The 144,179-nt window shown below is 39.8% G+C and overlaps 2 protein-coding genes across 5 annotated transcripts in view; one reads left to right on the top strand and one right to left on the bottom strand.

Moving 5' to 3' along the window:
* LOC139730445 (testin-like) overlaps positions 1 to 34,293 on the top strand; it is an 87,838-nt gene extending 53,545 nt beyond the window's left edge. For all 4 annotated transcript variants that reach the window (XM_071641289.1, XM_071641288.1, XM_071641287.1 and 1 more), the window contains exons 2-8: positions 6,628 to 6,713; positions 9,301 to 9,700; positions 19,573 to 19,902; positions 20,929 to 21,198; positions 29,250 to 29,465; positions 30,510 to 30,668; positions 31,911 to 34,293. In XM_071641289.1, coding sequence (XP_071497390.1) covers positions 6,628 to 6,713; positions 9,301 to 9,700; positions 19,573 to 19,902; positions 20,929 to 21,198; positions 29,250 to 29,465; positions 30,510 to 30,668; positions 31,911 to 32,102 — 1,653 coding nt within the window. In that variant the 3' untranslated portion in view covers positions 32,103 to 34,293. The remainder of the gene's footprint in view (positions 1 to 6,627; positions 6,714 to 9,300; positions 9,701 to 19,572; positions 19,903 to 20,928; positions 21,199 to 29,249; positions 29,466 to 30,509; positions 30,669 to 31,910) is intronic.
* An 8,794-nt stretch (positions 34,294 to 43,087) lies between these two features.
* On the bottom strand, positions 43,088 to 135,330 carry LOC139730439 (uncharacterized). Its single transcript, XM_071641279.1, has 6 exons — positions 135,167 to 135,330; positions 130,836 to 130,924; positions 53,077 to 53,254; positions 50,248 to 50,499; positions 45,979 to 46,182; positions 43,088 to 45,281 (listed from the first exon to the last, which is right to left on the bottom strand). Exons 1-6 carry the CDS (start codon positions 135,215 to 135,217, stop codon positions 43,791 to 43,793), a joined length of 2,265 nt encoding a protein of 754 aa, XP_071497380.1. The 5' UTR covers positions 135,218 to 135,330; the 3' UTR covers positions 43,088 to 43,790.
* Between the last annotated feature and the right edge of the window lie 8,849 nt (positions 135,331 to 144,179).

The raw sequence follows: 144,179 nt of genomic DNA, 5'->3' as shown, positions 1-144,179 counted from the left end.
GAAAATGTATCATTTCAGGCACAAAGCAAGGGAGTGAAATAGTGCACATGATGCCATGATTACACCGGCCAGTTTTTATGCCCTTTTTTTGGCCTACACATCGCTTAAAATGACAAAACACATTCAAGTAGTCCCACTTCTCTTCAAATGGTAAATAATGCCTTTAAAATATTTTTCTCCCTGATCTGGCCGCACACTAATGAAATGTGCAGGTAGCTTCTCCAGATTGTCTCATGTCGCAGTCCATAGTTGCTTACATCTGACTGCTCAGTCAACATGCCCTTTCTTAATGGTTGCCAGGTTTGTTAATGTTATGTGCATGCTCTATTTCTTTGCTTGTCTGCACTTACAATGTAGTAGGACACAGGAGTTTGAATCTATGCAAAGCTTTGGGTAACAACACATGATTTAATGTAAGTTACTGACTGCCCAAACCCTGATACAAAGTTTGCTCAGCTGGATCCCGAGCACTATACAATGTTCATTTGTATGCACATCTCAACTGTATGTAGTAACGCTTGGCTCACAATCCTCGTAATGCATCGCACATTCAACAGAAAGAATCGTGCTCGACTATAGAGACGACTGTTACAAATGAGCGTACACTAAGGTGCACATTTACTGCTGACGGGCAATTCTATTTTTTAGCAGGCCTACGCTAGTCATGATTTTGAATGTCCAGTGATGGGCAATGAGTGAAAAGCGATTCAATCAACAGAACCATCTGACGACCGACTCCATTTGACGAGGAGATGCCATATAATGGGCTATGAAAGTAAAATTATGGCTTTTCTTTGCTCATGTTAGTCACCCTTAGTCAAGAGCTGACTGAGAAGCTCTGAGAATAGTATGAAGTGTCGTTGTGTCCTCTAAATCTAAATATGGTCTAAACAAGGAAGCTGACTCTTGAACTTGCAATTGAGTGCAAGTATGTAATGCAAATGCAATCTCTTTGTGTCATCTAGGTCTCTACTTCCTCTTCTAATAAAGGTCATTTGAGAATGTGTTCGCCAATTTGCGATTTTGTTTGCTGGATAAATTAGGGCTCTATCCCTTTCTACTTTGTGAGCCAGTAAATTAGAGACACCCTTAAGTGCCCCTCTGTTTAGGGAATCTCCCCTCATGTATAAAGTGGGCTGTCACACACGTGCACACACACATACACACTGACTGGTGAGTATGATTGGTACCATGAGTCATTAGGCAAGTATGTTATGTGTGCCTCTTGGAGGCAAGGCTGATAGCAAGACCTGTATACAGGTTTAAAGGTGCTATTCCAACTTTTTGTTGGGAGGGGGAGGGAGGGGATGAGAAACCACAGAAGTTTTCAACTCTTCTGATTGATCTTTATAAAAGAACATGACATTGATAGAAATAAAAATATTTCAGATTTCTGAGAAAGTGAATGACGAACAGCCATCACTTTGATACTACATACTACACTCGCTTCTTTGACATTAACACATTACTGTAAAAACGAGGAATGTTCAGGTGGAATTTAATTTCATGAATTTCACGAGAGCCAAGATTCACAAAATTGAATGCACTAAAGAATTCTTGTATGTATACACTAAATGCGTTGAATGTTAGGGGCAACTCACAAAAATGTCATGCCGCGAAAGTACTGTGTTTACAGTATAGGCCTACAGCATGCATGTTGCTCTAGCAACAATATCTTTATAGCTGTAAATAAGCAATATATTTTAATTTTAGTGCTGTAGACATTAAGACATTGTAAAAAGTCCTTTTACAACTTCCCCTACCAGCAGGGTACAGTAGTAAATTTAAATGGATTTGTATGCAATGTAGCTATGGTGATTGGGAGGTTAAACTAATCTTCGAAGATTGCAGAAACTCCATGTCTCCCATAATTCAATTTGTTTTCCTGCAATCTTGTCCAATCTGTCAGTGATCTCAGGGGTCCAAGCATGTCACTTGGCCATTATCAAATTAGTCAAAATCATTGCATTTCCGCCTAGTTCTCCATCCCCAATACACCCACTCCCCACCCTCTCCCCTCTCCCCTCCCTCTCCCCAACCCCACCCCCACCCATCTCGTTCTCACTCTTCTGCTTTGTAATGCTCCATCGATATCTTGACAGGCAATTCTGTGCATGTACCCACCCACTCTATGAAGGCATTATTAATTTCATTAACATGTAACTGTCAGTGTGAGTGAGTGTTCCCATTCTCCTCCTTTCCCTCCCTCTCTGCGACCGAGTTCATTGTTTTAGTATGATGCATCACTTACAGCACAGTGTCTGGAGTAATCTTGGCTTCTTTTTTTTTTCTTTTCCCCTCTTCCCCCTGTGTGCTTGCTCTTGCGCGGAGCGGCTGCCAAACTCATCAAATCACAAACATGTCACCCTCCATCACTCCAGGGCGATAAGCTATTTGCCACGTGGAGGCTCTCGATCTGCGCAGCAGCATCCGAGTGCGGGCCTACAATGCGGAGATAGAGTACCACGGTATGTGGCACACGGCGATATCGAGAGTCAAATTGTCGTGCTGCTTTCAGTTGACGCATACGTGCAAATTGGTTTGAGGAGTGTTGGAGCTGGAAAAAGCAGATGTTCATAATTGTCGCAAACTGCAGTTCACTTATTAGCTTTTACTTAAATGATTGCTTTTACTTCTTATGAGCCTTGGAGAAACATACACCCCTATGGGCTTCAGGTAGAGAGAAAAAAAATGATAGATAAACATGTCATTTTTATATTTCCTTCTTTACTGCAGGTAGTGGCAAGAAAACCCCAAAATGATGATAATAAAACAACAACAACTGAGTAACATAAGTAATAAATCATAGCGAAAGCCATTGAATGCTCAATTTTTATCTTTTTTTGGGGGGGTTTAGGAAGATATGAATTCATTAGATGATAAGCTTAAAATTGAGACATAATTTGCCCTATGTTATTGCAAGGAAAATATTTTTAAAAGAATTATAAGTTAGAAAACTGTAATGGTTGTATTGCCAAAGTCAGCTTTACCGCATTTTTTTCTTCCTTTTTATGATCTCCAGCTTTTTACTGGTAATATGACAATGCACCACATATTTTGTTGTACTCGTTTCAGCATCTGTCGAAGGCAGGCAGTTGTATATTGTAGCCATGACGCTGTCAAAAACAAACAATATGTGAAAAGAGTAAGGTATAAATGAGAATTAGGTCACATTTGAATGATGTATGCCCTCCTTTAAAATATTCTCTTGCACTCAAGTACATACTTCCCCTGCCAGCATACCTGTGCAGCATTTTATTTACATCATATTTCATTTCCATCCTCTGCTTTCTTTACCTCTTGGTGAAGCAGCGAGTCTCGAATTCCTCCCCTGGTCCACCTCCACACCCCCCTGTCTCCACCCCTGCCCCCTCCTGTAACCCCTTCTTCCTTCTCCCTGCTTCATATATAAGTCTTTCTTTTCTATCTCTTTATGTTTTGCTCTCTTTCCCTCCTTTTCACTCTCCCTGTCTCTCTATCCATATATTTCACTCTCTCTCTCTCTCTGTATATGTCTGTGTCTCTGAAGAACATACTCCTCTTTCGAACTCACTTATACACCTTTTCCGTCACATATTCTACTTTTTGCTGTCTCTATCATTGGCATATCAGTTTCCTTTCTCTCTTTGCCATCTTTTCTCTGTGTCTTTCTTAGTCTCTGCAATGTCAATCTATCTGTTTCTATCATCCCCATCTCTTCTTCAAACCCCTCACACTTCATTTTTCGCTCACTCTATCTTGATCTCTTTCTTTCTCCATCTCTTTCTTTATCATTCTGCCTGATGGTTGTCTGTCCATCTGTCTCTCATTTTCTCTCTCCTTCCTCTCTCTCTCTCTCTCTCTCTCCCTCTCTCTCTCTCCTCTTCCCTCTCCCCGTCTGATGCTCACGAGGGGGGCGTAAAATGTTTTTGCAATTCTACCCTGATGTTGTCTCAAACGTATTCCGAAGAGAGGCTGGTCTGCTTTGAGACAGATTGGGTGTCAATGTCTTGCCACCTCCCCTGCACCAGTGCCAAGTCACTGAGCGAGCAACATCACACCTTCCACATGTCCGGAAGCCTCCAATGAAATCAAGTCACTGCATCTTGTGGCATCTTGATTCCTCCCGTTTGTAAAAGCCAGACCGAGTTCTCTCCACGTGAACTGTTGTGATTCTCTCAAAAATATGAGCTTGTGCACACAGATGAAAATGCATGATGGTGTAATTTGAGCACAGTTTGCCAGAAGAGAACCCATTTAGATGAGAAAGTGGGTTGTTATCCCAGCATCTTTATCATGTAACCAGTGAAACAAAGATGTTGGAATTGATTTGCGATTGCATCACCTGGAATCAGTTCCTGAATGGTTGCAAGATTGTACATCATGGAAAGATACAATATAGTACATTTTTGTCTCAAATTGATATTACAATGTTGTTTGAGATCTATATATATGGGTATCAGGAAAGTATAAACTCACTTAAGCATACAAAACAGCAAATAAAAAAAGGAGCATTAATCAGACTTAGAATTTTGAAAATTGAGCTAATCGGAAGGTTTCAAAGTAAAGTTCTCTCCATTCAGTGGACTGTCATAACATAATACATCTCTATCACAAGAGACTCAACAAGCCAAGTCAAGTCTGTTACCAAAGTATCCATTCGAAACAAGACAGCCCCCCCCCTTGACCTTGTACTATCTTTGTTAACCTGATAATTGTGAACCAATGAATGTGAATTAAACATCTTAGCTGTGATCCTTCCTTTGTGTGTTTTTCCCCTTGGGTGACACTCATGACAAAGTTCAGCCCATATGTTGACTTAATAATTACTCATGAAGAATTCAGTAATCATTTAAGTAACCCCATTCCCAAACATTTTGTCATCAATCCTTTTTGTCAGTGAACAAATACAATGGTACATACTCCCATCTGTGAAGTTTGTGTGTCCCTGTTGGATCCCTGCAAATTAGATTCCTTTCGTAAACTGGTATATTGTAGAGGTAGGTACCTTTAATTCAGATCTTCCCTTAGAACGATAAAACTGACTTCTTTTTGACGGAGAGGAAATAAATACTAAACTGATTTGTAAAGAAAAAAATCCAGCTGTTATTCCTGGTACACAAGGGGAGCGTATTCTCAAGTTACATGGAGTTACAATGTAGTTTTTCATTATACCCCCGCCAAACGAAGTTTGAAGGGGGTATATAGGAATCAGCGGACGGTCGGGCGGTCGGGCGGTCGGGCGGTCGGTGCGTTGCAAATCTTCCGTCGCGAACTACTTCCTCAGTTTTCAACCGATTCCCATAAAACTTGGCACAGATGTGTGCCTTGGGTTGTAGATGTGCAAGACGTATTTTTTGACAGTACCCAAAAGTACGTTGCCATGGTAACGGCATATTATGGGCAAAAATGGGTACAAATCTTGCGTCGCGAACTCCTCCCACAGTTTTTGATCAATTTTTATGAAATTAGGTACAGATGTTCGTCTGAATATGTTAATGTGCAAGACACATATTTCCGCAGTGGCAAAAAGTGCGTTGCCATGGTACGGCATGTTATTGGTAAAATATAGGGCAAAATGCTTCATGGCAAAACTGCTTCATCAGAGTTCTTCCAATTCTCATGGAATTCATATTGAATGTTTGTCTTAGGATATAGGTCAGCATGACACATTTCTTGACAGTGACAAAAAGTATGTTGCCATGGTAACAGCTCACATATTATGAGCCAAAATGATGGAAAATTTTGTGTTGCAAACTACTTCCTCAGTTTTTGCCCAATTTCCATGAAACTTGGTACAGATGTGTGCCTTTGGTTGTAGATGTGCAAGACGCATTTTTTGACAGTACCCGAAAGTACGTTGCCATGGTAACGGCATATTAATGGCAGAAGATCAAGGAAAGATCTTGCGGATTTAACTACTTCCTCAGTTTTTTGACCAAAGCTTATGAAATGTGGCACACACCTTGATCTTGGTGGGAAGATGTGGAAGACATATTTTTCGGACGTGTCGGAAGCTGCGTTGCCATGGTAACGGCATATAAATGGCAGAAGATCAAGGAAAGATCTTGCGGATTGAACTACTTCCTCTGTATTCGACTGAAGCTCATGAAATGTGGCACACACATTGGTCTTGGTGGGAAGATGTGCAAGACATATTTTTTGGACGTGTCGGAAGCTGCGTTGCCATGGTAACGGCATATTAATGGTGGAAGATCAAGGAAAGATCTTGTGGATTGAACTACTTCCTCAGTTTTTGACAAAAGCTTATGAAATGTGGCACACACAATAGTCTTGGTGGGAAGATGTGCAAGACATATTTTTCGGACGTGTCGGAAGCTGCGTTGCCATGGTAACGGCATTTAAATGGCAGAAGATCAAGGAAAGATCATTCCTTGGGTAAGACTGTCGTTACGGGGCGGGGGTATTAATCACCTTAAGTGATATTTCTAGTTTTTGTTTAAAAAAACAAATAATCAAACAAACAAACAAAACCTCTAAAGTGTATTACTGTAACATTTCATACACAATGTTGGGGGACATTGTTGTTCAACAATGCAAATTTTGTGATGTTTCCAAAAGGGATAAAAGACCCTTAAACACATCATTAATCCCATTGTTTCATCACTCTTTTACTTCCTACTACAGGTGATCTTGGGTCATGAGATTGGAGCGGGAGCGCCATGTTTGAAGTGTGGGGATGCCTGCACTGGACTGGAGCTTCACTACTGGAGGTATTTATTTGAAATGATATGATTTGATATGGTGTGGTGTGGTGTGGTGTGGTGTGTGGTGTGGTGTGTGGTGTGGTGTGGTGTGGTGTGGTGTGGTGTGGTGTGGTGTGGTGTGTGGTGTGGTGTGGTGTGGTGTGCTGTGGTATGGTATGATATGGTGTGGCATGGAATGGTGTGGTATGGTAAGATACGGTGTAGTATGATGTACAAACTGTGATATTGTGAGATACACATGATATTTAATATGATATGATATGATATGATATGATATGATATGATATGATATGGTATGATATGATATGATATGATATGATATGATATGATATGATATGATATGATATCATATGATATGATATCATATCATATCATATCATCATATCATATCATATCATATCATATCATATATCATATCATATCATATCATATCATATGATATATGATGTGATACAATGTGACATTTAGCATGGGTATATGATATATGACAGAATATGATATGTGATAAACATCCATGTATGATAATAATGATATGATATGTTACAATTAGATGCCATGTGATATGATAGGATATGATATGTAGGTTATGACATGATACAACAATTATTGAATGCATGTGATATATAATGTTCTATGACTGTGCTAGATGTCCGATCTCCTTGCAGTATGTTTCTATGACTCCAAGTAGAATTACAGACGCATGATGATTAATAGATTCATGAAAGAATTTAAAGAACATGATGTAAAAGTATTCATTTTTGTCTCGCCCACCGGAGGTGAAGGCGAGACTAAGGGATCCAAATGGCGTCCGTCCGTCGTCCGTCCGTCGTCCGTCCGTAGTCCGTCCGTCGTCCGTCCGTCGTCCGTCGTCCGTCCGTCGTCCGTCGTCCGTCACAAATGTTAAAGTTTACCTGCAAGACTCTCTTATGATGCATAACTTGGCATCTGTTACAGCAATGGCAGCCACACTTGGGTGATAGAAGCACTAGGGGTATCTTCATGTTATGGTGTTGTCAGAGGTCATGTGATGATGTCAAAGGTCATTTGAGGTCATATATTAAAGAGTATGTGCAAGACTCTCTTTTCTATGTTAAAGTTTACCTGCAAGACTCTCTTTTGACAAATAACTTCACATAAGTTGCTTGGATTACAACCTAACTTGGGTCATAGATGCACTGGGGGTACCTTCATGTTATGGTGCCGTTGGAGGTCACAGGATAAGGTCAAAGGTCATTTGAGGTCAAACGTTAAAGTTTACTTGCAAGACTCTCTTATCACATGTAACTCGACACATGTTGCTACAATGGCAATCAAACTTGGGTGATGGATGCACTGGGGGTACCTTCATGTTATAGTGCCGTAAGAGGTCACATGATAAGGTCAAAGGTCATTTGAGGTCATACGTTAAAGTTTACTTGCAAGACTCTTATCACACGTAACTCAGCACATGTTGCTACAATGGCAATCAAACTTGGGTGATGGTAGATGTCTCTTGGGAAGTTGAAGGTAACCACAAGGTCAAAGGTTACAGACAGGGGTCAACGAACTTTTAGGGCCCAATGTTAAGTTTTTAGGGCGCATTTCGTTTATGGCTCATAACTTTTGATCCCTTTGTCCGTTTGTGACCAGACTTGGATGGAAGATGTCCCTTGGGGAGATGAAGGTCGTCACAAGGTCAAAGGTCACAGACAGGGGTCAACAAACTTTTAGGGCCCAATGTTATGTTTTTAGGGCACGTTTTGATTGTGGCTCATAACTTTTGATCCCTATGTCTGTTTGTGACCAAACTTGGACGGTAGATGTCCCCTGGGAAGTTAAAGGTCATCACAAGGTCAAAGGTCACAGAAAGGGGTCAACAAATTTTTAGGGCCCAATGTTAAGTTTTTATGGCGCGTTTTGATTATGGCTCATTACTTTTGATCCCTTTGTCCGTTTGTGACCAAACTTGGATGGTGAATGTCCCTTAGGGTGTTGAAGGTCACCACAAGGTCAGAGGTCATAAGCAGGTCAATTAACTTGTGGGAGTTATAAAAAATATTAATTCCTTGTACGCGAATGGGCGAGACACAATTCGGCGATTGCCTTGTTTTACACTGCTGGAGGTTTATTTGCTCAGTGTTATATCTAGGTCTGTTCTTGATACAGGCAGAAATTTACAGCTTTTTGTACAATCAATCACAACCAATATGGGGGTATGTTTAAGATGGGTTATCATCAAAATGATTTAGCAGTGGTCTGAAGTATGTTGCATTGTCAATAAATTTTCAAAATTGCATAAGTCCCTCCCTCATAAATTCTCAAATGATTGCACAGCTCTAAAGTTATTGGATGAGTGGTAATTACTCTGGCATTAAATCATTATCGCCTAATGCGTCTCATCTAAAGGGACAATTTCTATGTCATTTGGTTGTTAAGATATTTCTAATTCCAAACAAAGTGGGCTCAATTCTTGTATTGATGCGGAGAGTGGATGGTTTTAATTTCTACAGTTTCATGTCCCAAAATTGTCATCTACACATGTTTATGCACTCTGTTTGTGCAGCCATAATGAAATTACGATATAAAAGAGTCGCCTGTATCTCGCTTTAACCAGGAAAATCTGTAAGATTTGCAAATGCGGGCCAGAGGACCACAGGATACAGGGCCAGGACCGGGAGCATGTCCGCAAGATTGGCCGCCTCTTCGACACGGAGCACGATGTCCGCTACAAGATCAACCGCATGACCATCAGTCGCAACAAGTTCCTAAATGGTCCGGAGAAGCCGCCACCAGTCCCCTCCAAGGCGGGACTGCGGAAGACCAACTTCAATGCTGTCGGCAGCAGGCCCGTGAACGGCAGCGGGTCCGTGAACGGCAGCGGGGGCAGCCACCAGGGCAATGACGGGAGTGTGGGTGATGCCGCCAGTGACGCGGCAAGCGACGCAGCCAGCGACACGGCCAGTGACTCCCAGATCACCTTCGAGTGGGTGCCCCAGGGGACTAGCGTGGAGACGGTATGGATGCAAAGTTATTTCCTGTTGCTGTTGTCGTAACTGTCAACTTTATTGTTGTTCTCGTTTGTTTTGTTGTTATTGTCTTTCGTTTATACCCAACAATTTCAAATAATATGCTATTAACACAATTAGCAATAATTTCAACAACTCAAGGGAAGCCAGAACACTTTGTGCTGCTTTAGGCTTTCAGTACTGTATATGCCAAAAATTTCGTGAGGTTTTTATTTTTGTAAGTTTCACAAGTCGGGTACCATTTGCGAATTTCAAAACATGCAAAAATTTTAACTCTGATCCCAACATGAATGTGACATTCGTGCGTACATTTCTCCGATTAGTGTAGACGTGCTGAACTACACAATCATGAATTTAACCACTTGCTAAATTGTCAAAAAGTTCTGAATCGCAAGAAGTTAGACTCATTTAATATATAGTGTATACAGTAATTTTGCAATAATCGTAAACTAGCAGAGAATTTGTCTTTCCTGTGCAGATACAAGCCACATGTAATGAGATTCATACGTGTATAGTAACTAGTTAATGGTACTGGTCTCTATACCGACATGAAGATGCAATATCATCTGAGCTAATACAGTGGAATGGATGTTGGTTGAAGAGCATTGCTGTTATAAACTTTGACTCAGTGATTTATGGTATGGTGACAGCATGAAGACATCATTCACAGCGAGAGATACTTGAGACTTCAAGTTATGATTGCCGGGAGATCGATGTATTGATAAAAGTGGATGGTTCTCCTTTGCCAGAAGTGTCTAGTATCTGACAGCTTCCAAATCTTGTCTGACATTTGACTTTTAGCTAGAGTTCAGCATTATCTGCAAACTTCAAGAACGTACTCTGTTTTGATACACAAGTTTGTGTTGATACACAAGTTGGTTATGAATTCTTAGCATGGAGATAATTTTCTAAAAAATCATAAATGAAAAATGAATGTCTCAAGATTAAAAGAAGCCAATGTTTGCAAAAATCTACATCAGATCCCCTCCCCTCCATATCTCTTTCCTACTAAAGGAAAAAAATGATAGCGGGTCTACTTTGAAAAGTAATAAAAAGAACACAGAATATTCATGGCAGAGAAAATGATCCCCTCTTTAGCTAGCACTAAAGATACTCAGACTGGGACCAAAAGGAAGGATAAATGGTTTATCGAGCTCTGTGTGTGTGCTAGTAGAGCAGTAACTGCCTACCGTTGACACTGCTGTTTCTGGATGTGGAATGATGCGTGGGCTACCTGTCGCATGCATATATATTTTGTGTGTCACACATTGTGTGCTTATGATGTTTGCCAGAAGAGCGTTCAAGGTAAATAGCATGACATGTACATGTTTGATGAGCTTGAAGTCATAGCACGGTTAGACACTGCTCGCAAGTCATGAAAATGGCTACTCATGTGCTACAGGGGCTGTCACAATTGCCAACAACATATTTTGTCTGTGCTGATACACCAGCCCAGTTTGATTAAGAGCCAAGCCTGAGGTCTGATCCTGGCATGTAGGCCTATTGATTTCAAAATGATACCATTACTCACCAACATGAACTGTGACATTTCACAATGCTTTTAGTTTCAAATTGTCTTTTTTCCCCAAAACATTACAATGTTCCACATACTGATAATCATGGTATTTTCTTTTTGATAGAGCCATGCTCAAATTACATGCTACCCATTAAACCCTTGATGAAGACTAGCATGCATCTTCAAGTTGGCAAGAAGTATATTGTATTCCATGTAATGATTAGAGCCCTTGTGCCAATTCTATGCTATTATACACTACTAGTACCCTATTTATACGTTACACAAATAGCCTTCTCTCTCTTCTCTCTCTCTGACTAATCTGCAAGACTGTGTATTAATATGTAGGGGATCAGCAGACAAAAATATATGAATTTTATGAGAGAAATTATATTTAGTGCTAGAGGAGATGATACATGTTGTATGCTTGAGTTATTTTATATAACGTACTGACATGTCATAATGTGTCATTAAAATACTGAAGAGCATTTATTTTCTTAGTGTGAATTACCTATACACATGTATGTGATGTGAAGCTTTATGAGTTTGTTTGGTTCCATCTCATTACCACCTTGTATAAGATCAATACAATGCGTCTACCACAAGAGAGGTTCCTCATTAGTGGCCTTGACTCGTTATTGTTAAACAAATCACCAACCGTGGCCACATAAGTTGTAGGTCCCTGGGTTCAATTGAAACGAGTGATGGGACTCATTGATTGATCAGTGGCCTTCAAATTTCAGGGCAGGAGTGTTGCTTGTTCGTTTGTAGTGTTTCTTAATGTGGGGGGGGGGGGGATGGAGGGGTAGGGGAGAGGATGTGTCGTGTATTACCTAAGGGTGTGTTTATGCTCAATTTGCTAAGGCAGAATCAGCATTTTGAAACACTGATTCTAAACGCTGATTCAAAACGCTGTTCACGGGAGCACTGTTTATGCTCACTTTCTTCGAGCCTTGGAAAGAGCGTTTGCGATTGCTTCGCTGACCTCAGCAGAGACAGGTCAAATTGGGGTGTGCGTTTTTTTTTTTAAGTTCTGGCCTGAGTGTGTGCATTGTTCATGTTCCGTAGCATGTCTAATATAATTTAAATTGCTTTACTAACATGAACTGTAGACAGTGATGGGAAATACGAGTTTCTATTTCATTGACAAATTGTTGACAAAGTCGGAATGTATGATAATAGTGAGCTCTTCATGCATTAATTCATAGTTATGTCTGTCACCATGTACAGTAATGTACCAACAGGGAGCTCGAAGGATCAGCACCTGTAAATTGTGTTGCACGCAGCACGTAGAGTTATCGAAAGGTCGGCTGGCCTGGCGCGCTCATTTTCAGGTGAACCAGAAAGACGATGGAGATGATGTCATTTAAATGCGTTTGTGATGTGAGTTGCGTTTCTGCTTCCCCGTCAAACAGGATTAGTCAGAAACGTCGATCATAAACACACCTTTTTGTGCGTTTTGGATCGGCGTTTTGAATCAGCGTTTCTATCGAAATGAGCATGAATACAACAGCGTTTTGCACTAATCACGTTTCAAAAGCCTGATTTTGGCCCCCAAAATGGAAGCATAAACGCACCCTAAGCTTCTCACAATCTCAGAGTGGATGACATACAAAAGTAGCTAGCTTACTCACCTACCGAGATTGCCTATAATTTGAAACACGATTGTAATGAAGCGTCAGTAAATTCGTGTTTCAAATTTAGCATTCTTGCGATGTGAATGCAGACTGGAATCGTGGAGGGTGATTTGAAATGTAATTGCAATCCTGTTTCAAATGACGGTCGGTCTGGAGGTGTTTTCCAATCACATTTCACCAGAATTAAGCAACAAAACGACCATGAGAATGTAATTGAACTCCAATCATGTTTTTTGGGGGGTGGAGATTATGATGACTTTCCAATAACTCCTGCAGAAAGATGGCTCGAGAGTGATTGTTGGGAACTTGTAAAGAAGCCAAACCTCCCCTCCTTGCTCTGAGATTCAAAACTGCAGAATCCATGAAGCCTTCCTCATTCATGTGAACGAACGATAAAATTCAAATTTTAATTGCAGTCATGTTTGTAACTCAGTATTCAAATTAAGCACTCTCGGTACGTGTACAAGCATGGGTAGTCATCTCATGTTGTTTTGGTTAATCTTCATCTTTTACCTTAAGACTGATGGAGGGTTAGGGGAGAGTTTTGGAAGGGAGGGCAGAGGGATGGTGAAGTGATGGAAGAGTGAGGGAGGGGCAAGCGAGGGAGTTGAGGGAAGAGGAGCTGATGTAAGCTTCTCAGGGTGGATGGCACAGTCATCGAGCATAATTATGTTCGTCTTCATCTCGTAACTCTTTATGTTTAACTTGTACAGAAATTCCAGTGGAATGTAGAGGTGTACCTTAAAATGCACAGTGTTGGAATTCTCATCCACCCGACCATCATTCAGTTCGCATAAATTCAGGAGATGGGAATGGACGAGTAAAGTGTCTCTCGACAAAATTGTGTTTATCTGCGCTCTGCAGCCGGCCTGCATTTTGCCGCCTGCAGATGGGGCTGCTGTTTTCCGACTTCGCTCCCGAGACCGAAACACTATCCGAGGGGATGTTTGGAAGAGTCTGCGATTTGAGACTCTTGCTGATGACATCTAGGCATTCACATGTAGGCTGCATCCTTCTTGTTTGAGAGAAGAAAAACAGAGAGACAGAAAGACAGACGGACAAAATCAGCGTAAGGGAAGCTTTAGCGCAACAAACTGGGTTTCAGCGCATAATGTCAATATATGCCCTAGATGGTTTGCCTACAGGAAAACAACTTGGTGAATTTGAATTCTGCTCATGTTTAAATGGCACATCCCTCACGATCAAGATCTAATGAGATGCAATCAGCCGATGTATAAAGCAAACGTGCATGATGATTATGATTACTAGTCTTAACCCCCCCCCCCACCCAAAGGAAAAAAAATGCAGACATTTCCAAACAGAATGAGAAATGCTGCACTCTGTTAATTGAATGGTTAACTCATGCATCCATTAAAGGGCCACCTACTAACATCTTTATCATCCTCATCACTTGTACTTGGCCAGAACCCTTCTCCATCCATGGCTACGCAAATATACATCATCCTCCGATATGGGAGGACAGACATTAATGTCCCAGCTATTAAAACTAGAGGGGGGTCATCCTCAACATTAACTCTCCCTTCCCTTCCACTCCTCCTGTGTTTTCGCTTTGTCAAACTCTCTCGTTGTTTATCCCGCGAGAGGTAAACGGCCGTCCGAAAATATATACAATACTGTTTAGCCCGACGAGGGACGACAGTCCTCATCGTTCCTGAGAGAATCTGCCTGATGCAATTTCCACGCTGGTCTTCTTCTATTTTTTTTTTCCCCCTTTTTTTGTTTGTCTCGCACTCAGTGCTTCGGATATCTCCCCATCTATCATAGATGGGAAAAATCTTCCATTAAGCTAGAAGCTTTTCTCTCATGATCTCTTCCTCCGCCTTTCTTTTTTTACCTCTTGTTTTTGTTTAAGTGTCTTTGCTTGTACAGCAGTGGTGCCGTGGGCATTATCAGAATTGTTTACAAAGTCATTTCCAGGCCTAGAGTGATTCTATCTCCACCCTTTTTTTGTTCTTATATATTTTTTGAACTTTGACCTATAAATGAAATTCCAGTATTTGTGGTGTTTTTTATGGTTTTATTTCTGTTGTTGTTGTGTGTTTTTTTAAAACTTTATTGTGTCATCTTGTTTTGCTTTGTTAGATTACACTTTCCTGGACTAGTGATTAATCTGGACAGGAGTGTGAGATGTTGGCATCATTTGGACATCAATGGATTGCAAATGTTTGGTATATGGCAAATTTGTGTATTCTAATCAATATTAATTCATTTTTTATTTAAAGGATAGACAGTTAAATGATAGTGAGCAGTTAGTTGCTTCATGCAGCGTAAATTGTAGGCAAGGGTTAGGTTTAACTACTCTTATGAACGAGCGTTGCAAAAGCTGCATGCGTGTGCCTCGATGTAGATGTTCGACCGAGTGTTTCGACATGTTTTTATGGAATCCTACATGTCAGCCCCCAGACAGCATTAAGCCATATCAAATGACAATCTCACCTAATGCCATGGTATGATTGGCCTTCGGTAGTTGTCATTAGGGTGAATGGCGTAACTCCCTCTGCAACTGCGAGGGTACTTATCTGTCGTAATTTGTTTCAAGGTCTATTTGTCCCATTTAGACTTAGAGAGAGATCCGACATCCAGCAGCACATGATATGAAGGTACAGCCAGGAATATTGGAAAAATGTCAGGTTAACATTAGCGATGCATTGAATCAAGCAGGATATCGACAATATTTCTGTCGCACTGCAGCGATATTAAGGCCGGAGCCAGTCACACTGGCGTGAAAGAGTCATCCATTTTCATTAATGTTTCATATCAGTCAGGGATATTAGATTGAAATATATACTAGACTATTGCCATATTATTTTGTTCCGGAACAAAACACAGACTAGTGAAATTTCTCAGTTGTAAAGAGAACATGCATTTAATGTGGGTTGCCTCAGCATTAAGAAACAAATCCCGGTGGAGATTTTTAGTCCACTGTTTGACGAGAGAATACATCGTAGAGCTGTGTGGTTCTCCACCTTTCATTTTAGAATCAACAGTGATTTGAAACATCTATCATTAAATCATCAAAATGAATGTGAGAGGTGTATGATTCATAGATAAGATGGAAGCAATTTTAGTAATGGCATTGGGTGCGCTATTAAAGAGAGGTTCTCTTAAGCATGATCATACTGTTAACCATGATATGCCTCCGTATGAAAGGCAATGAGCACTTCTATCTTTAGATTGTACATATTTGTCTGTGTGTATGGTCTTTGATAATACTGAAATGTACATGTAGCATTCCAGATTGTTGTTTTGGCATTCACTATTTATGTATTTGTGTCATATTTAAAGGGGCACATCACTGACCAGATTACCAGAGGAAACTAGAGTATCAAAAACGTAAAATACCAGTAATTGGCAGTGCTCTGTATCAGTGGTGTGATCTGTAGTCAAGTTTGAGGAAATTGTATACAGGTTTGTATATTATTTGGGACTTAACCTAAAAATGTGATGCCGAAAAAAAGTCCCAATCAGATACCATCTCTATATTAAAACTGGCCTTGTAACTGTGCTCCCAAAAATAGATAAATAAATAAGGTAGATTTCAAGGAAATGTCAATCTGTTTGGATGTTGCTTGTAGATGTTCATCATTTCAAATCCAAATCCAAATTCTGCTATAAGCTGGGCCAGTCATTGGAGTGATGAATTTTCATACCATAATGATGAAGCTCATATTTCTATGGCCCCTGTCACCATGTCATGTCGAGTTTCTACTTTTATTGTTTTCTACTTTTTGATAAAAGGTGAAATTAATCAGATGCCGGGTCTCAGGCTAAGTTTGTTATCATGTTTTTTTTTTTTTTTTCACCATACTTCACTTTTATCTTCTTGACATTGGCTTTTCTCTTAATGGACTTCCAGAGTATGCGATTAATGTAGAGCTCCTTCTTCCTAATAATGTAGAGCCAGATTTGCTTTTGCCACACACCTAGAAGCTGAAGAACAGTAAATCGCCCACTTCAGGTTTGACCTCTTGACCTCTCATAGTCTCGCCTAAAGGCGGCTTCTTCTTCTTCTTCTTCTTCTTCTTCTTCTTCTTCTTCTTCTTCTTCTTCTCCACCTCCTCCTCCTCTTCCTCCTCCTCCTCGTCCTGCTCGTCCTCCTCCTCCTCCTCCTTCTTCTCCTCCTCCTCCTCCTCTCTTTACATTTGTTACATGTTCTTCTCCCCATTTCCATCTCATGTGCAATCAATTTCTTCTTTTCCTTTGGGTTTCAAGGTTTGTTTTCATCAGTACCACACTCTCAGGGCATGATCAGGACTTTTTACACTTATGTCTCTTTCAGTTGTTTGCAGATATTACGACAGAATCAAAATCTTTGAACTGTTAGTTTTTTTTTATGCCCGTGATCTGAAAAGAAATGCTAATGTTCATGATGTGATGTTCATGATGTAATGAACATCAGCTCCTTGTTGTGGTTTCCAAACTGAATTAGAAATTGCCATGACCTATCACCAAAGTAGTGTCGCAAAGAGGCTATTGATTCAGATTTTTATATATCAAGTATGTTAGATTTCCATCTCATTCTGATCCAGAAACTTACAGTGGATGTGGGTATTGAATGATTACCTGTCCTTAGATTCTATAACACGCATCCTCCTTTATGGCTATAGTGTTTGTTCCCTTGTAAAATGAATCATGAAGATGCCCAAAACCAGTGACAAATATTCCTCTGCTTAAATTTTGCGTTCAGCTGAAGATTTGAGAAAGAAAAAAACAAAAGCAAAAGAAAGAATCTGGCAGGTTGCCACGAACAGCCCTTTCCTCTCCCATAAATAAGTTTTCATTTTGCCATCTCTTATCTGATGTGGGCAGAATGATACAAAAACTCGGCATATACATATACTCCACAATTTTGTTAGCCGTTCTTCAGATATTGAAGAAACAAGAAGTGTGCAAAATCCAGTAGGCAGCCTTTAAATGGCGCATGCTTCTTTGTTGAGAGTCAACCATTCTATATTTAGTCTAGCAATCAAAGTTGCTGATTTATTATTCATGTTTGTACTGCACAGAGAAATCTGGGTAGATTTGAAATATTTGGCACGACCGGTGCGGCGCTGTGTATGCAGTGTGCGCCGCCGGCTACGCAGTAAACACGGCTGAATGTCTCGCTGCAGCGAAGGGAGCAGACACTCCCGTTGCCTTGAACTTTGGCTATGATAGGGCCTACTGTGAGGGTCCAGACAAACCACAGTGTTTGGCATGCATTTGAATACTGGGGCGAATTAACACACCTGTATGAATGCTGTGTGCACAAGGAGATTAGTGTACAAACACAATGCGGAGACAGTTCCCTGACCTGTTCACTCATGTGAATTCAGTGTCTGTGTCTACAACTCACGTCATGCTCATTGCTTGGGGGTGGGATGATTACAAAGTGTAACTGAAATAATATCAAAGTGTAACTGAAATGATATCAATCATGATAATAATTTGAAAATAAATGTAAAGCAAAAAGTACAGTCATGTCATGACTTATTACTTCCATTTGTGCAAACTGGACATATATGAAAATCAAGATGAGAACTGTCTTAAATATGGCTGGCTATGCAAAATCAGTTAGTTAGCTTTTTTTTGGGGGGGGGGGGAGGGAGGGGAGCATATACGACATTTCTTTTTTCATATGTGTTTTCATCTTCTTGTTTTTGCACAGCTAACCTTCCCCTTTGTGACCCAAACTTGAAACACTGGTAAATCTCAGCTGACTCTTTTAGACGCCTTTACTGGTAGGAAGAAGAATTGATGGCAAGGAGATCTGTCTCATGTTTGCAAATCTGAAATAGATATGTCTGTCGGAAAATTGCGAGCACTGTGCTTCGACCAGAGAGTGCAGCAAATAGCCTTAACTCATTTGATTATGGGCAAGAAGTGGACTGGACTCATGTGCACTCCAAGTATACTGTAGATATCATTGCATCTATTCTATATCTTGTGCACTTAATGTAATTGCATTGGCAAAATTGAGTGAATGATATGCAGTCCATATTCGATGAATAGTCGTGTATGACATACATCCCTGACTGTGCCATGCTCGTTACTGGGACGGATTACATCGCCATCACGTCAGAGGAACAACATGAATACAATATGTACATGCTGTGACTCCTATTTTGTCAGTATGTCAGTCTGTGAGCAGAAAATGATTTTACTTTACAATACTCAGATTTTTCAAGCATAGAAATGTGTAATGTTAGTGTATTTTCTTTTACCATTTTTTTTTTACAATGAAAGGTATACATGTTATTCCATTAATTCCTGTTTTGTGATGCCTTACCACATCAGGAGAGGGTAATTTGCAAGATGATATCCCTTGCAGAATAAGGCAACACGTTGTGTCTGATTACTTGAAAATACAGACATGCATGACAGACATACATAGATTATGATGCATTTTAGAGAGAGCTTTTGTGAAGGTAAAGAAATGTGCAGTGAAAATGTTTTCCTTTCCCTTCACTTGAGAAGAATATCGCATACTGAAATACACTTCATCTTCACTTCTTATTAAAGCAAACTTTCATTAACTCCATCTCTACATGGACAGCTTTATATGCCCCTCAGGAAATGAGCCGTCCATATGGTAATATCTACAAGCTTTATCAAACCAGAATTTTAACCAAAAAAAAATTGTCCGTTATCATCTGTCTTATTATCTGTCCTTCCCTTCCATCTTTCTCTTGCTCTGATCTCTCTCCCAGGCCACCCGGTACATGGAGATGCTGCCCAAGGAGGCCCAGCCCATCGAGGGGACCGAGGGGGCGGAGTCCCGCAACAAGCAGATGCACATCCAGCTCCCGGCCCACGACCAGGCGCCGGAGCTGTGCCAGAACCTCTCGGACAAGGAGGTGAAGGATATGGAGGACTTTGTCAAGGAATTCAAGGAGAACGCGGTGGGCATCGGTCAGGTGCAACCCGTGCAGGCACGGTCCGCCGGGAGCCAGTTCCAGCTGAGCGGGGTTCCGACCTCCGGCGACCACGACGCCCACGACGCCCATGGTCCACCTGTGGCTCCAAAACCGGGAAAGAAGGTATGATGTTGTATTAGTGGCCATTCAAACCCAAGGGGTACGTACTACTGGTTGAGCCAAGTAGCACATGATCATCCATGGCTTTGCATAAATTTGCCAATCACCTTACGTCAACTTTAGAAGACCTTTATAGTCTATACACAAGTTCTCCCCATTGCAAGTATCATGGGATATCTTGATATAGTGTGGGTATAGCAAAAAGTGAAAGTGCACTTCACTACAAAGTGGTTTCTACTCTAGACTAGCAACAGAACATGTTAGACCAACTTTTGAGTAAGAGTGCAATTGGTAACAATGAATGCCATAGTAGGCATGAAACATGGAAACATTTGAATTAACCTTGTGTAGCTATCATAATCTAATCAGCAGGACTGACAGCTCTATTTACAATCAGTCTTACAACAGTAGCCCACAGCATTTTTGTAAAAGGTGGTGAAACAAGTGCTACCCAATTCTTGACCCAATTATCTTATATCCTCCGCAGCTGCGCTTAGGACAGTGAGAATGGATGATGTGCCCCAGTTTCATTGAAATAACTGCATCTTGCCAAAACAAAATGTCCAAACTGGTAAAAAAAAGAAGAAGCAACTTGCAGTCTTAAGCCTAACTTTTCAAGCATATATTCCCGACAAGTCCAAAACTTACTGATTTTGCCAGCTCAGTCGGCAATTTAAGACTAGCTCTCTTTTGTTCAAGGGTCAATATTCCTAGTAACATCCATTCTTTGATTCCTTTAATCCTGTGACAAAACCGTAAGAAACTTTGAGAAATGCATCTCTCTAACTTTCACTGTAACGACTGCACTGTTCGTTTAGATCAGAACAAAAATAGTTGTGAATTTCGGAGAGATATCCATTTTTATGCATATTTCTTTTCCAGTTGTGCACTGATGAACTTACAATGAGACATCCCATGAGAAAAAAAATGTAGTGAAATATGTAAAGAGAGTAAACAGTCTTGATTGCACATTATGACAGAAGGTGTCATCAAAAGATGGCTGCAAATCATTCCTCCCCCCACCCACAGGACACACACCCAGGAGCCCCCGATGCAATTGGAGATGGCCCCGCCCCCAATGGGTTCAGCTCCGTGGGCAGCTCTCCCAGTCACCACGCCGTGGGCGTGGGCACCGACGCCTCCGTGGGCACCGACCAGGAGTACTGGCCGCCCCCGGCGCCGGGCCAACTGGACAACGGCGGCAGGCCGCACATGACCAGCGAGGGCGTTGGCACCGATGTCCCACCTTCACCGACGGCTTCCACGGCCTCCGCCTCCTCGACGTCGAGTTCGAAATGGGTAAGACGAGTCAGAGGTGAAGGAGAGAAGGCAGAGGTGGGAGGCGCCTGACACGTAGTCTTAGGTAACACGCCCTTATTCCTAGATGTCACTTTTTTTTTTCCCCTTGATGTAGTAAAGAAATCATATGAATTACTGCAAGTTCTTCATAGTGTACAACAGCAAATTCTGCAGTGAATTTCTTTTATCTTTTTTTTTTTTTTTTGCCTACTGGTAATAGATTTTATGGCTGTTGGTGCAAATTATTTTTTAGATATAGTACTGAGAGACAGGTGTTTTGTTAGTTGCAGCAGGGTAAATCTGTGTCCTATGTCACATTTTTTTTCCCCTGGTGTTGTCAGTAAAGAAATCATATGAATATTTGCAGGTCTTTAATGATTTACAACTACAAATTTTGCAGTGAATTTTAGTCTTTTTTTTTTTCTGGAAAGAATACCATTGCCTACTGGTCATAGATTTCATGACTGTTGATACATATTATTTTTTAGATAGAGTAGTGAGAGACAGGTGTTTTTGGTAGTAGCAACAGGGCAAGTCTACGTCCTGTCTTGTAACAAGATTTGTCTGATTGCCCACTGATATCCCTGGATTAGATACTAGTATCTTTCTGTGCCATTGCCATTTGTGTACATGAACATGTTGTTACATCTCTTGGTAAGTTTTCAAAGTCATGTGCATTCCTTGAGGTGAAACACTACCCATCCTAATTTGCACCTATACTTGTGACTCTGTAGGAATGGTAGATTATATGGGAAGGGTATTCGCATCAGCCTCTTCAGCCACAGTCAGCACTCATCCAGTGGAACAGTCAACTGGGATTCATATCCATGGTCTTTATCAGGTCGAAGGAGACCTATGTGTGCACAATATACTCGAGTATATGAATGAGGATATATACCCTTTGTGGGCACAAATCTGCTGTATTTTACCAGACTTCCTTAATAATTTCCTTTTTTTAGAGGGTTATATGTATTGGCAAAGAAATACATTCTTCAACTCTCATTTGCCCTTCCTCCTTCATGCAGCATAATGCTCTTCTTTTTTGACCAAGCATGCAATTCCTGTGTTTAAAAACCACATTACGTGTATTTTCAATACTCATTGAATAAGTGCCTTTATTCCTGCAGTTGCACCAGCCAAACAAGCATCTCTAGGCTGTGTTACTTGCACAGGGTGGGAATGCAATGCCCCATGGCTGTTTTCTGCAGCAGGTTTGGCTAATTCCCTGCCACCAGTGCGTGTACCTGTCAGTCAGTGTGGTGGCGGCCGAGCACTAATTAGGCTCCCCGAAGAGAAATCTGGCTGACAAGAGGCTGCTGCCTGCTTGCAGCGATGTCCCCCCCCCCTCTCCCCCACCCCACCCCCTATTCGCTCCTTGGCCTGTCACAGTCACCATATGACTTTTTTTAAATAAAGAAAACAGTGCAACAACAAAAAATAAACCCTAATTGCATTCTCCAAGTATCACTACACCTGTCAGTCCCATTGTACCACATCCACAAATTGGATTCCCATGCGATTCCAACCTGAGACCTCTAGTTGCTAGACCAGTGCTCTTACCAACTGAACTACAGAAAACCCTTGTACAGTGTTTGCCCTGAAACCCCTTCATTCTTGATGCCTGTGTGGTCAGAAGTTTACTTTTACCTTCCATAAACCCCAAAGGATAGCAATTAACTCGTTCCGTACTGAATTCTGAAATCCCCATCGACTTAATACACAGGCCGCCAGGTTCCCGTATGGAACGGGTTAACTAGGGGATAAATGTGAAGGATCACAGAAGAGATGCAACTTTTTGAATGATAAATTCAAACAATGGGACTCTTACCAGAAATACATATCTGATATAAATGAAAAATGAGCAAAAAAAAAAAGTTTTGCTCATTTGTCATTTATATGGGATATATGTAGAATAGACTTTAACCACTGTCTTTCCAATAAGGGTTGCTTTGGAAAGTGCGCTTTCTATCAGTAATGCCAAAGATAGCAGCAAATCGTTGACTCCTCCTGCCGTTGATCAATTTCCTCTACTTTGCTACCATTTACATTCAAAACAGGAGGAGATGGTGAAAATAAAACCATTTTAATATCCTGCTTACCCACCAAGCATCAAAACCAATTTTAAGCTCTGCTTCACAAATAGAAACTCATGATGTCAAGTTCTTTTACAGATTTTTTGGTTTTGTTTTGATTTGTTTTGTTTTGTTTTGTTTTGTTTTGTTTTGTTTGAAAGGTGGAGGGAGCAGAATATGATTAGCATCTCCTACAAATAAACTCTCCTCTTCTTGATACCCTTCAGTTCAGTTGATTAATTTCATTCATTTTATTCATTTAGATAAAATAATTGTAAAAGATGCATGTAAATGTAACTTGAGTAAATCATAACATGACATGCGCTTACATGGAGGCCATGAAGAAATTTGAGACAACCAGGAAGTGAAGACACTTGTAAATAACAAGTCTCCAAATATACAAATATATCTGATGTTTGTAACATATTTCTCGGAATTCTCAGAATCACAAACACACTAAACCAAACACAGTGGAATCAAGGCCTACTGCTGATGAATACATAAAGAGCCTGAGCTTGCCACTTTTGTATTTATATATTTACTCAATATTTCGAGACAGATTGTAATAGTCTTGCTAGATTTAATCTAGTTTGTACTTGCTATTACTGCCCCACTTGAGTCATCAGATAAAGTGCCTGCTAGCTCATGGTACACTGGGAGAGGATAAATTCGACATGGTATGAGTACAGGGACCATTTCATGAAACTTTTTGTCAGTGATTTACACTGACAACTGTTAAAAGCTACTGAAATCCTTGCGTCTGATTGGCTGATAGCAAATTCGTCGGTGAAAACCTCCGACAAACTCGTTGATGAAACGCCCCCCTGGTGTAATGAACCCCATGGCCTTAAGCCATATATTCATCCATCCATACATAATATATTATATAGGCATTGCATGTTAGATAGCACAAAAGTATATATATATATATTCTCATTTGCTCTGATGCTAGATTAGTAACTGAAAAGACAAATGTGTCATGATGGATATTTTGAGATATAAGGAGAGTTTCTTTCGGTCAGCAAAAAACAACAACTGCATACATGTATACAAATTATTTAGCTCTATGACTTATCCTCTCTGATGCTACCCCCCCCCCCCCCCCCCCCCCCAAAAAAAAAAAAAAAAAAAAAAAAAAAGGAAGAGAAGACAATAAACACTGCAAATTGATTAACAGCCTTTTATTACCAGGGATGCATTTTGCATGGAATTGGAAATAAGTGCAGGTTGTATAACACTGTATTGTATCTAGAGGTTAATTATTAACTCACTCAATGTGGGCTTGTACTTGACAAATTCCTAACACCTGCCGTGGTGGTCAGGCATTACGTCTGACGTCTTGGATAGTAATTTCTTTGCTTCAGATGGCCCAGTCATGATCTAAATTCAGCAACAATCTCGGTCCATTTTTGTGAACGCCATTATGACTTGAATCATCTTTTGTTTGCACTATTTTTGGAAAGATCTACCGGAGTAGAGTCATTTGAAATGTATTTGAGTGAAAGTTCACTCACACCGTCGTCTGGGAAGTGCCAAATCGATGCGTGTGAACCGCAGGAGAGATCAGCGTGTCACAGTTTTGCCCGTTGCCCATTCGGTGGGGATTGTGATGTCACCAGTTGCTTTACAATGTTTATGTATGTTACTCAATGCCCATTTGATGTGGAATTAATTGGTCGATCGCACATAAAGGTGACAAGAGACACCTAGCAGTTATGTAAATATCTCGTGTTCAATGACGCACCATTGTTTTCTCAGAAAACAGTCATTAGTACTCTCCTTTCTTCAAATAGCAACCGTCTGTGTGATCAATCAAGTTCCTTGTTTTTATATTTCTTCAAATAAGCCAGAGGGGAAAAAAAATAAGAAAATAAAATATTTACATTACAGTTGCTATGACATCCCTACTATAGCCTTACCATCGTGGGGACTACAGCGCAATTAAAAATTTCCTTGTCCTTTAATAGATCTGCAAATAGGCATTAAAAGATAGTACAGTGCATCAAATATGATGTCCCAAATGTAGTTCTTACATTTTTGTTAGAAACATATGCACACTTCTCTGAAACAGTCTACTCTCCCTTGATATTCCAACAAAAATGCAGAGTATTTTTACTCAATGTTTATAAGATTCTTTTTAAATGGAAGCTATCACAAGTCACAATATTTTAGCTTATTTGATTTATCTATTTTCTTTGGAGAAAATAGTCTATCATCAGTTTGATCACAGTGATAGCAGGGGCAAAGCTCTTTATTCATTTCCCCCATATATTTTGTATGAAGAATAACGTTGCCTGTCATGAGAAAATGAGAAAGCTCAGTCATGTGTTCTGAAATCATTGTCGGCTCCACACTCACCACCCAACTGCCCCCCCCCCCCCCCCTCATCATCATCATCATCATCAACACCATCATCATCATCATCATCATCATTATCATCATTATCACCATCATCACCATCATCATCACCATCATCACCATCATCATTATCACCATCATCATCATCATCACCATCATCACTATCATCACCATCATCACCACCATCACCATCATCTCCACCATCACCATCATCATCATCCTTATCCTCCCATAGCACCGGGAACACTAAACATGTGTGATACATAATGGCATGAGAATGCCCAATCTGATCCAACAACAGATTAACTCAAGCATCTTTGTCTTCATCATCCCCCTGATATGATTTGTGGTGCCTAGTGCCTGTTTAAAGATTCTTCCATTTTGCATCAGATCTGTCAAACCCCACACGGGACTGTGGGCTCTCCCTGCAGTGTGATCCTGTTATACAGTTGTTTGATATTGATGAGTCCTCCTCCAGGCATGGGTAATCCTGTTTGGTGAGCGCAAACACCAACAACTCGGCCTGATGATGGTCCATGATATCAGATCAGTTGGCCATAGCAGATGTTGACTTTGATGCGTCATGGGTGATTGTTTGGAAAGTGCAGGTCTTAATCCACACGTGCGGCATATTAGACTAAAATCAAGAAAAAAGAAATGTGTGTGTGTATACTAGTAATCAGATATGTTGTAATAGGGATGGGGAGAGTGATTGAATTTGTTAAACACAAGTACTTTTGGACAGAAATACCTGGTAATCAAGCCCTTTGAGACATTGTACTGAGTATCTATTCATGGGTCATGACAACTAATAATCAGACCAATATTTGTGTGGTAAAGATAACCATGATCAATACAATTTTGTTGTCCATGCAGGCAATGTCCACACAGAGAATGGCAAATGATATGTAGGCGTCTGTGCGATGAATGACAGATATTATTTTCGTTCCCTGGTCATGTATTGAGAGATTTCATTTACCAGTCATTTATTTAGTAAACTGTCAACTCACAAACTCTTATACTAAGAGTAGGTCAGAGATGAATTGGTTGAGGTTCTGCAGATTGTTTGCGGAGTTTGACAGATTTGCATATGTTTTGGCTAGAAATAGATGCCATTTTGTAAACAAAGGCAATTAAAGTCTATCTGGCATATATCACCAGAACAGACTGTATGGGCAGAGTGTCTTAGGAGTTTCAACGTAATAATAATTATGCACGTGTGATTGTGCAACCTTTCCTACCAATGTAGTCACCTACAGCCAATTCATTCATACTGTGTGTTGAAATTGATTTCTCAGATGAGATCAGAATGTCCTGGGCTGGTAACATCAAATGCGAATAAGTGGATCAGTAGCCAAAAGCAACCTGTTGCATTACCAGATTATCGAATGTCCCCATTTATTCAGGTATTGTGAATGATCAATAGCATGTTGTCATGAATCTAGGCTCTACATTTCACTTGATAATGATACAAGATGGGAGCCTAAAAATATTTCCCTTTCTAAGCTGAGAATTTTTATCTGTTGAAAAAAAAATATATAAAAAGGAAGAATGTTCAAATACCTGTAGCTGTTAGGCAATAGAATCCTCAATGAATTAGCGTCATCCCAGAGTCAGGGTAAAGATTTTGTCAATTCCTAACCTAGCGTAAAGCCTTCTGGAACATTATTCAAATGTGTATTTGACATAGTGATTCCCTCCTCATTCAAGCAAGACATCTTTCATTATTATCCATACAGAGGATTTCCAGAGCCCAAATACAAATGTTATTTTGTGGAAGCACCTCATAACCTCCGACCCACTTAGAAAGTTTGTTGAACTCGACCAATATTTTTTGCCAAGGCGACCAATATTTAAAATATTGGACGGCAAGAGGGGGATTCCCCAAAGTTTTTATAAACTGCACCGTGATTGGTTGAGATATATACGAGATGACCTGAAATATGAAGTAAAAACGTCTGTGATTGGTCAATCATAAATCAACTAAAATACCGTTTCTTCTAAAATGATGTGTCTATACAAACAAATTTCATATATCAATTAGTTGAAATTGTTTTTCATACAATTTTTCAAAATATCATTTTCATAAGAGGAAATTAAATTTAGGCTTGAAGAAAACAAGTTTCATTTTTTTTTTTTTTTGTGCATGCAGGCGACGATTGATCAGCTCTGCTCAGCGCTACTACTGCTAGAGGGATAGCGCCCGCGCGCGATATACAAATACATGTAGCCGGCCGCCGCTTGCATTTCCATGCGCGATATGCATATTACAGTTACTGATGTAAGTACAGCAGGACTACATAGTTGTGGTAGTAGCCTAATTCGATCTTTCACGATCTACGGTAGATGTGACGTGAATTGTTTCTCAGATCTCGGATACAAATACATCTAACTCTGGTCTAAATTAGCTAGATCTCGGTCTAACAGTAACATGACGGCTACCTTGGATACATAGATCACTGTTTTATCAAAGACTGAAGTGGATTAACTTGCACTGAAGAGTGTACATGCACCATACCCCATGTCAGGATCAAGTACAGTATGGAGACCATACAGCACTCGGAGACAGAAAGGGTATAGGCCTAAGTTAAAACATTCTTTGCTAGAATTCTCTGTAGGATAATAATGATAATATTGAATGTCCTATTTTCGGTTAATACAAGGAAATATTGGACTCGCTAAGCAAAATATTGGACTCGTCTTCGACTCGTCCAATATTTGTACATAGCTCGTCCAATATTTCCTTGTATTAATCTCAAGGCCATCCAATTTTATATAAATATTTGTCTTCAATTGCACTCCTTGCTGCAGCACAAAAGCAAAAAAAGAAAAGAAAAAAAAGTTATCACATGTTGTTATGCAGCAATTACAGAAATGCATGCCTCAAACCATGGCCAGTGTATTTATGTACTGTGCTTGTAACAGCAATATCAATTTGCAGCAACCCGTTTTATAATTATGCATAATGTGGAGTGCCCCCATGTGCTGGTATGCCACACAGCCTCAAGGAGAGATATCAGTAGGGCACGACTCTTTTCAGTTGTCCCAAGTGTTAGGTCTGACAGCCCCATCCATCAACAGCAGGCACAACTGCAGTTTGAAAGTAAACTGACTTTAGCCTTTTTTCAAGACTGGCATATTGTTTTGTTTAGTTTTTCAGATGTCGAGTTTCCACCATCTGACTTTATAGGGAATAACCTGTTCCGTGACCCATCTGTGATGGTAGGATGGCTAGAAGTCAAATAGCGGTGATGGAACCATTGCTTTTAGAATCATTGTGATTAAACTACAGACATTTCAAGACATGTGAAATTTGGTTTTTCTCCTAGATATTTGTTTCAGTTTTTTTATAAATGCATTTGTTTTTCAGAACTCAAATTCCCAAAATAAGTAAAATTTTCTTAAGTCAATGATACACAACTGTACTTTATCATCACACCATTCTTCTGTCTTGTTGCTGTTATCAATATTATTTTAAATGATTTTGTTTTTTGTATTGAAATTGAGGAAGAAGCAAGAACAATATTTATGCATCAGTATGATGCAGTATGTTGTATGATGAAACTCCATCAATTTTTTTTTCCCTGTCCCATTTCCATTTTAATTTTTGTATCTGCCCAGCAATGCGTCAAGTGTGGAGAAAACATGAGCGGGGGCGATGTGGCCGTCTTTGCCGAGCGGGCTGGGGTGGACAAGTGTTGGCACCCAGGCTGCTTCCGCTGCACCACCTGCAATGAGCTGCTGGTGGACCTCATCTACTTCTTCAAGGGGGACAACATCTACTGCGGCCGCCACTACGCCGACACCCTCAAGCCCAGATGCGCTGCCTGCGATGAGGTACGTGGTGTTTAGGATGTGTGCCTGGATTTACAGTGGGACCTCATTTTAAAGAGGTCGGATCTAACAAAACCCTTTTATTATGAGGTGGTTTTGCCGAGCCTTACTCTTCATATTCCTTTGCCTTTGTACTCTGATAGAGTGAGGAACCAGAAATAGCCATGTAATTGTCATGGTTGTGGGGTCCTCGTCGTAAGGAGGTTCCCCTGTATTTCATGAGGTCACTGAAGAAGCACTTGGATTCCAATAAGATAGCCACCACGGGACGGAGGACCTTAAGTAAGTTAACCTGTTGAAGACGAGTCCCGAGTATTCTCGGGCAGATGTCTTTGGGAAATGTGTGTTGTAGCAAAATCAGTCCGTCCTCAATGGACTAAGCTAATGAGGATACATTGCATTGTTTAAGGGCACAATTACTGCTGCTGGCAAATTAGGTACCTCAATATTGAGAGTCTGTGGTCATGTCCCACTGAGCCTCAAGGGCTCCTCTTTGCATGTGCATACTATGAAGAACATTCAAAGTCAGTGAATAATGTTCCCTCATAAAGACAACCTTTTTCAATTTGCTGATTGAGAAGGCAGTTTGTGAGGAGACTTTACAACCAAGTATCCTTGTTTATTTCTATTTTCAGAATTCTTTGAGTGCTTTTCTTTGATAGAAAATTATATGAGAGGGGTTTGCTGTGACAAGAAATAACACTTTATGTAGTCCTGTGGGGGATGGGGGACTGCATATACTGTAAAAGTGGATATTTTCGCGCGACTAATTTTTCGCGCTCGGCGGGCTGAGAAGAGTTTTGTGTGTTTTTAATTCCGTGGAATCAGGACATCAACTACTGGAACATATGGCAAGCAAAAACGTTCGCGTGCTTTTATTTTCATGCTAGTTTCGGGTTGCACGAAATGCGCGAAAATTTCAACACCGCGAAAATTTCCACCTTTACAGTAGAAAGGAACAGTATCAAAAACTTTTGCAATTTTTGTAAGCCAGTGCTTTTCCCTTATTTGCTCTCTGTTGTTATGTCTCCCGTCTCCACACAACAGCTCATCTTTGCGCTCTCCTACACCCAAGCAGAGGACAGGAACTGGCACGTGAACCACTTCTGCTGCTTTGAGTGTGACACACCTCTCGGTGGGCTGCAGTACGTGGCTAAGGACAGTCACCCCTACTGCATGGACTGCCACTCAAAGCTCTTTGCCAAGGTAAGTGACTGAGTGCTGTACATTGATATGTATGTATGTATGTATGTATGTATCTGTCTGTCTATCTGTATATCTATCTACTTATCTATTTTAATATCATCCACCTATCTATATCTCTCTATATGTGTATCTCTTTCTACTGTATTCGCCGAATATTTATTAGGTTATTATTTTCGCAAATTTCCCGAGTCAGGTGCTATTCACGAAATTAAAGACACGCGAAAATATTGACTTGATCCCGATGTGGATGTGACGTACGCATGTACATTTCTCTATTCAGTACAGGACTCTACGATCACGAATTTAACCACTTCGTGAAACCGTTGGGAATTCCCGCTTCACGAAAATTTGGACTAGCGAAATATATGGCATATACTATCTATCTATCTATCTATTTATCTACCCATCTATCTGTTTATCTATCCATCTATTTATCCATCTATCCTCCACCTATATATCTATCTATATATCTATGCATCCGTTTGTCTATCCATCTGTCTTTCCATCTATTCTCCATGTATCTATATGTGTATGTAACTATTCATCTATCTTTCTATCTATCCATCCATCCATCCATCCATCTATATATCTAAATATCTGCAAATCTGTCTGTCCTGCCATGTACACTGTATGTGTGGAATTGTCATACTAATTACAAATATGTATATGCATCCATATGAGTTGTATTTCTTGAGGAATTTCAAAAATGTAAAGGGTTTCTCAATCTTTTGAAGTAAAATAGTTTTTACCTGCTGACCATGCTGAATAACAGTGAGTTGCATTCACATTGAAAATCATTAATTTTAGGAGAAGGAAAAAGCATTTTTGAAGCATGCTCAGTTATGCAAGTTTTATTTACATTCTGTTGTCCATCAATAACCTCTGACTACCACATTCCATGAATGAGAGTTGAAAAGGGTTTTAAATTCTGTAAAATGAGAAATATTCGCGTGCATTTTAATTTCGCGAATTTCGCGAGCGCCAAGATTTGCGAAATTAAAATGCACGCGAAAGTTCTTGCTTACACTATATGCATTGAATGCCACTGGCAGTTCGCGAAAATTTCATGCCGCAAAAAAGGCCGTCGGCTCCAATTCGCGAAAAATTCATGCCGCGAATATATCATGTTTTACAGTAGAATTAGAAGAAAAGTATAAACAAAGGAAGTGCCTTCGTGCACTTTTTCTACAACTTGGGCATTTCCTTGCATCATGTAATTCCTTCTCGCACCCTTACATGCAGGTTTGCACGAGCTGTGGGATGAAGATCGCCGCCGGGGTGCCGCGGCTGAGCCACAGCAACCACCACTGGCACGCCGACGACGACTGCTTCCGCTGCTCCAACTGCAAGATCTCCCTGGTGGGCAAGTCCTTCCTCCCCAAGGCCCAGTACATCTTCTGCTCCTCCAAGTGCAAGAAACAGCTGCTCAGATAATCCAGAGGCTGAGAGGTGAACCATGAGGGCGCCATTGCATCCCCACTTCCCCCTGAAAAGAAAAAAGAAAAAAAAAAGGAATCCTTGCAGATGCAGACTTCTCATTTTCCTCCCTTCTGCCAAGCTGAGGGGCAGCACCCATGCTGTGTTTTTTCTGTGTTCAGAGAATGTGATGGCGCCACCTAGAGACCAACAAGAATAAAGAGAGTAATATTTATCTAGTAGACTAGGAAATGTTTTTTCTACAGGAAGTATTGTTTATGTCAACAACAACAACAAAGGAAAACTAAATAGCCTAGTTGTCACAACATTTATGAGAAATTTAGAGTGCATTCAGAGGTTTGTTTATTTGGCACTCAAAGAGATTTATTCGATGTTGATATGCAAACCTAGTTAGGTGTGTTTGGATAGCATGGCTCTGGTCTCTTTGTGAAGCAAGAGGAGGGGCAAGTGCTGGATTGTACTGATGCCAAGCTATGCAGCTTCTTAGTCCCACTGCTCACTGCAGCTGTCAAGGATACTGTTCAAGCTCGGTGACCGACTTGCCTTGGATCGAGGGAGGAGCATAGGAGGACTGTGTCCTTCACGACCAATGAAGTTTGTGACAGAGTGGTGATAGATCACAACTATGCTAACCACAAAAGAAGAAATCTCCATTTTGTTGCAACTGATTTCTCTTTGAACACAGCCTGTTCTTCTGTATGTCCTTCAAAAATGTCTTCTATCATTTGAAAGCATCTTTTTCTTTCCTTCGACCAATGGAAATGCATTTTCCAAAACTCATGCATATTATGTAATGGGTATTATGTTCTATATCAGCAAGACTGTTAGCATTGCTGAAGGTAGCACAGTATTGTTGCATAACATTATGCTGTGACAATATGACTACACCAAACAATTAAAATGTCTCCTATTGGTAGACAACTACAGCCCTCCTTTGTCATATCAACGATTTCCTCCACAGCTTAGAATTAAAAAGCTGTGTGTATACTCCTCTGGGTTGTATTTCAATAGGAATGAGAGAGAAATAGTTCAATTAACAACAAGATTTATCGTTCTTACCATGCTTTGTAAATTTACTATTCCATGTACATTGAACAGAATTATATTCTTGAGAAGGATTGTGTGAGTGTGTGTGTGTTTCTCTGAACATTTTCTCCGACTTTGATATGCAAGGAAACTTCCTCTTTAATTTAAACATCCTTGAAAAGAAACAAGATCTTTAATTAGCTTTATATATATGTAAAAAGGTTCTCATCTATGTCGTCCAAAGGATGTCACTCTCAGCAATTGACCATCATTGTCACTCTATACAAGAAGAAATATAACACTTTGTTGTATTTTATTCGAGGAAAGTTGTCTCACGGTTCTTACCTGAAATAAAGATCTCTTTTTCAAGATGACAATGTCATTTCATATGTGCAAAAAGCAGCAGCAGTTTTAGCCAACAAAGGAAGTAGTTTGTTGCATTGATAATTTACACTCTCAGAAACCATTAACAAGTACTTGAAATAGCAACTCCATTTCATCTTTCTTGCATACCTCTTCGAGAAAAATTATTTTAGTGTGAATATTTAAAAGCAAGATTAGCATGGTGAAGACAATCATGGAATGGGATAGGACATAACGTAGGTGTAAATTACAATGGGCATAATATTTACAAACACAGTGAAAAAACTTTGCTGTGGTGCAGGCTTTGTTGTGCGATGTTGAGCTGAATCTGAACAAAGTATTTGGGTGGATGCAAAATATTTGATGTATTGTGCAGACAATTCTTCTCTTTAAAAAAATAAAACAGACAAAATGAAACAACATATATATCATCTTGATGAAAACTTCAACAGCTTTGCTGCATTTCAGTTGCAACAAAATAGCAAGTGGCGAGCATTGCAGTGTGCAGAATAGGATACCATGTTGTGTAAAAGCTTCTTATTTTCTTTTTTTTTCTACTCATCTGTATTGATCACTCTCTTCCTGTTGTTTGGTTTGTTTTCCTGTGATTCTTCCCTGACCAATTCATTCTTACAAAGTCTTTCACTAATGAATGTCATATATCTTTCTGGGAAGCTCCTCACCTTGCATATCTTCTTCCCTCCCCCTTTTTGTGTTTGTTTGTAGCCCTTTTAGATCATCGTGATAGCCTCATGGTAGGCTTAAGTATGTCCCAGTTTCCTACGAAGTGAGACAAAAATTTGGGCTGGTTGTGTTAACTTCTGTGAGTACGGACTGTCTTACAGAGACCAGCACTGGCTCTTTAGAAACTCACATCACTCCTATGTCTTGGGTATTTATTTCAATAAATCTATGAGCCATAAGGCATGGCTCGACACTAACTTTTTTGTTTGGTGGCCCGATGGGGCCACCAAAATCCTAAATTTCAAATTTTTGGTGGCCCGAGAGAAAAATGTGGTGTCCTGAAAAAAAAACAATAAAAAACATTAAAAGTCCTTTTTTTTAATGAGTCAAATATTTAAGATTTATGATAGTAAGAATTAGAAGTTGGACATATCTACTCATAAATAAACTTCAACAAACTTGCAACACTCACTCTCAGGCATGCATTCAGTCCTTTTCATCCATCCTTTGAACAAATTTAACTGCTAATTTCCGGCGCAAAAAGTTACGAATTTATTGACATACTTTTCAAAAAATTTTGGTGGCCGGAGGCGGGCCACCAAATTTGCCTTTTTTTGAAATTTGATGGCCCGACTTTCATTTTTGGTGGCCCTGGGCCACCGGGCCGCCGTTAGTGTCGAGCCCTGCATAAGGATACGCGTTGAAAACTTAAGTTCTTGCCTAGCCAGTTCATCATCTAACAAGCCTATCACTCCTATGTCATGGGTATTTATTTCAATAAATCTATGAGCCATAAGGATACGTGTTGAAAACTAAAGTTCTTGCCTAGCCAGTTCATCATCTAACAAGCCCGTCCCACTGTAGTGTTTGTGAGGGGGTAAAACCCAGGGAAGGTTGATCAAGGCAATGGGGCTACATGGTTCATTAAGCTCAACACCCAGGGATATTTTCCTTTTTTGTAGTGATATTCATTTTTTCCCTTCCAGTTTACGGAGTAAATCCCCCTGTGTTTAAAAGATCCATATTTCTTCGTTTTGTGTCAAGTCGATTTATCAAATGGACAAAGTTGTCATAAAGGTAAGCCTTCAGTCCCACACATGTATTAATGTGTTATGTCTGCAAAGGTGAGTGCCGGTAATTGCATTTAACTGAGGGCATTAATTCCCACTAAGAGAGCTATCCAGTACTACTGTACACCCTGATAGTCTGTTATCATTTGCATTGATTCATTTCTGTTGTATGGGTATCATCTGCATGTCTTGTATCATAACCAAAGACACTTGAAAAGGTGCATTTACTTTCCATTGAAAATACAAACTATTGATCATTCCATTGAGTTTTCTGTGGCAGAATATAAACATGGAGACATAAAAATATACAAAAGCAAATTCATCAGAACTCTGCCGTGTTTTCAATTACTTCAACTAATCCTTGATGATGCTGTGAGTGAAAAGTGCCTTTCTCTTCAGACGCTTTGTGCATGTGTGTGTGTCCTGTGTTGGGATGGGTCTATAGACTGCTGGGGAGGGTGTGCCTTGGGTCCACTTTGTCTTGCATAGAGTTGACACCATGTCATTTCATGACGATGAAAAAGAAAAGTTGATTTCAAAATGGTAATTCATGTTCTTTGAACCAAAAGTGTCATCAAATCTTGAAAATAGAGGAAATGTATGTATTGTGTAGGTTTTCTTCCATTATCGTAATTACCTAAATTTGGTTGATTGCTGCGAGATTTCTTTAAATCCACAATTGCATGTGCTTCTGATCATGACTACCAATGAACACATGATATTACATGAATAGAGCCAATTCTTGTAGTTTTGTTGAGTCGTCGTAGCCGTCACTGTCATTGCCATATGCATTTTTCACTTATTTTCTGCTAATCAAACATTATCTGCCTTTTAAAGCGATGTCTTCAACATTTTCAGAATTGACAGATTACAGATTTTTATAGACAGTACATGTATTTCATTGTTAGGAGTTACAGTTATTGTACGTGGAGAATTTCTGTAAGCTGATGTTTAATAGACATTTGCTGTATGTCAGAAATATAATTAATTATACAATTGTATATCTTTGGCTATGTTTGTTGTTGAAAAGGTACATTGATCGCATACGTGTGAAGTATGTCAATATCCATTTACACTGCATTACCCATTTTGTATGCATCTACATGTGAAATATACAGCAATTTTCCTTTGTTTATTGCTATTGTAGTCCTGTTTTGCTCATGTTGAGTAGGTATAACAACTGTTCTCATTTCATGTGCAAATAACAATAATTCATAACTGAGCAATCCTGTGTTGCATTGTTTGAATTGAAGTGAACAACTTCCATCATCATTTTTATGCCGTAGCATTGCAAATTTACAGCTTTTTGTTGCCATATACAATGCAAATGTACGATGTATTCCTCAATTTTGCTTGCATTTGTTTAGCATCTCAGATTTTCTAGGTGGATAAAGTTATTGTTAGATATAATGATGTAACTTTTTTTTTGCACTTCTGAAATAATCTCATACAGGTTTTCCTTCTTCAATGCTATCTCAATAATAATTTTCTGACACCATAACATAATAAGCTTATTTTTAACACACGAGATATGTTACTTTGCCAATATGTATTGTAAAACAGTGTTAATTGGTAGAAAGTCCATAAAAGAATTGAAGTATAATGGTATAAAGAGCACTGTCTGAATAAATTAAATGATTATACTCAATTTTTTTTCAGCACCTTTCTACCATGTCATGGTGTTCACACGAGCAATGGAACATGTTCACATTTACGTAGTGTTAGAAATCAGACCAAGGTGTATTTAATGATTTATGGTGATTATCAGGCTAAAATGAACAGAGAACTTTTAAGCCAGTTATTTATAACTATTTTAGGTATGAATTATGCATTGAACCAAAGGACAAGGGTGCTTTTTTGTGTGAATTTGTTGCCTCCGAGTTGTGATTTTCTCATAGGATTCAGGCTTGGTACACGTAGTACAGTGTACCTTTAAATAAGCCATGAGCACATCTGTGAAGTGCGACCCCACCATTGAATTTTAGCATTAAAAGAAGCTAGTAGAAATATGAATGCATTCTCTGCCTTTTGGGCATTTCTGTCACTTTGGCATTTCTGTCTGACCATTCTATTGTAATTGGCCATTTCATGTTTTTTCGATGGTGTAGTCCAACTTTTGATTTTGCCGCATTTGCCACCCATAGACAAATTTATAGCGTAAAGTGATATTAGGGGGCTTTAGATTTGCTGTGCGGACGCTTGAGACGACGCTTGAGCTGGACGTTCTCCTCTCCCCTGAGTCGTGCTGAAAAGTAGCTTTAGATTACGCTGGGACGCATCGCATAAAGAATAAAATGGCACCCCCATATGATCGGTGCATGAAGAAGCTCCCTACGTCGTGAATTGAGCGGACGTAAAAATAGCCCAGAACGCGTAGTGAAAAACTCAGACGACGCAAGCTAACAATAGATCGACTTGATGCACGCTTCTGCGCATACTCAGAACATTTTTTTTTTCCTCTGAACGTCCCCATCGTGAAAATCTAAAGCTCCCTTAATTTGGAGATCGTGATGCCACCTGAATATATCCGAATGTACACTTGTGCACGCTGAATGTGTCCTCATTCACAGTTTTTCCGAAGTTGTTATGTAAGATGGAACACTAATCGGTGTCAGATTGTGTTGTATTTCAAATATGTATGCTTTTCTCTTTCTAAGGGTCACGTAAGGTGATGAATATTGATTGATTAATAAAAAAAAAATAAAGGTTGTATATTTCTCACCAAATTGTTTTGTTGTTGCGTCATGGTCTAATTCTTCAATTTCAGTTGTCTGCAAGATTATACATGGCCAAATGACGAACATCCCCAACTACAAAGCATTCTTTCCAGCATCAACTGCACTCATTTCCTTCTGTATGTATTAGCAATGTCCTGCCCACACAATTCCATCACCAAAATGGTATTAAATAGCAGGAAATATTTGATCCCAGTTCTCAGTCTTCTGTCTTTTTCTGGAAAGTGAGGTTGTACTATGAAGATATATCTTAAAGACAATATTGATATTGGAACAATTCAGAACAAAAATAAAAGAAGAAAATCAAATCAAATCTTTAAAGGAAATCCCCCCCCCCAAAAAAAAAGCCTACAGTGTAACTGAATATGTTAAGTTTAAGGTCCTGACTAAACATTGAATTGTGGAATGTAGAAATTGTGAAGGTGCTTTGAAAAAGGCAGTGAGGTAACATTTGCCAGTTTTTCATTATCTCGATGATGATCTACAGTACAACATTGTGTGTTGGTGCATGCATGTGTTTGTATGTATGCGCATGTAGAAAACGGTTTGGTTTGTAGACCTTCAACTTTAACGTACATAATATACATATGTACATGTACACGTACATAATTAATGCACACACACACACACACACACACACACATACACACACACACACACACACACACACATGTATACATACGTAATGAAATTGGAGTATTCACTGTGTGTCCTGTCTGTCATCTATAGAAATCTTTCACTTCTGACAATAGAATGCTACAATGTATTATTGTAAAACACAATATATTTGCAGCATGGAATTTTTTCGAGTTACCGGTACCTCTAACATTCAATGCATATAGTGTAGACAAGAACTTTTGTGTGCATTTTAATTTTGCGAATCTTGGCTCTCGCCAAATTCGCAAAATTAAAATGCATGCGAACATTCCTTGTTTTACAGTATAGAAATAGTGAATGGTCATGAGTGTGATGGTACAAACTTCTGCACGAGGTGAAAGTAGACCTAAGTGCACCTCATCTTTCATCGAGTGCGAAATCTTGTTCCATTGCACGAGTAGGAACACCATACACTATTTGTTTTTTTACAACACCTTGGATGTCAACAGATGTGGTCCACACAGATCCTTGAATTTAGCACAGAAATGGCAACCATTTTCCTTGAAAGGCGACTGAGAAGCACAGTCACAGTCAATCAGCCATGTACACATACGTATGCAGAACTGATCAGTTGAAGTTGTTTGCAGTACTGAAATGCTACAGTCACACACGACCGGATTTCGAACCGGGTCCATAAGGAATTAAAACCGTATCGACCCAGTTCGAGCCGTAGAGACCCGCATTGACCCGCATCATAACCCGTGTCAATTACTGATGAATTCCGGGGGCAACGATACAGCGGCGAAATTTTTTGGGTCATGTTCAAAATTTTCTCACGGATTTCAATTCTGTATTGATATCCGAATTGACCCGGTTCGAACCGCATTGACTCGCATCGACCCGCAGCGTAAATTACTGTATGGACCCTTGCTGTATACCGCAATGCCTTCATGCAACAGATGATGACAAGGTTTACATCCGGGTCGGTACGGGTCGAAGCAGGTTGACATGGGTTGATATATAGGGGTCGAAAAGGATTCAGTTAAGGATTTAAAGCGGATTTTTATACGGTTCGATACGGGTCAATACGGGTCAAACCGGGTTGATAAGGAGTTAATACGGGTCGATACGGGTTTAATTCCTTATGGACCTGGTTCGAAATCCGGCCATGTGTGACTGTAGCATAAATTATCCTCCATTCCGGGACTAATCCGGCTCATTTTCACCCGGATCAAATCCGTTTTGTGACCCGGCCGTGTGTGACTGTAGCAAAAGACAAAATATACATATGCTTGTAAGTGGACTTGTAATTGCAGAGTGTGCGTGGCAAATGTTTGTTGTGACATCAGAGCCGTGCAATGGCACAAAAACTTTCAAGTCAATCGTGGGTTCTAACACGGGAGTCAATGACAATTGGTTACGTCAGCCATGCCATATCCGTTTTTGCTCACAAAAAAATTGCACAGCTGACAGAGATTGCGTGCGATGGTACTTTTAACTTAATGTCACATGATGAACAATCAACCAGTCGGATACCTACATTCTTTTTAGGTGTTGTATAATAAATCTCTGGTTAATTCCTTGCAACATCAACTGCACTTGAGTTTTGAGGGAGCGAAGCAGCGTTCAAGTTTTGCACGGTCAAACTTTCAGCACCTGTTACTGTTTATGGGGAAACCAAGACTTCATGGGTCCCCTGGAAGTACAATGTAATTCAAACCAAAACATTCCACTGATTCTCGTTCAGGTTTTTAAACATACCCTCAATAACCCCAAATTTGCATGTCATTGGTCAGTGACCTCCCTTTTAATCAAAGTTCCATCTGTGGATGGAAACATGATCTATCATATGGAGCTGTCGTGTCCCCTTGTTTATAAGCTGCTGCCGCAAGTGGGAGTGTTTAAAGGGATTGTATAGTTTGGGTTGAGACCTATCTTCAGGTTTATTTCATTTTTTTTGTGAGATAATGAGAAACCTCTTATGAAATATGAAAGAGCATGTAATTCCAAGAAGGATTCAATGTTTACTTGATGGAAATTGGTCTTGAAATGGCCGAGATATCAACAACAACAAAAAGTGATCCTCAAAATTGACAGGCCACGGCTTTTATGAGGATCTCTTTGTTTTACCTCGATTTTAGATATCTCAAGTCATTTCAAAACCGATTTTCATTAAATAAAATATTGATTCCCCTTAGAATTGTATGCTCTGTAGCATTTCATAGAGTGGTTTCTAAATATCTTGCAAAAAGTCCCAAGCTGAATCCTCACCTCAACCAGTACTCTACAGTCCCTTTAAAAGTGACTCCTACAATGAAACTGCCAAGCTTCCTGACCTTGCCAAGTTGGGTGAATGCCCTCGATGACATTACTGCAATTTTATGGGATGCTAAAATAGATTTTAAACCAAAACCACTCCATTCTTTATTGGGGGGGGGGGAGATTAGCATAGACAGGACCCCACTGCCCATCGCTCCCCCCCCCCCCAAAAAAAAAAAAAAAAAACAGAGAAAAACAAAAGAAAAACAAATGGCAACTACTAATAATTTTCAGGACTGAGAACGTTGCGATGTATATCAAATGGTTGGTTACAGTACATACATGTATCAATCAATCAATTACATGAGTAGTGATTGACCCCTTTCTTTTACCATCAATGCCAAAAAACAGAGAGAGAGAATAAAAGGAATTATTTATATCTCTGTTTAAAAAGCATTCTGAACAGGACACAGAGACAAAACATATTGCTCACTGATACATGTATGTAAACTGATCGAATGAGAATTTTATTTGCATTTTTCCTGGATCCACATAATTTCTTAACATTTCTCCCTGGGAGGGGAGTATGGAAAGCCACTGAAGAACAATAAATGGAGCAATTAAAAGCACCAATGATCCACTAACACATTAAAAGCGTCTAAAAAAAATTCCGGTCAACATAATCTCTGCTTGAATTACTGAGAATAAATAACTCTAGTGTCTCCTTACTCATTTAACTTAAAAGCTAATTTTGGCTAAAGAATCATGACATTTTGTGCATCATTCTGCAAGCTGTTTGTACATGTAATTACAAATCTAATTCCCAAATACACTTCTTCATTTTTACAAGTTAATACATATTTCTTTTCTTGCCATTGGCTATGTACAGGTTTACAATATGATATAGACATCAGAATTCTATAATGTCATATGTACAAGAGTTGATAAGTTAGGAAAGAAACTTGCATACTCGAGGACTTCCACACAGGGAATACAACTGGACGACAGATTAAAACTGACCCCAAAAAAGAAGAAAAAAAATTTGTCTCCTCTGCTTAAATAGATGTTCTCCACACGCAACAGTGAGTAGTACATAATGTATGTAAACATTCAAGGTACTAGAACCATTTTCATTACAGTTTCTTGAATTCTGCTCAAAGCTCGTTTTGTTCTTTGAATTGGATAGAAAAATAGTACTTTTTTCACATAAAAATGAATCTAAAATTCCTTAAAAACTGATAGACAACTAAACCAAGTACTTCTAATGCAAGGTTATCCCATAAGTAAGATATACATATATGTAAGGACCATACACTAGCTTTAAATGATTCCACTCCTTTTGCCCAGTTCCTTGAAGTGAAATAATGATACAAACTTCTTTATCAAACTGTGGTATCTAATCAAAGTTGCAATTCTCACACAAATGTACAAGGTTCGTTCTGAAATGTTAAATTTGTGACAAGTTCATTATTTCCCACAGTTAAATTAATACTCTCAATATTGCAATATGTGATATGAGAAGGCATCTCTATACTACCAGCTTACCCTCGTAGTCTGCACTGGCTGGCACCAGTGACAACAAAGTGACTTAGTTCAATGTGAACAAAAGAGGGAGCTATTTCATTTTGTACAAGAGATTCCTCATCCCAAATGAAGCATGATCACAAATTAGTGTGTTTTACTTCACACTGTGGGTCAAATTCTCTCTGACGATTCTCTTCAAGTGTGGAATCAATCATAAACTTGACAGTAAGTGAAATGGCTTTTTCTGCACTTTTAGTTGGCAGAAGACCGTGACACTGCAAGTTATTATAATATTACGTATCCCACTGTCCACTTTGTTTGTTGATTCATTGGTTTGCTTGCTCTGTTTTAATGATTAAAAATCCTATGCCTCAATACACTGTATTCTATTGATATCAAGACATCTGCATTTACTGGCAATGCCAGTGCTGACTCAAAACAATGCTGCATGTATTGTGTCATTCTTGTTTGTATCTACATCCTTATAATGGTATTCAGTTTATTTCCCTTCCAGAATAAGAGATAAATTTGTGTATACTGGTAACTGAACAAACACACATTTCCAATTGTACGTTTCCTTTGCCGTTTGGTATCACTTTGATATTCAGCTCTTACACTCAAATCTCAATTCCTATGTAAAGTATGTTCAAGTATGTTGACATTCCAGTTACATTCTGAATTGTAAATCAGATTCAACAAAAATATCTTTCTTTGTCCTGTTGGAATTACACGCAAGAGAAAAGAGTTGACAATGTGTCTATATTCCTCGAACAAATTCTACATTGACTTAAAATCCTTGCAAACCTGTTATTGCTTTTGTTTTTCTTTTTTTGTGCTTTACCATCGCATCAGATTTTTGTCACCAGAAATATGCACCACTAACAGATGAAAAGATGTCATAGAATGCTATAGTCACTCTGTTATCTGGGAGGAATGAAATTCAGAAGTGTCAGCACATGACTGACACGATTAAAAGCTCATATAATCACAATTGCACTGTAGATTCATGCAGACAGATAATTTCTGATTCGACATAATTCATGTGCGTAGCAATGTCAATAGAGACCTCTCGTTTGTCAATAGAATACATCAGACTGAAAACAACACTTGAAATTCACATCGTAAAGTCTAATTGAAGTAACGTCATGAAAAAATCCAAACTGCTACGACATGAGCACCCTGCAGATGTTGAACAGCTATGACATTAAAAGAATGAATAAAAAGTGGCAAAAAAACAGTAACCCACTTTGAGAATTGCTTGATCTAGGTAAATGCGGCAGTTTGCATACGTTGGTGGCAGTTCACACTGATTTAATTATGAAGCAGCATCTGGTGTGTAGCCACAATATATTTGGTTTACAAGCATCTGACAAAGACAAAAACTTGTGGCTGACTGTGAATTGACATTTTAAGCTGAACATTTTTTTCTAAGAGACGGCACAGTTGCCCTTTTTCTTAGACTTGGACTTCTTTTTCTTGCCATCCCGTGGGTAATGGACCGTGGGCAGGGTATTGATCTGTACCTTGGTTGGACCCCTCTCCACGTAGCGGATTTTGGGCCCAGCATTAACATAGGAATGGCGCGAGCTGACAAAGTAGTCGTCCTCGTCATCCTCTGAGGAAGAAGACGAGTAGTAGTAGTCGTCGTCGTAACGGCCGCGGTGCATCTGTGACGACACCGTCCGCGTCATTCTCTGGGATCCGTACTGACCGTCCCTCCCGCGCTCCGAATGATACGCGTCGGCAGCGCGGTCGAAATGCATGGCCGACCGTGGGATGTGGTCGTTGTGCCGCCTCCTGGGACTGTAGCGGTCGCCGCCTTCGGACTTGATGGAGGAGCGCCGTTGCATGTCCTTGCGGTGTGGCACCGGCTCCAGCTCCTGGTAATTGTCCGAGAGCTTGTCGTGGTAGCTCTCGCTGCGTAGCTGGCCGTTTCTGTGCGGCTCCTCATACCTGTGCTCCATGAGCCCAGGCCTTTCTCTCTCGTAATTTGTGCTCTGCACCCACTGCGGTGAACTCCTGTACCCATCTGGCCTGCCACTCTCTACCATCGCTCCATAGTGTTGCCTCTGGTCACCATTCATGGACAGCTGAGTCTGATATCTCTTGTGTTGGGGTGTGCTGACCGTGGTGGCCTGCACTGACCGTGAACCACCAACTGTATTCGTCGCTGTTCTAAAGTCTTTGCTACCATTATGCACTCTGCTGTCTACTTGGGTGTGATGGGTAGGGGGTCTGGGTGGTGGCTGAGGCCTCCGCTGGTGGTCCGGATGATGACCGTTCTGTAGGGACAGGTTTTGTGACGATGAGCTGTTGGCCTTCCTGCGTCCCCCCTCCATTGCACTTCGCGATCTCTGATAATTTGTTGAGTTATTGTTCCTCAGGTCGGGTAACGACCTGCGCGAGATGTCCCTGCTCCTCTTGAGCGACCTCTCCCTCCCATCCTCCGAGGCCACAACGCTCAGATTGTCCAGGTTCAGGGTATCCACATTGATGGGTCTCCGACTCCTGCTCTCGTTCTGGCTCCGCGAGTTGGACGTGATGTGCAGCGACTGCTTGCCGTCCTTGCCCGGAAGCTCGCCGCGGCTGCAGGCGCTGCTGCAGTAGATCAGACCGTGCTTGGGCAAGAAGGGCCGCCCCAGGATCGACTGGTGGCAGGTGCAGCAGGAGAAGCACTTCTCTGTGGCATGCCAGTGCTGACCCTCGTGCGACATCTGGCCCTGGTCCACCCCGATCGCCTCCCCGCAAGCATCGCAGTACTCGGCGAAGAGGCTCTCGAAGCACTGGCAGCAGTACGGATGGCCCTCTCTCATGATGTAGCGCTGACCGCCGAGCTGAGTGTCGCACTCGAAGCAGCAGAAGTGCTTCATGTGCCAGCTACGGCCCTCCGCCTCTGTGCACTCATCGGCAAAGATGATCTGTAAGTGTCAGGATCAGAGGTTGACATTAATTTTACATCTTGAACAAAGGCACATCAGCATTAAAGAAATGAAAAGGTATTAAAAACTGACTGGCATCAGTAACCTTCCTTTCATCATTGAAGATGCCAACTTGAAATCTTACCCTATATGTGTATACACTGGCAATGGGAAGCAACAATGACATGCTTTCTAAATTGCAATTAGACAAATCTCTTCCTCCCTCCCCCCCCCCCCCCAAAAAAAAGAAAGAAACAAACAAACAAGTTTTTCTATATGTGTATATGAAGTGCACTTCAAGATAGCAGAGCCTCGACTTACAATCCTCTCCTGGTGGCAGATGAAAACCAAAAGAATGGTGTTGCTGATGTTAATGATGCATGCAAAAGTAGCACTCCTAATCAGCTGCAAATCATCTATGAGCACTCAATCTAAAGCCCGCCGCACACTATACGACTCATGACCTTACAACTGACAGACTTTAAATCTGAAATAAAATCACAATAACCTCAGAATAAACACGCTTGTTTATTTCAGATCCACAGTCTGTCAGTCGTATAGTCGTGAGTCGTATAGTGTGTGGTGGGCTTAACATAGCTGAACTCTATCGTTTGACCAACAAGTCGTATTAAAAAAAAAAAAAGACCTCATCCAAGGGAGGTCGGACGTCAACAGACAACGCGCGTCTTCCTCTCACCTCGTCGCAGGCTGCACACCTGGGCTTGAGGGACTCTGCATGGTGCCTGCCGCAGTAGACCTTGCCCTCCCGGTAGAAGTAGATGAGGTCCACCAGCAGCTCCTGGCACACGCAGCAGAAGAAGCAGCCGGGGTGCCAGGACGCATTGTGCCCCGCCCGCGAGGCGAAGACGGCAATGTCGCCCGTACTGATGCCTCCACCACACTGCAATTTTACGAAGAACATATTGCCACGGGTTAAAGTTAGACGTACTCGCAGGTTCGCATCACATATCACACTAGATAGCAAGGGGGTGTTAGCAATGGAGGACAGAAATATCGAAAGTCAGCATTGAATCAAATATTGTGAGTTAATAAATTGTATTAGTGGAAAATTGAGCAAAAACAAAATGGGATTCCATCAGGGATTCCATCGGGATGGAATCCCGATGGAATCCCATTTTCTTAGCTCAATTTTCCACTAATAAATAATATTCATTTCTGGTCAGTTTTTCTGTTTTTGTTTGTTTAATAAATTCTAAACAACAATGAAGTCGTTACATTTGATTGATGCCATGTATAAAGAGTTTGGTAAAGTTATCACTCCCTAGTGGCAAGGAATCATGGACATAGTTGAATGTTTCAGCATCCACTACTCTTCTCTATGTCCATTTCTGTTCAGGCTTACTACAAATACATCTGTCAGTTACATCCCCTTCAAATTTCAAATTTTATGAAGAAGTATAGATACAAAAAGATACACACATCAGAAATGCAATTTCTTATCCTACCTGCCAAAAATCAACAATTTCTCTTTTTACACAATGACACAGGAAAATTTGGAAAAAACAAAGAAAAATGAAAGCAAATAGAAATAAGTATATACACACAAATTTATGTACATATATGTTTACACATACATGTGTATCCATGCATGTATGTTTATCCATGCATGTATGTTTGAGTGTGTATGCATATGTGTATATACCGGTATACATGTACATACACTGACAACCCCCGTTATACCAAAATTTCCCTACAGCCAAACAAATAAGTTTGAAAAGAAATATCACCAATGATCTTGGAACCTGATTTTTTTACTTTGTTGTAATGAGAGTTTCATTATAACTGTGTTGGTTATATCAGAAATTCACTGTACCGCATAGAGAGAAGAGTGAAACAGACAAACAGAGATGTGTGGGCTATTTTGTAATAAAGAGAAGAGTAGCAGAGGAGCAACAAACAAAACTAGAAAAATACTCCGAGAGCGCAGAGCTCCGCCAAGCATGCAGCTCATTTCCACCACTGATCTTGTTCTTCCATAGAGATCAGTGATTTCCACCCATATGTACTTATAGCATTGTGTGCTGAAAGTCGACCCGATTTCCCAATATAGAAGCCTTTGTTACGTCATAAACCCTTAGCTGCACGGCGCACCTCGCTCTAGCAGAAACTAGAGCACGCACTTTAGTGCGCGTATGCAAACCTCAATACGCGCAGCCTGAACTCCCAAGTTCATTGACCCTACCTGCCAAAATGTCAAAAATCCTTCATAAATTCCTCCAAAATTCTTGGATCACTACCAAAAGTTAATCGTTTGTTACTTGTGTCATTCTCAACCTTTCCTGCAAGTTTCATCCCAATCCGTTAACTACTTTTTGAGTTATTTTGCACACGGACAAACTATCTAACTAACTAACAAACAAACACACTAACCAACGGTAACGTAAAACATAACCTCCTCCCTTGGCGGAGGTAATAAAAACTGACTCTATCATGGCACACCTATCCGTAATCTGATTAATATGCTCTTCTAAAAGATACAGTGCACTACAAGCACCAGGCAAGACAGTCCAGGACATTCTCCGGCTTCAGGCCATGGCCATGAAGTATGTGGAGAATGGTGGAGGCTGGCATGCAGGCAGGGAAGCTATGTTGGGCTTTGGGATCAAGTGCATGTTCCTCCACACCATGTGGGAAATGAAAACACAGGATCCACAAACTGGGCTGCCTCCTGGCGCCAGTGAGGGCACACGAGGGCAGTGACACACTTCTTGAATTCGGCACAGTTCCTCCTCCCTGCCAAGAAATACATCGGCTTTAGTGGGAAGGAGTGGGTGTGGGCTTTTCTAGGCATTGCCACAGAGTGTTCTTAGACAATAAGAGCAACCTGTCCTTGCACCGTAATGTACTTGTACAGGGCATTGCCTCCTGACTTTTCACTATGTTTGGCTGTTTTGTCTTTTGTATGGGTTACCTCTATAGACATAATCATAGTTGCAGTCAGAAGGCAACCACACAGTTGAGTGAACAAAGCCTCACATATTCCGAGCAAACCAGGGCCTCCCTGTATGGTGCAACCGCTTGTGACACAGTGATAATGTGCTGTGCTCATTAGATTAGTCTCATGAACCATACCAATGACCTCTCCGGCAGAATTTTTGCTATTCATTGCATTACATGTTACAGCACACTTTCTATGAAGTATAAAGATCCAAACACTTGATTTTTTAAGTGTATCCGGTTAAATGACATCTAGATACCCCCCCCCCCCCCCACACACACACACACACTGTAATACTCTCTTTTATTTCAGTACTCTTTGGGGATCTTACTTATAAGTTTTATGGAATCTCCATTAAAACTCCTCATGATCCCTCCACAAATCATCTATTATGTTGTTATTTCCTTTCTTTGTAATTCACTTTGTGTTTGTTGAAACACCTTTTGGTGAATATGGTATCTTATGTGTATTGTTCTTTTACTTTGTATATTCCAATTGATGTTTATTATATCACATTTTATGTATCCTTTGTATCCTTTTAATGATTATGTGGAAATAGAGTTGAATTGAAAAAAAAAACAAACAAACTACCCTCCCCCTTCCCCTTCCCCCTCCCCCTCCCTTCCCCCTCCCCCTCCCCTCCCCTCCCTCCCCCCCCCCCCCCCCACAAATGATCACCAAGTACTGAATCACCATCATACTACAGTGCACTGCTGCTGTCATTGAAACAAACGTGGGTAGAACAAAATTTCAGACACAGCAAAGTAAAAATTCAGGTCCCCAAATTATCACCTATATATCTCTAGTATGTATTTCAGTCATTCAGCCACAAGGAAATTTTGGTGTAATGAAAGAAAATTGCTGGTCTCGGGGACTTCATTATAGCAGGAGCCCGCTGTATACTGAATCTACTAGCTTCATGTGCAGTACTGACAGCATGCAAGACATGAGCATTAATTGATGTTTGCATATAAATCACTGCGCACAATGACAAAAGGAAGTCATATTGTGCTCCACCAAAGAGAGTGGAGACGACTTCGTTCACAAGTCGACTACTAAAATAGTGTTTGTGTTTTCTCCCCTAGAAGAACTTTGGACCCCACACAACAGCACACATAACAAGAGAGACTGTTTTTTTCTTCCAAGGCACAGTGTGTGCTTGGTCACGAATGCGATGATATGTGCTCTAAGGTTACCGCTTTCTCTGTGCCCAGTCATCCATCAACTAAGCCGCAGTCCCGCATGAGTCAGCCCCCTCAAATAGGCTTCAAAGGAGCAGCAAAAACAACCATGTTCTTCAGTCCGGCTTGGTGGATGAAACCATACCCCTACCCTGTCATTTATACCATTCAGAGAATCACAGCATTGCACGCAAGCTTCCAAGGAATGCCTGATAAGTGACATTTCAGTGCCCAGTGTTAGACGATTTTGTAGAAGCTGCATGAAGTCCGCTTCGATGTAAGAAGATGCACAACTCCTTTTTTTTTCTTCTGGGCAACATCTTTGAAACAGTTGAGAAGCAGCGACAAACACTGCAAGTTACTACAGCAGAAGCAGCAGCTAGAAACCAACCATACAGCAGTGAGCAGCATGAGAATGGTTGCCATGGCAACAGCAATTATCGTTCCCTCAAAATAAGTGCTCATTTCTTTGCATGGAATAGGGTTCTCTGCACAGGTGTTTCATACTGGCAAGATGTCATTCACCCGTGCAAATGGGAAGTTTCTTCATTTTTTTTATAAATGATGTGATAAAAATGATACTTGGATTTACTTGGATTTCATTAATCTTCTTTTCATTTTAATTCATTGCATTTCCGAGGTACACATGAAAAGATGATGTGTGTGTTTGTAAGTGTGTCTCTGGTTATAATCATACATTGTATGTGTATATCATTCTGGATATTATATATATACCTGAGAAAGATAGAAAGAGTGAGGGGGAAAGGCAGAGAGAACCACTTGGACTATTCTTGATGCAAAAAAGGGGCGGGCGGTGAACACACACCTGGTAGCAAATGCTGGCAGACAGCGTGATGGGGATAGGGCGGGCCGTGCCCCGCCCGAGTGCCTCCCGCTTGCGCTGGCTGCTGAAGAGGCGCAGCTCCTTCTTCTCCTCCTCCCCGAGGCCGTTGCAGTAGCGCACCTCGTTGTCGTGCGGCGGCAGCTGCTGGAGCAGCGACTTGATGCGGTACTTCTCCCCCACGCTGTTCACGTACGGCACCTTGTCGTCGGGCAGGCTGCAGAAGTAGCGGTGCACCTGGACGAAAGGTTTTTGCGGTTGGGGTAGAGACAAGACGAGATTTGACAGAGTGAATATGCATGAATGAAAAATGAGACTAAGATTTTATGGTCATCCCCTTGGAGTATTTTGAGATGCAATACATTTTTCTGTTGAGTACATGTAGAAAGGGTTTTTTTTTAATCCTTTTTAGTTATTCATCCTTGATCACATCAATAAACCTGACATTGCTTATTCCCTGTGCAAAGATAATTCGTCATGAAAACCAATAAAACATAAACTGTTGGAACATCACAGCATTCCTAGGCTGAACATTTTGCTTGCATGAATCCTCGATGATTGTTGCTTTTTGCACACGTATGTCTTTTCTCCAGACTTGATGAATGCTTAATGAAAAATGTACACACACTTTGCAGTAAACAAAATGAATTTGCGTTACAACACAAAAGCAAAAACAAAAACAAAAACCCAAACTATACAACATATGCAGAGGATTAATTTTGGAAGGGGGGGGGGGATGGGGGTAGGAGATCCTTTACAAATCGTTAACGGAGTGAAAAGTGATGCATATATGGTGATTTTAAGAACACAATTATATTTAGCAAGTTTCATTATGGGTTCTTATTCATATTCATCAAGTTTTATCATGGGTTCTTGTTCAAGAGAAACCCTGGGACAAGACAGTCTCTAGCAGACAATTGCCTATACTGCACAGAATTCCCTCCATCTTTGCAGTCCCCCTTTCATAAGACACCAAAGCGAGGTGGGCAGTTCGCACATTGGTCATGATGAAAAATGCACTGACAAATTAACTTGAGGGTCAAGAGACCTCACTCCCCTTATAACATATTTGTCCACTGGCACAAATGACCACTCTATTCTCACCCCTTTTTTCTCTCTCTTGGACACTATCGGTGTTTCAGAAACACAATGTCCCATCACCTTGCATGCACCACTAAAAATTATCCCACATTGGCGAGAAAAAGAAAGAAAGAAAGGAAAGAGTCCTCACATTAAATTGAAAGATCATAATATATGTTGGTCACAGTTTATTCGTCAGCCTTGCTTCATATCGTAGGTGATTTTACCATGTGTTTAGGATAGAGAGGGGTGCAGTGACTAAATTCAAATTTGTTCGAGCATCTTCAACCCAGGCCTTCACACCACTTGAGGTGGCTGTCTAATGAGGTACAGGGAACAAGTGTCATTTCACACTCACATCTTTCAATGTTGGCATATAAGTATGGTTGTGAAAAAAAGGTGGAGATCAAAGAAATTGTCTTTTTTCTAACACGCACAAGCCATTATCTTACTGCCTTATCATTGCTTATGTTGCTTAAAGTGTGTAGTTTAAGAGTTGAAAGGACCAGAATGAAGGTCAATGAATAAATCTCATTTCGTATATCAGGACTTTCTTCAAAGTTGCCAGTTGGTATCATATATGTATATATTTTTTTCAATGTCTTTAATGGCATCAAGAGAATTGATGATATTTGTAGGACCAAAAAAAAGAGAGAGAGAAAAAAAAAAAACAATATAGTACTCCACTACAATTATATTCAAGCAATTATTTGTTGGCAACATTTGAGCATAAAGTAAATATATATGTTCCTTTTTTTTTCTTTTTCTCTTTTTCTCCCAGCCTGACATTAAAGTACCTGTCACATAATCAATGAGGAAAGGTTATACTTATGAATAAAATCAAACAAACAGGATGGTGAGAGTTTCAATATAATTGGCTTGCATATAAACCTTCCCTGAATAGCCTCTTCTACAAATGACTTCATAAAGAAGAGATTATCTCTTTCCCATCACATCACATCAGCGCTAATATGACGCAGCAGTGGCGACCTTTTCGCAAGGAGAATTATATTTGGTGAGTTACTGATGAATGTTATTTTCATATTATTGTTTAAATGTAAAAAAAAAATGCAATGCTGGTGAGTTGTGGGGATATGATATCATCCCAACTTCAAATTCACATATGAAACTGAGACTGATTTCAAAATATCATTGAAACATGAGGAGCTTTAAATTTAGAACATGTTGTATTTTTCATGTCTGTTTGACTAAACTTTTTTGTTTATTACAGTCTGGCACAGAATAGAATTCCCTTACAGGGTGTGTACAGTTCTGGTCGAGGTGAGGATTTAGCATTTAACACTTTGGGAGATATTCAGAAACCACCGTGTGAGATGTCAAAGAGCATGCAATTGTACGGGGTATCAAAAGTTTATTAAATTTTGACGAAAATCGGATTTGAAATGGCTGAGATATCCAAAAACAAGGTGAAACAAAGAGATCCTGATAAAATTGTGGCCTGTCGCCTTTTATTGTTATCACTTTTTTGGATATCTCAGCCATTTGAAAACCAATTTTTCATAAAATAAAGGTTGAATTCTTCTTAAAATTACATGTTCTTTAATATTTCATAAGAGGTTTCTCATTATCTCACTTAGGAATGTTAAAGACATGAATCTCTTGCCTCAACTAGTACTGTACAGTCCCTTTAAAGTATGGCAGAAATAGCTAAGGAGTGAGTAGGATGGGAACACAAAGTGGTGGTTGAGGGTAGGCTTCAAAGTCCGGTCTGACCTGGTCGGGCTTGAGGCCCGGCGGAATCCACGTGTACTCCTCCAGGACGCAGCCGCTGTCGTCGTCGGAGGCCGAGCTGCGCTGGAAGTCTGTCATCATCCGGCTGACGTTCTTCTCCTGGTCGCCGGACATCACGAGGTGGTCCTCCCGGGGACACTTACAGTGTAGGCAGATCTTCCTGTGATAGCAGAGAAGACAAAAATTACACTTGAATATCAAAATGAAACTACAATTACTGAGGCCTATCAACATCTCTCTTATTCCTTTTATAATTCAACAAAGGTGAAAGTTTGCCAATGTGAAGACCAAAATATCAACATACCATATTTGTTGGTAAACTCGGCCTAACAGGTAAACTCTGCCCCTTCGGGGATGGGGTCGTATAGGGGCCAAGTTTACCTGTGAGGCATCACCCACAAATACGGTACTGTCATCTTCTTGAAATCACCACGCATGTTGTACAGAAGGCTTGACAACCACCACACCTTGTACATGTGCATGTTCATCAATGAATTCTAAAGCCGGGGGGTTCACCTACGATGACTATAACATCACAGTGAATATGAGTCCTACAAACATTAAGTAGCGCCTGACAACCTCGGAGCGAGGGCAGCGTTCTCGCTTCATGTTTTTGTCGCGAGATGGGTGTCGAGAATATACATCTCACAGAGCGTCACTTCCACTATCACTCGAGACAAGCACTTAAGCTATAAATGGCTGCCTGATCCTTACGTAGGATAAGCGTTTCTGTCAAATTCCATCTCGGGGGAGCGATCACTTCCAAATGAGCCCATGTGGCGAGCTTTACGAGGGAGCAAATGAATCCAGCAAAGAGCCAGAATGGCCCGCGACAATAGAATCTGAGAGGCGAAAAACAAGAGTCGAGAGATTCGGCGATCAATCTATAAGGAAATACATCCTGTAAATTGACAGCCTTCACATAACCATTTCATGGCTTGAATCAATGTGTCTAGACAACAGAGACAACGTGACGGAGTTTGACATTTCATGGCAAACTCGACAGGAGTCTATCCTCTATCAACTTGTAAGTGCCATGTATCAAATATGGACATTTTGCAAATTTGTGAGAAAGCAATTCGTCAACTATTTAAAGATACATTTACGTGGCACATGCCAATATTACAGAACAGAGAACAAATTGCCTGGATCTGCTAACGTGTGCTGCATACGTATCACTCTGGATGGACTTAAAATACAAACGAAGGCGAGAACAATTGTGGAATGACATTGATTTCACTGCGCATTCACAGATTCTTCCTGTTGTCTCAGCGAGTTGATAGATCACACCCCTGACGTTCTGAAAATCTAGATAGGTGCTGTTTCCTGGGACTTTAAAAACGACCCAAAGCAACAACTTCACACAAACCTCTTTTTGATATTCTCACAGTATCACCATCATCTCACACTCTCTCATCCACGCATTCCTCTTTCCATGGCTGCCTGAAAGTAACAAAATGCACCACTACAACAACTAACTTGAATAAGAAAAGCTCCTTGCTGAAAGCATAGAAAAAACAAAGCAAAACATTCACATCCATCGCACACTGCTAACTTTCTGCCCTATAAAACTTCCAACAGATACCAAAGAGTACCTGCACTATGGAGAGAACTTAATCACAGCAAATATTTTTTCATAAAAGAGTATCATTTCACGGGCATCTCTAATTAAGATTAGTGGATGACAGACAGACATCGGAAGTCCTCGGTGACCTCATAACACCAAATTCCACTGACCCAGAATAATAGCCCATGCAGCCCCTCCCCTCCCCCTTCTCCCAAAGGGAAGATATCACAAAGTAATCAAGGTGATAGTTTTCCACGAGATACGAGCAGACCAATCGCCCCGCTATCGGTGACAAAATCGATGTTTGTCTGGGACGCGCTTGCCTGGAGGGGGTTTGGTCAAAAAAAAAAGGGGGAAAAAAGAAAGATATATGAGCTGCCAATTCACGGAGTGCCGTACCTCCTTCTTGTTACCCCCCTCTGCTAGCTCGCGGAATGGCAGGAGAGTTATTGGAAATGTAATAGGGTGATGTATGGCCAGAGATAGGGCCTGCCATGTTGATGGAACGGTGATCTAGTGGGGGCAGGCTCTTCGGGCGGAGGGGAAGCGATCAAGTGCAGATGGGAGCCCTCCAGTACGTCTCACTGGTCACAATCATAATTTTCAGTTGGGGTTGGGGGGAGGGGAAGAAGGGGAGATATTGACTCTGTGTAAGATATATATATTAAGCTATCCAATATGTTAAGTTTTGTTTGGTTTTCTTTGTTCTATGTGGACTCGTGATGTGAGCATAGTCAAGAATAATAGCATACTTAACACAGGCAGGCGGCCAGTAATAACGATAGTAGATCATCATACAATGTATCAGCACAGGGCAAGATGAAGGCATGTTGTCAGGATAAAAGAAAAAATGCACACGTATACTTTACATCCCCCCCCCCAAAAAAAAATATATATATATTCAAAGGCTCATATAGACCAGCTACAAGACATCAAGATTAGGAACCTCAACATATTACACTTTCTTTTCTTTTAATAGAGTGCAACACAAAGACAGGCTGCATTATACGTACATACATGTATGTACCATTTACTAGCGACAGAATCAGTTAATTTTGTCTAAAACAGCAAATTCAGCTTTGGCTCAATGAGATGGTAATCCTTCACAAAGAAGGTCTCTCCTGATAATGAACCCCCACGCCTCATTGATTACCTGTACCAGATTACCCGTACTCCAACAGCAATGAATATTAAGATATTTGTAGACACATCATTCACTATTTCATTCACTACATACAGAAGTATGTACCTGCCACTCCTCTGCATCATTTGCCTTCCCAGCTCAAATTCTTCTTCCACTCGCATCGCACCATGTCTCTCGATCCTCTGCAATAACCATCCTCTGCAAATTGTCTGGAGGACGCAAACTTTGCGCTCCTAATGACCCCCTCCAACCCCCCTCCCCCTCCTCCTCTCCAATGATTACGGGAGCTCTCGAGTCACGTCCGAGAAGCCCAATTACAAATAGGAGGACAGGAGGAAACGGTAATAGAGATCTCTGATACGTCACTTAGACATTGAAGGAAGAGAGACAGAAGTGAAGTTACTAGGGGACGAATGCCCCTCTCCCGCTGGAAGCGGGCCGGGGGCTGATGAGCTAAATGAAAAAGAACGTCCTTCATGAATCTTTGATAAATGCCAAGGAGGAACTCATACGCGTGATTAAAAGACAGAAACCCGGTGCTTAGCGTGGATGACTTTGACTTCAAGGCATGGAGCATCTTGGATCTTCGGCTCATCAGTTCCCGAGTTAAAGTTGGGCTTCTCCTCTCCTAGAGTAACCACGTTATCAGAATCTTCATCAAATCACAATCACACCACAGGTTTGGGGGGCCCTAGAGTAATGCAGGCATTGTAGCTGAGCGGGACTGCTAATTAGGGCCCACCTGAGTGCTCTGTACACTGAGGTATGAACTTCGTCATATCATATTTCTTCCACACTCCCCCCTCCTCCCCCTTCCCTTCAAATCTACTCTGATTTGATACGGATAGGATCTTGTATTTTTCTCAAAGAAAAAGTTTATAACCAAATCATATATATATATATATATATATATATATTCACAATTCATGGGTGGTTTGTTGGCAAGTGAATAAAAGACAAAGAGCTAAGCTCCATCTGCTCAGATGATTTTTAGGAAAGTTGAGTCGTCTAGACGATAGATGCAAATTAAGAATGGATCAAATGTCAATTGTGGAAGACATCTAAACGATAGTTTGGCAGACATTCTTTTTTTTAAATGTGGTGACTGAAGCATGATTTTAGGGTGATTTCAGGCAAACAAAAACAAAAACAGGCATGGAGTAGCATTGAACAAATTTTCATAAACAGACTAAATGTGATATCTTTTTTGTAGTGTGAAGAACCCCCAGGTAAGCAAGCTGGGCGCATCATGATTGGTAATCAAAACTCTTGCACGACTACATGTACATGTTTGTAGTTGTCCTCCCCGCCAAATTTCTTGATAACTTTTACAGATGATGTGTGAGCCGTTTCTGAATGAATCTAGACAGTGTACGCATCCCTGAGATGAATTAGGAGCTAGCCTCGCTTTGAGGCAACGCTCTGACAATGAAAGTGACTTAGCCATCTGGTTCCCTATTAGTGATTCAATATATGCTGTAACTAACTTTGAGTGAAAGGAGGTCACTTTTGATGTTGCCATTCAATACTCTTTTGAGGTTATATTCAATTCTTTAATGTACCTCTGTTTTTGTGGGGTTTTTTTTCAGTTATGTTGCTTTTGGTATAAGGCACTTTGCTGTCTATGTTTTTGTTGATGTTTTTCATGTGAGGGGAGGAGGTTCATCGACTCTCTGGGTTGATTCACAGAAAAACAAACTTAAAGATGTATTTTTTTTTAGCAGAGCCCCCTTTAGCAGATGTAGTACAACAAAAAGCTCACTTTTCTTCCCTTGGATTTAAGGGCAGTACAGTACCTAACACTCCTGATTAACAATGTAGGTTGGAAAAACACATCAATACTTAATGGTATTCTGTGGAAAACTTGGGCTCTGTTCACAGACTTGACGACTCTCTGTTTATCATAAAATTTGCTCAATATGACTGATCATTTGCGAACATTCACCAGCCCTCCTAGACCCCATCCCACCCCCCCCCCCCCCCATCCCCGTCCCATCCCCGATCTTCAATGGACGGTATGCTCTCTTACGTCACTTGTTTAAAAAGTAGGGTATCTCTTGAAAGACCTGCAAGTCTTTGTAGAGCCGACACGTACACCACGTTAAATGATTGGTATTGTCAAGAAACAGCATACAGTGTACAACTCACAGGAGTTCATGCACTGAATACGGACAAGGAGATGTCTGCAAAATGAGTCACTATTACCGGCAGGCCCATGACATGAATAGCTAAGTGAATGCACATCCAACAAGCAGCATTACATACATCCCCCTACACTCATCTACCATCAGTCCCACCTCATTGACTTTCATGTTGGCTTTCAAGATTAATGTGTAATTCTATATTTTAGTATTTTCCCACTGGGACATTGCACTAAAAGGTGCACTTTTGATAAAAGGAGTCAAGTAGCGTTATATGCCTCTCAGGAATTATAATATACTGTATACAAGTATGCCTAATACAAAATCAAAGTCTAATCTACACACATTGATGAGTCATGTCTATACTGTTGTTTAGGTAATTGAAACTGGTCTACTTTAGAGAAGCACTTACAATGCTCAAGACACAAGAGTATGAAAACAGCCACACTTTCCATCCAGCAGTTTATGAGTTACGGTTCGCAGCTACCTTCAGAACATTAAGATGGTTGGCCCTATTTCCCTATTATAATATGCAATGCTGTTCATTCATTCATTCATGCATTCATTTAAGTGTATGGCACAAATGTACCTGGTTGATACCGTTTGCTGACTATTGCTTATACGTGTAGTCACCTGGGGCAAACCACAAGGGGTCAGCATCATTCGCCCATTTTCTTGTATACACAAGGAGGTGGAAAGAGCTGTAGTTATACATGCATGCAGTAGTGCAATCCTCGAACAAATATTTCTCAATCTCACGTCATTCCATAATGCTTCCCAATGTACCATGACTTTGTCCTTTTTTCAATTTTTTTTTGTATCAAACACTGAAAGCACAATTTCATTTCGTATTCTTGCAACAACAACAAAATGAGTGTTGTATTGTAATTGTGATTGGCATTTTGGTGGGGGAGGAAAAATGATGGGTGCTTATCAAAATAAACATCAACAGAGTCAGGGACCATGATCTATGAGGTATGCAGTTCACGAACAAATGTGCGCTTGACACATATACCATTGCCCTGTACTGTAACTTGGCCTACCACATTTGTGACGGCAGTGCACAATGTACATGGCCCTGGAGTCAAACATATGAGAGTTTGAATACCTTGCACACCAGCCTGACATATGGAAAAGTAGCTCTTCTCAGGATCAAATTTATTGAGTGAATTTACCCCAATAATTCCCCTAATGGCATAATTGCTGCCCCGACATTCCTTCTCCAAAACAACAAGAGGACCCCACAAAGTTCCTCCAGGGGTGAACTGCCCCCCTATTGTATCGCCCCATCAGGAGCCAAATTGGACACCACACGATCCCCAGACGAGTCCATCATCACCATTCACCGCTCCCCACCACAACAAACTTCTTTGGGAGGAGAGGTACCACATTGTAGGTGCAGGCACTGGAGGTTAATAACCATGCTGATCCTCCTCCTCCTCCTGCATGCTTCGGGTGTTGAACCAACGTTCTAGGCATGTTATCATCTCTCCATCCACGTATAGGGAATGATGATGTGTTATCCATACCAAATGGTATAGAATAAAAATTGCTAAATCTCCATTCATGAGAGCATATCATGCATATTTTCTTGGAGGTTTCTTTTTTTCCCTCCTATCCTAAGTTAGGACTGGAGGAGTACCATGGTAAACATCTAGACAATTTCAAGGCCTGGAAACTATAAGAAATTTTGAACTTGACTATAAATCTATGGGATAAATCAGGGCCACAAACATTATCTTCAATATAGAGAGGTGCCTAAGAGCAATTAGGGAGAGAATGCTATATTACAAATATCTCAACAAGCAAATATCATCCGAACTAGGACTTCATATTCTTTTGTAAGCTCATGAAAGGATATATACAACATTTCTGGGTAGCCTCCTGCAGAATCAAGGAGATTTAAGGGAGTTGTGACAAATGATAACACATGAAAATGCTTTGAGATATATTCCTTTTGATTGAAAAAAAAAACAATCCTCTGTAAAATTGTACAGTCAACCGCGCCTAAGTTGACCTCACACAGGCCGAAAAATTGGTTGCGTCAAAGACAAATTCTACAACGGATGGAGATATAAGCATAAGAACATTCTATTATGAAAGTTGAAATGTATTAATACGCATGAGTTGAAGGATTTTGTTCTGGTCCCTGTGGATTCAACTGAGGCAAGATACAAATTGTAGACGGTCTATTACTACCCAAGAACTACTGTAAGAAGATTCTTCACAGTGCTGAAGGAAGGAGAAGACTCCTCCTCATGCTGTAGCCTCGTGTCATCCATCTCTCTCTTTCTCTCCTTCTCTGTCCCTACATTGACCTCCAACAAGGGGTCTTAACCTACAAACACATGAAGCACCCTTGTAAACCCTCATTTACACCCACTCCCTTTGGCCCTTTGTTCCTCCCATTTTACTAGCCCTCCTCGCCCCCCTTCCCCACCCTCTCACTCACTCACTCAGCAGCCCTGACAGATTTGAGTGGCGTTTGATGGAGGAAAGAGAAGAAAGCCACACCGAGACAAGAGCGCCCTCCCCTCCACCATCCCGCTCCCCTCTTCCTCGGCTCAGTCAATATTGTCCGCTCCATGGGTCAGTGCCGGTACAAGTGCGATGAATGCAGGAAGCATCGGCTGTACCCTGGCTGTAGGAGCATTGTCGATACATCCTGACCCCCCTCCATCCTGTAGTTTCGCTGCACTTTCCCCTTTTCTACTTTCACAAGGCACAACATCTACAGCATGATGCCAGCACTCTATTTTGTAGCTACAGGCATGAGACTAAACCTGTTTGCCTGGTATCACACTACATCTACTGTATACACTGAAAGAAAACAAGAGTTGATTGCAGTGTTTCATGGAGAAAGGTTCACTAATGTATTCAGCATCATGGATGCTTGTAGCCAAAGAGTCTAGAAATTCTGCATATTATAGTAATGTATGTCACCTGCTTCTTCAGGTTAAACCAATGCAATTATGTTTTCAATCATTGCCAATGTCTGGCAAGTATCAGGTATACAGAGCTTTTGTTTACTGTGGATCACTTTTCATAAAAAGGCAGCCTGCATTAAGTTGGTAAACTGATTAACTGGGTCAGTCAGTTAGCTTTTAAAACATATAATTTGCATTACCTTGCCAACATATCATCTCATTGGAGATGCATTGGAGATGCTTTCATATTCCAACACAGAGGCATTTATCACTCCTCTGGATGTTCATCTTCTTTTGAAGTGTAACAACTAATGGTTCCAATGCATTACAGGAAAGGTGCATTACATCTGAGCAAGCACTAGATATGAAGATAACTGATATCCCCCTGAATATTATTACAGGATCTCCATTGTCTACCATACAAAATACAGTATATAAATATGCCTCATCTCCAACCTCTCGCAAACGAATCCATTATATTCAAACAAGAATTCTGCTAATGAGGAACTAGCAGACCCGTGCATTAGATGGATATACACGTGTATAGACAACCCGGCTCACAGGGTGTGGGAAGGATATCACGGGAAAGCCCACAATTATTGGGGGTGCACGGGGCAGGGTCTCTTTCAAGTATTACACAGTTCCAGCCGAGAGGCGAGAGGAAGAAGGGGATAGGGGAAAAAAGTGCAAAGGGACAAAAAAATGGCCTTCTCCTCAGGAAAACACCCCCTACACAATTTTTCCGGGAGTGGAGGGATTGAAACGGTATCGCGAGGGGAAACCTGAGATGCAGCCCTCGGCCACCAACTCGAGCATTTGGGAGGTGAGACCGGTGCATCTTTCCTTCTCTCCCGCGGCTACTCCCCAAAATAATTGCTATCCGTTTATATGGGCGCAATCTGAATCGCAAAATGTGGTTAATATGACGAGGAGATATTAACTGTCTCACAAAGAGGGATACCACGGTAGCCTCCATCAAGCCAATTATATCTTCTTCTTTTTTGGACAAAAATCCAATATCTCTGAGTATGCATGAATTGCTCCCTTATCGCAAACAGAAGACTTGTTAAGAAATAAGTTACGTTTCTTTTTGTTTGATACAGTTCTGCAGAAACAATGGCAGGCTATCCATCTAAACGACATTCAATATTTTGCAAAGGACCACACAACGTCACTCTCAAAATGCAAACAGTTGAAATCTCCTTTTAGTAATGCGAGAAAACAAAACACAGAAAGTGCAGCGAGCAATGTTCAGAGATGCGTGCATCATGTACACGTAGATTGAAAGATACCACAGTCCATATCGTAAAATGCGCCAAGTGATGGCAGGCTGGTAATGACAGTGCATCTAAGTCCACAAGAATGGACGATGGCGTCGACAGACACTAATGGGAGCAGGTCGAACAGGACTGAAGAACGATGCGGAGCTGATGCGACAATGACGTGACAAGATAGGGATGATTCTCGACTTGATGATGGACAGAAGGATGAAGCAAATCCTCCTTCTCTCCCTCCCTTTACACCAGGCCACTACATGTACAAGATAACCTTAACACACAGGAGCTGTCATCTTATTCAGAAAATGCACACTCTGAAGTAAGCTAACAGGAGTTTTTGCAGAGGAAATTCCTTGACAGGTAGATGCACATTTAAAGCCCACCTAGAATGCTTCCATTCTTTTTGTTCTTTTTTTGTGTTTTTTGTTAGTAATCTGATTATGTAAATTGTTCATTTCTGAGCAATGTTAATTTTGTGCGAAATTCTATAGAGCTTTGGGAATTTTGCACTATTGTAAGTTAATTAGATGAGATGTCATTCCTCAATTTGGAAAAAGTATATTTACTTGTTTTTTAATTCACCGCATGTAGCATACTTTTAGAAATGATTGTGATGACATCTACATGGAAAGGACTGCACAAGCATTGTACTAATCACTGTAATCTGCACCATCAGTAACTCAAATTCATGCTTAAAAACAGACAGACTGAGACAATCCAGCACACACAGTATACATTTACCTCTGTTTCGATGACGACCCTGATCACTCTGTGTCCCATCCAAAACAAAACAAAACAAATATCCGATCGAAGAATTCTGAAGATGGTGCAAAACCTAATCTTCCAACAATGTCACTGAATTTCCTGTAAAACTCTAATAAAATGACTTCACATTCATACTTCTTAAAAAAAATAAAAAATCTTCCAATGTTAGCAAAAGGTGATCTCAATTTTGTTTTCACAAGATGGATACAGGCACAGAACACTATCCATTCTGGAGCAACAAAATTTCTCTTTGATATCATCACAGTGCTGCCTATTCATCAAGGAATTGTCCACACTACCATCATGACTCAAGATTTACTAGACAGCCCCCTTCTTCTGCTGCTCAAGCTATCATATCGGCTAATCTCCTTGTGATTGTACCCTGTACAGCATGCTGCGGCACATGGAGGTTAACAGTTGTACAGACAAGGACCGGCTGCCATATCTCTCCTCTCTTTCTCCGCCTTCCCTCTGATCCCGCAAATCGGATGTTAGTCGTACGGCCCAAATCCCCGACATAAACAGTCCCCCTCTTGTGTCAATAGTGTGTTAATAGCAGCAGCCGGTAATCACAAAGCCAAACTCGCAGGCATTTCTTTTCTTCCATCTACTGTATACTACCACTACCATCCCCACTGACACCACCATCACCAGCCCAGTAAAGTCTTCTTTGGGGCTCCGCCCGCCCGCCCCCTACAGTCTGGTCGTGCCTGTTCTTAGAGTCGCTGCTCCTTGGGGGTCTGCGATAATGAGCGATTATGGCGGGGCTCCTAACATTGTACGACTGAATGCAATCACTAGTCTTAATACACACTTGAAAATGGATGAGCTGTGATGGGAGTTAGTGCCAATGGCGTGGCGGTGACGGTGGGGAGAAGAGGGGGAAGGGGGAGGAGGGTTTGCCCATGAATATTTTAACCCCCTCAATATGACAAAGAAAGCGGGAGTCAAATAATGGGCGATTTGGAGATCTCACAAGAGGGACTCTGAATGGTTTCATGCTGAGATGTGACATCTTACTCCAAATTACATGGGGAGGAGTCCCTTCCAATCGAACAAAAGTAATTAGTGTCTTTGTCAGTGGCCTACAAATCGAGTCCAATGCCTACTATACATGTACATTGTATACACTGTATCTGCTCATGGAATGCTACAATACTTGTGCATGCCCACCCCTACACTACAATCAAAGCCATGGAAAAAAAAAAATTACTGTGCTACGTTGTACAATGAAAATGGGTAAATAACACCTACTGTAATTGGAGTCTTTACTCAAGAACAGGAAATGCTTCAATGACCTGCATTTTATACATTCTAGTCAAGCACTGTTGTTGCTTCTAGATTGTCTACTGGCCAAAAGAATACCACATGATGTTACATGAAATGCAGTATTGTTTACATTTCAGATGTGCCTTTAATCTAGCTTGCTGGATCGAATTTGGTGCACATTAACTTCTAGTCTTCACCTAAATCCTCACAAACGTTCAGACAGTAGTGTGTACAATCATGTATTGCACTGTATACTACTGTAAGTGTTTTGCAACTGAATGCCACAGTTGCAGATATATTCCTAAAATAAAGTTGTAATAATACAAGAACAAGAAGTTGTGGCAGTAGTAGTAGTAGTGAAGTAAGAGCAGTATCATAATAGTACAATGTAGTATCATAGTAATAGTAGTAGTAGTAGTGGTAGTAGTAGTAGTAGTAGTAGTAGTAATAGTAGTAGTAATAGTAGTAGTACTAGTACTAGTAGTAGCAACAGTAGTAGTAGTAGTAGTAGCAGCAGCAGCAGGAGCAGTAGTAGTAATAGTAGTACTTAGCAGTCCTAAGTAGTAGAATTAGAAGTAGTAGTAGTAGCAGCAGTAGCAGTAGCAGCAGCAGCACAATCTATAGTAGTGATAGATAGATGTAGTACTAAAAGTATAAGAACATGAAAAAGAGAAAAACAACAAACCTGTCCACTCTATAGGAAGGCACAAATGGGTGGTCCCACAAAGTGTTTTGGGTGTCTATTCCAATGATATCCAGTCTTCACACACCAAAGTAAAAAGGAGAAAGATTAAACAACACCACTCCACCAGTGAAATCAGTGCGTAAATTAATCAAAGTAAATCTCTCCAAACCACTACATGAAGAAAGCCGTCATCCTCCTTTACACGTTGATATCACTGAACTGCACTCACAGCCGGTCCGAGTAGGAATGAGGGGGCAATATAGACAAGAGCTGAGAGGGCACGTTACGTCTGGACTCAGCTGACCGCTGGCTCTGAATGGGCACTCACCCCTGCAGGACAATGATGTATTTCACAGTGGACTTAGAGGGGATCAACGTCCACAAAAGAAGCTTCGGAAGTGTCCAGTTATGGGGAATGTCCCAATAGCCTGATGTCATGCCTTGGTCACAAAAGGCAGGATATGGGCACACTGTCTCCCCAGCCCTTCTTGTCTTTGTGCGCTCTTCATCTAATCTCTCTATATTCCCCCCCCCCCCCCCCCCCATCCCCTATCTCTGTCTCTTTCTTCCTATACATGCAGGGCACGAGTCATGATCCAAGTCTAACTCTTGTATACTGATAAATCTGTGTTCCTTTCATAGGCATATTAATCCAACAGCATACAGCAGGAACAATACAGATGGGTTGGAGAGAGTAGAGAAAGAGAATAAAGAAGTATTGAGTTTCCTTGGGACTTTCAGATTTGTCACAGATGAAACAATGGAGTCTCTTCCCCAGGATTAGTGATACTAGCTCCTTTCAAATGGTGTGGGTAGATCAAAAGACAATATGAACATTGTGGGTGTCAATGGCTCTGGTACTTTCACGTGGTTGGCTTTCATCTTGGAAGAGTAGCAAAGGGTAAAGAGGCTGAAGGCAAGAATGAACTTAAACTCTACCAAGTGTGCAATATACAATCTGTGCTGGCGTCAACATTGCCCCTATCCTTCCATCTTTCTGATAAATTGGTATCTTTCTCTCTCTCTCTCTCCCTTTTTGATCATAACTCTGCTTCCATATTCACAAATTATAGAGGTGTATGTCAGCTTTTATAATCATACGTCTACCACTAAGCTTGACTGTATCTATGGCACAAAATTGAGTGATAAGAAAAAAAAAGACAGAAAGCATTATGAGCTTTACTGAAATGGCATGGAACTCTGGTCTTTCATTGGTCATATACCTGTCAAAAGTTATTGCTAACGATGTCATACCATATCATATCACCATCTTGGGATAATGAGGCGATCACTGGATATCACGCTTTTATACTTGCGACCCTGCTCTCAGACGCTAGAATGTGAGAGATAATGCTCCGAAAGTCATTTCTGATGGCACATTCAGACATACAAGCGACAAAAGAGATACATTTCCAAACTTCCTTGTCTATTCCTCAAATGGGCCACAGCAGGTGCTTCAGTTCTCACATTGGTATCCTCGTAAGACGTAGCTGGAGGACACGAGATCACTGGAAAAAGCTCTCCTTCTTTATGGTTTTCAATACCCTTCAGAAATGGCAAAGAAACAGGGGGAAAAAGGTTAACCCTAAGTATCCAACAAGCTCATGCAATCCCCCATCCACTCTGTACATGATCCATCAATTTTCTGTAGGCAAGGACAGTTCAAACTGATGCGAGCACTAAAAAATGTATTCTCATAAAGGGATTTATTGGCATTAAATTCAAAGGTGATTCCACGGAAAAAAAAAAAAATTTCTGTAGGCAATGTATTATAGGTGAAAGGGAGAACAAGTTCCGACATGATAAGAACTTCAAAGGACCAACTGCAGAAAGGACTGGACCTAATCCATTAATACCCACACGATTGGTATTTCAATGCTTCGTCTGTTTGTTGCTTTTTTTCACACTGCTGATTGGTAGAGGATGACTATTCAGCAATTACCTTTGCAGCTCAAGCTTTGACAGAAAACTATAAAGCTGAGTACTGGGTAGTATCAGACAAAGTTATTATCTGGATTAAAGTTATGATCTGGATTGTACCCCATCTCCTGAACAAAGACATTTCCATTGTGTGATGTTACTCAGAAGCAAAAACTAGCATGCTGCAGAATAATATCTAAACATTGCATAAAGAGTCAAGGAAGAAGCACTGTAATCAAAACAAAATTTTCAAAGTGAAAGCTAATCAAATTTCACTCAAACCAAGAAAATGACATCAGAGGCATCAAGTAAAAAGTATGCTCATAAACATATGAAATATATATATGTAGGACTACCCTTCCATAGCTTTCATTTTTCAATCCTAACACTCATCCTCCTTTCCGCTTACTTTGTACATGACATCTACTAAATGCTGTCCTCCTACCACCAATGAAGACAATCCTGCCGAGAGTACAGATTGTCTCTTCAATGCCAACAATATCATAAGTCTCAGCTTTTACCACTAGGGATACAGGCTGGGATGACAACTCATCAAAAAAAAACATTTACGTCATGTAAACACTGATGATGTTGATGTGTTCAACATCTCCATGGTTTTCAAAAACCCACAAACCAACGATTCCCGGAGAACAAAGGCTCTTCCGCATTCCTCTGGCTGACTGTTTTTTTGACGTAGATTGCGGGCGGCCGCGTTGACAGAGTCCACGGTAACCATGGGGGTAGATTGCGGGCGGCCGCATTGACAAAGTCCGCGGTAACCATGGGGAGGCGGCAGTGACCAAACAGCCCTAAATTCTACCCAAACTTTGCAGATGTCATTATCAATCCTCTGAGGCTCATCAAATGTAGCCTTCCAATGCAAACGGCAGCATGCTGCCCTTTGGGAGTGCGGCTACTCACTCTATCCACAGATAAGACACCGCACATAAAATCTCTTGGTAAACAGTAACGTCTGAAAACCCAGTGGTCGGGACCTAGAAAGGGATGCAGGTGGCTGGGGGTCATCAAGAAATAATGAAGTATCAACCGTAACCAGGACATTGGTAAACCCACTTGCTTTAAATCCAATGTTCAAATTTTTATGTTTTTGGAAAGAGGTCCTTCCTCCGCATCGATTTAAAAAAAAAATTTACACGTACGACAATACAAACAACTTTGGGAGCCAAGAGTATGCAAAGAATGCCAAATATGCTGCCTGACTGTTCTAACTCTGTCTTTCCTTTTCACCGCACAACAAAAGGGCAGGCATCGCCTGAGCCCTGCTGTTACACCTTTCTTGGCCGCTCGGATGGACGGCAGGCTGTTGACAAAAACAAGACCTCTAGAAATAACAGTTGATGACATCAATTATGACGATGAAAGAAAATTGATGTGTTTTCCATCCTTTGTCACTGGTGTCGGTGTTGCAGCGGTCATAATAGCAGTTAGATACCACGGTCACACGATAAAAATAGTCTGTAAGAGTGAGATATGTGTGATCGGAGTGATGACACTTTCATTAATGAGACGCAGATCTTGGATGCGAATGATGCTTCGAATGGTGCTTGCTGACGTAAATCGCGACATTCCAATCCAAAATTACATGCAAACAATGAAGTAGCCTCTGGAAGCGGATCATAAACAGCAAAACAAACCTGTGTGTGTTTGTTTTGTCCTACACAACCAGAAGCAAAACACTTTAACGAGGGCTTCGGCCACACCGAATCTGCAAAATACCAGGACAAAGACACCATTATGTGATTCTTCAACAAGCCTTACATTTCTCCACATCCTTAAATGTGTGCCATACTTCTGCATGAGTATCATGCATCTGAGTATAAACCTTGCAACATGCATGATATACTATTTATTTCACAATATACCAGTAGTTTAAAGCTAGTTGCACAAACCTGAAATGAAACCTTGTTGTATAACTCTTTTATTTTCTATTCATATTGCACCACTGTGATAATGATTAACCATATCTATATTGAAGGTCTTTTATACAAAATAGAGGAAGAAAATGTGTAAAGCAAAAACCACTCAACTGTTGTATGAAAAACATTTCAATCTTTTCAACCTCATTATTTTTGTCTTCTCCACAACAGATAAAATTAATGTAATGACTTATTGCAGTCTCTATGAACTTGTGTAACTTTGAGATTCCTTACTATTAACAAATTCCACATTCACTTCTGCCTCAATCAACATGAAGGTAAGAAAACACTATCATTTATTACTATTTTTAATGGCTTTTATTGGTTTGCAGGAACAATCTCGTTACTGAAAGGTATCAAAAAAATTGACAGGCCTAAAAGTTTTTCTTTGTTTGTTTGATAGGGACATGCAAGGAAGAAACAACCCCTTGTATGCATTATAATCATACTTAACCTGCCTTTCTTTATTTACTGAATCATCAATGCAACATATTCACGAACACTGACCAGATTTTAAAAAAGAAAAAAAAATTGTCTGTAGTAATTCAGCAGTATACTAGTCTGTAAAATGGTAATTTTTTGTGCGTATTAAACTTTCACAAATTTTGTGAGGAGCCAAGATTTGCACAAGTAAAATGCACAAACAATGCCTTGAATAGCTCAAATCAACGACAGTTTCATGCTACGAATGTTTGTGGCTTTACAGTAATAGCATGTTTAGATATTATATTGCCTGTCTCATTCAGAGAGAGCGTGTGTGTGTGTGTGTGTGTGTGTGTGTGTGTATGTGTAGTACACAGGAAGGGTTTAGCGGTACCTGTTTATGATATTGTATTTGTATTAGTTGAATAGTAATGAATGTACACCACTGAAAACAAAACAAAGTTAATACATGGGCGGTGATAAAATCTTACAATAACATGAACATATGCACCTCAATGATGGGCTGATCAAAATGTATTCATAAAACTTTGTACTTACACATGGTAACAAAAAAGAGAAATTTATATAAAAGTCAATTGTGGGCTAATACCCTTATCCAAATGATTATCTCAAAGATGATACTAATCAGGCTTCTGGCTCTGATTTACATCGTGCAGCAGTCGGTAATTTTCCCACACATTGTGAATGTTTTCGCTGGTCCAGACATGTTTTTTTTTTTTGTTGTTTTTTGTATTTACATCTTTCAGCAGTCTGTGCTTTTCCCACACACTGAGAAATGTTTTCGCTGGTCCAATTCACTTTTGTATATTGGTGTGTCTGTGTTAATATACACATGTATGAGGTGTTTTATAAAACTTTTTGGTCAGGAACATGGTACAAGGACTTGGACTACCATTACGAATAATATAATATATTCTCGATGTTTCATATTCTTGATATATTATTCTCATACTACTATGTATATTCTTGATATACTATATCTCTGTCTTCCCATTCTATCTTTCAATCCAGATTCATGAATCTATACATCTATCTCGCAAACCATCTCTCTCTATATCTTCAACAGGTAAGATATCAACCACTAATATTTGCCTACAAAATGAATTCTTGTCCACTTGTCTTTTCTCAGTCTATGGATCTATCCAAAAGTCTACAAATCTACCTCTGTCTTTGATACCTGCACAGATATAACAAGGCAGTGATAAAATCACGTCACACATCCTTGATACGATTTACAAAACTAGGGCCAGGATAGTTCATGAGGGTCATCGTGTTGAGGGAAGCCCTGCATTTCTATTGAGTAGCCTGACCGTGGAGCTCTGTACACTTTTGAGACCTTTTAAACATTGGTGGCTTCCTATTTCCACAAGGGGGAAAAAGAGAAGAAGAAAGAAATTGACAGGTTAAGAAGGGGTAATGAACTGAACATTTCAAGAATACAAAGGACAGGGGGGAATTTCCATTGAAGACAATAACATTCACTGAGTGACGTTGTAAGCCTAACAAGCCACAAGCAAAACTACTCATCTACAGTAGATCGGAAGTGCTGAAGCCAGGTAGCTCTCACAGCATGCAACATCCTGCAAAAAACGCTAGACAAACTCTTTCAGAGATAACTTCTGATTTATACTCCTCTGCTCCCTATAGCAAAGTAAAATAGTTTTGCATGCACTCAAATTGCTACAGCTGCCAAAACCTGATAATTCTCTGTGTACAAATTGATTCTCAGCCCTGTCATAAGTAACCAAGATCAATTGCAGGATAATCTGAAAAATATGCCATTCATTTCTATTTCTTCTCACCCGCTGGTCTTCTTCTGCAGAGGGACCTGAGATAAGTTTTCCAAACTAATTTGGAAGAATTCTCAAAAGTCTAACTACTGCTCCTCCCATTCTTTGACCTGACCCAATGGTGAAGTGAAGTGATTGCCAAAGCCGAGTTAATCACCGAAACCCTTCAGTGACTGTACTGGCTGTACAAAATCCTGATCCTCACGAGTGTGAGGGGTGTTGGGGTGGGGGGGGGGGGGGGGGAACAGTAGTTGCCCCATTGAGGTGAAGTGGTAAAGAGGGCACTGAACTGTAGATCTACTGGAATAATCTTCTCAGAAAGGCAAAATTATACGGGTTTAGCTGTTTGGTTGTACATCATACTGACAGCACTTGACAGTAACACCGTCTATGCACGTGCAATGAGAGTATCTGATTTCTTCAATACACAGTAATTCATGCCGCCTCCAATCTGTGACATCGTAACATGTAAGTTTCTTTTGTGTTACATCACAAACAGACAAAGACTCAAGAGACTGAAATGTAAGATAGATCACTAAGTAGTTTATACAGTCCTCTTTTCTCTAAGAAGTGTAAGTAGCATGATATTCTATTTGTGATATCGAAAGATTAATGAATGCATTGTCACTGTCACATCAAAGCTTCTATCACTATCTATGGCCCCCACCCCCCCCCCCAAAAAAAAAAGAAGAAAAGAATATCTGCAAAATCATTATCTATCTATACAACTTTTCTATAAAAAAAAGAAAGTCGGTCATTAGGAAGACAACCGTGAAATTGAAAGGCAGAACAGGCTTACAAGAATACTATTCACAGTGTACAATGTGTGTGTGTGTGTGTGTGTGTTGGGGGGGGGGGTTAGAGATGGAAGAAAATACCAATAGCAAAATACTGGGCATGGTAGATCATGCAGAAAATTGGTTGTGACAAATTCTACCTTCCCCTAATCTACTTCCATTCAAGAGAAAGCTCCTTCTCCCTTCTTTCGATGTCTTTCCAAGTTTTTCTTCTTTAGCCACAAGAAAGCCGATGGGAGAAGTGGCCGGAAATGAGCTGAGACAGAAACGACGAATCCTGCCTCAAAATTCCACCCCCCTCTCCCCCTCTCGCACCATCAATCCCCCTACCTTTTGGATTTTTTTTTAAAGCAGAATCTCAAGAAACCTAGACAGAAGGTGCACACGGCTTAAAAGGCAGCTGACATTTAATTTCAAAGAGAAATCCATCATAGCTCCGACAATATGGAGAAGTGGTCTAAGTAAACAAAACGGGGTCCGACAATGGGGCGCTTAATCTGATCAGGAGTTGGGACAGATTCCGACAGTCGGTGATACGAACCCCTGATGTGGTGCAAAGGAACAAATGAACGGAAATAAGTTGGCACACCTCCTAAATAGAGCCAATTTACATCGTTACACGTAAATGCCCCATTTCTTCAATAACTGATTAGTTTCCTTTTCCTAACGCTTCTTTATCACTCTGATACTAATCTGCCAATTTTGTTTTCCTACCTTTTCCACGATAGTTCAAGCGTTCTGGGATACTGGGGACCCTTGTGCAAGCAAAACGTGCTACATGATCAGATAATTACAAAAAGTTTCCCTGACACAACTTTTCAAGAAATAAAAACCACTGGCACTTAATGCCTGTAACCATCAGCTCAAAAAATAATTGACCACTGTAATTTCTGTACTCTGGAAAGGAAGCAGCAGCATTTTCTCGCCCAATCTCTTGACAGATAAAGTAAAGGGAAAAGGTTAGAAAAGGAACATCTTCCACATAGTATAATAACTTAAGTAAAATATGTATCTAAAGAGGTATATTGCATGTCTAAATGTTGCTATTTTTTTACCATATTGTCCTAAAAAATTAGCTACGTGTAACAGAAGACAGAAGTATTTGCACCCCTAACAGCAAGAAGAATCTAGACAAACACACACAACTAATGGCAAATAATTACTAACAACCTATTCTCACCAATCCTCCCCCTCCCCACCCCCCCCCCCCCCCCCCATCCCCACCTCTACCTGGCCCTTCCTTGAAAAACAACACTCGGAAACGTCAGGATCCGAATCTCTTCCAGTTGGGTATTTACTCCTCATGTCCCCTTTGTTGACGAGGATCTCACACACCGCGAGAGGAAGAAAAGAGCAGTGAGGCAGAGACGGGACAGAATGTCGAGAGCTGTTGAACGATTCTGGCCCATTGCGGTGTGAAGACAAAATGAAGTGCACAATGCACAACTTAAGCTTGTCTGGCCAGTGGTCACCCAAACTAATATGTGTGCCGGGTCAGGACGGTCAGCGGTCAGCATAAGTATGCTGTCTGCTTACAAGTTTCAACCACTGTCGTTAATCCAGATATATGAAAAACAATGAAACAAAAAACTTGGAGCCATCAAACAATGTCTGCCCCAAGAAACATCACTGATGCTTTTCTGATTGACATACAAGGTGTACTTTGAAAATTCTATTCCATGATATCCCAACTACAGGAACATATGTAGCAAGCTAACAACCTTGTCCGTTTTAACGGTAGGACACTCTATACTCTACTGTCATTCAGTCCGAGTTAGCAGAAATCAGGCCAGTTAATTTCCGATTCTGGTTTATCCAATCCAAGCCTTAAACACCCTTCATGTAGTGGCAACGTTCAAGACAACTGACGAGAAGCTACAAACGTCATTACATCTACCTGTCCAGGTTGTGACAATGAGAATCCTGTCAGGTGGACAACTGTAATCCCCTCTGCAATTGTCACGCACAATGACCAGGAATGCACTTCTTTTCTTTCTCTCTGTGCGTACATTCACAAATTTGACGTCTTTCCGTCAATGCATAATCCCCAGATATCCGCTTTCTCTCCGTCACGATACAAGTGAGTGACCTGTTGTCTTTAACAGAAGGAGATGCCGTCGGTAAGAACTTACCACCCAAGGAAAGTACCGCCACGTGCCGTGCGTCCCGCAAAAAGTTTGCTGTGACAACAATGTGGCCCTATCTACACATGTAGTATTTTTATACAGAGTTTGTATCATGTAATAGTATACAAATGATGCACAGGATAGAGTGCGTTAGTGGAGGCGTATGGTGCACTCGAGGGTATTTACAATTGTGAAACATGCACGAGGCGAAGCCAAGTGCATGTTGCACTACATTGTAAATACCCGAGAGTGAGCTACGCCTCCACTAACGCCACGAAATAATCCTGTGCATCATTTGTTATATAAAATGGGTCGAAAATTCAAAAAGTAACAGCATTTTTCAGCGTTTTTCACGTACCTTTGTGGGTCAAGACGTCCGAAGATGTTCGTCCCAAACATTTACGCACGTCACACTCGGAAATCCCGCACATACAGTATAAGTATGATGGGGGGTTGGGTTTCTGGACACTTAAGTTCCCGCATGAAAACTTACTTATTTTACATAGAATATGCACCCTTTACCTTAAAGACTTGATATAGACTCCTCATATAGGCCTACTAGACAACATACTCTGAAAACGGCGTGAGAATTAACCTGCTAAATCATTGGATTTGCCCTTCAAAGTGACTCCATGTACGCGTCCGGTCCCACAACGCTTGGTCTACTGTACTGTACAAAGTGTACGTATATAGAGTACACGTACGCCACACATGTTATGCACAAGGGAAGAAAGGCCGGCCGGCCGGCAGCCCGAACTAGAAGTTGCTTATAGGATTGACAGCGCGTACTGTATGTATGCATGCAATTCAAAGGAGCTGCCGCGCGCACAGACGATCGGCAATAGGATTTAACTACGGTGGATTTAACACGCAGTGCGATGGGACTAGAATAACCAAAGCACACGTGACTCATTTCAGCGCTTCCTATTGGCTACATTCTTGAACCCATTTTATAAAGTGCCAATAGTGCATGATTTTCATGCACTTGATAGGAGAGCATTGAAGAATTCCTGGTTTCCTGCATTTTCTAAGTAGTGGTCAATTCACATCAAGCCCGGTACTAAAATAGCAAATATGATTTGATTAACTTGTAGTGTCACGAGCATCCAAATGTTCATTATATATCATAGTGCATCCCCATGTGTGATGTTGCATCTTATTTCAGACTAAGAAGTGTACTGCTGTCTTAGGTCAACATGGTATGCCATCTGGTACAAATGGACTGATAGATAAACAGACAAACAGACCAACAGACATCATAAGACCATGAACACAATTAGCTTTCTTGCTTACCACACAGCGCTATGTAGATGACCCTCAAGAGCACGCAGCATGTGAATGGACACTTGAGCGATACTTGAGCAAAACTTGACAGCAAAGTGACACGCTACTGAATGGCAGTCAAGTATCCTCGGACACCATTCCACCTCTCTGTCTTACTCATCCCAGTTCACAGCATTTTTTTTTAAAGGGGGGGGGGGGGGGACTGAAAAGACTGACGATCCATAACCTGTTCATAGTGTAGTGTTCCATGTACACACTCGCTCCCTCTCACCATATCCCCCCCCCCCCCTCCTTGTTTCGTTCTCTCCTGGCAAGCTCTGAATGCCACACACAAATTCTGCCCCATTTCTGTCGCCTCCAATGAGCGAGTGAGCCATTATTGGAGATTTACTGTAAAACATAATCTGAATCCAATTTACCTGTGTGTACACTCCTGTGACGCTGCGCAAGGCGATCAAATTAGAACTCGGGACAGGTCTGTGACAGGGTGAGAACACTGGCTCATGTCGTCGGCCCGCTGGAGGGTGCCAAAAAATTTGAGTGGATACCGTGTTTACTGCCCCCAACATTTTCTGAGTCTTTTCCATCAAAATCGTTCTAGTTTGGGAGCATGTCCGTGAACTAATTTCATCACAAACAGCAAACAATGCTTTCTGACCCATGGAACCCCAGGAATTTCCAATATTACAGTTCGGCCCTGTAGATTGCATGGGCGAGTTTTGATTCTTTTTTTTTTCTTTTCTTTTTTATAACAGATTGACACATGGGGCAAAAAACTTTGTCATGAAATGCATAATATCAGTAGTTGAGAAGAAGAAAGGCTGCGGACTGTAAGAAAAATAGCGTTCTTATATTTCCTCTAACTCTCTCACCTTCAGCATAAACCTTCTTTTTCTTTGCTGATCTTGAGAGTATCATGACTAAGACAAGGGTATAATGCAGCAAATTTAGGCGCCCATGAGATTAGTGGACAATGATGCCTTCCTGCTGCTTCTAGAATGTCAGGGATGCCTCAGAGAAGAATAAGGAGCAGACCACGGGAAGTTGGCAGAAATTTTGTGCGACTGCAATCGCAGAGTTCATATGGAGGGTATGATCATCAATTCCACAGAGAGAAAAACTGCATCCCTCTCTCTATATATCTATCTCTTCCTCTCCCATATCTCTTTTTCTCTCATATATTCTCCTTCCAGCCCTCTGCGAGTGGCGACCACAGCATATGGCCCAAGATTGGGTCAGATTGGGGCTGGTTTATCAAACCCAATGGACACAGTAATGAAGGCTGAAGTCTTCCCTAAGATCCTGTAGCCATGGCGATTGGGAGCGTTCACACTCGCTGGGCATCAACCCTCTCTCCTCCTCCTCACAGAAGTTTAACACATCCTCTTCTTCTGGGTCACTTGATAGAAATGGCCTCACTGGGCAGGAGGATTCCATCGGATTAGTGACGTGAACCAGTTGCAATTGATGCCGAGGAATAAAGAGACAGCTCCCCAAGATCATATTACACTTATAAACGTTGGAAGCAGTTCAGTCAAGCTTACACGATGCACTTCTGAACAGAATACTTTACTCAAAGATGAAACTAAATTATCGCTCTCCCTCACCAATCGTTTAGAATCTGATGATGGTGACACGGCATATGCCAGCTATTAATTATTCCTGAATAATACAGAGATCCATTTCAGCTGCAAAAGATTCATTACTGTGTAGCTATGTTTAAAAACTGTAGGATGCTACAAACCATTTCAATAACAAACCATTCATCCACATTTAAAAAAAAAGAGATTCTACATCCTACTGACAGTCTCATCTTTTTCCTTTCCAACCTCCTCCTAACAAGAGAAAAGATCGCTTGTATTTTCAGGGTACAGGTCCCGAATCAAATGGGTAGTGTGAACGGCACTATCTCCTCACATCTTCTGTCTGATTGTCATAAATATATGTGGAAAAACAAAACAAATCAAGTAAACTCACAAATAAACCACAAGAATCTCTTGCAATACAAGGCAATAAAACACTATTTGTATGCACGGGGGATATTGAAGGGAGAAGAAGAGGACGGGAGAGGAAATACAGTCACATGCTCTGAGGCATTACAACCTACTGACTCAAAATCCAAACTTTAATCAAAAATAAATTTGGGGCTTTTCTCTATTGATCAAAAGAGCCATCTATCTAATCCAACCAGAAAGGTCAAAGACCTGCAAAGCAAACTTATAACTCAGCTCCCCTTCCTTAAAAACAAACAAACAAACAAACAAACAAGGAAAGACAAAGTAAAGATGTTGATTACATACTAATGGAACAGAATTTGATTTTGAACTTACTTCCTATTGCCACAAGGAGACATGTGGATATCCACTGTAATTGAATTGTTGATCTCCCCTGCCAGCTTGATCAGATTTGCTGATCCCACTTTACATTAACGAGCCACAAATTAATGCAATGCACCCACGCCTCTAACAAAGACAGCCTGCTCTTAGGAGCAGCAAAAGTTTGTTTTGAAGATAAGATGACAGATTCTAAAACACAATTACCTTGTAAATTAAGACAGATACCTACTGTTTCATACTCACTGAATTTCTAATTCTCATTTTCTAAGACTAGTTACTGGAAAATGCTTCCAGTCCATATCATAACTTTTCCAGTGACAGATAGCATCAAGACTGTCATCCGTAATATTCCCTTTTATCTTCAACAAGTTAAGCTGTAACCCAGTACCAAAGTATTGCAAGCAGGTGCCAAGCTTTAATGAGACTTAATCCTCCTCCTTTGTCATGAAAAGCTCTGTTTCCCTCTACAGCTATTGTGAGGGTATTTAGTGTTTATTAGAAGACATCCTCTTCCTTATAGGGCTAGCACCTGCACAGTGGAAAACACTATCTTTTCTTCATGAACTGAAAAGCCACACTACCACATTTTACAAATTCTTTCATTCGAAATTATCCATTGCATTTTAAGAAAAATCTGAAGAACAAAAAACCTCCAGAGACTCAACTAAAAATAAGTTACAATGATACAATAAAACTCTGCATTAATACATGCTTCTGTGAATCCTTTTTGTTTCTTTCTTTTTGCTCAAGGACTCTTGATTTCATGACAACTCATTCTCTATACAAACAGCCTCATTAGTAAATAGGAGGCGGTACTCTGCCTTTAATCAAACCAACATGCAATCAAAATAAACTGAACTCTTTCAGAGCCAATTTGTGCCGACAAAGGAGTAGCTCTAAATAGCATTACTACATTTTAGTTGACCCTCCTCCTCCCATTAGTTGACTAGTATCCTGAACTCAAAGATTCATCAGCTAATTATCGACATGTTCCTGATTACAAGCTTTACTGCTTTTACCTAGCTGCGATGCAAGTGAAATGTCTGTATGTGACCCACACTGATTACCTATCACTTTATTAAAGCAATGACATAAAGTAAGACACAAATTCTGACAAGGCTCTAGAAAATGCTTACACAAAATTATACAATGTAATTTTAAAAATGAGATAGCAGAGAAGACATGGCAGAGCATTATGAAAGAGTCGCAAAATTTCTATACAAATCAATTTGTACGTGGCTTCGTGAGAAGGAGAGTTTAAAAGACCATCATTGCCTTGTGATGATGATGAGTGGGATATGATATGGGAGGGTAAATAGATAATTCTGTCAAAGTCAAGGAGGTACAGATACACTTGAGCAGACCGGGCAAATATCATTACGTACAGCGCGGACAATCCATTCAGGCCGATTGACATGCTCGGGCAACAAAAGATGATGGTGGGTGAGAAATGAGTGGCAGCTAGTCATGCATTAGTGCAGGAGAGGAGCAGGTTAATCCAAAAAAAAAAAAAAAATTTTTTTAAAGGATGGGGATTCAACACCAGCGCCTCATGCACTCAACGGTGCCAAGCTCGTGGTCGGTCGGTGCAAATTTGATTGGCACTCGCGCACTCGGCTGCTGGACCCACCGCAAAATGATGCATACATATGCATAAATCATACGATGTTCTTTTTTTGCAGGGAGGATGCCATCATCTTAGTGTGCTTCTCATTTGGTTGCTAAGGGAGATGCATTGTGAAGAGAAACGCTAGAAGATTACTCTGGAGACACCCAAGACACCCATTTGGGGTGATGGAAGAGGAGACAAGACTCTCCCTCACCCTCATCTCCCAGTCAGCAGACGGTCTTCTTCCAGAATCCGACACTCCAAATTTGCTCGTGTCCAGAGGGGGATGACCACCTCCAGGATTACGTATGGACAGCTGCTGACTACTCGACAATGGACGATGTCCCATTTCCATCGGGCACGGAGGAGTGGACAAAGGATTGGATGGACAGTAATTGCGGCCATCGTTCCATTTTTAATAGCATCCCCTGGCGCTGCTACCTTATGGGCTTTAGAGATAATGCCCATTCCGTGGGGATTGTTTCTTCTCCTACCATGCATACCCAAGTAGGTCAATTACAATGCCATTGTGTCAACAAAATCTTAAATGGCTGATAAATGCACTTGGTGTTATGCAACAAAGTTGATGGGCGAAAAAGTGATAATCACAACACCAAATTAAACACGGATCCTATTCCCCCATCAATTGTCCCGTCTCATCTTGACAACTAATCAAGTTTGATTGACACATGTCAGAAGACACAAACTATTGGAGTAGTTCATCTTCCCAAAGTTCACATAGTGAAAGCATCAATATTGCTTGCTTTAAGAAGTGAGATTTCAGTCAACTACTGTTCATCTGATTTGAAGATTTGTGCTCCTTCTGAAGTTAATGTGAAGGCAGATGGAGCTGAATATTAATGAAATTTTGGAAGAGGCAATGCTTACGAGGAGGGATCAGTTCCTGAGAACAGCAGCTTAACTGAACATGCTTGCATTAGGCCTATATGTAGGCCTAAGGCATGAACAGGATAATTTGTGTCAAATTCTAAGCACAAGACAAAAAACAAAGAAATAAGGCAATCAATGAATGAAAAGCCATAGGGAGAAAAAAATGGCAAGAAAATTGACAAGTCTCTGTAGGAATTTACCTCCAAGTGAATAACCAAAGAAATATGAGCAGAGTTTACATTTCCCCTGCAGTTGAAACTAATTCAACTCCAGCTCTGCCTCCCTGTTAGAGGGGCTTGGAGGTAAAATTGCCCGGCGTATACAGTCAGAGAAACACATGCAACACGCACATTCAATTTCATCTCCCCCATCTCCTCCCCCCCCCCCCCCTTCTTGGCCCTCATCATCACTCGCAGCCACTTGATAGACCTAATATTTACATTTGCGCCGGGGTATTGATGCCTTCAGCAAATGCATCTCTCCCTCTACCCCCCCCCCCCCCAATTTTTCTCTCACTGTTCTCTGCCTGCCTCGGCACTTGTACGATTAAATCTGAACAGAACGTCTAAGGAGGCGACATATTGATGCGGGAGGCCGGGCTGTGGAGCAGTTATTTACAGTGGAAGAGAGTTAAATCCCTCACTGAATGGATGATTGTACAGTCACAAACACATACACTCTAAGACTGAACAAATCCACTGGGCATTAAACTGATTAATTGACTGAAGACCATATGCTCTAAAATAGGTCATACATTACGTAAAATTATATTCTAACATTTTGTTTCCCTTTGATTTGTTGTTTCTTTTTAAATTTTAAGTTACCTGATTTATATGTTACTGGTCTTCTTTGGTAGCAGTTATGCCTTTTACTTTTTACATCTGAATGTTTTAGGTGTCTTTCAGGTTATTTCTTTCAAAGTCTTTTAAATCGTAAGTTGAAATGTTTCTCATAGTTGTATATCACAATATGGCTACAAATTTTCCATTTCAACAGCCAACACAGTGCTCTCAATAGAACAGCAGTCTCCTCTGGAGCAACTTCAGCCACTACAACTTCTACCACTTCTACCATTGTTACTACTGCTAGTACTCGTACAACTAAATCTACAACAATACTATGCTTTTGACACACTGCATACACGTCATGAGTTTTTCCAACATTGAATACTGTGCAAAATAGGTTGCCTCTTTTACTATTTGTTGCATTGTGACCAAATAATAACTGCAGTGTTTGTGAAAGCCAGTAATTTCCAAATGAAGAAACAACTGTTATGAACCACAAAACACAGCCATCGCATTCACAGCATGGTTCGTCAAGTCACATTGTACCTTTACGTCCCATAAATTAATCTCATAACTAACATCATCCCTTCTGATCCTCCCTGTCATCTCTCTTCCTTCTCATTTTTCCTTCCTCTTTCTCTTTCCATGGCCAGATGACCCTGCAATAAACTTTACAGCCATACATCTGCTTCCTATGGAAATATTATTTCTATGTTTATCCCCTATCTATCGCATGAAGACAAAACAGAGCCAACGTCTGAATCAATTCAAGCACGATGGAATTCATGCCGGTTCAAGGTAAAATCATCTCTGCCTGTTTTGTGCTGAAACTTTGCTCGAGACGCATGGAAGTTTGGGCCAGGAATCAATTCACTGACACAACGATCACTTCAAGCTTTTCTTCTTCACCGCCATCCATTTATTATCCGAGGATGTGCACACAGATGTTTGAAAAATTTTCCGCTAGACTCTGAATAGCCATGGGGAAAAAACAACAACACACACATACACACACAAACACACAAATGATACCAAACAAAATGACAAAAGAGTCCTCCACTCCAAACTATTGTCCAAAACACAACAGTATTGAAATCAGACGGCAGAATGGGCGCGTCTCAATGAAGCAAACTGGGGCAGGTGTTTTCGGAAAGTCGCGTGGAGTTCAGGGCGGCATGAATTTGATTAACGACCAGCAAAAGGAGATTTGTGTCTGCCGACGCAGTACGAGGTGTCCTAATGTTTCTGCCTTCGATGATGTGACTCAGTAATCACAGAAATAATGGATGTAAATGATCAGCAAAGTGGTAAAATGTGTAGTGATAAGATATCGCAGATATTGAATTGCTTCAACCAGCCTTGACAGAACCCAACAGCATTTTGCTCTTTTTTCTGGCAAAGAAGTAAGTCATAACCATAACTGGTATCATTCCATTCGTTTGTTTCATTTTCCATGACAAAAATTGTTTAATCCTTTTTCTGCCTACCATACATTCAACCGTGTATTTCAAGATGTAGAAGTGTAAAGTGTACACTTGGTCAAATTGACAGATCTGATCATTCTTGATAGTGTACCTGAAAAGTTTTTCATGGGAGAAGTAATTTAATCCTATTTCCGTCTAAGCGACGCATTAATTTCACTGCACACTTTGAGATGCTCTAGCATTACACTTGATCTAACTAACAGATTTGATCATTCTTGACAGTGCACATAAGACGTGGAATAGTCTGACATATTTTCTTTTTTTCCCCCTTTAATATGGATGATGTTTTCAAAAAAAAATTGCTGTTCTTGCAGATTATTCTACCACCTTTCCATGCTGCACTAGCTGACATTGAACTTAAGCCATTCAGGCCCACCAGCTCAATATGTTATTGACATAGTATGCACACACATTGCTGATGGTAATGACAGAGTTAATGGCGGTAGACTTTGATCCAGCCTTCCTAATGAGAGAACCACAGCCCTGGAGGATAGTGGCGACCTCCGGTATAAGATCTGGGGCTCAGGGCACACTCCCAGGGAGATTTTGGGGACCTTTCTCACAGTATGAAGAGTATTCATATCTATAATCAAATCACATGTGGATATGATGCATCCACAAGAGAGCATTCAGACATGCTGACCTGTAATATAACAATCTCATGGATGTATTCAGACTGCAACCCTGATACTTGATTATCACAAAGCAGTCATTACAATATACTTTTCATCAAAAGTATAACATACCCTGCTTTTGTATTAATTCTGTTGACATCTCAGCAAATAGTGCATGAGTTTGTTTTTCAAAACCTGAAACTTGTCGGTATTTGAGTCCAAGGACAGAATTAACACCAATCTCAAAACTACAATAGATTGTTTCATTTTCATATTCACAATGGAAAAAAAAATAACAACAACCACGGCTTCTGTTTCTTCCCCTTTTTCAAACTGACCAGACAAACAGGATCATACTCAGTATAAGTGTCATTAGACCATAAAGAGATTTTTTTTTTAAATGCAATATGAAACCAAACTTCATAACGACAGAGGAAATGAACACTCTACATCCATTCACTCAAGTATTTCCAAATACAACCACTTTCGCATCTGTTTCCGATTAGTTTTGAGACAGGGATACGTGTTCATAGTCACTAGCGTACGTGGAATATTTGTGTTTCGTTGCAAGGTAGGTAGGTCAAGCAGCCACTTAGGCACACCATCAAAATGCAACAGTTCCGTCTCGAGCTTTGAAAGCAAGATTTTCCAGCGGAGGATGATGGGGGGGGGGGGGGGGGGGATAGGTAAATAATAGGAGGAAGTGGAGGGCCCCAGTGGGACCCCGCTTTGGCCCAGCACGCCTGGGTGATAATGGAGGGTTCTCGCCTGCACTAAGCATCGCCAGCCAGCGAGAAGCATTGATGAAAGGTAAAAGGTAAATAGAAATCAGATGCTGGACGGGAGCCCTCGCGGGGCTCTCTCGAGATAATATTTACCATTATGCAGCCAGGACAAAGTGGCTCTCTACAAGCTGTTGGTACATGGGAACTGACCACCGTCCGCGCTACTTTACACAATTTTCTTTCCTCTTATAGGCATAATATCCCTTCCCCCCCCCCCCCCCCCCCCCCTTCCAACCAGTAGATCTTATTTCTTGGATCTGTATTTCAACAGAAAAAAAAAAACAATCTCTACTTTAAAAAAAAAAAAAAAAAAAAAAAAAAAAAACCTGCTCTAGCTGAGAGCAGGACATTCCAGAAATGGAAGAATTAACAATTATTCATAGGAACACTCACACTGGTTTGATGAAAGTTTCTTGGTGAAATGTATCGTATCCTCTTTATTCACTCAGGAAATGCATTAAATCAAAAAGGCTCTTTGAAATATTTACAGCAAAAAAAAAAGTTTTAACCCTTGTGAGATTATGCTACTCTATTATCTACTGACATTTAAGACAAATATTGCAAATTGATATTTGGTAGAATAACATAGCATCAGAGGAATACCAAACTACATTTGTTTTTTAACATTACATTGGGGCTTCACAAAGATTGGTACAGAATGCAGCTACATGCATAATGCAATTCTCTCTCTACATGGCTTGCATGGGGACTTTCTTGAGAGATTAGGCAGAATATTCAATACAAATCGTATGGGGGAGAAAAAAAAACATTTTGTTTGACTGCACTCCAGAGGAAACTTGAACACGAAGAGCAGATACTGTGCTTTTTAGGCTTAATTTCACATCTCTCTCTCTCTCTCTCTCGCTCTTGCTATCCTTATTTGTTTTTAAATGTAGTTGGGGATGGCATGGAGAAAAATGTCTATTTATTACACGTAGCTTGCATACAGGTCCCTCTGACCACAATGTTGATATTGCAATGTGCTTTTTGTATAACACACAAACAAAGAAAAGACGAAGGTTTGAAGTAGTTCAGTTTTTCTTTTTTCTATTTTTGGTGGGGACGGGGGTGGAAGGCAGAGGAGATCATATCACCCTTGACCACCTTGTTGCTGGTGGAACTGGCCAGAAGGAGGTAATATTACGCACTTGGTACTCAAACTATTGATAGATTCAATCTCATGTTTGTGAGTGTGTGTGCCACTTGGATATAGTCTGGGTGCCAAAGCCACTTTTTGGGCCTAACCTTGTTTTACCGTCCACCCAATGTTTTTTGATGGTTTTGCCCTATTTCGAGGGTGCTGAATCCGAATCTGGATGATGCAACTCTTGCATCCTTGAGGGTTTTGAGATATTCAAGATGGCCGCCAAAATGGCCGCCCAAACCGGAAATTCCCTTGTATTTCCTTCTAAATGGTAAGAAATTGAGAACAATTGATGGTTTTACCCTATTTCGAGGGTGCTGAATCCAAATCTGGATGATGCAACTCTTACATCCTTGAGGATTTTGAGATATTCAAGATGGCCGCCAAAATGGCCTCCCAAACCGGAAATTCCCATGTATTTCCTTTTAAATGGTGAGAAATTGAAAACAATTGATGGTTTTACCCTATTTCGAGGGTGCTGAATCCGAATCTGGATGATGCAACTCTTGCATACTTGAAGATTTTGAGATATTCAAGATGGCCGCCAAAGTGGCCGCTGAAATGACCGCCAATTAAAACCAGAAATTCCAATGTATTTCCTTCTAAATGGCGAGAAATTGAAAACAATTCATGGCTTTACCCTATTTGGAGGGTGCTGAATCCGAATCTGGATGATGCAATTCCTGCATCTTTGTGGATTTTGAGATATTCAAGATGGCCACCAAAATGGCCGCCAAAACCGGAAATTCTCACGTATTTCATTCTCAATGGTGAGAAATTGAAAACAATTGATGGTTTTACTCTATTTCTAGGGTGCTGAATCCAAATCTAGATGATGCAACTCTTGCATCCTTGAGGATTTTGAGATATTCAAGATGGCCGCCAAAATGGCTGCCCAAACCGGAAATTCCTAGGTATTCCCTTCTAAATGGTGAGAAATTGAAAACAATTGATGGTTTTACCCTGTTTGGAGGGTGCTGAATCCGAATCTGGATGATGTAAGTCTTGCATCCTTGAGGACTTTGAGATATTCAAGATGGCCACCAAAATGGCCGCCAAAACTGGAAATCCCCATGAATTTCCTTTTAGAGGGTGAGAAATTTAAAACAATTGTTGGTTTTACCCTATTTCGAGGGTGTTGAATCCGAATCTGGATGATGCAAGTCTTGCATCTTTGAGGGTTTTCAGATATTCAAGACGGCCGCCAAAGTGGCCGCCGAAATGACCGCCAATTAAAACCAGAAATTCTGATGTATTTCCTTGTAAATGGTAAGAAATTGAAAACAATTGATGGTTTTACCCTGTTTGGAGGGTGCTGAATCCGAATCTGGATGATGCATCTCCTGCATCCTTGAGGATTTTGAGATATTCAAGATGGTCGCCAAAATGGCCGCCAAAACTGGAAATTCCCATGTATTTCCTTTTAAATGGTGAGAAATTGAAAACAATTGATGGTTTTACCCTATTTCGAGGGTGCTGAATCCGAATCTGGATGATGCAACTTTTGCATCCTTGAAGGTTTTGAGATATTCAAGATGGCCGCCAAAGTGGCCGCTGAAATGACCGCCAATTAAAACCAGAAATTCCGATGTATTTCCTTCTAAACGGTGAGAAATTGAAAACAATTGATGGCTTTACCCTGGTTGGAGGGTGCTGAATCCGAATCTGGATGATGCAATTCCTGCATCCTTGAGGGTTTTGAGATATTAAAGATGGCCACCAAAATGGCCGCCAAAACCGGAAATTCTCACGTATTTCATTCTCAATGGTGAGAAATTGAAAACAATTGATGGTTTTACTCTATTTCTAGGGTGCTGAATCCAAATCTGGATGATGCAACTCTTGCATCCTTGAGGATTTTGAGATATTCAAGATGGCCGCCAAAATGGCTGCCCAAACCGGAAATTCCTAGGTATTCCCTTCTAAATGGTGAGAAATTGAAAACAATTGATGGTTTTACCCTGTTTGGAGGGTGCTGAATCCGAATCTGGATGATGCATCTCCTGCATCCTTGAGGATTCTGAGATATTCAAGATGGCCGCCAAAATGGCCGCCAAAACCGGAAATTCTCACGTATTTCATTCTCAATGGTTCAAAATTGAGAACAATTGATGGTTCTATCCTATTCCGATTTCAAAATGGCCGCCAAAGCCGGAAATATCCACGTATTTCAATTTTAATGTGTCGTAATTGAGAACAATTTTATTAATGATTCTACCCTATTTCGATCACTGTGCTGAATGCGAATCTGGACGATACCACCCTTGCATCATTGAGAGTTTGGAGATATTCAAGATAGCCGCCAAAATGCTCGCCAGAATAGTGAGAAATTGATAACAATTGATGATTTTACCCTATTTCAGGTTTTCGTCAATGGCAAAATCCAAACCCAACCATACTCTGCTGATAAACGAACGCATATTGTACATTGTACATCCCAGTTTGAACTTGCTGTACAGTGAAACCAGTTTTACCGGATATCTTGGAGTTTGTAAGATACAGCTGTGCCAGGAATGAATCCTGCAAGACTACAGATGCGGTTGAATATTTGAAAGATTACACAGATTACACATATCATGGATATGTTTTGAACACACAATCAGTGGACAAGACATACCTATCTCGATCATGTTGTGATAGTGATGTAGAGAAGTTTACTGAGATTCCCAACATTACTTGTTTTAATCCATGAACAGTTTTAACCGTTTCATCCATGAACACTCACATTGGTTAATTGGTTTATATTGGTGGTCTTGATAACATTGTTGAAGACAAGAGTTGGACATTTTTATAGTTCTGCTTCAAAATTTTCTTCAATATGATGTAATATCATATAAATATATATATATATATATATATATATATATATATATATATATATATACATATATATATATGGGGCGACAAACCTCGTATCTACAAAATGTCACATGTTCAGGAGAGAAAAACAAAAACAAAAACAAAAAGCAAACAAACATGGCAGCCAAAGCACTATAACAAATGAGAGAACCTTTCCTTTGACATGCCATGGTAGCTTCATTTTTGGGGTAAGACAGCTAAGGTTTGGACAGGACATCATTAACTGATTATCGGACTGTTTATTCAAAAAAGTCATTTTCACTAGAATTTCAGATACAGGGTCTTGTCGCCCAAGCGACGATATCATATATACACATGAGGGGATGGAAAAATCACAGGTAACGCGCAGTAAAAACAAACAAACAAACAAACAAACAAACGACAACATGTAAGGTAATGGTTGATAGTCCAGTACCAGATACTTACGAATATCATAATCACGCAGAGTGCTTTGAAATTACCCTTATATTGATATCTACTATAGTGGTCATGGATGCAACCATTTCTAGTGACGTAATCAGAATATGCCACAAGTTTCATAAGAGTGCGCGGCGAGACTCATAAGAATACAAGACAAATTTCAACACCAAATACCAGCAGGCCATAATTTAATATTACTCTTATAGCCAAAAAGGATTAACTTCACATCAGTCTGCAGAGCCCTTATTGGCTACCACAGGCATTACTCTATCACAATTGTGCATAAAAATTTTCAGTCGTATCTTTATGTTTGTACGTTTTAGTATGATGTCAATATCATTTTTTTCCCATTACGTGTTAAAGTTCCGTTTGAGCCATATCGGAATATCTCAGTATATTACAATACCATTGTGACAGTCATTTTGGATGCCATTAATTGTTGGCTGATTTGACAAATTTACTCAACCGAGTTGAATTCAAGAATACAGATTATTGCTTTTAATCCCTCGCTTCACGTTATAGCACAATATTTCACAATTTATAAGAAAATATTTCACAGTTTATAAGAAAGTATCAAGGAATTTCCGTCTATACAGGACATTTGTAAATATCTCAAAACCTTCAGCACCCTCGAAATGGGGTGAGACCATCAATTCATTTTCAAAGTGTCACCATTTAGAAAAAAATATTAACATTGGAATTTCAATTTCTGCCAATTATTTTGGCGGTCATCTTGGACATCTGAAAACCCTAAGGAATGCAAAAATGGCAACAACAAAATGTTGAGGGTGCTGAATAGGGTCTCAAATATTTCAATATTGACAGTTATTTTGGCGGTCATCTTGGAATTCTCAAAACCTCCAAAACACAAGAGTTGCATCAACCAGGTTCGGATTCAGCACCTTAAAAATAGTGTAAAACCACCAATTGTTTTCAATTTTACACCATTTAGAACGAATTAGGGGACCTACATGGGAATTTCCGTTTTTGACGGCCATTTGGGGGCCATTTTGGCGGCCATCTTTATCATCTCAAAACCATCAAGGATGCAAGAGCTGTATCCTGCAGCTTCAAATTCAGCAAACTCAAAATAGGGTAAAACCATCAATTTGTTTTCAGTTTTACACCATTTAGAAGGAAAAATGGGGTCTACATGTGAGTTTCCATTTTTGGCGGTCATTTTGGTGGCCATCTTTATCATCTCAAAACCCTTAAGGATACAAGAGTTTTAACAAGATTCTGATCCAGCACCCTCAAACTAGGGTAAAACCGTCAACAGTTTTTCAATTTCTCACCATTTAGAAGGAAATACAGGGGAATTTCCGGTTTTGGCGGCCATTTTGGCGGCCATCTTGAATATCTCAGAACCCTTAACGATGCAAGAGTTGCATCATCCTGATTCGGATTCACCACCGTCGAAAACGCTTCGAACTATCAATTGTTTTCAATTACTCGCCATTAAGAAGGAAATACATATGAATTTCCGTTTTTGGCGGCCATTTTGGCGGCCATCTTGAATATCTCAAAATCCTCAAGGATGCAAGAGTTGCATCATCCAGATTTGGATTCAGCACCCTCGAAATAGGGTAAAACCATTAATTGTTTTCAATTTCTCACCATTGAGAAGGAAATACATGGGAATTTCCCGGTTTGGGCGGCCATTTTGACGGCCATCTTGAATATCTCAAAACCCTCAAGGATGCACGAGTTGCATCATGCAGATTCGGATTCAGCACCCCCGAAATAGGGTAAAACCATCAAAACACATTAGGTGGACGGTAAAACAAGGTTCAGCCTTTAGCACCCAGACTAATATGGCTCGCTTTGCACTCCTTGGGTAAAATCTTGTCAGTGTCACCGCATACAAGGAGCCAAATTAGGCCCCAGCTCTTCGTGGGGGCAACTCGGAGGCGGGTCGCCCTGTTTCAACCTCTTTTCCTGCAAACACCAGACTTCACCTCTCGAAAAATCAAGCAAAGTAAGAAAAAAAAAGAAAGGAAAGGTAAGCGGGATGGCAGGGAGAAACCTCCAGCTGACTCGGTTTAAGACTCGAGACTAAAACGTGTTTGGACTACCTCATGTGGTGGTGTTTATCAGTGTACTGCAACAGTCCTGGAATACAAAGTATAGGGTAGGTCAACATCAATAGGTCTGTTTTGTTGGCACCAACCCATGAGATGTAATTATGTGAATAGACATTTGCCACAGTTTTGTTGACACAAAGAAGGCAAAATACCTCTGCATACAAAACACCTTGAGTTTGGATTAATAAACATAGAAAGCTTGGAGACTAGCATCCTTCCCCTGAACAAAACAATGCTACTTGCTTTGTTCTGAAGTAACTATTGTCTTTGGATTTTTTTTCAATCGCTTTGTTCCTTGCTTGGCATTGTAATGAGTGGCTCCTGTCAAAAAGTTTTCCTGGGGTGAAGTGCATGTTCACGCATGTGTCGGTTTCGCCAACCAAATTGCAATGAATTATTAACGGTGTAGCTTCATTCATCAGGTATCCAGAAATAGTTCGTGGAATTTGTGCCAAGAACACCAAACATGCCCGGCTGATTGAAATTCAGCCCCCAGTTTGGAGACTGTAGCGTGGCGAGGTTAATTAACTTGATAGATGCATGGTGTTGCAAGCTGATCCGTACAACTCTGCTGCATGTTCTTACTTCTGGCCACTCCGTTGGTGTTTTCCAGGTCAGCCAAGCAACAAACGCGTTGGCTGAAGAAAAATGGGCTGCATCATCAGCAAATATTTCATCAGTGCCAATTAACCCCACCCCTTGATGGATGCGCAAGGCTTGGAAATCGCAAAACTGGCACACCTTTCGGCAGCAGCGAGGGCACGGTCTTTGTGGTAAATCAATCTATGCCACACGGAATGCCCATGCATATTTTGCTGAACTTTCCCCTTTCCCTTTGAAAAAAAAGCAGAAAAAAAATGTAACTGGCAGTTATGAATCCACCTGTTTTCTATCATACTCAATTACCTGCGGATAATTTGACTCTGCTGTGAATCTCATTGAAGGGAAAACTTCCAGTCAACCCTAATTCCTACGTCGCCCCCAATCAGCAAAAATTTTTGTAACCGCAACCTCTAGCAATGCTTGGCATCATTATTTCACAACCTAGAGCTAGTGGGGATAGAAGCCACAGCGAGGAGTGGATGGGGGAGGTGTGGGGCAGGGCCATAGGTGGAGACTGAGGTGACAGCAACCCTTAGCCACACCCAGCCAGGGCTGCAAACATTCACGCATTCTGAGATGTTAGAGCTTTTATGGAGGATTTTTGTGTGTTATATGAATCTTATTTGGCAAAAGAAATATTACTGAATTCAAGACAGCTCTTTCTTTGGTCAGGATAAAAAAAAAAATGTATTTCAGGGATCCTTTTGTAAAATCAGGGAGCTTTGGCAGTTTTGCCTATCTATGCAGTAGCTCCCTTCAAAATGTATGAAACCTTATCAAAGTTCAAAAAGAAATATGTAAAGATTGAAAGACAGATATTACACACACACACACACACACACACACACACACACACACACACACATATACACACACACACACACATAGGCATATATATGAGACAAGAGAGAGAGAAAGCAAAAGAATGAGATAAATGAGAGAGACATGGAAACAATAGTTATATAAAATTTTGCAATATTACAATATATGTATAAGGACATGAGGTTGGGAATAAATGGATCTCCCGCAATGTCAAATGACTGATGTGCCACAGACAACTCTCCAATTACAATGCCAACACAAATTACGGGGAGGAACACGCGAGACGGCAAATTAAATTTCTCTTGCTGGCATATCCATGCCGATGGCTGGGCGTGCTTCAGCACTACCTCCCCAAATGAGGAGTTACAGTGTTTGTGTTGGGAAAAAAAATCCTGTTAGTTTGAAGGAATGCAGACCCGGCGCACCCCCCAGAGTGGATTGGCGTAATTACTTGTGCGATTGCACGTGACTCGTGCTTCGTCTTGTGTCTCTGGGTCATGTGATCAATGCGCGATAGAGGATCGTGAGCACGTACTGCACAGGGCCTTTTTTTTTTTTTTTTCTATTCATGAGATCTACTGGTTTAATTACACCTCATTAACTCCAAAATTGATGCTTGACTAATGCCCATTCAGCCTTCATCTACAGATCCCATTACATGATTTGAGAGCAGGCATAAACTGATTGCCCTGTCTGTCCCCCCCCCCCCCCCAACTCCCCACCATCCTCCCCTTCTACTCTAATTAAGCATATCAGTACAGAATCTGACTTTAGTTGAACATTTTGAATTGCTATGCCTCAGTTCCCCTGACTGAAGTCTCATTCATTGTAAATATAGATGTCATGCCGAAACTTAAATCAATCATAAAGTGTTACTACAAACTAAAAGAAGCATGTATTTGGTTTCTACGATCCTTCATTGTCACGGAGAGACACAGAAAACTGTTTGACCGCACCATGAATGATACGATACCACTTTTGCATATATTCGTGTCTGATCTTCACTTTAGGGGTACATGTATCCAACCCTTTCAAAAATTGGCGATCACTTCCTGTTGAGCATGGGGGGGGGGGGGGGGGAGGGGTCCATCCTGAGATGGTTTCCCTCCAAAATGAAGTGGAGCAGTTTAAATCCCTGTGGTGGGGGTTTCGTTTGAATCTTATTTGGAGGCAGTTTCTGGGGCCAAGGAGAGAATCGCATAAGTGCTCCTTCAAGACTGCAAATTGGATTTTTATTGGCAAAGCAAGCCAGCTCCAGGATGCTCTGTGAAGATGTTGGATGCTATCTCTCTCTGCTCATCTGGCATCATCCACACTTCTACTATGGTGCAGCCCTGAAATCCTTTCTTACATCCTTTCTTCTCACATATTCAGCTGTAGCCTCGTAGAGTCTCGCTGATTGGACATTTGTTCCTCTTTGCAGGACTGCATGTGACGTAACATCCAGATATCACATCCATTTAGCAGCCTCCCACTCATATTTCTCTTTGGACCATACATTTACCAATAGCATTCTCTCCCTTCCATAGCAGTTTGATTGAGAACTTTCTTACTGGTGATATCACAATCTAAGCAGTAGATGGATACTACTCCTGCAAACTTTGTTTAAAAAAACATTAATGCAGAACCTCTATTGTCAATGGGTACTGCACTGCATTCCTATCCAATGTGGACTATATCAACATGCCTCTAAAAACTGTTCAGTGCTGAGAAGAACTAGACGGCTTTAAATATGGGTATCATCGTATCATTTTAATTTAATCTTTTGAGTTAAAACGGAGCTGTGAGATCATCTCTCATACAAAGTATATATACTCACTCAAATCCTATCATCAAATGGAAGAGGAAGTTATATTTTGAAATTTTGGAGGTCTCTACCAAAAAGGCATAATAGCAACTTCTAAGGTTTGTAAAAGATATATTGAAAGCACTTGACCCAGCCAAACATCAGAGTACTTATATGTAGGCTATTAATTAGCAACTGAAACCACAACGTCAAAAGCTGAGGTTGCAAGTTGACGCTGATGTCACCGACAGCAAATTAAAAGTTGGAGGATCTTTTCTATTTTGATTCACCTCAGGCTACTTCTTCCGTTCAATAATTCTTGAAATCACTGTAAGCTTTAACACAATTGATATCTAACGAGTTTACAAGTTCACTATTCTATACAATTTACTTTGCAAACAGTATGGTCGTGAAATGAAAAAAAAAACAAACAAACAAACATATTGACATTTGAATGCCTTCTTATGTTCAGTAGTATTCCTCACCCTCAGATAAAACTGTTTCACTAACTGCCTTCATACACACAACAGGATGCATAATGAACTATGCTGTCATTGTCGGTATCATCTAGTTATGATTGAATATCTGTCCATCAAAGAGATTATCATTCTTTTGATAGCATTTCTGAAGGTTAATGCACAATGAAAAGGACTGAAATTACTGCTTGGCTTTTGTCAGATAATAGAGCAGAATTATTGAGCCCCCTGATAATTAGGAACTTAAAGGAATCAGAATCAAATAACACAATTTTATTAATCGAATGTAGAATCAAGCACATGGCTGCAAATTACCCTTGGAGAGGCTATTGTACACAGATCATACTGGAATAGCATCCAAAGGGTTTATCGGGATAAAAACAGAATAATTGGAGCCAACGATGGCAAATTTCATCAGAATTACATAAGATATAGACATATCATAAAACCCTGGTTAGTGTAAAATGGCTAGAGGCCATTTTCATTATGAGTCCCCTCACCCCCCCCCCCAAAAAAAAGTCACAAAATATAAGAGAAGGAAGATTTAATACAAAGAGCAACAAAAGAGATAAATACAGAGAAAATACTATGAAGAGAGGAAAGGGAAAAAGTTGCAGGCAATATCATCAGAAGTGGGACAATGTTTTGCCGCGGGTGGACTCAAGAATGTGATCTTGCAGGCGACATCATGGTAGGAAATTAGCGTGCTGAGTCATGGCTCTGTGACAATTATCTCCCCAAATGATGGATAAAACATTGGAGAGCTTCCCCCTGCCCCTTTCTCCCCCGTGTGTCTCTCCTGTGGACCCCGGCTCACGAGATGGCAGAAGGAATATTGGAGGCACTGGGAAATCTATACAATTTGCCGGTGCATTTCTTTTCAAATTACGGGGTAATGATGACTCTGGAGCAGTCACAAGCAGGCAACCAGGCACACACACACACAACACGACGCAGACAGACACACACATACACACGCACACACAAACATCTACACAGCGTCAGATTGAAGCTCTTGCCGATTCAGATTCCAGTCACGAGACCAATCTCTAATGATTTCATTTGTGGCACTATCTGTCCTCGAAAGCAGGAAAAAAAAAATTATCATAACACATACTCCATAATAAGACAATTGCATAGATTTCAGTCATGCGAGAAAGGAAGACTGGTTTTGACACAGATCATTATGGTTGCTTTTCTGACAATGTCATCATGCCCAGCGATCATTGTCAGTAAAAACTAATGGCAAAAATGATAGTAATAATCATTAAAAAAAAGGAAAAAGAAGAATGGTTTGCCTCTGGCTCAGGACAGCTCTATGTTGAATCTTTGATATAAACTGAAATGATCTTGTGCAGTCACCCCTCATTACTATCAAAAGGCTCCCCCACCACTTAAAAAAATAAAAATAAAAATAAAAAATATATATATTTTCCCATCATTAATTCATGCAGCCGGGCACAGTTTTTCATTATTCCGAGGCCTGTCCAGACAAGAAGAGATCACGAAATCCATACAGACATGTAATATACAGCCCCTTTGCCATGATCTAAAAAAAAAAAAAAAGACAGGACGTGCTCACAATGTATCACATGCACCCACAAGCACTACATATCAAGATTCACGCGACCAGACGAGAAAATTGCCCCCTTCAGCGATACCAAGCGAACCGGAGGGACTTGTCGGATCGTTTTGAATATTAGATGAGCACAGCACACCGATGTTTCCCTCTCCCAAAGCACTTGGGGGCTGCCTCGCTAAGCAGTGCTCTAGCAATCTGCTTGATGAAGATAGCAGTGGTTTAATACATGGCTGAAGATTCCACATGAAGAGAAAGACACAAGAGTTCACTCTTCTAGCAACAAAAAAAAAGCAGAAAAAGCAGATTGACCTAAACAATAAAGAAATTTAACAGTTTTGTAAGGCTAAAAACTATTATACAAATAAAATACTGATATTTAAACTAAAAGAGGCTTCTAGCTGTCTGCAGTCATTGGACTTGTGGGAGAAATTTCTTTTAGACACTGAAATCTGTTTCAATTCTTTCATTTTACCAAGGGTTCAGTACAAGATTTTGTAGGATCTAATCTAAGATGTAAGCAACATTTGTTTCTTTTCTATTTGGAAGGGGGGGTCTCTTTCTATTTCTACTCATTCAGTGCACAAAAAAAAAGAAGATGTCCAAGAACTCTTCTCCGCTTGTGCAGAATTAACGAGTTTGCAATTCCGCAAGCAGTTCTGGCCGCAGCCACATTAGTGTTATCATCTCTTTGCATTTCCTGAAGCTATTCCTCTTCACAGAATTTGTCATTCCACACTTCAATCGCCAAGTAACGCATCAGCATTAATATACACGTCGAAACAATCAAATCTCAAAACACATGAGACTGAGAAATGCCACTTTCTGGTGAAAGATTACAGGCAGGTGTTTTCCATTCCCAAAAAGTTATCGATAGGAAATTGCTGCTGCAAAAACGCATTACGTGTTAGCAACCCAATTTCATTGTTACTCAGCATGACTGTTATGGGCAAAACGTGACTAAATCTAACATTTTGAGTTATCTCCCTCCATCCCCCCCCCCTTCCTTTCCACTTTTTTAAGCCATCATGTAGTTTCATATTTCTCTCTTCGTTTTCTTTCTAATTTTCCTTCAGTGCATTTGTCCCCACAACTTGCACAAGCAAGTTGTTTACTGCGCTCAACAAGGCAACACACAAATAAGTGCATTCGTATTGAATCGTAATTGTTGTTTGATTCTTTGCGCATACCCTGTCTCTGACGATAATGCAAAATGTCTCAGACAGTTTGTCTGCCAGATTGCAAACATTGCATGGCTGGAAAAGAGATGATAGAGGGTTGAACATGTCTCGCCACAATGTGGATACCAACTGATTTCTGCTCAGTTCCACCCTTGCATTTGGGGAATAAGAAAATGGGTACAAAACCACAATCAAATATATTGATAGATAAATGGTAGGAAATGGATCCTGTAGACCACAATGAAAAAGATGGATAGTTAAATGCGTACAAAAGTAAGAGCATGAATACAAGCATAAATGTATAATATATACAATAGATGCGGTCACTGTAGATTCAAAATGAAGGCAAAATGAAGACAAAAATGTTGACACGATTAATGCCACATCCTGGGCAAAAATGAGAAATACACTGAATAGCCCTGAGAGTGAAAGATGTCAGAAAGAAGTAGAGTATAGGAGATTGATGAACTGATAATAATGACAATGATAATATCGTGATGATTTGATATGATCATTTTACACTGTCAGCCACACACAGCTCCGGGGGTGGATCCAGGAATTTCATAAAGGGGGGTGGGTAGGTGGGGGGGGGGGGGGGGCGCAAAGAATATTTTTGATGCTACTTCCGGGTTTCATCTCAATTTTTTTTTATTTCTTTTGTTTTAACAAAAAATAAAGAGGGGGCACGTGCAGTGCACCCCCCCCTCCCCCCCCTCCCCCCCCCCCCCAATGTACCACTGAAGCTCTGATAATAACCAAGGTATTGGTTAATGCAATATGTTTGGGTTTTTTTACATGAAATATGGAAATTACGGTGAAAAACCCTGACCAAAGGGGTATGGGCAGAGTCCATACTATAAAATATGCTCTTCACCATGCACGAGGATCATGACAAGACTGAAGGGGGGAAAAAAATCTATTGTTCTACCCAGCAGATGCATCAACGAGTCATCCCTTTGTCCCAAACTTTCTGCACAACACACTTTTGTCTTTTGCATGTCCTGTTTTGTTTAGACAGACGTTTGGGATGGCTGATTCCAATAGCAAAGAGATACTGTGCATAATTGGAGGAGGCGGCCACATGAAAACAGGGGCTCTGAGCATTGGTGAAAGGGGTGCTGTTGTTGCTGGTGTTTTCATCTTCATTTCTCCCTGATTCTACGGATGGAATGGCCCATCGCTGTCACAAAATATACAAAGTGCTTTTCATCCAGCTGAACGTATAGATGACAATAATGGACGCAATTTCAAAATTGCTCATGATGTGGGGCTTACATTTAATGGATGCTCCATAGGTTGCAAGAAAAAAATGCTTGTTGCTGGGAAGAATTTACAAAGTATACCCCTAAAGACACCAATTTGTTGCCATTATATTATACTGTCCTGTTATACAATCAAGTATACCCCACACCACAGTCATGACTTTTAGCTACAAAGTCTAATGAAAAGATAGTAAACCCCGCTGATACTAATTATCAGAGACTAATTGATATCTGACATTGTAGAACTGTCCCCGGTGTGATTATATTTTTTAACTTTTTAGGTTTAACAGCATAGAATGTGTGCTGTGCTGACACTCACACATTTCTTCTCATCACATGAACTTGAGTTGAAAAAAAACAACAGAATTACAGCCTTCCAGTACCAAATTGAACTGTTGAAATTTGACAGTATAAACCAGATGGGTAAGATAGGCAAAAAAAATCTCTGAATACCATTCAAGCTGTAGGAAATCCTATGGCAAATTGCCTTTAAAGCATTTGTAAATATGAAAACTCCAATGAGTCAGTCACTGCACCTTTTGGTAGGACAATTTTCCAGTCTTTCATATAATTCATTTATATCTTTCTTTTATATCTTTTTTTCTTTTGCCGACAAATACAATCCCATAAAGAAAAAAATCAACAAAACTTCAAAACATTTGTGAATTAACAAAAAAAGATCAATCTCTCTAACCTGACGTTTTTGGAATGTACATTGTACCAATGGCCAGCAGACGTATTATGCACGAGGGAGGAAGAGGACAGGGGGAGGAGGAGCTGGATAAGAGTAATTTAGCCAAATAATAAATCAATTACAAAAACTGAGTATCCACTTAAATCCAGATTATGACGAGATAAAGATGGTCAATGACCCAAACGATGTGCATTTTCAGCAGGGTGCCTTTCATGTCTTTGTTGGCTGTAATTAAATACCTCAACCATGGCAGACGGGGGGAGGGGGGATAGAGAGAAAAGGAGAGAAATACAGGCTGAAGCATTCAACCTAAACCTTAATCAAAACATGGAAGACTATCAAATATGATTTTTTTTTTTCTCTCAAGTACAACGTTATGGGAAGATGGCGATGATCTGTGGTTTTGGAAGATAATCAGTATCATCGGGGTTGTCCTCTTGCATGGTTGCCAATTTCATATTAACAATCTGACCCGCAATCCCCCTTTTTTACCCGTTTTTGAATAAAATCATCTGGCAGGGGGGTAAAAAGAATCTTCGGCGCCCCTTTGATTGTATCAGGTTTATTGTGTGGGACACACTGTGGGAAGGACCACGGACTGACGTATCGAAATTGGGGAGGTGGAAAGACTGATAAAGCTGGAATAAAAAAAAATCCTTAAATGAACGGAGATTACAAGGTCTCTCAGTCATTGTGGTGAATTTGAAACTCCTTTGATATTGCAGCTTTGGATCTGAGGGAAGTCATTTTGTCATCAAAAACCACCATCCACTAACCATTGATATGTGGCTTGACCACAGCCAAGGTTTTACAATGTCCAAGCCAATGACCAGGAAGTTCAAAAGCGACTTTGTATTCCATGCCTTCTTAAGAGCAGTATGACTTTGCTATGTCATAGATACACAAATGTCAAATTTCGACTTTATTTCCCCTGTCAATGAGATTGGCTTGATACAGTCCAGTTTAAATTGCAAGATGTATAAGAGCTCTGACTTTTCTCAGTTTGTTATCACTGCTGCGCTGTAATCATATGGTTGCTATATTCTTTTCTGTTTTATTAATTATGCAACAGTGCAACCATTTCATTATCTTTGTACAATGAATGCTGGACAATTATGTTACTTTCTACCTGCCCAAATGGACAATATTGGGCAAGTATGTGTCCCAAACACATTACAGGCCAGTACCTTTTATATGCAGTGCCAAATAGTGTGTTATCATTGCACTAGGTAAGCAGGTAGCAGGGTTTGTTACATCTTGGTGCAGTGTCCCTGTGGTTTTGAGCTAATGCTACAACATTGACTGTACTGTGGACTGGCGTAATGAATTATGCAGTGCTCAAAAACCTTGTGTTTGTGTTTTGTCTTTCTCAACATACTCTCATAAAGGACAAATTTCAATGGAGAAACTTTCATAGCAAGTATCATATCCAGTATTACAGAGACAATGCAAAAGGAATGCATGTGCTCATAATTCTTCTCCCAGTTACCTGATTTTGCTGTCAGTTAATAGCATTAAATCTATAACTTTGATATTGGAAGAAAAAAATGAATACACTATCCTCAATTCAGTTCAATTTCCTTTAATTCTTATGACACTGGCTGTAGCCTTGGATGACTTTATAGCATATTTGCCGCATAAGTCTGAAACTGAGATGGGCCCCCTCTCTGACTACACAGATACCAGTGCGTCAATCGCATTGCTTCGGACCAATTAGTGCTGAATGATGCGGAATAGATGGATGAAACTGCTTGACTTGGTTTCCTCTCTTTAAAAAAAAAAAAAAAAAAAAAAAAAAAAAAAAAAATGGTCCAAGGAGGAAGGAGTAGCATGCAGTAATCTCTTCGCCTGGGATGACACCACTGCAGCTACAGGAAATCAAGAGACTACGAGTAAATAGAAGCCCAGACCCAAGCGGATGAGATATATTGATTCGGAGGGGTTGTCTCTACTGCTGCACTTCACAAATCAGCTGGATATTGTTATTTTGATTTCGACACAAAGGATGCAAATTAATGATTGCGAAAACACAGGATCATCCTGTGCATTTAGGTTTTTATATCACGATAGTCTCATGCAGTACAGGCTATACCATTTCACACATTTTCCTTTAATTAAAACGAAAGATTTTCTGAAAGATGCTGCTTGGTGGGTTTTGGGTGTGTGTGTGTGTGTGTATGTGTGTGTGTGTGTTTTCTTCCAAGTTGCAGTGTGCAAAATATAGTCTCTCATCATTCCTGTGCTTTTATAGTGGTATTATCAACATCTTTTTCTTTTTTTATTTACATTATACATTGGAATCAGGCATTATCGGAAGAACCGACATTGTCTCGTCTTGCATACCAAGTTTGTTCATTTCATTCACCGAGAGGATTCACTCTAGACAGGTTAAGAAACCATCAAAGTTTTTGCGCCCTAATCAATCACGACAGAAAATGTTACCACATTAGAGAGAGAGAATGAAAGAGATGGCGGGGCGGTTGGGATGGAATATGTGACGGGCAAACAAGGAAGGTAGAATCATCAACAATGGTTACAAGAGATTTTTCTCACAAAGTGAAGAATCTGCGGGCATAATTGGAAAGGACAGAAATGGACAAGGGAGGAGGCATTGCATTTATGATGGGTGCTCTCGTTCCCCATCCCCTACCGCCCCCCCCCCCCACCCCATCCCGGTATCGTCCACAGGTCTTGGGCCTCGGAATGAGGGGTAAGAAGCGGCCCTTCTTGCCCGGCATGAATCACTCATTGAGCATTCATTAATCGCCGCATAGCGGGGAGATCCTGGTGCAGGGGGCTACCAATCCTGGTTGCAAGAAGGGAGAGGAGGGGAAATCCACCGACAGAATAAATGTGGAGAATGCTCCGTCAATTTGAGGCAATTACTAGTGGAAGACGATGACAAGGGGGAACTTTTCGATGCCTACCGTTGAATCATAAAGGGGATGGAGGAGGAGGGGAGGGGGGAAACAGGAGGATGAAAGAGGGGAAGGGGGAAGAGGACACTGCGCTACGTCACAGCGAGACCGATGAGATAGTAACATGAATTCATGGCAGTCAAGGCAATCAAAAACGATAGCTTTCATGGCTATCGCAACTGACAGGGAGGAAGGGAAATCACTTAACAAATTATTCCCCCCTTCTGAACGTCTTCTTGATCAATCAAACCTGTCCCCCGCCACTAAGGCTTGGCATTTGATGAATGTGGACCACATACAAATGAGTGAACTGCCTCCAAACCGCGCGCCATCATTCATCAAGGATGTTATTGTGGTCCGCAGATTCAAGGCTATATCGGAGCTTTTCCGGCAGACTAGCATTAAATTTCACCTCAGGTGAAACAGCCGAAACATACCTGAGATGGCTTACATCTGGCTCTCCGCTAAAACCACAACCACTCCCCGCTTTCCATTTTTACATCAATGTCATCCTCACCACTTTTGCAGTCTCGATATCTTTATCAATGTTAAATTGCGCAGAAAGGGAAAACATTTGGGTTGGAAGTGAAACACATTCCATATATTGCCTTTCCCTATTCTCTCCCCCCCCCCCCCAAAAAAAAAGAGGGGGTGGGCTGAAATACATACACCCAAAGGCTCAAAAGCTATCAGGTAACATGTACATTATTGTTGCGGATGAATTATCGCAATATTTGTGCATTTAAAGGCAGAAACATGTAATGATTCAACCTGTTTTCAGACACTTTTCTCCTGGCTATGATGCTATCATGGCTCCTTTATTCATTTACTGCATCACAGCTCCACACTGCGATATAAACTACAGTTCCACTTCCTGCCTATTGCTACACATCTACCTTTGATAACAAATGTTATATCTCCTATCACTCCTAAATCGTACCATTCTGTAGTTGTTAACTTGTTTTCTTTGAAATACCAGTAGTCAATATTCCCTCATATCTTTCACAAACAAAGACAATGCCATGTCAACAACTGCCAATAAAATGTCTGATTCTGATTCCACATCTAAACAAAGATGGCTTTTACTGTACACGCCTGTCCTCATTAATACCCTACAAGTAAATCAAAGGAGTTCAATACTCCATGACCACTAGCACTACGCCCAGTGCTACCATGGCATACAAACCAGGCAAGGTATTTTGGAGTCTTTTTTTTTCCCCCCCCCCCCCCAGCTGATCGTACAATACAATAGCAGCCCATTGTTTGCCAGCATAAAAGCCAGGTGGATACACTTTCCATTCAGATGGGGACTGTGCTGAGAAAATACAATCACCCTCCCTTTCCCCTTGGAGTGAACTTGGCTGCTTACCCAGTGGGCCGGCCAGAGTACATGTTTTTTGACGGGCTCGTTTCTGCCGGGCAGTCATTTGCGAACAGACACATGCACCTTTGAAGGATGAGGGGGGGTTTGAGTAAAAAGGTCAATGCTATAAAAAGTGGGGGATTCAAGTTCCTCGCCAGAAGTGGGGATAAACATATCTTTCATGGTTTTAGCTTGCCCAGCATGCATGGGGAAGGCATCTTGTAAAATTTGTGTGAGCAGCTTGAGTACAGAATAACAATGTTCATAAGAAAGCAGTCCTACAGAAATGATAAGGACTATACACCTTTCTAGTTCTCTTACATTGTGTTTGTTTGTTTTTGTCACATGCAAAGAAAACAGCTATTCATGATTTCACAAGAATACATACACACAATGCAAAAAAACACAAAACAATGATGCTGCCTGCTCACTACCTACCTTGAACTTGAACTGCATACTGAAATCTGCCGTACATTATATGTTCATATAATGATCATATTTCATATGAAAGGCATGATCAATCAAGTCTTCTTCACTTACCACAAAAATGTCAAATACACTCAAAATATCAAGGCAGTGATGATGATGGTAAACATGAGCCTCTCTATGGGGGATCCTGTTAGCTGTAACTGTTATTTATCCGAATGTGGCTTCACAATTCCGCCGTGACCTCTCATTCACACCAAGGGGTTAAAAATCCAGTCATCTTCTGGCACCCATTGTTCCTGCAGCATTTTGCGCTCTCGACAGTGCCACCACCAAAAGCCGGAGTCCTCCGATTCATAGCATTGGAGACAAAACAATAAACAGAACAGCTCACCACACAGCACACCTGAACCCTGCTGTGGTGGATGCTACCATCAGAGCACACAGCCAAGAGAGCGAATGCCTGCCTCGTGTTGGTGGCAAGACGATACCCACAGGAGTCTGGAGTCCCACTTTACAGCAGTCGAGTGAAAGAGAGAGAGTCAGTCCAGGCTGTGCAGCCAGCGGGTCAGCAAGAGAATTTAACCACGCTGGGAGCTCCTCCTGGCGAGTAGTAAGCGGCAAGAGTTCCCCCCTCTCCCTCCGGATGACAGCTCCCTGTTTGGTCACAATGGGGCAGACCCAGAGGCTATCCCAGCTGGGTGCACTGCTGGGTGCACTGCTACTCGCGGCTGGAAAAACCAACGGACTGATCCACTCTGGGGGAACGGGGGAGGAGAGGCTAATAAGCCCTAAATGGAGGGATGCATGGCTATGCAAACAGATGAAGTTACGATTTAATTGCAGCCCCAGGTTGGGGCTCTGCTCATTGAGAAGGCGAATCAAGAGGTAGTAGTGGGACGGTAAAAGCATCGCCATGGAGAATACAGGAAATATGGCCAACCCGTCATCATGAAAGTGCATGGCACGCAGAGTCAAGCCTCTTAGATGAATTATGCATGGCTACATGTTGAAAACATATCTTAATTCTTCCATGCAGGATATAAATGAGCTCTCCCCCCTGAAAAAAAAAAATCTTCCTACCTGCATGGCACAGGGGAATTTTTGTTCATTAAAAAGAGAAAGGGGATGGGTTTCTCTTGCGTGCTCGGCATGAAATAAAAAGTGGGAGATGGAACTCAATTGTCTGAGGTGGGAATGCTGAAAATTATTGCTACCATGAGAGATCCACAAAGAAGGATGGATGAATCATCTCAATTATTTCACCAATACTTTGGGGACCAAAACCTTCCGTTCATTAGAAAATTTGGAGATTCTGACGAAAACAAGGAGCGAAGGAGAGTAACTGCCCCTGGCAAACCCTGCTAATTTTCATCCGGATTTCATCTGAAGACTGCATTTTGCCTTACCATAGCACATGAATGTATCAAATATATTTCACATTTTGTACAATTTGTCTTGTTATTTGAGCTTGCATTTTAAACCATACAGAACCCAAACACATTAAAACTTGCTCAACTAAAAGGAATAGCAATGCAGTAAGTTTCAGAATAACTCAACTGGTACAAAAAAAAAAGCATTGTGACCTCATAAGAATATAACAGAATAGATGATAATAATGGTCTTATTTCCACCAACTGGCATTACCAGTGAAAAGGCTTATTTTCTCCGAGTTGGAAATATGTTTTTTACACTTACATCATGAATGACAATGTGTGAAAGAATCTTGTGCAGGAATTTGAACTCACAAGCTCATATCTTTAAGAATCTGTAGCCTTTTCCACGATACAATTATGTTCCAGCGGCATATGACATCACATACATTGTACATGCCAGCAAGGCAGCCAGCTTTCCCCAAATTCATGTTGATGTGTGTGTGTGTGTGTGTGTGTGTGTGTGTGTGTGTGTGTGTGTGAGTATTATTTTATCTTTAGCCTACATTATTATAACTTACAAATATCAGATAATGATAATCAAGCTCTTCTCTGAAATACACACAACACCATCACTGGAGCACGCAGGCATATCCACATACACAAAAAGACTTGCATGGGACTAACACAGTCAATTGCCTTTAGTAAGTCCATGCTATGAAAGCTGGTATTACCAAAACATAAAAAAAGAACCAAACAAACAATTATAACCATCCAAAACAGGCTACAGATTTTCAGAATTATCAGCCAACTTCTGGGCTAACTTATTTTGAAATGTCATTAAGCAGACAACATCTGCACGACTGGATCAGAGACAAATATTCAATCTCCAGAACAAACCTGAACACAGCAAAGAATCATGGCAAGCTGGCTCGATACGTAGGCAACAATAAGGCAGACTTCTTTGTTTCGGTGAAATAAATTTCACACTTTTAGAAACAAAGTCAAGGGTCACACATCACGCTGAGTTGGCACACGCTGCAGTAATAAAAGACCATAAAACTTACAGTGAAAACTTGACACAGTCACTTGCTACATCCACATGAAGGCGCCTACTCGTTGTAAAAGCCGCAGTTCAATGTCACATAAAATCACACCTCGGGGAACAAGAGACCCTTGCTCGCTCACCGAATCCTCCCGGCTTCTCTAGACCTACTTTGTATTCATTCCTCTCAATGATCCATTTTAATGCAACATGTAGCATCATCATTCTCATTTTCTCCTGTCTTTTTTTTGGGGGGGGGGAGGAGGAATAAACAGTGCAAAGTTGAAGAAAAAAAATGCACACACACACAAACACTCAAACTCTAGGAAAGCCCTGAATGGAGTTAATCGCGCGATGCGTTATCACCCCTAATGCAACAGTAATCCATCAATATTGACAGTGGTACACCACCTGGTTTTGCAGACAGGGACCAAATCAATGCATGACTACATGTAAGCACACAACCGCCCCATTAGCTCTCGTATTAAAACCATTCATTGTTGATTCCCCTTCTGTGACTTCTGTCTATGCAATCCCTCCCCCAACCCCATCCCACTTTTCTTTCTTTCTTTCTTTCTTTCTTTCTTTCTTCCTTTTCGGGGGCATTTCGTTTGAAGTTACACTCATGAGCCGAACTGAAGTGCTTACATTTCCCACAAGTCACTTTTTCCAGCTACACTTCTGAGAGTGTTTAAAGATTCGACATCACAATGTACCACCAATGACAAGACATATCAGAAAAGTTAATCTTTTTTTCCTCTTCGGCGACTGGGCAATACAGCAGTCTGATTTCTAATCTGTATCAGGATCTATTTCTTTGCAAATGACTGTCAAACCTTTTTTTCTCGCCCATGATGTCCTGAAAATGACGTTCTCCATGCACGTTAAATAGATCTAATTCCCATTCTTTGTGTCTTATCCATTAGACCGACATATGGACTGAAAAGAAAACCCTTTTCCCTTTTAGATTTCAAGCATCAAATCATACAGAATGTCATCCCCTCAGGCTTCCAAGAACGAAGAGCAAAAGGTCATTTAGATATGTACCCTTGGCCAAAAAACAGGCAAATAATAAATTGAGAATGCTTATTTTCTACAAAAATTTACCCCATGGAGAAAAGCTGCTTTATAGATGATAGTGACAAGGTTGATTTTTCTGAGGACAGGATGGTAGGGTGGGTAGGATGCATTTATGGAAGAGACAAAAGACAAGACAGAAGCTCTATACATGGGTAGACAAAACAAACAAACAAAATTCCATCACCATGCAGTATCAACAACATGATCGCCCTCCTCAGCCTGCAGAGAAAAGGTCATCGTTTCAAGCATGGAGCGCACATTATCACATACAAATGAGCTCTTCACTGTCCTGTGAAGTGGTGCGGCAGCTTTCTGTTTTTTCTTTCTTTCTTTCTTTCTTCTTCCTTTTTTTTGATAAAGAACACACGCAGCACTTTATGACACGAACTTTAAAGGACCCCGGGTACTTCGCGATGGGGATTATTCACCAAATTCTCGCCACTTTACGATGTGCAGGCGAGACCACAGAGAGCAAACCAAACTCATTACGCTGACCCATGCTTTTATATCGGAAGGTATATAAAGCTGCACTTGGCAACAAAGTACACAAGGTTACAGCTACTGATTTGCTTTAATAAGGTAGATATTGATACAGTGTCAAAGGATGTACACTTGATGCAGTGTCTAGAAAGATTGCATGTTGTGTGTGTGTGTGTGTGTGTGTGTGTGTGTGTGTGTGTGTGTGTGTCAATAACAGTCTACAGCTCATAACAGGCAACAACTGCTTAGTTGCATTTTGAATGCCTGTATTCACTACCAACAATTTTTATGAAAAAAAAAAAAAAACAGCCAGCGGTTTAAACTTGGTTTCTCAGTTTGATACACTGTATGCTAAGGATTCTCCATTTGTCTTACTTCCATTCAATTCGATCTATATCATTCTGTTTGATTCCATTTCATTTCACTTCATTCATTTCTTAATATTTTTCTTGTTTAAACAAGGAGTAATGCAGTCATATTTTCCCCCATAAAAATCATTCATATTTCACATCAAAACAACCAAAACATTTTGACACTACTATACAACTTCTCATTCTTGTTAACTATTGAACATGGACCACATCACCTTCAACCATTCCAAAATGCAGACAAGATAAAACAAAGGGGGGGGGGGGTCCAACCCGAGACCTGCGATGGTCTCGCAAAAAGATATTCCAGAATGCATACTCCCCTACAGCTTTCACTCTTGGTGTGGATGGAGCAGCGAAAAAAAAAACTAATGAACAAGTGACAGAAGGAGTTGTTTGTCTCCTGCAATAACATCGCACAATCTCTCTCTCTCTTTCTCTCTCTGTATTTCTCTTCCTGTACAGCAATTTGGATGTCAAATTTATGAATCTCACAGTGAGTAATTCTGTGCACGCTTCGTCTCGACGTGTCGCTCTCATTTCAAACATTTTACGCACAAAATATTTGACAGACCATGTTTCCGCCTCTCCACTGAGCAAGACAAAGCGGGGACATTTGGCCAGACATCTGGCCATTTGTGAGGGTACGCTACACTATGTGGCAGTAGGCATTTGTATTTTCATATCTTCCCCAGATAGCAGACAGTGAGCTATGCAATGAAAGTATTTAGTGAATCATAGCCTTTCTAATATCGGGTGCAAGGATGGGAATTCACCAATAAGATAAATGTGCTATTACTCATTCAGCCTCAGAATGAGTATTAGCATATTTTATATCCTTTATGATGTCATGTGCAAGAATAGGAATCGACCAGTAAGATACTCGTATGTAATATGCTAATACTCATTCTGCTTCAGTATGTTTGCCAATCACTGAGGTACTATGCACACATGACAAGAATGTAATTCCAAAGTAATTCCAATGCATCAACTCAACAGTAGGAAGTGATAGAAACAAACTCTCATTCACATACTTTGAATCATTTTGCCTTTAAAAGGCCTACATTTTGTAGTAGCATCTATGGATTCATGGGCAGTCCACTGGATTCAGTGCCTACCAGGGTACATTCCAAAAACCATGAACAGCGGCGGTCAGCCAGTATGTGCATCAAAGCATACAGGTATGCTCGTTGGTTAACGGTCAACTCATTCAAGATTCTTCAGCCAAACGCATGGCACTTCCACAAAGATCAGCGATAAAGCTGTACATATTTTGTTACGGTGATTCTCTCAAATATGTCTGCACCGGTCAGCCTTCCCATTCCATGGATCCCCGGGTTTACTGGGGTCTTTAAATCTTTTATTGGCTGGTAACAAAAATTTGGGAATGGCACTCAGGCTACCCCCTCTCTGAATCATGCCGGCTTCATCTCTCATCAAGTGCTAAAGGCCATTCTATGGTGTACAGTCCCCAAGGTCAAGAGCAGTGCTTTCAAGTGCAAAGCTAGACCGACGATGGCCTTGCACTCAGTGAAAGAGTGGCCTTTAAGGTCAAGTGACCTTTATTGAGGGTCTCTGATCGACACTTCATGCATCGTCGGTGGGGGACGAGTCAAAAACTGTGAGGTGTAGGAAGTGTGACATGTTGCAGCAAGTTTAGGAAAAAAGCTGGTTGTTTAGTTTTTCATACTACACAGGTACTTAATAATATAGACTTTACAACCTGCAATGCCATTCATGAGTCATGGCCCAAAGTGCAATTGGAATGTCATTAACTTCTACTCTGGGGTGATGCAAAATACTATCAGACGGCCAGAAAATTGGTAGTGCAGTTGCTTTTTTCATCATGAAAAACTGGCAGAATTCAAGTTTTACATCCTTGAAAGCCCACTTCACGGTGATTGTCAAATAGATGAAAAAAAAAAATCTTTGGCCCTAGTGATTATTCTATCCGTTTCCAGTAGTTTTAGGACCCCTTATCTATTTACCCGTTAATCAAATGCTAGAAATGTTGACCCTTTACCTGACTTTGACTGAATTCATGATTTAATCTTTTCTACTTAACACTGGTCACTTAACCCAGTTTGTGCCAACATTTCCTACTCGACACCCCCGTGACATACAGTATGTCTGAAAATGACCTTTAAGCACTGCTTTCAGTAAACAGCAAGTGCTTACATAGCGTTCTTAATTAACTTAATGCATTCAAGGTTTGTTTTACAGTTATCAGTTTTCCTTTGAACATGATGAACATTGAACCGGGCTGACTGGTTATGATATTGCGTAAGTGGTACTTAACCTTCATGCCGATGGATCAACGGATCGCTGCCGCATACTGGTTTGCTAAACAGACATTATATGAAAATACACAGAACCAAGCAATGTGATGTTTACATAGCATCTCCCTAGATGTACACTTAGCAAAATGCAATCAGGGTTTCCAAAGCAACATAAACTCCAAACTTCAGGTCACAAGATTGTAAGAGGCATTCCGAAACAATGCCTGGACTGAAGTAAAGACTGTTACGGTTAACTGAAAATAAGATCTATTCTCATAAAGAAAGCTTTCTGATGCTGAATTCTTCTCGCACCACAACAACACAACAATCAACTGCTACCAGTAAGGTTTCAGAATTACAATGGAAAAATTCCATATTTTCCTTCTTCATTTAGTACTAGTAACTTATTTCCAGAACAAATTGTGCGTGAAATGACAGAAACTATTGCAGAGGCTGAAAGTACCCCCGTTGTCATTACTAATACTATTTACTGCTGAGGGAAGTTCAAGTTTGGGGCAAGTTCAGTCCAATCCACAACACTTCTAATCACATCCCCGTGACTGTCATTGTACTCCTGTCCAAGGCAATCAAGTCACAATGCAAAGCTCGTCACACCTCCAGTGTCGTTCATTCAAAGTCGGTGGACCAACAAGAGGTCCAACGTGGGTAATCCATGCCTACTCACTACCACTGTCCCATATTGAAATCACCTCTCTAAATTAAGGCATCGTTTGTAAAAAGATGGAAGAAAACAAGCTTGCAGTTCCCTTAATATCTTCAAGTCTCTCACAAAACAGTGGCTGTGTCTCAATAGCTTATACACCTCCGACAATTCTCAAAAAAAAAAAAACTGTTCTCCGCTAAGCCCAACCCATGACAAGAAAACATCCCTCTAACTTTGTATTAGAGTGGACAAACAAAATACTTTTCCTTTGATGATAGGCCATTACAAGGCACCACTACCATATCAAGAAAAATAAAACCAATATCTTATTTGTTCATGTGTGTGCATGTGTGTATGTGTGTGTGTGTATGTTTGTGTGTATGTGTGAGTCACTGCCTTTCTTCTCTACATACATGTAGCATAAATCAACAATTTTTCATTCATTCCGAATATCTGAATGTTTAAACATTCACCTGTATTCCTTTTAGAAAGCTTACAAAACCTCCCTTCAAATCTCTCTTTTTTTCTCTTTCTCTCTCTCAAATTATACTCACTATTAAAGGACAAGTTCACCTTCATAAACATAAGGATTGAGAGAATGTAGCAATATTAGTAGAACACATCATTGAAAGTTTGAGGAAAATCAGACAATCCGTTCAAAAGTTATGAATTTTTGAAGTTTTTGTGCAGTACCCGCTGGATGAGAAGACTACTGCAGTGTATGAATAACTTAGATGTCACATGCGTACAACAATATAAGGAAAATATAAAGAGAATTTCACAAAATTCCATCTTTTGAAAAAAGTACACATTCCCCTGACTCGTTACCAACAAATGTTATGGATAATATTATTCCCCCTGCCTTTAGAAAGAGGCAAGTCAAGTGCTCTATTATTATGCGAAAAAAGTGAAAATATGTTGAATTTTCTTTTACATTTTCTTTATACTGTTGTACGCATATGACTCACAAGCTGTAGTAGTCTCCTCATCCAGCGGTTCCAACACAAAAATTAAAAAAATTCATAACTTTTGCATCGATTGACCAATTTTCCTCAAACTTTCACTGATGTGTTCTACTAATATTGTTGCATTTTCTCAATCCTTATGTTTATGAAGGTGAACTTGTCCTTTAATATGGCATATACGGTAATCTGTCATGATTATGAACTCAACAAAACAAAAACCTCACAAAATCTGTCATCCCAATCTAACACGACATAATGTCAGCTACAAACTCCAATGCAGCATGTAAGATATACAGACGTACAACCTATGCACCAAAAAGCACAGGCGAGCTCTTGTGAAGATGGAACATGCGCATAATGACCTACAGCAACATCTGAGCCATATTACCTGTCTCCAAAAAATAAAGATGAATCAATCTAACGTCCTTCTGCTTCTATTCTAAACCAATAAAACATAATCAATGCATAGGGGCTGTTGAAAGAGCATTTTAGGCTTTAATTTTTGGTGTAGGATGTGTAGACATGTGATCCTTGGCCCAGCCTGAGCTATATTATATAGTATAACCCAAAAAATACACAATTCCATTAATGCCCTTATTGCTCTAACCTAATATAATACCATCACTGCATACTAGTATGATATACAAGAGAAGCCTTTTAGCTGCAAAGAAGTGGGCTGTTGTGTGCACATAACATGCGTGCATGGACCTATTGCAAAATCTAAGCCGTAACAGGTATAGTAAACAACAGTGGGGGGTCTCTATGATGGTTCAAAAACCCACATTACGTGACAACTTAATAAACACACAGACTGTCATTTCAGGGCAAACAAAGAGATAAGACTGTTGCATGTTTGGCCCCAAGCATAGCTTCTTGAAGAATAAAGAATTTAAAAAAAAAAAAGGTGAAATGTTTTGTCCATGCTCTAGCTGTGATTACACGGAAGAGAGAATCCCATATTATGTCTAGCTATACTAGTCTGGAATGTAGCTTATTTGCTGTCTACCGACACTTACAACTGCTGCATTAAAAGATGGAACTATAAAGTGTGGGCTTTGACACACCATGTTCTTGAAAGAGAGTTTCCTACAAGTACAAATTATTCTGCAGTATGCCTGATTCCTTGAACGTCACAATTCTTTAAATGTCATTTCTATTTTCTAATCGTAATATCAAAGTGGGAATTTTGCCACTCAGCCTACAGAATAAAACTTTAAGAGATTAAAGAATGTCTACATTTAGAGTGAGGTTTTCAATGGAAAATGTTTTAAAAAATACAAATCATAACAAAGTCGTATATAGCGCACCTGTATGCAATTTATTTATGATCACATATCTGCAGCATTTTCCTGTGATATCATTATCAAAATGATTTTTAGATGATTTGTGTCTACATTTTTTTCCTTCAAAGAGATACACTTATGACAGTAATGTAATTTCACATGTACATATGAACAATGAGTTATGAATTACTGAGCATTCTCCAGACTTTGATGGGATGCCCCGCAACAGAATATGAAACAAAATACATAATTCCCTGGAAATAACGTCACAAGCTTAATTTCATTTTCGAAATGGCACATCAAGACGGGGGAAGCGGGGCATGTGTTTTCTGTATCAATACCGTCTCAGGCTAATTTAGCCTTTCATTTTGTCACAGAAAGGTACTGTGGCAAGGTGCCTGTATTCCAATTTCTCCCTAATTAATGCAATTAGCTCCTCCTCAAACTTATCTTCAGCACCACACAGGCAGTAGTGTAGCTGTGGTTCCTCCTTTCACAAGGCTCGTTGATGCATATATACTGCTCCTTAAATCAGCAACGCCAGCAAAGGGTAATGTATTCACATACAATATTCGACACACGCATAACGTAAAAACTGCAACTTTGCAATTACTACACATCTCTGCTCATTTGAAGCATCTACTAAAAATCTGAAATGACAACGTCCTTTTGGCTTTTTATGCAAATATAATATCCTGCAATGTGAACAAAGCTACCTAGTGCATCATTTGCGAAGGCTGTCATCAATTTAGGAAAGAGGGATCCATATTACGTGGAAAAAAATCATTTTTTGCACTTTGTTCCTGAAGTCTTTTCACAGGAAATCAGACTGACAATGGTTACACGTCCTTATAGACTTTTATTTATACTATCGCTTTTGTATTTTATCTAACATTTCCCATACCAAGTTCACAAATTTCCACTCATATACAAAGAAAAAAAAATAACATGTTCCATCATAAATTTCAATTGTTTTGATATGACTCTCAAGATGACACAACATTTTGTCTGCCACAAATGAAAATCAAGTACATTGGTAATGTGATCCCGAAATTGAAATGAATGAGTCTCCGCCATCTGGGGACGAGTCTATCTTTATCTATTTCAGCATTTTCCGACTTGTCTTTCTTATTTCTGCCGTATCTAACTCCCCGCGCCGGCCTCCGAGACAATGCGCTACTTGCTGGAACAAGACAAATATCTTCCAAGGTTGCAGCGGTAAACGCAGCGCAGAGAAACAGTTTGTCTCCTTATTAACTGTTTATTGGGATTTCGTTTCGCCAGTAAATGTCGCGTGAACCAAATTCTCCATCTCACTGAAGAAAAGAGCTTAGCCACCAACAGACCACTCGTATAAATAGGACTAGAGAAGTTTCTTTGAGGAGATTGTTTTTTAGTGAAACTGTCTCAATTTCTATGGAAACAGCTCCTTGTAATTGTAAAGGGATGTTGTCAATGAAAGAAATGGACAAAACTTAATCAATAAAACCCCATGTGAAGTATTGATTATGAATATTTGATGTGACAGCTGGCTTGCATAATTCTTGTCCATAATTGTGGGTTATGCAATATTCCTAACATTTTCTATGTTGTGGATACACAGTTCATGCAACCCCTGCTGAAGTACCCATATGATGAAAATTATCAAAGACGAACAAATTAAGGAATTGTTTGATTGTTTTAGACATTAGATAAATGATAAGTAATCTCACTATAGAAATATCTGTCTCACAGCAATTTCCTTGCCTGTTATATGGTTACTGTAAAACATGATATGTTCGCGGCATGAATTTTTCGCGAATTGGAGCCGACGGCCTTTTTTGCGGCATGAAATTTTCGCGAACTGCCCCTGGCATCCAATGCATATAGTGTAGACAAGAACTTTCGCGTGCATTTTAATTTCACGAATCTTGATGCTCGCGAAATTCGCGAAATTAAAATGCACGCGAACATTCCTCGTTTTACAGTATCTTCATCTACAACTCAACCACTGATGTCAAATATGGAGAAGGAAACTTTTGCACTAAAAACACACTTCTTCACTTCTATTCAATGCCTTAATTGTGGTCGAGTCCAATGCCGGGGGAAAATCAAGGAGAATTCATCAATAAAAACAAATTTTCCTTTCCTCTTTGTATTTGTGGTTAAACACAACTTGAAAATGGAAACATGCCTTGTATACATTTGAGTAATAATTTTTGTCTTATAAATTTTGACACGTAACGAGGAAAACAAGCAATAGTTGCAGAATGTTTTAATTGACCAGCAATGTGCTTTCAATGAAAACAAACTTGTAGTGTTCCCGCCTCCTTTTTTTTTCCCTTCCTCTTTCATCTTTCCTTTTCAAAGCAAAGCCATTTTTCGTGAATGAATTGGCTGCAAAAATACTCACACCATCAGTACAGCATCAATGGCACCCAGGCGTACAAAAGGCAGAAAATGTCTTTCTCTTTCACGGGACGCCGACCATCATAGACTTTGGTGTGAAAGAATGACAGACGGAGGGTGTACAGTACAGAGTTGTTTTACAGGAATATTTTTTTTTCTCTTCAATCACAATAACGATGACCAAAAATTATTCAAATAAGAATAAAACATGGAATAACAGGCTGAGATATTCATCTGCATGTGAGTTCTGTATACAAATAATTTATCCAATCTGGAATGAGTAAAACCTCCATGCTCCCTAAAACTTCAGTGTACCATCATTTATAGACAATTTTACACTCAGTTTGACTGATTTTTTTTTCCTTTTAGTTTTCTCTGCCCAAAGTCAAGAGAAAAAAAAACAAACAATCATTTTGAGATCAGGTCAGAAGCTCTCTGAGTGCCAGTAGTACAAAGCCTTCATCTACAGCTACTACTTGCATACTATTTTGCATTTTTCACTCTCAGTTGATAGGCGATTCTTATTCTATATGATGACAATGCACATCAGACATAGGAATGGTATGATGATGTGTTGTAAAAGTAGAAACTTTCACACGAATCACTTTTTTATCCTCCCACTTGGCTTCTTTTGGTCACTTCACTTGTTTATGAATAATTTTCTGGGCATGGGCATTTCACCAGAAGGAGAGGGAGGAGCTGGAGGAGGCTAAAAAATCTTCCAAAATATATTGACATTGTTTTAGTAATTTTCTGACTCAGTTATACACTCAAAAGGGCTCATTTTGGATTTTGATTTGCAGAAAGCTATGAATCATAACATTCTCAGACAGAAAAAGACACTTTTGGACTTTTTTCTCATCTACCTAATGCCACAAAATTGGGGGCACATGAACCCCCATTCAGCGTGGCCCCATTCGGATGCATGTCCAAGAGACAGGACTGATCAAATTTGACAAATATTTGAATCATCACTCATCGCTAACGTGACAAAAGAACATTCAAATGCCGCTGCACTTCCATCCCCATTTCACAAGGCCCAACAATTCGATTACAGGCTCTGGGTCTCGGCTGAGGCAGGCATGAGTTTGCCAAGAGCGCAACAAATTCAATTAATTAGCCAATGAGTGCTATACCATATGGATACATTAGTCTTAATTTCACATGGCTTCCATGGAGGTACAGACACCAAAGTATATAGCAGGGCTGCCTTTCTTCTTTACGCGCAGGGTATTGTTTTATCCACTGACTGGTGAATCTAGCCCGTAAAGTAGCTCTGTTAGAAAAGCTAGTGTGTGCTAATGCACCTCTTTCGCACTACAGAAGTGGAAATAAGTAAACTTTTTGATTTGATGTTGTCAGTGAGTGGATCCAGTTATGGCGAACCTTTCTCTTCACCACTCATAATGACGCTCATAAAAACTTGTTTTCACCTACACATCTAGTCCATCACACATCCCTAAAGCCATGGAACCAGACTGGTAATGAAACAGCGTGTTGAGATGAAATGTTCACACTGCACCTCACGATGTATAGATGAGCAAATATGGAATGAAATAATAGGATGTTGCTGCACATCAGGGCATTATAACAAATTATTTTCTCCAAACTTGCCCTGATGGGCATATGGACTAGGGGCCCTATACTTTTTGAGGGCAAGTATCTTTTCATAATTCTTTCCCAACAGTAAAAAGACAGCATATGGACTTCAATCAACCCACACATGGCACACTGTGACATATCATACACTGATACATGTATATACGGGCAGGATGTGGGATTAACAGTTTGGAGTACAACTGTTCACAAGCATAGCATACAAGAGAAAATATATATTATCCATGTTGCATAGTCAACAATTTTCTCTTCTGCATATTTTCATGTCTAAATCTCAGCTGCACAGTTACAATTGTACATACTACTTGCATCTTTTGCCTTAAAAGAGTGATTATTGGCCAAGCTATATAATACTGGTAGTTTAAAAATCAAACAACAAAAGGAGAAATACAACAGTTTTGAACTCTCACACTGAATACACAATTACCTGAGAATCACCTGGTTATTACTGCCTCTGGTGAAGAAAGCGTCGTTCTCAAAATGACCAGACTTTCTCCCAACAATCAGGCTTCTCCAAGCGTGGCATTAAAGTGTGTCAACCTTTGACCTCTGACATAGTTTCTTTTGGTAAATATTTCCCCAGCAATGTTCTTCCCACTGTGCTTCACAAATATATATTCTCCACAGCTTGTACATATACACAAGAAATGTTTGTTTAAAATGGATGACCCCTTGCGAAATACACATCCCTTCGCACATCACCACGGCACGCGAAATGACCCCACTTGGAGCCGAGCACTGCAGATATAATACAAGTCTCGAAAGGTCATATCAGTCAAACTTTTCCATTGTGTTGAGTGTCACGCTAGAATGCACAGAAATGCCTACGGGGTATTGAGTTGCGTGGGGGAACAAAGCTCCAACACTCGTAGTAATCAGTGTCGTAATATCTGCATTGTGATGGGGTGTTGATGAAGGCCTGTGTGGGATATTGTATGTGCAGAGGGTCCAGCATAATCTCATTGTGGGGGGAGGGGGTAGGGATAACACAGTATCGAGCTGAAACTCTGCTTTGGGAAGGTTAACAATTAAAAGAAAAAAAAATCTTACAGTTATTTGGCTGAAAATCACACATAGGGCTGCTACCACAGCCTGTCGTGTATCGGATGGTTAGTTTTTCTCGCTGTCCTTATTTGCCAAAAGCATCAGACTGTGGAGAAATTGTGAGAATTTCCTGCCTCGGACAAACAAGTCTCAACCAAAAAAAAAAGGAAAAAAAAAAAAGAAGAGTTTCTTCCCTGCATGACAGGCATAATACCGTCACAAATTGTTCTCGATAGCTGCTACTCACTGAGTTACCAAACAGTCTTGATGTCGTGTATGACACAGACACATGAGTCTGTTGATACATGTACTTTCACCACCTCATTTCTGCTCAAAGTGCTTCATTCAATTTCGCAATCATATCTCCTTCCCTTTTTTTTTCCTTTTACCTGCTTCATATTGAAGTTTATCTTTCCTTGCAATATTGTCATTCAGTCGTCAAATGAATGCTCCGGTGTAAAATTTTGATAATAAAACAGTAATGTCATACAGCAAAGAGCAGAAATCAGAGAAAGAGTGAATCAACTTCATTCTTTTAATACTCGTGTACATATCCACCCCCCCAAAAAAAAAAAAAACCACACACACACAACAAACAAACAGATACATGTAGATATTGCACGCATAATCTCTATACTTGTCGTGACTCAGTTCAATATTCTGACCTTGTTTCTGAACAAAGGGGAATAATCATCTCCACAGAAGTAGGCATATCTCTGCCGTCACTACCTTGGATTGTCCCCAAACCCCTTGCTCACTTTCCGCGACAAGATACATGCAAGATACATGCCAAAGACGCTTGTGTGCGCACACACACACACAAACATACACACAAACTTATTAAAATCAAGATCTGTGAAGACAGCATGATCGCTTTCAGACTTATGAGGAATGGTTTGCAAACATGTCCAGAAACTTATTTCACATCAATCAGGCTACGAGTCTGAAATCAAATTTCCCCAAGACATGTCTCTTTAACAATATTTTTCCTTTAGTATGGCACATTAAGTGCTTTGAATCAAGTCTTCCCTTATTCCAAGTGCTTTGTGACACAGATATTTTACAAATCATCATTTGCACTCCGCCTTTGAACAAGACTATAAAACTCAATGCAAAAACGTGACTACACGCTAGAAATGTTTGTAGTCTGAAACCCTTCCATGTGCAGCCAAGTAGAGCCTAGGCATGGAGACAATATACCCCATCTGACTATGGAAAAAAAGACAAAACAAAATATTTTCACTGCATAAATGTTTCTAAAATAAAAAAAAGAGAGAAGAGATTGCTCCCTTCTGAAATTAATTCCTCTGGTTACAACTACAATAAAGACAGAGAGAGAGACAGCTAATTGAGTCCAGTCTTGGCTGCTGATTTCATCTGCAACATGCGCATCCCGCTGGTAACCAATGGCAACTCACAACTAAAGATGATACCTTCTCAGGGTCAATGGTCAGTGTTGGATGACCGTACAATGAAGTCCTACAGAGATTATCCTTACCATAATGCCAAAGGATAGGAAAAAAACATGGACTGCACAAGGAAACAATACTGGATGGGGCCATTTCAGCATTAGATGTCTTTAAAAAGACCCCCCCCCCCCTCCTCCACAAAAAAAAAAAAAAAAGATGAAAAGTGGACAACAGCTCACTGCAGAAATGCTTCATGCACTATGCCAACACAAATTGTTGTTAAATGTAGAGTCCCTTTTCACTCACTGCTTCTTAGCTGCGCAAGGACATCAACATTTTTCGAGGCTTTTAAGCAGTTACTGCATCCGCAAGAGATAGCCGACTCCTTGATGGATTCGCGGAGAAACGGAAAGGGGAAGAGCGCTGGAACGCTAAGAGCTCTTTTACAGGAGAGTGGTGACAAAAATTGGACAGGACGAAAGAAGAGAGAGGTGGAGAACAGGACGAGGGAAGAGTTCAAAAAGGCACAAGAAAATGCTTAGTAACATGCCGCATAAAAATTTGACCAAATGGGTTACAATAAGAAGCAACTAGGGATCTTTAAGATAGAGGTACTGAGGGAATAAATTGAAGTTCTGTCAGCTACATCACACTGAAGTACACCCATGGCAATTATGTCAGTGATTGTGTGGATAATGTAACACATCTCGGCATCGTTCACTGGCATACAGTGTGCTGCAGCCAAACTTTGTGTATGTGTGAATTCCAAAATGTATGTGTACGACAACTGCCATGTTTGCTGAACCTCTCTCAAAATCATCCCTGCAAGTTTCCTACGATTTTGATTTCATGTATGAGGTAATCTAATCTTATCCCTGCACTGCATATTGCTCAGATATCTATTAGATGTGTTTTATATCATGCGATGCAATGTGATGGTATATGAGCAATGTAATCACAAATACAAAGGTCTGCATATGTAGCAGTTGATCCACCACTTATCATTATTATTTCTAAATCCACACTTCAAACATCCATAAATCAAATGCGGGTAAAGAAGTTTCCTGATTTCTTCTCCTTCTTCTTTTTTCTCTCTGTCTCTTTTATTTCTGGTTGTAGGAACTGGCATAATTTTCACTTTTCTAGAAAAGCTTGACACAAGGAAGAGCACACGCAGCATGTCAGAACAACAGCTACCATGTGTCGACTGTCCGTACAAGCGCGCTCCTATCCGGTGCGCCAAACAGTAGAGGAAGTGCTTCCAGGGATGAGACACCTGTGCGATTCACTTTGTCGGTTTCTCCTCTCGGAAACCGACGGCGGGGGGGATGTCTCAATGGTCCGGAGATTGGTAATTAGCCCATTTGGGCCAACTTGTTTACAACCCCGCCCAACATAATTGAAATCTCATCAAACGGCGCAGATTTAAGGCAGGGAATGATCAATGTCTATCTCTTTCGTAAATACGTGGAACCATTGTGCTATGTCCCCCAATCCAATTTTGTTCTCAAATGAGGTTGCCTCCCTGTCTCAGCTAATGCAAAGAAATGATACAGAAATAGAAGGAAACTATTGCTATAACATACAAACCAGGAAGAATAACAATTTGTCAATGGTACTCTGAAAATCCCCCTTCGAGAGACAGAATGGGGACCCATTACTGGATGGGTATTTATGATAGGATTAGCCTGCTCATTTAGGAGCATCCACAAAACAGGCTTCTTTCCCTGCCAAATCTGATGAGATGTGGGGTTTAGAGTCCGCGACACGTGCAACAAGAAGCCGCTACCTAGCTCATCTTGCTAATCTGATAATTTCCTGTACCAGAGGTCTTACTTTCTGTGTGATTGTGCAATTTAAGAATGACCAGAAGACAACCATAATATAACAAGATTTATAAGGTACATTGGATCAAATACAAATTACAAAAGACTGTCAACCATGACTGTGTAGACTGTGTTGTTGTAGTTGTTGTTGTTGCTTCTTTCTACTTTTCAGATCTTTCCATTGCATCAGAATGTGTTTTGTGTGTGTATGTTTTTGTATGTGATAAAAATGTGATGTTTATAGGGGGCAGGTGTAAAACTCTGCTTCTTGATCACTGTGGGTTTTTTTTTTTTTCAATGTATACATATTACCATCAGCCATCTATCTATCAACCACCCTGAATAAGTCTTTTTTTGGGCACACTTACTGGCACTTTTCTTAAATTATTCATTCTTCACACTTTCTTAATATGAGGATAACTGGTGCATTGACAAGTAGATATTTACACAAAAGCAGAATCGTAAATGTATCACAGATGTACATGTATGTTGTTTTTGCAATTTACACAATCTATGAAACATGGTCGATACATCAGTTTTCTTCTCTGGACACATAAACCTTGTCAAAACTCAGTCAAAACAAACACTGGACAATTCTTTGCTGCTGGAAGATTCCATTCATGCCCATCTCGTTTACAAGTAGTTGTCAAATGTTGTGCGTGATCAATATATGTCAATGCGTGATGTTAATCAATTTTTTTTTTTTAAAAAAAGGTTCTCTCTATCTTTGAGCGACACTAAATGCCTGAGGACATGGATGAATGGAAATCAATGACAAACAAACACCTCCACAATAGTATGACCTCATGTAATCATTGAGAAAGCTATTGTAACAAGCAGCCATTTACACACCTTGATGTCAAATACAGCTACAGCCTTATGTGGTGTTTTCTATTTGCGAACTACAACTGTACAATGTACACTGTATGTATAGCTGGAACATTTATAAGCAATGACACCTTCAAGCATTCTACAGATCAATGAATTGCATGCACACAAATAAGGCAGTACTTAACTATCCTGTCCTTTGATATTATCCAATGGTACTAAAACTGAACCAGAGAAATGCTATGGATATCATCAGGCAAAACATCCAGCAGTTCCTTTCCAGCAATGAACTGAAAATACACACCATTAAAGTTATCAAATGTTAAAGTAGAGTATTTTTTTAGTGTGTGCGTGTGTGTGTTTGTGTGTGTGTATGCAGTAGTATAGCAAGACAGGTCAGCTCTTACTGAAGGTTAACACATACCATCTTTTAAAGGCACTATTTACCATTTACAGATGAAACAAAAACCCAGCTTTAGTGTTTCAAAATAGTTCTAAAATGGGAGCTAGGGATAGAAGCATCCAATATAAAAATGTTGATTAGTATAACCAATGTTAAGTATTGTTAGATATGTATAGTACAAAATGTGAACAATGATTTTATTTAAATTGTTTCTGGACGAAACCGTCTACAGTTATGGTTTATTGAGAAAAAAGTGATATTTCCTCATAATGCTTTATTTGCAAATTGTTTATACAGTAGGATGTTTTGTGATACAACTAACCTACATATATATCAAATGTGATAACTCGAACAGTTTTTAAAATTACTGCTCCCGAATGTATACAGTGCCTTTAATGCGCACCTGCATGATACACTGCTGGTTCGGTATCAGTGCCACATCGCCCTATCATCTCTTAATGGTAGCACGGTTGCTAGGATTCTGATTTTGCCAATCCTCTCTTGGCGTGAGGCAAAAAAAGAGGGAGATTCACGGTAAAGCTGATTAAAAAGGTTGGAACTCGGACAATACCAAATGATTTAAGCATGCTCCAGCTCCAGCCCCCACCAAACGTCACTGCCGCCAGCTCTATCAGATGCAGTACCAACACATTACATGGGTTTCCACCGGTAATTGAATTCTATACCCTGCATGATTTATGGGTGGGCTTAATTTTCAAAGTGAAGGTGACATAAACCCTCGAACCCAACTGCCGGCAAAACCAAAGCTCAGTGCAGGGCCAATAAGGTACGATTGCACTTCAAAATTGATATTTTCGACACTCAGCTACACCGGTAACACCGTGTCAATGGAAACATCAGCAAAGTAGAAAGAATAATTTTCAGCAATGCCCTAATATAATACTTGAGATTCATTGAAGACAGGATGGAAAAGATGATAACTTAATCATATATGTTTATACTTTAAATGTGCTAATTACACATAGTACCAGTGTGTAGGCCTAGAGTAGAGAGTCTAATTTTTTTTAATTGCCTCTAGTCAAAGAAAATATGGTCATTAAAGAGAGTAAAGCTGTCATTACGAAAAATGATCAGCCATTAAAGACTTCCACTGCAAGACATATATTACATGTAATATCTACACTGTTATATATGTAATTTCATGCTTGCCCTAATATATTCATTTTTCTTTTCTTTTCTTTTTGTTTTTGTTTTTGTTTTTTGCTTGTGTAGACACAAGTACTTACATTCCTTTTTTGGCCAAACTGACCTCACCATGTAACATTACTACTGAACACTACATTTCTTTCCTACAGTCTTTAATATACAGCCTGTGAGTTCTCTAACAGATTATCTACTCATCTGCTCCTATGGAGATCATGGGTCTGTTAATCCCATCATTACTTGCTGTTCTTTGGTGTCATATATACCAACAACATTGATCACTGACCTTGTTGAGTGGTGATTGTATGAACAAGGAAAACTCTGACGACACAAAGCATGATAGTTTCAGGCTTACAATGTGGGTGCATATTGTATTGACATCACCACTAGAGGGCAGCATATCAAAATCTTAATGTGGTTACTTTTACTGCACTACACATGAGAGAGAAGGACCAGTACAGCAGCAATGTCCACTTTATTATCAACTTGACTTTACAAACAGAATGACATCAAATGCAGCTCAGTGCTAACCTGACCAAAAGAATTATTCTACAGTTTTATACAAATGGGTTGTAACTGGCAGCTGCCAACTCGAAATCCACTGACTGTCTGGTGACCTGGGGTGACTAAATATGACTATTGGAGACAAAATGTTCACCAGATGATCCATTTTGCTACCTGGCTGGGAAACTCAAATATCAAGCCTATTACATGTGTGTACAATATGTAGGCAACAACTACGTAGTGTTTTTTTTAATACCATGAATTGTCCTTGCAATAATCAAAAACAACAGTCCTATATAAACAATCACAAAGGCAAAATTTGATAGTAACATTTGGGATATATCTTTATTATATTCACAAGGTCACAATGAGATGAATGGACATTTGTCAGATATGTGTACATTCGGACCCTTGCTCAAATTCCCAATCTAACGAGTACAAAAACTGCTTTTTGCCATGTTCTGATGATCCAGAAAACATCTTTAAAACTGCTACAGTATAAAGATGTTCATCATTTATAAGGTAAAAATCTACCCTACACATGTTGTCTTAGAAGGCACATTAGAAATATTGCCAGTATAAGTAGACATGCCATGAAATATCAATTGCATTTCTTGAGGTAAGTTCACGGCTTGTCATTCTCACCAAGATTCTAACTAGCTGGAATTTGCCCTGTCACAGCAGATGTGTGTCACTGGTCTTTCTTCGGTCGATCGTCTGACATTCGAGAGACAAGTCAAATGTTTACCCTCGGGACTAAATCAACAAAATAATTATGATTGTTGCTCCACTGTGTCCCTTCATCTTGGTCAAACATGACCTTGTGCATTGCATACGTAGGTTAAATATGTTTGCTCACCTCCAGTGCTCAAAAGATTGGTTCACAAAGGCCGAGTCTGATATGACTTTATGTCAGCTCTGATAAATGGCTATCATAAAATACAGCCAAGCATGTCGGAGGGAATTTCTCTTGAACTCAGGGTAAGCTTGGCATGGTGATTTCTTGTCCTCTTCCACATCAAAAGTTGCTTCTACCGAGCACTGCTGCAGAAAATCCCACTCTGCTGCCTGACTGCATAAATACAATGTATGCCACATCTGGGGTGGTTAGAAATTATTTGAAATTCACTCTGCATTATGAAAACAGAATTTGGTCTGAACTATTTCCCATTTGTATGCCAACTTGGCAAAGGAGTCCTGTATCATCTTGAAAAACATACTGTTGCAAAGTTGCCCCATGCTGTCAAAAAAAAAAAAAAATGCATACAATCATGCATTGATAAACGATCCATAATCATACATGTATATACTCAGAGATAATCAGACTCTTCACTCGTGAGACATCACACTAAAGAAAACTATTCTGTTGTCTGACTCAGCATACATTTTCTGATGATATCCTACAAAGACTTACATTTTGGTCAGAATGAAAAATATATCATTTATGTAGTCTGCAAATTGATTATATCTTCAATCATATAATTGCTGTTTGATGTGTGTAGTTCATGATTTTTCTGCACAACATCTGGTGTTCTGCATTCTGCGCATGCAACTGATAATTTGGAGGCATGCATACCAGGGTAAGTTTGGTGACATCTACGGTTGTATGACACCATGAGGACAAACCTGCCCAACTGCAGGCTTACCTGGCAGGTATAGGCCATTTAGCAAACTGCTTTGTTAGTGTCGTTGTATTGCAAGCTTCAATCAAAATTTGTATCAGGACTGGAGCAACTCAAATATTGGCCTTGCTGCTTCAAGTGGTTCTCTTGCACTTGTAAACAACCGCCAAGCTCTGCATGCACACTGTAGTATGCCAATCTACAATGAAGCCCTCAAATACAAGTTGTAGAGAGCACACCAGAAATGTGTCATCCGCTAGATAAAACCGTGCAATTGTGTCGATGCTGGTAAAATATAATTTGTATGCCTCAGGAGCCCGTTCCGCATCAGTTGTGCACAACCACACACTCCTTTTGTACCCCAATAAGTCTTTTGGGATAGCTTTGAATGAGCAGTATTCCAAGCAAATCAGAAGTGCATTATGAGGTATTAATTAGCTGGCAGGCAAACTACTGTGCCCCTCCTCAAAAGGCCAGGCCAACCATGATATCCGCCCCTTTCAATACACCCTCAACTTCCTAGCCACTATCTGACATTTTCGTTGCACTATTTCGCTTGGAACACTTGAGAATTCCATTCATCTATTATGACAAACTTCATATCTGGTGAAAAGTTTTGCCATCCTCTCTACAAAGGGTTAGCTGATCCAATTCTTCTAAAAAAAAAATTTTAAAAAAAGCCAGGATGTAGTGACGACGAGAGCTTTCGCAAAAGTACAAGTTGACTCTTTGACCTTACATGGACTTGTACTCTAGGAAGGTTGGTGCGATGCCTCACTATATTTTGTAAGAATCATCTAATAGGCAAAATTGTCAAAACTCATTTCAATATAGCCATTTACACTGATATAGGCCTACTGTATATATCTAAAAACTGCGATGCAAGGAATATTGCAGCAGTTCAGTGAAAGTCCTGCAGCAAAAAAAAAAAAAAGAAGTGACTTTTCCTAAGTGCTGAAACATTGCGATTTTTATTGCAGTGTGAACAGAAAGATCAAACATCAATGTTTCATACAATGTAATGCAATATGTTCTCAGTGAAGACAGTTTCATACAGACGATATCCTTGCTCACCCCAATATTCCCTAAATCTGGACATTCAGCGGTCCTTCCTTTACCCACCCCCCCCCCCAAAAAAAAAAAAATGATAAGAAAGAATCATAACATTTGATGCTCGATACTGCTTCCAAAATTATCTCTGTGAATACAGAACCTGTGTCAACCAATGTATCACATACAAAATTGTACATTGTATATCAAAGATACAGTGAATGCTGTCATGCCTTTGTTTATGCAATGGGACATATACAAAACATTTTGAAAAGTAAACAAGTGAACACATAACAGTGACAAATATCACAATCTGACATATTTACAATGTATGCTGTTGAAAAATTTTTTTGTTTTGTTTTGTTTTGCGGCACTTCCAACCAAGAACAGGTTGCAAAAATATTTAGGGTGAAATATCACCTCCACAGTAACACCTTGCACATTCCAGCATGAACTCAGGACTGCCTACATGCTGACTACTGTATGCTAAAAGTCATTTTTTCCCCTGCTGGAAAAATAGCATTTCTGTGGGATTGACCTATGACCCCATGTCAACATCAGAATCTGATCTGTGACCCCTATCTTGGATTTGACACTGACTGAAGGGGCTTGCAGTCTCCCCCACGGTACAGATGTTTCTTTTCCCCTGTTGGTTAGAAATCTGTCAGAACCACTGACAGCTGTTGACTTGTATGTACAATGTATGTGGGCTTCCTTGAATGACACATGCTACGTGTTACAGTACACATTATAGTCCATTGAACAATGTTGAAAAGTGACAAAAATTGTATCAGATTTGTGTTGCATTTCTCAGCGGTGTTTGGTCTACACATCCATTAAATACTGTAACTTTTCTATTTAAAAAAATGGGATCAATATACAAACATGTGGTGCAATATATCATGGATGGTATTCTACAAGATGAGAAGATTTTCCTTTATATTTTTCTCTATGACACAAAAGCTGCGAAACATGATGATGTTGATCTTCACCTTGTTATCCACACCATATTCTTCCTTTCAAATTAGATTGTGTGTGTTTCACTAATAGTTACAGATACAAAAGATAAATGATCAGATATGTAGCATAAAAACAATATTGCCTCAACCGGTAATACAAATCTAGTTGCATTTGTGACAGAAAAAAAAGGGCACATTTCCTAAAATGTAGGCCCTACCGACATTCAGGAGACGGTAGTACACTTTGCACCTTTGTTTGATTTTTGCAATGCTGCATAAATTGTTCAAAATAATGCAGAGATATTGGCAATGAGATTGAACATGTGTGTTGATTATAGGCTCCTACAGTATACCCACTTGCATAGCCAATGACATCATGAGAAAACGGAAGGAACAGAATTACGTTAGAAAAACACTAAAAGAGTGAAAAGTTAAATTGCAGTACCACAGCAGGAGGGTCCAAAGCTTCGGTGAACATGAACAATTTACAAGGAAAAAAGACAAGAACTTAACCTTGAAAAACAAATATTTGTTCAGAGAGTATGTTTTCAAATGTAGACAAGAACGGGAGCAGAAATAAAGCAGAGGTAACTCAGAATCACAGAGAAAATGAGCTTATTGATTCTGTTACAAAAGCTCAAAGGAATGACAGACATAACGGTAATCTGTGCAATTCCTGCTGAAATTGCACAGCAGTACTTTTAAAAGGCATTCTGTGGATGTCATTCTGTGGATACACTTGATGTATCATGGCAGCTATTACTTGCCTTCCAGCCATAGTGCCCCACAAAACTAACCCTGAATCTTCCCATTTATGTTGTCAAAAGAGAGCAATACACTCTTGTCTTAAGAGGTCTATGGATAATGGCCCAACTGATGAGCAATAAACAAAATGTCAATCTGTTTTGATATATAATGACAGTTTGCAAATTACTTTGGGCAGAAGGACAATTGCTCAATATATTTTTTCTACACTGGTATTAAGCATATAATGTCAATTTGATAGAATCTTCCTAAATCTTATCATACCGTGTCCTTTTCCTTATAGCTTTGCTGATCCTATTCTAAATTCTGATTAATGTGGTTTGTTACAGTTTTACTTCCATGAAACAAGTTGTCTTTAAGTACAATGTACATGTTGTTGATGTCTATACCATGGTCATTAAACTTATTAAGTCCTCCGACTATACAAATGTGATCAAAGACCAACAGCGTAGAAAACTTTACATACAATATTTATGGAACTCAAACCATAATGGTTGCAAATGTTCAAGATACTGAGAATCTGTGTTACAACCATTCATGATCACTTTCTTTTCTTTTCTTTTTTATTAATCTCTTTTATGGTTCAAATGAAAGAGAATTTTAATTTCAATAGAACTTTTCTTAACAGGAATTTATCAGCTACAATGTATCATGTACCATGGCAAACACTCTGTTTGTCGAAATGGCTCACAGAGAGCACTCTCAAAAGAAAATTAGCCAAGACAGATTCAACAACAGTATACAGCGCACTCCTGTTACAACAAACATTTTTATAAAAAAGTTTCATTGCAACAAAGTAAAACTGATATAATTATATATATGAAATAAGATAATAAATAAAATTACGTCTTAACAATACACTTTATTTGTTCAACTGCAATGAAATTTTGAAGTAACGAAAGAAAACAGCTGGTCCCGAGGACTTCGTTGCACAGGAGTCACCTGTATCGAGTATGGCAAAATAATTTCTAAAAAAGTCTTCTTCCAGGAGTTTATCCTCCCAAGTCTCAACAATATAACTTTCTCCTCTTCCATCCTCGCAATGGAAATAAAGAGTATAAAACCAAACTCTTAAAATTATGCACGCATCTGAAATTTGCTTCGTTGATGCTATTCAGGATATAAACGACCTTGACTTTCAAAACCCTTTTCACACTTTCTGCTTCTTAATCAGTCCATGCGTGCAATAGCAGTCAGACAGTTGGACCTCACAAACAATAACAGCAACCCTTTCATCGAGATGGAACCTCCATAGGTGACCTGATGTTGTGGGAATTATCATCTTAACAATCCCCTCATGCAATTTGCAATCAATAATATCCAGGACTCCTCTAAATCTAGAAAAATAAACATTGTACACTTGCTACAAAAGAAGAGGGTGTTTTTTTTTTCCTCTCTCTAGACTCCATCAGCCACATGGGGCACGGAATCGTATATCTTTCCGGTCACTTCACACAGTGCAAATTAATTTCATTCTATTCCCCCCCACCCCCCCCCCCCCCCCCCCTTCCTTGTGAAATATTAATCTTTCTAAATCTTTTCTTCTACCTTTTCCTTTTTACTCTCTTTCTATACTTATCTCTATCTCTCTCTCTCTCTACTGAAATATTATCATTATGAACTGCTTTTTGTCAATCTCAGTATGTTATGACGTTGGTAAACTTTGAACGCAGGCTATAAAGTCTTGTTTCACCTTTACATGAATTACAAGAGGCACTGCCACGAGTTGTTGTTTTTTTCTCTGTTTCCACTTTTTTTCCCTATTCCTGGGATCTGTTGAAGTGAAAAATGTATTTTTGCTGCCTCATAAAACATGGAAAGGCCATTATATCACAAGACTCTTCTCTCCTTGCTTTCTTTCTTTCAAATCAGGCAGCAACAAAACAACCAGAAAGGTCTGGGGGAAACTGTGCTAATTATCCTATAATCATAGTAAAATGACTACATGTTACAATCTGGTTCATTAACTGGCCAAGGAGGAAGTAACTTAGATGCCCCATTTATCATCACTAAATCATGAATCAGTTCCACTTTTTCTATTGCCAGCATCTGGGAAAACACAAATGACACGGTACACTACATTGTATACATCACTACGTTATGACCTCACACTATCTCATCCGCACCACAAATGTAGAGTAATATCTATAGAGCTGTATGGGGCACCTAAAGAAACATGCATCAATCATACTACAACCTGCACACTGGCCCGATTTCAAAACAGAAACAATACCATACATTATGAAGAATCTCAGTCTCCATCTTTCTTCCAATCTTGGAGAAGGATTACAGAAGAAAATGGCTGCTGTGAATTTCAGCTTCACAGGCTGATGCAACTTTTATCATCAAGTCTACCCCTCAGAGCTCAACAATGCTCTTAACGATAGACACGCCAGAATGGGGTGTATCACGGACAAAACTCATGCCTTACCTCCAATAATGCAATGCCAGGCCAGGACACTTGTCGCCACACTTCATGCACGGCTGGCCGCGATCCACATCTTGCCCCAGGCCAGCGTGCTGCGAATGAAAGAAGCCACAACAGAGCAGGATAATCTTACTGGAGACTGCTTCAAAATCATAATACTTCATGGTTCATCTGCTAATCATTATTACTGTCACGTGCAATCATGATCACTATGATGACAACAGTCTTGTCACAAAGAGATGTGACATTATCATTTTTGTCATCATCTCTTGCCATTATAATCATTTTACAGTAAACATTTTGACAATCATTATAATAAACATATAGGGTTAGAATTAAGTGTACGGAGTACATCTGACATTGTTTTCTCCACAGTGTCCATGAAATCTTAAATCTATTAATCATTCAAAATCTATCACAATAATTTCAAATCATAATTCTAGGAATTCACAACTCTGCATAATGTCAGCAAAAGGCAATGTCAGCCTCTTAAAAACAACTACTGTACAAGGAATATTCGCGTGCATTTTAATTACGTGAATTTCGCAAGAGCCAAGAATAAGATTCACGAAATTAAAATGTATGGAAAAGTTTGTGTCTACACTACATGCATTGAATGTCAGTGGAAATTCGTGAAAATTTCATGCCGCGAAATAGGCCATCAGCTCCAATTCGCGAAAATTTCATGCCATGAAATAGGCCGCCAGCTCCAATTCATGAAAATTTCATGCCATGAATATATTGTGTTTTACAGTAATCACTGATAAATTACAACAAAAAGAAAAGACAGATAAAGATTTTGCCAAAATGCTTTTGCCCACATCCTCCTACAATGTATGGGGCATCAGAAAACATATCTGACTGGTCTGCACCTCGCCATACTTTAATTCATCTGGTAAATTTACTGCCTAAAATTAATGTTCTTTGTACATAAGAATTTAAGTAAATTTTCATGTTTCCACAGTGACCATTGAAAAACATCTGCACTGTATGTATATGAGGCACTCGCAATTTGTTACATGTCAATACAAGTCAATATCTATGAAAAGCTGCCCATTCATTCTTGGTTCCATGCCACAGGTATACTTCTTTCTGGAATCTGCACCATCACACTCTAAGTCATCTTTCCCTTAATCCAACTTGATCATGGGGGGGGGGGGGGGGGGAACAAGGGAAAATGTCATTCTTAATCACACAAAGCAGTTATACTATAACAATACCTTTTCAACAAAGCAGTTGTACTAGTAGATATCTTTTTGTATTCTAAGAAAACTCTAATTTTCATCCACTGCAGTTTAGGCATTCTCACAAATATACTATTAAAAACAAAGTACAGTACATAACTGTTCTACAAAAAGTACAGTTTGTAGGTACAGTTGACATGTCATATTGATGTAGTCTCTACAGGTTTGTCAGAGATGATAACTGTTTCTTTTATGGGGATGTTGTATGTGCATTAAAATATTAAGACATCTACTATCAACAGAGTGAAGCGTCATCCCCTGTCCCTTTCCCTATCCCATAAGAGAGATGGGATTAACATGCATTCATTAGTGGTATCATACTTTCAGCACATCTTCCATGTGTTGGGGCATGCTACTGCAATGTAAATGAAGAAATATAAATAAATGAATTTATAAACAAACTCAATACTAAAAACTAAATTAATTTTTTTTTAAGTGACTTAGAAATGACACACTAGACAAGTGACTAATTTTTTATATCACTTCAAAGTTGACACTTCATGACTGTTTGCAAGAAAATCAAATGCTAGACCAAAGACAAATTCCTTCATTTATAGTGGTACCAAACCTTTCATCTCATTATGTTCACATCTATAGTCATTTATCTTTGCATTACTGTACAAGTACATATGTATGTCATAATACTAACAGTGAAAAACACTAAATTTAAATCTATGATTAGGTGGGGATCTTTTGCAATTTTGTTTGTCTACAGATGTACATGTAGTCTACATCAAAGACTAGGTAGCATAGGGGGAGGTTAAAAGCATTGAAGCATACACTCATCAGTAACGTTTGACTCCAGTTGAGATTATTCAGTTGCATGTGCATTTTAATACTGCATTTGTACAACCAGAAACCAGTGCGAAAATGAAAGGCTCACACAAATGTTTTTGCTAGCCATAATGTTCCAGTACTTCATGTCTCAATTCCACAGAATTCAAAACATATAAATCTCATCTAACCTGTTGGAGCGCAAAAAAAATACTAACACAAAAATATCCACTTTTACAGTATCATAGTATCATAAAAGATAGAACATAAAAAATAAGCAAACAAACAAACAAAACAATAGTAATACCATAAATGTTAAACAATTAATGTGAATTAAAAAGGTGGGTTTTGAGATTCAATTTGAGGGCATCGATAGAAGGTGCTTGTCGTAGAGATATTGGAAGGACGTTCCAAGCTGGTTTTGGGCCCGTGTACAAATGTATGGAAAAGCACGGATCAAGTAGGCCAATGTTTGATGCGACGAGGTACGTGTAGAATCTGTGAGTTTAATAGATGAACGGATATTTTGTGATTGTTGGTGAAGATGAAGAGTATTTTGAAGATAGGCAGTCCAGCAAATCTTTATAATGTATGGCAGACAAGAAGAGTCTTGAAGGTAATACGTTTTTGTTTTGTTTTTAGAGGGGGCCGGGAGCCAGTGGAGGGACAGAAGTACTGGGGTAATGTGATGTATCATGCGTTTACCGCGGGGTACCGTAGTACCCCAGGGTACCACGTTGTGTAGCGCCACCTCACGTCCACTCGAGGACAGCCAGAGAAATGCATGCACTGTGTGTGCGTGTTCATAGTCATTCCCATGCCACTGCATGTTATACCAAGGAGGTAGCTCATACCTCCTTGGTTATACATGTACTATGCATGCATGGTACGCTGTGCAATAGCGTGCGCTTCAGTGCAGTGCAGTGGCAAACGAGTGCTAGCTCCAGAACCAAAATAATTTCCCACTATTTGGCAACCCAGGGTACAACCTTTAAAAAATAAATAATAATTCAACAAAATGGCTGATTTTTATGTGGTTCCCCAGGGTATCATTCATGTCATGTGTGTTTTTTTTTTCTTTTTGTAGGCGAGTAGTCAAGGGCTCAGCACAATTCTGAAGACATTGCACTTAATGCAGTTTACTCATTTCTCTTTTCTTTTCTTTTCTTTTCTTTTTTTTTGGGGGGGGGTGTGGAAGGTTGCAAAGCAAAATTGCTGAAATCCAGACAGAACAAAATAAGAATATGTATCATTTTTCCTCCTGCTGATCTATCTAGTTACATGTTGATATCATCAAATGGAGCTCAGGCCCTAGCTCTTTTAACAGTTTTATTTCTAAAAGCATCGAAGTATTTTTATTATCAATTTTACCATCTTTTACTTGAACATTTAATACAAAGAGACTCAAGGACTAATCCCTAGTAACATCAAACAGCTTCAACGCACCAATTCGGCTTGGAGAAAACCAACCACAAGGCAAGCTAAGGTACCGGTAAGGGATGCTCCTACAATTCAAAAGTTTTCACAGACTTTCTTGGAAATATTAAGTTTGAATAAGATATGCCTCTGACTCATGAATTGTTGTCAAACCAAAATGTACAGGATAGCCACACTAGCCGTCTGCACATCAATAATATCAAGATCTAACGTTAGCCCGACCAGACGCCGTGCAAAGCATTTATACAGCGCAGCGACTGGGCTGTGCCTGTGTATATGATCAAGAACAAGATCAAGATCAAGTAAAATTAATATTTACGCCAAGGCTAATATAAAATGTAAAAATATGCTTTGTACCACAGTGCATATATACTGCCACAGATTAATATTGTACTTGTATGATGTCAAATCAGCTTATGTTTTCACACAGAGGATGATGCAGGTATATTACAATGGTGGGAAGCTGTTGACCTTCAGAAGGCAGTTTTGCCATTGTACACTTTGAATTGATATTTAGACTAGCGTTGACAGTTGTGTGTTGTGTTGATGTGAGTGTTTATATTTGATGATTTCTTCGAGAACCTACGATGAGATACCTTATCAATGTTCTTGTGAGGGGCATTAACCTCGGACACCTTTGGTACTGGCATTTAATACCAACGCCTTATGCGTGGTAACAAAGAGATGACATCTGCAACAAAAAAAAAAGAATGACGCGCTGTGCACACTGTTGCTGCTTCTAGGAGCTGCTCAACGGAACTGCGAGAGCCAGCGTACCCGAGAGTTCTGGCATTCGGAGTGGTCCGTGTACGTGCACTAGTTCAGCTGAACTCAAGCGTAACGTCAAAATCTAAACAAACAACATACATGAATACACACCATATCTTTTTTCTCCTTCCTTCTACCGCCACTGCCCGTCCTGGACAGCATACTGAACTCCAAATTTTAACGTTTTTCCGCTTTAAATGCTTCTGAAGAGTAGTTTCTTGTGTTCAAGTCAGTAGTAATTACAGAAGCGTCACAACAACCATGGCAATCGGAAATCTTGCAGACTCGTTTACACGCTTCGTACGTAAGCGAATGAATATGCAAGATCGTGGCGAGTGATTCAATCTCATTTCACGTTGGGCGAATTTTTGTAAACAAAACCGCACGATCTTATTTCGCGAAGCTCATATAGTTCGTCCCTATCGCGGTGATGCTTTGTGCAATAAAGTGCGGGTAGAAAAACTGTGCAATGCATCTCCTAGTAAAATTATTTTGGATGGAAATTAGAATATTAAGGTGTATAGAATATATTTCTCATTTTGTCCATTTTGTTTCCCGAAAATTCCTCTGTAGAGCACCAACGTCATCCTTTCATATTCACGATGTCATCGTGCACATTCTTTTTTTTTCTTTTTTTTTTTGCGTCCAAAGTCCATGCTTTTCATATTGTCGGTTGTCGGATGTTTGTTATTTGTTTGTTGTTGTTGGTTGTTTTGGGTTTTTTGTTCGTTTGTTGTTGTTGTAATTTCTTTTTTTGGGGGGGGGCTGAATAGTATTCAATTCAATTCAATAGTTTATTTATAGTAGCTTCGTTTGAAATTACAAACAAATAACGCTTCAAGAACATTCTGCAGTTCTGATTCTATAATACAACTGTATTTCAAATGTACAACCACAAACAGACTGAATAGAACATGCTTTTCTTTTTAGTTCAAATGAAAATTACAAGAAAAAAAAAGAAGTAGCTTTTCATATAAAGCTTGATGACATGCTAGATCATCGTGATAAGGTCATTGCACATTAACCATGCAAAGTGAACAAATAACTTCACAGAATCTTTTATCAAAAAAAAAAAGGATGAAACAAAACAAAGCGACGAGGACCCATGCACCCACACTTAACAAACCCACGTAAACACATCAAAACATGCCAATAGAGTCTATGATACGCTGATTGCATGCGCAAAAAAAAGTACAAAAGTAAAACGCCTGAGCAAACAATGATAATTTCGCTTTAAAACATTGATGATTAGAAATTGGACAAATCCATGCTGTCATCACTAATTGGAGAAAACATACAGACGAGGAATAAACGTCTGTTAGTTTGATTTATATTTTTGTAAGGGTGTGCAGCACACAGACATAGCATCAGTGCAGGTAGATGATCACTCATTATCATACATCATTTGCATAAATCTCGATTTGTTGGAAAGTAATCCGTGGACAATATCTTATTTCTTTTTATATATACAAGCGTCCATGGGGCGATTAAATAATGTCTGAAAACGAGATATCTTAATGTATTGATATATATATATATATATATATATATATATATATATATATATAATTATATATAAAGAAATGAAGAAATAAACTGGTAATGCATTTCTTTTTTTGCGAATAAAGAATGAGATTATTCGACTCGATTTTTCAGCGGCCTCCGCCTTCTTCAGGAGTCTGAAATGCATTACCAGTTTATTTATTCATTTCTTCGTGGAGCATTACGTGAATTCTCAACATGTTTATGTATATATATATATATATATATATATATATATATATATATTGTTTCTGCATCCCCAGATATGCAGGTTGTCTATGTATTTTATACGTACAGTATATTTATATCCTTGTTTAATATAGGCCTGTATACTTACCGTCAATTGTGTGGCGTTAAACCTTGCCCTGAAACGGTTCCCATTGTATCTCAGGTGGTACGTGTCATAATCTCCTCGATGCATAAACATAGCTGAACATGAACGTCACTTTATTCTAACTAGGCCAACTCGGTTTGCAGATGAGCGCGAAATAGATGGCTATATTATGTTATACATTACCCATGGGTCGTATAGCAGAACGAAGTATAGCTCAAAATGTTTAAACCTGAAGCTATATGTTGTGTGGTTGAATGCTGCAGCTTGGTGATCGTCCTAGCGCCACGGGGCAAGAGTGAACAAGATTATGCTGGGGATAATCCTCAAGTATACGGGCGGGTTGTCAAAGTGAAAGAATTTAATGTGCGGCGAACCTCTCTTCAGTAGAGCTGTCCACGATTAGTCGTCTTTATTTACTTCGACAAAACTTATTGGAGTTCAGCCTCCTCGCACTTCAAGTAAAGACTCCCTATATCACTATACAGAAAGATCTGAACGAGACGCGCTTTCAGCGGTGTCGTGTATGTGAAGCACCTTGATTAGGGAACTTGTCTTGTGATCGAGTCCTCATGTATAGCCCATTGATAAAAAGGGATTACTGCTGAATAATGAGCCACCACATCCACAAAGAAAGTGAAATGAAAGAGAGATACAAGTGCAGAGATAAACTGGAACAACGCATTCTCTGATGAAATAAGTTTGATTCTTTCATTCGGATGCAATACTCTGTATAGGTCTGCGAGGTAACTCTTCTCTCTGCACGCTATCTCCGAAAAACTCAGAACTTGTTGAGCGGGCAGAACAATCGAGGCGATTCTGTGGTGCACTCGCCCTCCTCCAACAATGGGGCAAGTTCCATTGTCAACCGAACTTATCTTTGCCATGAATAGTCACGGGCAATTAGGGACATGCCGAGGATCAAACACACGCCGAAACTGAAGTGAAAGACGCCGGCTTTCTCTAATTGTTCTGAGTTTTTGAAAGGAGAAGGTGATGGTTCAATGCCAACACCAATTGCACCCGTCTACAGCAAATGATAAAAATGATAGTAATGATAATAAAATTGACAATATGAAATAGATTGCGGTTTATTTGACACCAGTGTGACGGCGTGCGAGCTCATACACTTGCAATGCACTTGCTGACATGATGATCGAGATGAAAGGAGGTTCGACCGTTGAAAAAAGGCGGAATGCCAAAGCACCTATCAGCATTGCGACAGTGATTTCAACTCCCATGACAACATACAGTGAAACCTTATTGGTTCTCCTCGTGATGTTGCTTATTTTAAGGTTGCTATTGTATTAAAGTGAGTTTTATATACGATTGAATCTTCACGACATCCGGCCGTACATTCAACGTCTACACAAGTTACTATCGGGTGTTAGTGGCATGCCCAATTGGATTATGATTATCTCAATGCAATGTTTTGATTCACAAAGAGCTTACACTGTAAAAACATCGGTGTTAGATTAAACACCACGGGTTTTAAATCTAACACCGATCAAACTTCAATGGAGGACCACACCCACAGGTGTTGAAAATGCACTGTGATGGTGTTGAAAAGTGTTCACCTGACACTTCGTGGTGTTAATTTGACAATGTACCTGGTGTTATTTTGACACTGTACTGGTGTTAATTCAAAAATGACACCACATGGTGTTGATTTGATATTTGTTGGTGTTAATATCAATGGTTTAACACCCGTCCTCAATAAGAGACCACACCAGCTGGTGTTACTTTGGTGTAAATTTATTTTCACATTTTTTCAAAAATCTAGTATTTTAATGTAAAATTCATGATCATCTTTTTTAAATTAAAAATCAACAAGAAGTGCAGTTACTAAGAAACTCTTCAAAAAACAGTTTAAAATTTGGAAATGACACCCAGAGGTGTTAATTTAACACCATAAATGAGCACCGAAAATTGAACACCAGCTTGGTGTTCACTATTTAACACCGGACTTTTTGCAGTGTAACTTTTTGACAAGAAGACACCCAAAATTGCGTCTGCGAAGAAAAGAAAATATATAATGTTAAGTTCTGCATCATTAGCCACTTTAAGTCTATAAAAGCATATTGAATCATGTTTTCGAGTTGAATTTGGATACTGTGAAGAAACCCGTACGGTCTTAACAGTAACTGCATGATGTTTAAACATTCAAAAAACAAAAAGGAATCACTACATTACACTATCAGGAAAGATGATCGTAATGACACATGACAAACAGTATGTTATTATAGAGACGCATATAATATCAATGTTCAAATATGGGTACAAAGGCCGTAAGCTGATTTAGAACGGAGATCAGAGTCTCAAGTTGAAGTGAAACCTTATATACCACCAGTGATGATGAGGTTGTTTCATCGCTTATAATCTCACATATTGAACATAATCATGTTTCATTATCAACCACAAACCCAAATCATATACAAGCTATACTATTGGTTATCATTACAGGCCATCACATCTCTACAAAACATGGACAAAATCATATGATTTTTGCTTTTGATTCCATTTTTACAAGAATATTTTAGGAAATATAAGTAGGCCTATTATGTGTGTCTATACTCTCTAAAGAAAATCGAGTGAAAATATTCACTCTTAAAAGAGTGAATACAAAAAAGAGTGAATTTCGAGTGAAATTGGAGTGAATTTTGAGTGAAAATGTTCATTTTCACTCATTTTGGAGTGACGTCAGGGATCACTCCAAAATCTTCGAGTGATCCCTGACGTCACTCCAAAATGAGTGAAAATGAGCATTTTCACTCAAAATTCACTCCAATTTCACTCGAAATTCACTCTTTTCTTGTATTCACTCTTTTTAGAGTGAAAAATTTCACTCGATTTTTTTTTTAGAGAGTATAGGCCATGGGAAATTTTGCAATTACATTCTCTCTACGTACTAGTGTATATGCCATTGTTTTCGTATATGGTATCATAATATAGCATGAGAGAGCATTTGATTAATCGTTTTATTTTAATAAAACTTTTTTGTTTGATCTTATACTCTTGTCCATAACTGCTGGAAGCAGCCACTTAAACTAACTGACATTATAACGGTCAAGAAATATAAAGCTGGTATACAACAAAGAATGAAATTGCAAAGTGAACATTTTTTAAGAGTTTACTTTGATCCAGGTGATAATATCTTTAAAAATAGTTCTTGTTACATAACGAGTATACATTATTTTCTCTGGAGTTCTGAATGAGTTATTGATAACTCCTTGGTTTGATGATGAAAATGGTAATAATGTAATCAGCTGTTTTTGCATTCAAATTCTATATTATTATTATTGCAATGTTCGACAAAAAAATAAAATGTCGTCATCAAGTGTTGTGCAATACAAGTGTGTATAACTGTTCTTTTTGCAGTATATGTTTGCCTATGTCGATTTTCTGTGTGTTGCTGCAAATAATAATTCCCTTTTTGCAGGACATCGTTGTGAAGATATTTTAGCAGATCGTTTTATCACTTTCTTTGCAAATAACATGGACGATGATGATGATGATAATGATGATGATGATGAAGATGACGGTGATGACGGCAATAATAAGAATATAGGCCCCTGATAATCCTGATGATGGTATAGTAAAATTATATACTGATAATACAAACACGCCATAAAAATGACTTCTTAAATCATCGCTTTCTTCTTCTTCTTTTTTTTTTCAAGTGCAAAATCTCTGTTGTCGTGCAAGCTTTTGCTTTCTTTCTTTTTTTTTCATTACTACATTGCTTGTCTCACTCTATAATACATTATATTGAGGCAGCTTGTTTGTTGCTTGTCAGAGTTTATTGAGAGCATGGGTGAAATTTGCAGGAGAGGTCTGAATTGAGCCAGGTAAAAAATTGATAAGTAAAGATATCATTATATAAAGCGATGATTCGGATCACCACACATTATGGATCGAATCTCTTTCCATAATCCAATATACAGAGTGGTAGAAGCTCGCCATCAGTTTCCGCTCTTCTACCGCTGAATACATGATTTTTACATTTCCCGGCAGCGTTTTCACATTTCCCGGCAAAACTGAACATGATTCCAACTCCCGGCGAGACGTTTTTACATTCCCCGGGATGCAATTTTTCGAGATTTTTACATTTCCCCGCGATACTGTTTTACATTCATATGGCACCTATCCAGCGTTCTGGGCACTTATCTTACTGCCTGATGAATATTCATTCATGAATGAATGTTTCAATTCACCCAGATACATTTTTTTACAATCAACTCGTCTAAAACCGGGAAAAATCACGACATGTGCTTCCAAACATACCGCCCCAGGGGCAACATCGACAAATTTGCATTTGCCCAGAGGTCCATACCTGAGTGGAACAAACTTCCAAGCTCTGTAGTTTGTGCAGTCTCAGGCACCTGAGCAGTTCAAGGAGCTTTTAATGACCCACCTTAAAATCACACCTTGTGATTAAGCCCACACCCCTTCCTCTCATCGTGCACATAAGTTGTATTCATCTTCGTGATAGGCTGCATTTTATAGCCCTTTGAAGATTACTTTAGTATAGAAGAAGAAGAAGAAGAAGCGGGACGGGTGCCCAAACAGTGCTTACCGCGTTTTGGTGGAATGATAAAGACTGAGCAGAATGGCGCCATCTTTCGGTAACTGTTAGAACAGTTGATTGTTAACATCGCCGATCTTACGGTTCTGTGGACTGATACTATATAGTATTTCATTTAACTTTTTACATTATAGTTAAGGGGCCCTATTTACTGCAAGCCTATCCAAGTTTAAGATTTAACGAAAACAACAACAACAACAACAACAACAACAACAAAGAATACGGTTGTAGAAATATTTCAGCTCTATTCAAATTTGATTTTCAGTATCACAAATTCTTTCAAATAAACAATTGCAAAAAGTAGATGTATCGTGAAAATACAATGACAGCGGGAAAAATTATCATCATCATTATCATTGTTATCATTATTGAAATGGTTTAGTTAGTAAAAACTTGCAAAATCATAGCCCGAAGGCTAGAATACATTTCAATGACATAATAAGTACCTCCAAATTAAATATAAAACACATTGTGCGATAATTCATAACATCTTCATGGAAAATCACGATTAAACATGAGTATATATATAAAAAAATACCACATATTTTACAACAGATTCACGAGTATGAATATTACACAGCATCCTTCATGATATACTTAACTAAGAAAAAAAATCTTGCCAAATCATATTCTTAAAAAAAATACTTACAAAACAATAAAAAAATCACCGGACCTATACTACATAAAAAGAAATATAAAAGAATCTATTCACAGACCCTTACATTAATATTTCAGCAAGTGCTTATAAACTTTTTGAACAAAATCATTGTGTTATGCTGATCTATATATACCGACTAATACAGTAAAAATGAGATGGGGTGAAGATGGTGACGCATAGATTCCGAAACGAGAATAAATATATTGTGATCAAGGTCGGGCTCCTCAGTATTTAGATATTATGACAACAATTTGATAAGTAATACTGTGTCAAAAATCCCCTAATATGGATGGGAGATCTCGGTTTTTAATCAAATCAATAAAACAAAATAAGATTTTCTTTCCAGTATCATTTTTCCCAATACAATTATACTGAATAAACATACCCATCCGAAATAATATAAAATTATTAAATTTTGTTTTTAAAACTTAAGTGTGGCATTCCCGAAACCATTCCTCAATTGCTCAATGTAGTATCCTCTCCTACCCCCATCTTTTTTTTTATAGGCTTATCTATTATCTTTTTTTTTAATATTGTGATTATGCTGTGGATGTTGTTTATGAAGAATAAGAAAACTGCATTTGTTTTTACTTTGCATTAAATAAAGAAAATATATAGGCATATAATCATGTATACATGAAACAAAGATTCGATCAGTATTAAACTGATTAATGTTTATTCTTCACTAGGATAATTATATTCAATTTCAAATCAAATTTTGTTTCCAACATCACATTTTGTTTTCGATACATTGGAATGTTCTAATCCGCCCATGCATATACCACATTATCCACATTACAGGTATAGATATGCATGATTCTCCCGAGGGGAGAGGAATCGAAGTAATCTGTTCATTTCAATTTTCAGTGATTTCACACTTGCTCACTTTTTATTAATCTTGAACATATACTCTGATTAACCTACATCATTTTTTTCCCAATGGTAATCAGCTACCTAAAGAAATATGATCAAAATGCGGTAATGCCCCATTTCACAGCAGTACGTGATTGTTAAACAGTTAGTCGGGAAACAGTATTATTCATTTTCAGTCCTCGTTTATAATATGGACAAGCTCGAGCTTCATCACTATTCATGCCAAAGAACCTAAAGTAAATTGGGGTAAATTCGTAGAAAAATAGCCTACACCAGTTTGGCATGAACTACAACCAGTGGCGTATCTAGGGAAAACGGCACCCGGGGCAAGCGCGAAAATTGCGCCCCTAATTTCTGAAAAAGTGTTCAACCCCAACCCCATCCCGGTAGGAACTTTAAACAAAGTCCACATGATATGCTTTTTCAGGCACTTTAAAGGGGTCTTTTGAGGGTGATTTGCATGTAATGAATTTTGATAAATTTTGGTGAGCGAGCGCAGCGAGCGAGCCGAAAATTTTGGTATTGGGTTCAGCTTACAAAACATGGAATTCTTGTCATTTTTTGCTAATCAAATCTTACAATTCCAATCAAGATATAGTGATGACGGCCTTATAGATAACGATTTATACCAACAAACTGCATGAGGAATTTAAAAAGTACTCTAAATTAGTACGCGCGAGTTAGCCGAAATTTGTATATTTCCACGTCATCATCACGTTTTGTTCTTATTTCTTTTCTTTTTTTGATAAATTTTGGCGAGCGAGCGCAGCGAGCGAGCCGAGAATTTTTGTATTTTAGCTTACAAAACATTGAATTCTTGTTATTTTTTGCTTATTAAATCTTACAATTCTAATCAAGATATAGTGACGACCTTATAGATAACGATTTATACCCACAAACTGAGGACTTATAATACTAGTACTCTAAATTAGTACGAGCGAGTGAGCCGAAATTTGCATATTTCCGCGTCATCATTACGTTTTGTTCTTGTCTTTTTTGATTTGTTTTTTTAGCGCCCCCCCCCCCCATATGTTCGAAACCGTTGGCGTTCTCTCTTGATCCAATCGGCGATCGCTTCAGAACAAATGAAATTGCAGCCGCTGCTCCGTGTAACATTTTTCCTGCTTAATATAAA

Source organism: Diadema antillarum, unplaced genomic scaffold (genome assembly GCF_040938485.1).
Source record: "Diadema antillarum isolate AM-2024a unplaced genomic scaffold, OU_Dant_1.0 seq00000312_RagTag, whole genome shotgun sequence".
Lineage (NCBI taxonomy): Eukaryota > Metazoa > Echinodermata > Echinoidea > Diadematoida > Diadematidae > Diadema > Diadema antillarum.
Note: the sequence above shows the minus strand (reverse complement) of the source record. Positions and strands in the feature narration are given on the sequence as shown.

Coding starts and splice junctions, on each gene's coding strand:
- LOC139730439 (XM_071641279.1), bottom strand. CDS start 135,217: ATGCTGTCCAGGACGGGCAGTGGCGGTAGAAGGAAGGAGAAAAAAGAT. Junction 53,255..130,835: donor CTGGCATTGCATTATTGGAG/GTAAGGCATGAG, acceptor CTGCTATCACAG/GAAGATCTGCCTACACTGTA. Junction 46,183..50,247: donor CTGCCAGCATTTGCTACCAG/GTGTGTGTTCAC, acceptor GTAAAATTGCAG/TGTGGTGGAGGCATCAGTAC.